This window comes from Miniopterus natalensis, chromosome 13 (genome assembly GCF_054644295.1).
Source record: "Miniopterus natalensis isolate mMinNat1 chromosome 13, mMinNat1.hap1, whole genome shotgun sequence".
NCBI lineage: Eukaryota > Metazoa > Chordata > Mammalia > Chiroptera > Miniopteridae > Miniopterus > Miniopterus natalensis.
In genome coordinates this window covers 55,818,755-55,956,555 of record NC_142093.1, presented here as the reverse complement: position 1 = coordinate 55,956,555, position 137,801 = coordinate 55,818,755, and the positions used below count along the sequence as shown (strand labels likewise).

General features: G+C 46.2%; 1 pseudogene; it reads left to right on the top strand.

Moving 5' to 3' along the window:
* The first annotated feature begins 67,055 nt into the window (after positions 1-67,055).
* On the top strand, positions 67,056-134,001 carry LOC107526888 (prohibitin 1 pseudogene; annotated as a pseudogene).
* The last annotated feature ends 3,800 nt before the right edge of the window (positions 134,002-137,801 follow it).

The window sequence follows — 137,801 nt, the reverse complement described above, 5'->3', positions numbered from 1 at the left end:
CTTGTCCACTTGTTTTGACCAAAAGGATTTCTTGAGAACCAGAGGAGGGTACCAGCGTGGCAGCCGGCCTCTGCCGGGCATGCTGGCCCAGGCCTTTCACTTTCAGGACCTTGCCCCATCCTTTCACACGGGAGACCTGCTGGGCCACCTTGACCTAACCCGGCCAGCTTTGCAAAAGTAGACTCTGTTAAGCCTCCCTTCCAATGATCTTTTTGTTCAACTACCTACTTTGGCATGACCCCAAAGATGCCATTTCCCTCCTCCCCCTCCAAACCCAAGTGTTTTTCTAGATCAACTGATTTGGGGCACTGCTCTAACACTCAATTCCTAAAGAGAAACCTGCGAATATCCCCAAACCCTTCCCCCAACTGGAGAAGCTGCAGGAAGTCAGTCTTGACCACGCCAGGGCCACCTTTAAAGGCCACCAGAGACCCAGCTAGGAAATTCCATCGCTTATCAACAATCAGCCAGAGCTTTTTAGAGAGAAGAAGGAAAAAAAGACTGAAAATATGAGCAATAAATACATATCTGTCAACAACTGAATCTAAAAATCAAAATACATGAACAAGCAGAACAGAAACAGACTCAGAGATACAAGGAATATTTTGACGGTTGCCAGATGGGGGGGGGGGTTGGGAGGATGGGTGAAAAGGTGAAGGGATTAAGATGTACAAACTGAGGAGTCACAGAATAGTCATGGGGCTGTAACGTACAGCACAGGGAATACAGTCAATAGTACTCTACTAACTACGTATGGTGTCAGATGGGTGTGAGATTTATTGGGGTGATCACTTAGCAAGTTATATGCTGTCTAATCACGGGGGTGTGCCCCTGAAACTAATATAATATTGCATGTCAACTGTAACTGTAAAATAAAAAATGATTAAAAAAAGAAAAGAAAATCAGTCTGTCTCACGTGAGCTCTTTCAGACGTTTTTAAAAATACGACGCTTTCATGACACCTCACGACACTGTGCCTGCCTGTGCCCAAACCATAAGCGCTGTGAAGGGGGCCACTGCGCATCGCTGTGGCCCCACCACCACGTGACAAACACAGGGTCAGATGCTTCATAAATACTCAGAGAATGAGTGAACAAATGGGTGGGCGAGTGAACGAGTACAAATATCCCAGAGGATAGACACGTGGGCAGAAATCAAGAATGACATCGAGGAGTCTCGCGAGCCGATCCACTGAGCACAGCAAACCAACGGGCTGTGCTTTGGAATCAGACGCCATCAAACTTTCCAATGTAGCAGATCCTGAGCTTCATTCTTTCTCTCTCTTCCATCACTGGCCTCTTCCCCGTTCCAGACGAATGCTGCTCCCGCAGCGGGGAGAACTGTCTTACTGTGTCTGGACTCTGAACCCCCGTGCGCGCACAGCTGCACAGTCCAGGATGAGGCCTGGTCGTGTCAAGAAGCAAAAGCCAGCGAGGAGACCCTGCCGAGCACGCCATCGAAGCACGTGCTAGATCAACGGACACAGGCTCCCGCGTCAGTGTGAGGCCCGGGGCCTCCGACCAGATTCAGTGTCCCTGTAAAGCAACACCCTCACCCCAACACTCTTCATTAGTCTGGCTGAAGTCTTTCTTTTAGATGAAAATTCTGGTGAAAGGGAGGGGGGCTGGAGTTCCAGAGATGTTGTCATTTTTAAAAATGTAATGATGTATCTAGAATTCTCCTGAAATCAGTTTCTGGGTTATTGGTAAACTGTAAGATTGACTATGCCTACAGCAATGTGATGTATTTATGGATCAGCTGAATGACCCTTTACTGAGTATGTCCATGAGCAGGGGTCAGGGATATACCATAATTTGATATATAAACTGGTAACTTTCAAAAACAAAACAAAAATCTCGATTCAGCTCTGATAAAGAAATGTTTTGAGAGATGCTTCAATAAGGTAAACTGCTATCTTGCAAATAAACTTGAATATGGAATAATGAAAAAAAATGGGGAAATAATAAATGTCAAATTTTTGACCTTAAGTCCATAAGTACAAGAATGGTGACACTTGTTTTGATGTCCTATGGACTTTGAAATTTAGTCAGCAGGAGTGTGTGAGGTAATCACTATTTTCCACATATTGTCTCAGGTACTGGGAAACTGAGATAAGAAGTACAATTTCTGAAAGAGTTCCAGTCCAGTTCTAGCCCCAAAGAATTTAAATCACCTTTAAGATACTATCTTGTAAATTAATCTCAAAACATGCCAGTTCAGCTGATGCTAGACAAGCATAATTACTTAGGCTGGAGCGGTGGGCTGCCTCAGGCTCACAGATCACCTCAGTGCTGGGGCTGGGGGGAACCCCCCCTATAGCCTCACCCTGCCGTCCCGCGGACCTGAGAGCAAGCCACTCACGCGTTCACTCTCTCACCGGTCTCCTTGCCTCCCAAAGGCAGCTTGTTGTTTAAGCTACGCTCTGTCGGCCTGGCCTTCCATCTGCTATGACCCCCCACTGGCCTTTTCCTTGGTGACCCCCAACCTTTAGGAAAGACTGGCCTCTTCTTTCTCCCAGCCCCACTTCCTGGCGCTTCTTTAGCACCCGCGTCAGGGTCCTGCCAGGACAGCTTGCACAGGTCCCTCTGCTCTGTGCATGGAGTGGTGCCTTCTTTGCTAAAAGTTATATCATCAAACATAGATCCATTTTCTTTTTGACTGAAAACCTAAATATTTACAGACTTCAAAGACGCCCTTTGACATGAATTTTACTTACCCATAGAAGCAGGGCAGCTGCTCCTTTTATTGGTACAGACATCGCTTGCCTCACTTTGTACCATCAGTCTGGAGGAGATAACTTTAAGTCACAGACCAAATCAGGACAGTAAAGTTACGGATCATGAAGGCTGAGGACGAGTGTGATGACATGTGATGTCCAAGTTCAGCCAGATGTGAGAATCACCCATGTGAACTAGACTAACGATGGAGAGACCAAATGCTGCTCCAAACCTCTCATTAGATCTCAGAGAGGACAACCATACTTTATAGAAAGGGGAAATCAAGACCACCAGTAGCAAAGGCATGGTGAAATCTTAAAACAGCAAGACTGAGAGTTGGTGGGGATAATTTTTAAGCAAAGTTACTGGGGAGCTGTAGTCAGGGTTCTCCAGAGAAACAGAACCAACGAGAGAATGAGTATACATGAGTCTGAAAGCCTGAGAATCAGGAACAGCGACGGTGTAAGTTCTAGTTCAAAAGCCAGCAGGCTCATGACCCGAGGAGAGCTGATGTTTCACTCCCAGCTAGGCAGTCAGGCGGGTGGAGTTCCTTCTTGCTGGGCCTTAATGTTATATTCAGGTCTTCAACTGATTGGATGAGGCCCACCCACAATGAGAAGGGCAATCTGCTTTACTCAGTCTACTGATTCAAATGCTAATCGAATCCAGAAACACCCTCAGAGACACCCATAAATAACATTTGTGTCTGGGCACCCTTGACCGAGTCAAGATGACATAAATTAACTACCACTGGGGCTAAAATCCATAATTTAGGACCACAGAGACAGTTCACTTGACCCACCCCAAAATCACACTGCCAGCTTGATCTCCTGGAAGAGCAGGCTCTGAGTCACTTGAGAAAAGCCCATGTATTTTGTTCAAGGTGGTCATCTTGAGGAAGTGGCCTCTCAGTATAATTCCACGTGATAAATGGGCTTTGTAAAATTCTCCTAATAAAACTACACAGGAAGTATCCAATATTTCTTTTTGTTCACCCAAGCGCAAGGAACTGTGTATCTCGGGGCATCTGAGTCAGAGAGAAACTTTCCTACTCCAGCCCCCTTGCTGACAAATGAGGCAGCCTGAGCTCGGAGGCTGGGGAAGCGATCCTCGGTGCCGGACAGAAACAGAACCCAGGCCTCCAGAGGCCCAACATAATTCTTTTCGATATCCTACTGAGCATTTTTGTCTGCGAGTCAGAGTTCTTTCAATACTGGAAGGGATTTAACAAGCAATCTTGGGTCAAAGTATGCAACCTCGATGAAATACTGAGGTGTCCCCAACAGTTTAGTGGTTAGAACTCAGGCTCTTGAGTTAAGCTGTCTGGGCCCAGATCTCGAGACCTCCATTTAAGGGCTGGGAAGCCTTAAGCAAAAGTTAATTTACTCTCTCTGTGCTTCGGTTTATCTGTAAAAACAAAGATTGTTGCAAATATGTATACACTGCTTAGGATGTGCAGGCTTGATAACAGCCCTGCAAACAAGACACTGCCATCTCTCTGTTTCCCAGTTGAGGGATTCGGTTGCATGCATGACAGAGGGACGGGGTCAGGAACTCAGGCAGCCTAGCTCCAGTGTAGGGCCGCCCACGAGCCCAGCACACCTACCTTCTGGCATGTGGTGGGGATGAAACGGGACTGTGTGCCTAGGACAGTGCCACAGTGAGCCAGTTTAACCATTAATATGCTGCTGAGTAAAAGCATTTTAAAGCATGACAGGAACAGGAAACACTGTGGAAACCCAATTCTATATCTTAATTGATAACCCTTAAAAATTCAGACTGAGCTAAATCTGAAAAACACGGCGAAAAACATTTTATATAAATACACAATGAAATGTTCTTCACTGAGATTGGTTTTACGGAAGTTTAATTGTTCAACCAGAGTCCCTGGACTTCTAAGACTTGCCTCAAATGTGTTTTGGTCTATAGCCCCTTCAGGAGAGCAAAGCCTACTCCTCCTGACACATTACTTCAAAACACTGGTAAACTGAGGCAGTGTCAAAGGTGCCAGGGGATTTGGCCTTGTGTTTTGAACACAGTTCCCTTGATTATAAGCCCAAACTGGTTTATCTTGCAGGATACATGCAAGGGAGTGCCTGCCATGGAAGGCAGCTGTGCATCCTTAACTCGACCTGGGCTCCACTCCTCAATGGGAACCCAAATTGGGATTTTAAAGTAAATAAGACTGCTCTTCATTTAAGATAGGAGACAGCACTCAACAATTTCAGTTACGCTGACATCACACAAGAGCAACTTAAGATGAGATCCTCCCCCCCCCCATTTAAAATAGCCCATTTTGTTAAACCTGGTGGTTTAGTTTTTTTAATTTCTGTGCAAGTTAGTGCGTGAGGCCACACCGCAAGCTCCATTTCTTTCTACTAAAGGGAAAGGCTCAGACACCCGGCACAGACAGATGGGGCCCAGGGTGGAGGCCTGGTGTGGAGGGGAGACCGGTGACCTCCCCACGCGGGGACCCGCGGCCAGCCTTTGCCCAGCGCTCGCCCGTGGGTGGCACAGCCCCCGCTTGCCGCCCAGCGGTGACGCATCTGACCTGGACTCGGGCTGCGGTCCTCCCCTCGAGGATGGGGCGCGGGGGGGTCCCTCCCGCCTACAGTACCCCCGAGGCCTCCCCACCAAGGTTCGGCTTCCTCTCCCCGAGTCTCCCCGTCCCAGAACCTTCCCCAACAGCTCGGCTCCCCTAGGCTGGGGTCTCCCCCGCGGCTCGGCTACCCTGTCCCCAGGCCCCGCGGGTGCAGCGCGCGCCCCTCCCGGGCGCGGGGACGGCGGACTCACCGCGGCGGGCAGGCGCTCCGGGACGCGGCGGGACGGCGGTCGGGCGGCGGCTGCACACGGAGGCTCGGCGGCCGGCCGACGGCAGCGCAGCGCCCGCCCCGGCGAACCCCGCGTGTCACTTGACCATATAAGGAGACAGGCGCGCGCCGCCCGGGCGCCCGGCGGGGGCGCGCGGCGGCGGCGGCGGGGGCGCGGGGCGAGCGCCCTGGCCCCGGGTCTCCGCGCCGAGCTCGCGACGGCGGCGCGCACGGGTCCCGGCGCTTTGTCAGCTTCGCGCTGTCCCCTCGTTCCGTCGGACGGGGCGACCGGGAGCCGCGCCCTTGGCTTTGGCTCGCGCGGCGACTTAGGGGCTGCAGCGACCAGGGACCCGCGGGGCGGGCGGAGTGGCAGGAATCGGCCTGTCCCGGACCTAGAGGCAGGCGGGAGCCTGGGCCCCTGCGGCGGGGGCAGGAGTGTCGGACCCGGGCCACCTATCAGGTCTCGGAGGGCAGCCCGCCTGCGCCTGAGATGCATCTGCACGGCGGGCTTTTTGGCCGCTGTCCCCAGCAGACGGGTCTCTGTCACGAAATGAACCTAGAAAATGGCCCCAAAAATGGATAATGCCATGTTCTTTGTCCCGCTCGGGAGGGCACAGGAGAGGGTCCAAGCCCCCAACATCCAGGGGCGAGGGGGCTGTTGAGAGGCAAACGCGCGCGGTGGAGAGCGTGCGCCCCCACGCAAAGCCCAGGCCCTCCGCACGGAGCACACAGTAGGGACAGACGGCGCCAGGGGGCCTTGCAGCTGAGCCCCGCGCCCGGGCCAGGGAGCGTGCGTGTGCAGGCGGGGGTGGAACACGGGCCGTGCGCGGTGCACGCAAAGCAGAAATACTGTGGGCAGAGGTGTGTGTGCTTAACGTCCAGTGGGCCTCAGAGAAGGAAGAGCTGTTGGGTTGTTTTCTCTTGGTGGAGGCTCAGTGTCTGGAGCTATTTCTGGGGCTCTCCCCCTACGTCCTGCAATCCCAGAACTCGAGTCTTATTGCTCCCACTTACTGGGCGCTGGCTCTAGGCGGTATCTTATGTGAGCCTCACCCCTTCGAGGCAAGGAAGTTTATGGTGAGGACCCCATCCGAGATTTGTTCGCTGCCCCCTGGGCAGGCATTAGGCCGGCTGGGATCTGAGCAGGAGTCTCGTCAGATGGCAAAGCCATGCAGGTACCCTACAGAATATGCAATGGCCCACCTCCCTGGGTCACTCCGTGGCCTTGCAGAGGGCCAGGACCTAAACCCAGACAGAATTGGCTGTGAGGAATCCAGCCGTCCCTCCCCCATTCCTCCCTGAACCCCTAACTTCTCACCAAGAACAGAAGTATGGTCTTCTAACCTGAATTCCCACTGCCAGCAAGGCAGGCCAGTATCTTGAAATTCAGAATAAAGTGTGTGTAGAGAGGCCTCTCGCTCTGATAATATCTAGATGTGTTGTTTTCTATATAGATGCAAAGTACAAAATGATCTCCTGATTCTCAAGTGATCAGACTTAAATAACAAGTTAAAAAATTATTGAAAGATTATTTTCTGCATTTATCTCCTTTCTTTTGGCTAACTTTATTTCATTTAGTTTTCTTGGTTGTGTTTTTTAATTCATTCGTTTTAATTTTCTTTGTTATTGATATAGTTATTTAGTTCTGTAAATCTAATAACTGCTTTAACTGTGCCATACAGATTCTGATATGTTGTATTTTCTTCATTATTGTTTTAATAAATTCTGCAATTTAATTTTGTATTTCACCTTTGAACTAAAAGTTAGAGGAACATATTAAATGACCCTATAAGGATGTGATTAACAAAATCCAGACTCTGGGAACAAATTTACCTAGTTTCTACAATAATGTCATAAAAGAAAGAAAGAAAAAAGGAGAGAGATGGAGGAGGAAACCAAAGATTAAGAAAAGACTTAACCAACTGCAGTGAATGGATGGACCTAAGTTAGGTTCTGCATCAAAGAACAGATGATTTAAAAAATAAATTTTCAGGAGACAATCTGGGTTTAATAAATAGATAAACTATTATTATTTTAGGTGTGATAATGAAGTTACACACACACAGTTTTAAAGCCCTTATTTTTCAGAAGTAGTGCCAAAATATTTACCAATGAAGTAACATTATGTCTGGGGGTTGTTTCAAAGTAATTTGAGTTGCAGAGGATGGATAGTATATATATATATATATATATATATACACACACACACACACACACACACATGTGTATATATACATATGTGTGTGTGTGTGTGTGTGTATATATATATAGTATCAGCCGTGGATAATGGTGACCATTGAAGCTGGGTGACAGGAATGTGGGATTCATTATACCAGTCTAGCTCCTTTTGTGAGGCTTAAAAAATTCCAGAACGAGCATTTTCAAAGTTATAAATACACATACCATTTGCCCTTAACCCAGCATTTACCCTTACAGGAAATTATCTTACAGATTGACTTGCTCACATGTAAATTGATATACATAGGAGAGGGGTCATTATAGATTTGTTTCTAATAGTAAAATATTAGACCATGCTATATGTTCATCAACAGAACCTAGTTAAATATCATATGGTACATTTTAAAATTATTTCTATGTGCACCTGTTAAAAAGAGAGAGGTAGCTACATTGATTGATTTGACATGATCTTCAAGATATATCAACGAAAGAAAAGTAGAGAACACTGCAGAAAGTAACAACTATTTGTGCTAATAAACAAAGAAAGGAAGGGAGGAAGACGGTATGTACATTTAATGTGGTTGTCTCTGGGGAGATCTGGGAGCTGGGAGTATTGAGTGAAAGCAACATTAATTTTTACTATATACCCATCGTTTCTTCTAAATTTTGAGCTATATAAATATATTATCCTTTCAAAAAATAAATACATTTTAAAAATTAACACAACATAGCCTCCTTCTTTAAGAAAAATATGAAACAAATTTGTTAAATTGAGTTTATAGAAATCAATAAGAGGTTTGCTAGAAGTAGAGGAAGAAGGAATGCAATTCTGGCTTAATGACATATGTAGTTTTCTGAACAATTTTAATCAAAGGACAAACTATTAAAAAATAAAATTTCACAAAACATTCTGGTAAAATGAATTCTGAAAATTTCTATCTTGTATACCATTGTATGCCCCAGACCTAACTACAGTGCATGGACATAGTATGTACTTAATAAATATAGATGATGGATTGCAGAAGAAATGTTTAAAATGTAACAAGTCATTCATTTTGTAATTGACTATAGTATAACAGAATATTATAGACACTATAACACAGTCTCAGGCAGTACATCTTGTTTTCTGGAATCAGGCCTGGATTTGAAACCCTGTACTACCTACGACTAGCTCTGTGTCCTGGGCCAACCACAAGACTCTCAGTTTGCCTGTATATGAAATGAGCTAATAACATATACATTGCAAAATTGTTGGGAAGATCCTTTCACATAATGCATATAAACCATTTAATCATTACTAGTACAATCCTTGACACACAGTAGGCCCTCAGTTATTCGACAGTAAAGGGCAGATGAATCCAGAATGAGAAGGAAACATGAAGGTGGTTAAAAGGTACTAACCTTGAGTTACGAGATAAATAAGCACTGGGGGTGTCGTGTACAGCATGGTGACTATAGGTTACAGTATATTTGAAAGTTGCCAAGAGAGTAAATCTTCAAAATTTTCATCATAAGAAAAAAACCCCTGTAACTAGGTATGGTGATGGATGTTGACTAGATTTACGGTGATGAGTACTTTATAATGTATACAAATACTGAATCATGATGTTGTACACTTGAAACTAATGTGTGCTTTTCCTTTTGATTGAATTGGGGTGACACTGGTTAGCAAAATTATACAGGTTTCAGGCGCATAATTCTACAACATATCATCTGTGCACTGCATTGTGTGTTCACCACCCAAGTCAAATCTCTTTCGATCACCATTTATTCCCCTCTACCCTCCTCCACCTCCCCTCCCCCTTCCTCCCCCCAGGTAATCACCGTAATATAATGTTATATGTCAACTACGTATATCTCAATTTTAAAAAAAGAAAACATATTTAATTCTCATCAGAAGGTAGCATTAAGTTTAGGTCCTGTTCTAAAGATAAAAGATTGCCTTTTTGAGAGAAGAATTCTCTGCTATAGATAATAGGCTAATTCACGGATGGAAAAATTAAGAAATTATATTTTCTGAGAAAGGCATCAAGTGGCAATTCTGACAGGTTATTCAAGTTCTTCTCTTCTTTATTTCAGTTCTCCTATACTTCTTTCACCAGCCAGGAAGGCCCTAACTTATTGCTCTCCTGCGGAGGTTTCAGGGAGAGGCATGGCTAGGAAGGGAGGAAAGGAAGGGAAGGATTTGTGGTGTAGGCCAGTGGTGCTCAGAGTGTGGTCTGGGACCAGCAGCAGGATCCCTGGGAAACTTGTTAGAAGGAAACATTCTTGGGCCCAACTCTGTGTTTCAACAAGTCCTCCAGGTAATTCTGATGACTGACAGTGCTTCTGGGTAAATACCCTCTAGGGATTCCGGCTCTGGACTCAGTAATTTACCTGAAACCTAGGAGCTGTCAGTTTCTATGGGAGAGGGAGCGGGAACAGAGACAGACTAAACATAGGCCAGACTCAGGATCTCTAAATCCAATTGCAGGTAGAAAATGTACAAGACAAAAAGTTCCAGCCTGTGTCTCAGCGGTGCAATAGCTGAAACTTAATTCTCTCCACTGAGGCCCCAGAGGAAGGCAGAGTTTCCCGAGTGGGCAAGGGTTGCAGACCAGGTGGTGGGTAGCTAGGTGGGCCAGGACCCACACCACTGGCACTAGGAGACCTCACCATCACCGGGAAGAAAGGGAAACCCATGAAAACATAGTGGGGGAGGTGTCAGACCTCCCTGCCTTAGTTACCCTAACTGACCACTTCAGTGAAGATTTTTAGAGCACTTTTATCCCATTTAGGAAAGGATTTCTCACAGGCAGTTCTACCCACTCCGACCCTGGGCAGGAAACTAGTGGATGATTTGTCCCTGATTCAGAGGTAATCCTTCTTAATTGCCTGAGATGGTTGGTGGGTGAGTAAGTGTCTCAGATCATAAAAGCCGATGGTCAAAGGGTGAATTCTCCCCACGCTCCCTGGAGTGGAGCGGGGTCAGGGAGCAGGCCTTTGGGAGCCTCCCCGCGACACAGCACCAGAATCCCAGTGCGGTGGCTCAGACACCTGGGCTCACTTTTCCAAAAAGCACTCCTTTTCGGAATGAAGCAGGAGAACCTCCACGGAAGATGACCCTGCAGGAGGATGGTCCCCCGCCTGTGCCGACCAGCTGGGTCTGGCTACACTACGTTCTAGCAGGTCCCAAACGTTGTTCTTGCCCGTTAGACTTTCAGGAGAAGCTCAGCCCTCTACAAAAGGCAAACTCTTTTCCTTCCCTCCCCCTTGGCCATGCTCTGGTTAGGAGGGAAAATGCTTGGCTTTTCCTTACGACGCAAAGTTTCCATATCTCATTTGCTCTCTCTCTTTTTCATGAACTGGGTTAATGGATGAAGGAGTCGGTATTTAAAGTCTGAAAATATGTTTGACTCTGAGCCAGGTCCACAAGCGACTCCGTGAGTCTGAGTTGCCATCGCTGGTTAATCTGATTTGGAGCATTTGATGTAATTTCCATGTGGCTTTGATAACTCATTAAGAGAGCTTCTCGTTGGCGACTTAATGACCAAAAGAATGAAACCATTCACACTGCAGTTGCGGTTGGTTGTGGGTTAGGAAATGATGCTGGGCTGTTTCAGATGAAAACTATTTATAATGTGGACACAGAAAACGTTTGCTTCTTATTTGCCGTCTTTTGTCTCTGATTTCAGCCCTTTTCTGTGGTAATCCGTTCACTTCTCCGCTGGCCAGCAGTTTTTCCCCCTTTATCAGTTATTCCAAAATCCATTTAAAAGAAGCATGACCAAGGTCTGTACAAACCTGGCAGAATCTTATTTTGAATGACCCACATTTGTTACCCTGAAATACCTGAAGCTCTTTCTTTTTCCCCCCACATTTTTTCCCACTTATAAGAGAGAGTTACCTGCAGCTCTTGGACACGGGGCCTCTGACAGTTCTTCCTGGCTTCTCGAAATGGGGCTTTTCATGCCTCACTTGTTTCTCAGAATGCTGATGCTAAACCACGCTGAAATCTAGGTATTCTCAGTGAAGTAACTTTATGAGTCAATACTGCGACTCTAAAATCGAAAGCTCTTTCTCCCCTGCCACCAAAGTCCTTTTGTACTATTTCTGCTTTGATCAGGGCCATTAACAGAAAACCAACTGGTCTAGCCAGGAAGAGCCTGGGGGCCAGTCCCTAGGAGTGAAGGGCGAGCTCAGGCCCAGGAGAGCCTATGGAGCAGGGAACAAACACCCTTAACCTTGTGTGTCCCCACTACCTCACCTTTGAAACAAAGGATGTCCCACCTCTCGTCTTACCTCAAAGGTTATTTCAAATTAATTTTTCTCAAGTCATTTGTATGGCTAATCAATAACTCAACATTTTCTAAAATTCACCTTGAGGGGACTGGTGTGGGATAAAAGCTGGATCAGATGTTGCTGTATTTTTTTATTTTTTTTAGTTTAAATGCATTTTATTTTTAGCCAAACTACATAACATGTTTTTTCTTGAAAATAATACCTCCACTCCAACTAAATCCAGGTTGGAATAAATGTGCTGAAGATGATATCCGTCCTGGTGTGTGGATGACCAGCAGCAGCCAGATATGATGACAGGCGATAGATCCCAATGGCCACATTTGCTACACTTTGCCATTTCTAACCATCCTTAAAGAAAATCAATGTGGGTCACAGCATCCTCACCGAGGTCCAGAGGAGCTGCTGTGCGTCTGGATGCATCTCTCACCAATAGAGAACCGGGGGTGTTTGAAGTTAGCAAGGACGGGCTTGATTTGTTCTGCAGCCCATTCAAGGCCTGAACTCTCCTGGTCTCTGCTCTTCAGGGCTTCTTTGATTGGTTTCATGTAGTCTTTGATGTACTTCCTGCAGCTTCTTTTGTGAAGCTGGTTTCCTGCATGTGACGGTTCATGACAATATCAGCACCGTGATGACTGTGCTTTCTGTGCCTTTGCCCCCGCCCCGGGGCTTCAGCAGAGGCATTTGCACCAGTAAGCAGCCACCAACGCTACCCTGTGTGGGTCCTGCCGACCATCTTCCCTGCACCCCCAGGCACAGCCTGTCTGCCATCTCTCTGATCTTGTAGACATCGGACATACAGCTTGTGGCTGGTGAGGTCCTGTTAGATGATCATGGTGGTGGGTGGAAGGAGATGACAGCGGAGCCCGGAGCCCAGCACGGTGCAGCCGAGCAGGCACTCAGGGGTGGGGGAGTGAGCGAAAAAGTTATATTCTTCTAAAAAACAAGCTAACGGTTATCTTTCACCTATTTAGAAAGTGCTTTGATATTGGACCTGAGAGCCATGGCAGAGCTTTCTGGACCAGCCTAGCTTCTTTCTACATCATTGCAATGGCAACTGACTGTTGAAATACCAGGAAAAGATTTTCTAAAATAGCTGACCTTCCGCTTACACTGACAGTACAATTTGCATCCCTCCCCGCACCCAATCTTTTAAAATTCTGGGCCATCCTAACTGCACAAATATTTGTGGGCACTTCTGCACAGAGATGGTGAGTAATTGCCCTGTAACAGCCCCAGGTTAGTCATGAGCCTCCCCCGCAGGGATGGAGGCGGCTCCAGTGGCAAATTACCTCAGTACCTAAACACGCTCAGCTAGCTGTTCTTCAATTTGAGACGTCTCCCCTTTTCTTTCTTTTTTCTTTTGCCTCATTTCAACAATTTGAAATTTTATTTTGGTCTTGCAGATGGCCTTCCCGTAACCTAGCTCCCTGGCCTTGTGAGCAGCCCGTGGACTCAGTTCTCTCTCCTTTCCAGTTGGTGTGAGGCGTCTGTTTTCCTGGGTCTCGGTTGAGTTTCCAGTTCATATTAGAAGATGAAGGACATGCTTGAGAGGTTTTCTTTTTTTAAGACTATGTTTGGAAAGTTATCAGGTCAGGAGAGCAGGAACTGTGATCCTAAGCTAGGAGGCCTTCAAGACCTTCCGGCTCATTCCCTTTGTTCCACCTGCATCGGGGGTGGGGGGGAGATGCCTTTCCTCACTCTGCTCTGCCTGGCAAACTCCTGTTTATTTTTAAAAAACAGATAAAGTGTGTCCCCAGGAAGGCTGTCTCATTGTTGCCTTGTCTACAGCACCAAAAGAAAGAGTGTGACCCCTAATGGGCAAGGACTGAGACCTTCATTTCTGTAGTCTCTGCAATTTGAAACTTGGTCAGTATTTACTGAATTTAATTCTGGTTTCCTAAAAATGCCTAAACCAGTATAGGGCAGCCAGACACGGGCTCATGTGGACCTACTTGAGCCAAACAAACCTAGCACACTGCCCGTTTGGGCAGGTCAGCCATCTGGGCTTTGCACCGAGGTCCAGCTTGCAAACAACTTGAATTCAAGACAAGTAGAAGGGCCTGTCTTTCCAGATGGCCTCAGAGGTAAGAAGCTGGGAATGGGGCTGCAGGGCCAGCGTGGGGAAGCTCTTGGGATAGTACTTCTATCTCCAAGAGTCTAGGTCTTCCTGAGGTGGGGGCTGCTTCTCCTGACCTGCCGCGGCTCCCCTGCCCACCTGGGCCTATTCAGCCACTAAGGGTGTTGCTCACCGAGAGCCTTCCCCCAAGCCCCCATCTTCCCGCAAGGGGAAGCCACAGCCTTCAGGTTTGGCAACTGAATGCAGATACAGTGTTCATGTATTTAAATAAGGCTTGGGGCATGTTTGATTTTCTACGAGATGCTTTAAAAAAGTCTGCCTGTGCCAATGGGGACATGCAAATAAAGACTCCTGTCTCCCACAGAAATCTGTAAAGTCTGTCCTCTGCCCCTGCCAGGGGCCCTAATGGGAGCAGGTCTAACTCTGCTGTGGCTTGGAAGAGGGTCCCCCACTCTTGAAGTTGCTTTTGATAAAAAGGCTGCAGAGATGGGCCCAGACCAAAGCACATAGCTTCTGTCCCTCAACCATCCCTGTTTTAAGGTGCAATGTATAACCACTGCCAAGGGCAGGCCAGTTAGTAAGCCTGTTCTTCCCTTGGCTGCTGGCACCCACGCTCACAGAGGTGACTGCGGGCTCCGGCCACGGAAGCCTAGTTTGGACTTAACCGGCAGCAGGCGATCTTCGGACATTGCCCAGCCAGGGGTAGGTCCAGCGCTTCGGATCCGAGGAGCAACTGCACATGTGAGTGGCTCGCAGTGCGAGCTCCGCTGGTCCGGACACGTGTCCTTGCTCACGCAGAGAGAGGACAGGGTCTCCTGTTTCGGTGGAACCAGTCGGGCTGATAGTCAGTGGGTAGGAACTTGACGTCCTGGTTGTGGATCGAGGAGCTCAGAGGGGCAATCGTTCATCCCCATGATGATGACACACTTTTTCTGTCTTTTTTTCCCCTTTGCCTGCTGACATGGTGGCAGTGTTTTGTATAGAAAGGTGAGCTGGCTGTGGGTTTAGACTTGGAGTTTTAGGAGGCTGATTTCTCCCCCTTCTGCTTGAGACTCCAGGGGGGAGAAGTGGTTTTAGAAGGGCTTCCTGTCCACCGTGGCATCAGGGGTGGCGGTGAGGGCGGAGGGGAGGGCCACCGTGGCTCTGTGGTGGCAGGAAAGGCTGAGGGGGCTATGGCCCGAGGTGGAGCATGTCTGTGTGCAACAAGGCTGTGGGACACAGAGAGGGAGCCGCAGAGGCCTGCTGGGGAGACCGTCCAGGAAAAACAAGAAGTGAGGGAGGGAGACATGGTGAGAGGAAGTAAAAGGAAGCTTCCGTTTGGGAAACGTGCGAGGAGCCAGAACTCGGCCAGTTAATTTATACAGCAAATGAGGCGCTGAATACTATTCACCTAGAAGTCAGAACCGGTTTTAGAGGAAACGGCTGAAGTTACCTTCAAACTCTCCCCACGACCTGGCTTCCCCCTCAGCTCCAGCCATTTCAAGAGAGGCCCTGATGTTATAAGCCCAGCAAGACTGCAAACCAGGGGAGGAGTAGGGGGATCTACCAGCGTAGTAGGTCAGCCCCAAGTTAATGGTAAATTTGACACTTTTGTTTAACAGAGTTGTTAATCATGTTGTAATTGTGCTTAAGACTAATAGAAGTTACCTGCTGGTCTGTTACAGAGAGTCCTGCGTATGGCTTGTAGCAAATGTGATGTTGTTTAAACATCTATCAAGGACTTGGTCCCAGAAAGAGGGGCAGAGGTGACGTAAAATCCATCCTGGAGCCACCTCGGTGAGTCCCTGACTGCCCTGGGGTCCCAGAGCTGCCTGCACGAGTCAACCCGGAAAAGCATGAGCTGCACTTGGTAACAAGCTCTGGCCTGGCCCAGCCTCCCCAGACCTGTGCCAGGAGGACAAGCCGAGTCCTGCCTGTTCCCCACCACCAGGGCCTGTGGCAGAGCCAACCGAAATGGAGGGGCACTCCAGGGGGCAAGGAGTACCAGGACCCCTGGCCGGCTGCTCGGCTGGGGTGAGGACCCCAAGCTTACATCTATGCCCTGGCAGAGCTGGGCTCAGAGGCTGTGTGACTTGGGAGGCGGGACTGGAGTCGAGTGCTCACACCTAGGGCGGAACGCAGGCGAGCAGGGAGGCAGCAGGGGCCTTAGAAGACCTGGGAAGTCTGAAACCCAGGCTACTTTTACTGGCAAACTCCTTCACCTTCTAGAACTGGCTTGTCTGCTTCTTCATGGTTCTGACAATAACCGAGCGTGTGCCCTGATGAGAAAAAGAACCCCAGATAGCTTGCAAAATGAATTATTTTCTCTTCTCTATGTCTGGAGGGTCCATGCTGGTGTCCTGGCAGATGGAGAGGAGAGGGTTAAGGTGAGGGTTAGTCTGCATGAGTCCAGGTCAGCGGTCACAGCCTACTTAACCTGAGCGTCTCTGAATGTAGTGAGCTACCTGCTGGCAGGTTTATTAGGGCAATACCTTTTGAAGTCTATTCTGACTGCTAATCTCGGGGAAATGTGTCATCTATTACGCTGCTAGTTGGTGGTGCCCAAACCAACATTTCGGATTGCTTTACTCAGCCCAGAAGGATTTCTTGGCACAGGCCACCAGAGGGAAGCATGTGGTATGCATCTCATGTATGAGCTTGTGTTTCTATTGTGTCAGCAAGCAGAGGGGTCCACATAGGTGGAAAGAAACACAGAAGGACCAAATGATGGGCAGTGATATGAGCATTCTATCAGAGAGAAGTTCACAGTGAGACAAGGCCCAATGAGGTGGCGGCAGGGATGGCTACAAGCATGTAGAAAAGTTATGTGATAAAATTATGCTGAGTTATTTTAGGAAGCGACACAGTGCCTATTAAACAAACCTCAGGTAAGATTTCAGGAGTCTAGTACATAAAAGGTTTCTATTCTAAGATATCAAGTTCCATTTCATCATTTACAAAATGTTCACCATTTTGGCCCTGAACAAAATCCTCTTAAAATTTAAGCGGGGGGGGGGGAGCAGTAATATGAACCAACATCAAAGAATTGCAAATGGGCCTCTGTGGGCACATGCTCTCGGTATCATCATCACTTTTGGTAATTAGACTCATTCATTCTCATCTCAGTTAATAAAACTGATCCAAAAATTAAGGCAGACTAACACCCATTATATTTTAAACTATAGGCAAAATTAAAGGACATAAAAATAATTTCCCAGCATTATCTTTGAGTTAAAGTTTTAAAATGTAACTTTTAAAAATAAAAAAATTATAGCCCAACCAGCATGGCTCAGTGATTGAGCATCGACCTAAGATCCCTGAGATTGCAGTTCGATTCTCGGTCAGGGCACATGCCTGGGTTGCGGGCTCGGTCCCCAGCAGGGGGCATGCAGGAGGCAGCCCATCAATGACGCTCTCTCATCTTTGATGTTTCTCTCTCCCTCCCCCTCTCCCTTCTTCTCTCTGAAGTCAATAAAGACATACTTAAAAATAAATAAATGAATAAATAATAAATTATAACTTTAGAAAGAGTAGTATCAAAGATAAATGCTGTCACATTTAGAGTAAACTTAAAAAAACACAGTGTAACGTACAACTCTTCTTTCTCATTAATTATTTTCCAGCTCAACTTAGTAGCCCTGTCTCTTATTCCTGGTTTTAGTTAGAATTCTTTTTCCCTGTTCACCCGAAATCCTAACCTTTAAAATAAAGAATTTGTAGATCCAAGGTGGCGCCTGACTGCGTGGAAGCTACACTGACACTCTCCTGGGACCAAACTGGAATTATAACTAAAATATAGAAAAACCATCTTGAATAACCAACTGAAGACGAGCTAGAGGGCACCCTTATCACCAAGAACCTAAAGTGGAGACCACATAGAGACTGGTAGGAAGTGCAGACGCGAGAGGGCTGGCCGGGCTCCCACAGGCAGCAGCTGAAGGGCCAGAAGGAGATCTCAGCTGTAGGGGGTTCCCACTGAGGACTCTGGGGCCTAAACCCCAGGCTGGGTTTACCAGCAAAGAACACCCGAACTGAGAAAGGTGCCCACATAACATCTGGCTGTGAAAAACAGCTAGTTTCTTTCTGCCAGGGATATGGATGGAAATGCAGGCCCCCTCTTAAAGAGCCAACACACAAAGTTTCATGTGCAGCCACTCATTTTGGGCTCCAGCGGAAGGGGAGTGGAATGGACTGGAGCTGTGTGGGGAGAGTCTGGGGTTGTGGGCTCTGGAGAGTGAGATCGAGGATGTCAGTCTGGATTCCTGTGCTAAGTCATTCCCCCAGACAGTGGAGGACATCTTTCTCAGGTGGCCAATTTTCGGCTTTTGTCGGGGGGGGGGGCGGGGGGGGGGGAAATTGCCCCAACCAGCTGGAAAACCTCTCACCCTGCCCAGAGGAGTTTCTATAACCAGAGGCTTAAAAGAATCAGATTAATCAGTCTGCAGGCAGAGGCAGACCTCAGGGTGCTTTGAGTCTTTGCCTTATCTATTTCGAACTTGAGACTTAGAAAAGCAGACTTTGGTGTGCATCTTGGTCCTGGCCAAATGCACCCACCCCGGCAGAGGAGACCTCAAGCCTAGGGTTGTTGATAGCTCCAAAAAGGGTACTCAGAGCGAGTCATGAATTGCATCTGACATTGTCCTGTACCAGAGACCCTCCAAAAAGACTGAGAGTTCTAGAAGATCTACCAAATACAAAAAGTAGCCAAAGTGAGGAAACCAAAAAACAAGTCCCAAATGAAAGAACAAGAGAAGTCTCTAGAAAAAGAGCTAAATGAAATGGAGATAAGCAATCTCTCAGATATGGAGTTCAGGATACTGATTGTAAGGATGCTCAACAGCATGAAAAAAGATATGAAAACTATGAAAAATGTCCAGTCAGAAATGAAGAATGACATAACAGGAATAAAGAATACATTGGGAGGAATAAACAGCAGATTAGAGGAAGCCGAGAATCGGATCAGTGAATTAGAAGACAGGGTAGAAAAAAATCACTCAATCAGAGACCCCAAAACAAAAAACAATTAAAAAACAAGAGGACAGTCTAAGGGAGCTGTTGGACAGCATGAAATGTAACAATATTCATATTATAGGAGTGCCAGAGGAGGTCAAAAGTAAGCAGGGTTTAGAGAGCCTGTTTGATGAAATAATGGCAGAAAACTTCCCTAACCTGGTCATGGAAAGAGCCACACAAGTTCAGGAGGCACAGAGAGTCCCAAGCAAGAAGACTCCAAAGAGGTCCAAGCCCAGACACATCATAATTAAAATGTCAAGAATTCAAGACAAAGAATCTTAAAGGCAGCAAGAGAAAAGCAATTTGTTACCTACAAAGGAGCTCCCATAAGACTGTCAGCTGACTTCTCATCAGGAACTCTATAGGCCAGAAGGGCATGAAGTATTCAAGGTAATGCAAAACAAGGATCTGAAACCAAGACTACTCTATCCAGGAAGATTATCAATCAAGATTGTTGGTGAAATAAAGAGCTTCCCAGACAAAAAAAGGATAAAGGAGTTTATCATGACAAAACCAGCATTACAGGAAATGTTAAAGGGACTGCTGTAATTAGAAGTAGAAATAAAGAGAATGAGAAACATAGGCATAGAGAAATAAAATGGAAATAGGCAAGTACCTATCAATAATAACCTTAAATGTAAGTGGATTAAATGCTCCAATAAAACGATATAGGGTGGCTGAATGGATAAGAAAAAATGACCCAAATATATGGTGTCTACAGGAGACCCACCTCAGAACAAAAGATGCACACAGGATGAAAGTGAAGGGATGGAAAAAAATTTTCCATGCAAATGGAAATGAAAAAAAAAAAGTTGGGATAGCAATACTCATATCTGACAAAATAGACTTCAAAATGAAGACTATAAGGAGAGACAATAAAGGTCATTACATAATTCTAAAGGGATTAATCCAACAAGAGGATATAACCCTGATAAACACATACGCATCCAATATGAGAGCACCTAAATTTATAAAAAACTTCTGGAGGACATTAAGGGAGAGATCAACAGCAATACAGTCATACTAGGGGACTTTAACACCCTACTGACTTCACTGGATAGGTCTTCCAGACAAAAAATCAACAAGGAAACAGTGACCCTAAATAACACAGCAGATCAGATGGATTTAATGGACATTTAAAGAATATTTAATCTCAAAGCTGCAAAATATACATTCTTCTCAAGTGCTCAGGGAACATTCTCAAAGACAGACCACATATTGGGACACAAAACAAGTCTCTATAAGTTCAAGAAGACTGAAATCATATCAAGCATCTTCTCGGACCACAGTGGCATGAAATTAGAAATCAACTACAATAAAAACACTAAAAACATTCAAACACATGGAGGCTAAAAAGCATGTTTTTAAACAATGAATGGGTGACCAAAGAGATCAAGGAAGAAATAAAAAACTTCCTGGAAACAAATGAAAATGAACATACAACAATCCCAAATCTATGAGACATGATGAAAGCAGTCCTGAGAGGGAAGTTCATAGCACTACAAGTTTACCTCAAAAAACAAGAAAAACTTCTAATAGACTCTTTAACCCTGCAACTTAAAGACTTAGAAAGAGAACAAGAAAAGCCCAGAGTAAGTAGAAGGAAAGAAATAATAAAAATCAGAGCAAAAATAAATGACATAGAGACTAAAAACACAATACAAAAGATCAATTAAACCAAGAGCTGGTTCTTTGAAAAGATAAACAAGATTGATGAACCTTTAGCCAGACTTATCAAGAAACAAAGAGAGAAGATCCAAATAAACAGAAATGAAAGAGGTGAAATAACAACTGACCCAACAGAAATACAAAGGATTATAAGAAAATACTATGAACAACTATATGCCACCAAGCTGGAAAACCAGGATGAAATGGATAAATTCTTAGAAAAATACAACCTTCCAAAACTCAATCAGGAAGAGTCAGAAAGCCTGAATAGGCCAATAACTGCTAATGAAGTTGAAGCAGTAATCAAAATGCTCCCAGCACACAAAATCCCTGGCCTGGACAACTTCACAGGGGAGTTTTACCAAACATTCAAAGAAGAATTAACACCTATCCTTCTCAAATTATTTCAAAAAATCCAAGAGGAAAGAACACTTCCAAGCTCTTTTTACAAAGCCAGCATTAGCCTAATTCAAAAACCAGATAAAGACACTACAAAGAAAGAGAATTACAGGCCAATATCCCTGATGAACATAGATGTTAAAATCCTCAACAAAATATTAGCAAATCAAATCCAGCAATATATTAAAAAGATCATACACCATGACTAAGTGGGATTTATTCCAGGGATGCAAGGCTAGTACAATATTCGCAAGTCATTAAACACAATACATCACATAAACAAATTGAAGGACAAAAATCACATGATATCAATAGATGCAGAAAAAGCATTTGATTAAATATCCAACACCCATTTTTGATAAAAACTCTCAGCAAAATAAGAATAGAGGGACCATACCTCAACATAATAAAGGTCATATATGACAAACCTACATCCAACATCATACTCAATGGGCAACAACTAAAACCATTTCCCCTAAGAACAGGAACAAGACAGGGGTGTCCACTTTTACTACTCTTATTCAACATAGTACTGGAAGTCCTAGCCACAGTGATCAGACAAGAAGAAAACATAAAAGGCATCCAAATTGGAAAGGAGGAAACAAAACTGTCATTATTTGCAGATGACATGATATTGTACATAGAATCCTAAAGACTCCACCAAAAAACTTCTAGATTTAAGAAATTAATTCAGCAAGGTAGTAGGATACAAAATTAACACTAAGAAGTCAATCGCATTTTTATACACCAATAATGAACTCTCAGAAAGAGAAACTAAAAAAAAATCCCATTTACCATTGCAACCAAAAAAATAAGATACTTAGGAATAAACTTAACCAAAAATGTAAAAGACCTTTACTTGGAAAACTACAGGACTCTGAAAAAAAGAAATAGAGGAAGATATAAACAAGTGGGAAAATATACCATGTTCATGGATTGGAAGAATTCACATCATTAAAATGTCCATACTACCCAAAGCAATCTATAAATTCAATGCAATCCCTATTAAAATACCAACAGCATATTTCACAGACCTAGAACAAGCACTTCAAAAATTTATATGAAACTAAAAAAGATCCTGAATAGCCATGGCAATCTTGAGAAAGAATAATAAAGTTGGAGGGATCACAATACCAGATATCAAGTTATACTACAAAACCACTGTAATCAAAACAGCCTGGTACTGGCACAAGAACAAACATATAGATCAGTGGAACAGAAGAGAGAACCCAGAAATCAACCCAAGCCATTACTCTCAAGTAATATTTGCCAAAGGAGGCAAGAACATGCAAGAGAGTAAAGACAGTCTCTTTAATAAATGGTCTGGGAAAATTGGACAGATACATACAAGAAAATGAAACTAGACCACCAACTTACACCGTACACAAAAATAAGTTCAAAATGGATAAAAGACTTAAATGTAAGCCATGAAACCATAAAAATCCTAGAGGAAAACATAAGCAGCAAAATCTCAGACATCTCTCATAGCTATATGTTTGCTGATACATCTCCTAGGACAAGAGAAACTAAGGAGAAAATAAACAGATGGGACTGCATCAAAATAAAAAGCTTCTGCACAGCAAAAGAAACCATCAACAAAATGAAATGGGAGCCCACTGTATGGGAGAACATATTTTCCAAAGGCACATCTGATAAAGGGTTAATATCCAAAATATATAAGGAACTCATACAACTTAACAAATGGAAGACAAACAATCCAATTAAAAAATGGGCAAAAGTCCTAAATAGACACTTCTCCAAAGAGGACATACAGATGGCCAAGAGACATAAAAAATGCTCAGTGTCACTAACCATCAGAGAGATGCAAATTAAAACCACAATGAGGTGTAACTTCACACCTGTCAGAATGGCTACCATCAGCAAATCAACAAACAAGTGCTGGTGAGGGTGTGGAGAAAAGGGAACCCTAGTATACTGCTGGTGGGAATCCAGACTGCTGCAGCCAGTATGGAAAACAATGTGGAGTTTCCTCAAAAGATTAAAAATTGACCTGCCATTTGACCCAGTGATCCCACTTCTAGGAATATATCCTAAGAATCCTGAAACACTAATCAGAAAGAATACATGCTCCCCTATGTTCATAGCAGCACAACTCACAATAGCTAAGATCTGGAAACAGCACAAGTGCCCATCAGTAGATGAGGGGATAAAAAAGCCTCGGCACATTTACACCATGGAATACTATGCAGCCATAAAAAAGAAGGATTTTTTATCCTTTGGCACAGCTTGGAGGGAACTAGAAAGTATTATGCTAAGTGAAATAAGCCCATCAGAGAAAAACAAGTATCACATGATCACACTTATATGTGGAATATAATAAACAAAATAAACTGATAAACAAAATGGATCCAGAGACATAGAAGCATGGAAGAAACTGAGGGATCTCAGAGGGAAGGCGGGGGTGGGGGAGTGGGTGGGGAGAGATTAAGCAAAGAACTTACATGTTTATAAGCATAACCCATGGACACAGACACTGGTCTGGGGAAGGCCTGGGGGTGGGATGGATGCAGGGTGGAGGAGATCAATGGGGGTAAAAAGGGGACATCTGTAGTATTTTCAACAATAAAGATAAAAAACTTTAAAAAAAAGAAAGTAGCTAAAATAAAAAAATTTCAAAATAAAATAAAGAATTTGTGGAAGCTCCTGGAAATTAGGGCTATTTTGATAATCAAATCTCCTCTGACGTCCTTCTCATAGTGACTGCATTGTGGAGGGTGGCAGGAAGGAATGACCCGACAGGAACTTGATATTTGCTAAGTGAGTCATCCTCACTATGCCACAGAGATGAAGGACACTCAGCCCATGCCTTCCAGAGTTTAAAGTCCAGTGTGGCCAGGAGGGAGGGAGCATGCTGGGTAAATGTGAGAGCCCGACAAAAATCTGGTCAGGGTTCAGCTATGGAAAGTATATCCCACTCTGGGTGTATTTATACCCAAGAGAATTGAAAGCAGAGTCTCAAGGAAATATTTGCACTTGCGCATTCCTAGCAGTGCTATTCACAATAGCCAGGACGGGAAAGCAGCCCCAGTGTCCATCGATGGATGAATGAACACGTGTGGTCTGTATGGCAATGGAATATTATTCAGCCTTCAAAAGGAAATCCTGGCACTTGCAACAACACAGATGGACCTTGAGGACATTATACTAAGTAAAAGAAGACAGTCGCAAAAAGGCAAGTACTATATGATTCCACTTACATGAGGTACCCAGAATAGTCAAATTCATGGAGACAGCCAGGCCAGTGTGACTCCGTGGCTGAGTGTCAACCCATGAACCAGGCTGTCATGGTTTAATGCCCAGTGGTGACATATGCCCTGATTTTGGGCTCGATTCCCAGTAGGGGGCTTGCAGGAGGCAGCTTACTGATGATTCTCTCATCATTGATGTTTCTCTCTCTCTCTCCCTCTCTCTGAAATCAATAAAAACTTATTTAAAAAAAAAAAATTTCATGGAGACAGGAAGCAGCATGGTGGTTGCCAGGGCCTGGGGAGCGGGGACTGGGGAGCTAGCGTTCATGGGTACTGGCGTTTGGATTTGCAAGATGAAAATGTTCAGATCTGCTCCCGAATCATGCTGGGCGTGGGGAAACAGGACAGGCAGGAGAGAAAGCTAAGCCAGGACATGGTTTCAGGTCAAGTCCCAGCCTCAGCCTGTGGACATATTTAACACGACCGGAATATACACTTTAAAACGGTTAAGATGGTAAAAAAAAAAAAAAAAAAAAAGACCTGGAAAGCGTATGTGCAGAAAGTGATGGCTGCACAGGAAAGTGCTCATCCAGCCAAGGGTCTGGAGGGTAAATTTATGTGCTCGGATGTTGGGTTAGACACGATTTGGGGTGTTTTTGCTAGGTTGTTCCTGGATGGGACTAGCGTGCTAATCAGACTGAGTAAAGCTGACTGCCCTCACAGAAGGGGGGTCCACCTGATGAACTGCAGGCCTGACCAGAACAGAAACACTGACCTCGCCAGAGTGAGGAAGAGTTCTTTCTGCCAAACTGGTTGTTGGGTTTTCCTGCCTTTGGACCCGAAATGAAACATTGATTCTCCTGGGTGTCCAGCTTGCAGCTCATCCTGCAGATCTTGGAACTTCTCAGTTTCCATAATCACGGCAGCCAGTTCCTTATAGTAAATCAATCTCCCTTACACACATACACACACACACACACACACACACACACACACACACACACACACACACACCCCGTTGGTTCTGTCTCTCTGGAGAATCCTGGCTAACACAGGGTCCGAAGAAGGCTTTTCCGGGAGGAGATACCATTGCCCTGAGCCTGGACAGGAACATTAAGAGGCGTCCAGCTGGACAGCGTGAGCAGGACACAGAGGCCCCTGTGGCATGTCAAGGCCTGTGTCAAGCCTTGCAAGCAGTTCAGCATTACCAGAGCCAGGCATGGGGTTTCGAGGAGGTGGGATCAGGTCATAGAGACCCTTACTGCCATGCTGAGGGGCCGTATTCTATAGAGCAGCACCCCCCACTCAGGTCTGCAGACAGCAGTGTGTAAGAGGTGCCCCACACATGGCACACACTAGCAAGCGCTCAAGGTTAAGGTCAGACAGGGCCAGTAACTCTCAAGTTCACCACGTTAACAGGTTCTTTACGACAGGAGTTTTAGGAGCCTTTGACGACCCAGCGTGCAGCATGAATCGCCAGGAGAGGCTGCTCTGTTTTAACACAGACTCCCCCTCCGGTCCAATCCTGATGCCTATTAAGATGGGGAGGGAGGCCACTTTGCACAGAGCTGCTAGGAGATTGGAAGTCACTGGAAGGGCATAAGTGGGAGACTGACAGGCCAGTTCTTTGATTTTGGTAGATGACTTTGACTCAAGTACAGAGATCTACCAGGGGCTCATTTAGGAGCATAGGGGACTCTCCTGCTTTTACTGCCTCTGTGTTGCCTGCCCCTGGCTTTTGGAGCTGTGTCACTCCTCCTGGGACGCTCTTAGCAGTGACTGACTGGTGTGGGAAGGTGGAAGTCCAGCTCCCCTCCTTAGTGGGGTCAAACCCGAGGTATCTGGCTGAGGCTGGGACTCGGCCTGAAACCATGTTCTTGCTGAGCTTCCTGCCGGTCCATCCTGTTTCCCCACTGCCTCCTGGGGCACTTCCTCTGTAAAACCCAGACTCCCTCCTGGGAAACCCAACCTACCACAGGAGGCTGCAGCCCTGGTCTTTTTTTTTTTTTTTTTAAAATATGTTTTTATTGATTTCAGAGAGAGGGGAAGGGAGAGGGAGAGAGAGGTGGAAGCATTAATGATGAGAGAGTCATTGATAAGCTGCCTCCTGCAAGCCCCCTGCTGGGGACCGACCCTGAAACCTGGGCATGTGCCCTGACGGGGAATCGAAGCAGGAATCGAAGCGTCACCTCCTGCTTAATAGGTCGACGCTCAACCACTGAGCAACACCAGCCGGTCAAGCCCTAGTCCTTTTAAAGGCAGCCAGGCTGTGACAGAGGGCAGTAGTAGCAGGAGGGGGGAGAGGGTGTCAGATTCAAGAACGTTAAAGATGTAAAGTTAGTAAAAATTATGATCCATGATTGGATCCTGAGGATGCATCCAAGATCATTTCTTCAACTTGGATAAAGGGCAGGTACCATCATCAGGAAAACAGAAAAAACAAGTTTGTGATGGTGATTTCCGTTTTGATCTACCGAAACCGAAATGTTTCTGGAGACAGCCATCCAAAAAGAAAAATTTCTCAAACTTGTATGAACACGCTGGTGGTGATGTGGCTCTGAGGGTTCCCAGCCAAATGGCAGTTTAACAACAACGACAGCCAATAGAGTAAGTCGCTCAAGAGGGGATGCGACTGGTGAAGGCTGGGTCAAAGGTTAAGTTCCGGAAGGCTTTAGAATTTAAGGGGCAGGCAGAGGAGGGGGCGTCTTCGTGGACCAGGGCTGGGGGAAGCGGGAGAGGGGGGAGACACAAACGACTAAAATATTTCAAGGCGTAGCGGTCAGTAGAGCTGAATGAGGCAGGGCCTGCGTAGGTGTAGCTTTTCCAATAGTGGCAAACTGTAGCTCAGCTTTCAATTATTTGGAAGCTGCTTGAAGAATTTGAAAGCATATTTCGTAAGCAATAACCCTTAACAAATGTAATTGTCTGCATGTTAGAGGAGAGGAGCTTGTGGTACAAAGAGAGGAAGCACTTGCTTGGACACTCAGACAAGGCCCCCCCCCCCGGTTGCTGGGGCAGGAAGACCGTTTATCTTTGCGTCTGGCCAGTGCGGTTCAAACGTGTCTGCTTCCTCTGGACAGTACACTGGGGGGTACTGTCATTTCATCCTCCGATGGGGTGTCTCTCCACACTGGGTGGACACTCCGATGGCTTTTGGTCTGCCATCTGCACTTGTCAAGGGGCTCTGGGCTCTTGGAAACATAGGTTCTGCACTCACGTGAGGAAGAGGGGACAGGAAAATACTCAGAGTCCTGAGCGGCAGTGTGCTGTGTCTCAGCCCCTCCCCAGCATCCCCAGCCACACCCAAAACATCCGTATGTCTTTTTGATGTAGAAAAGCAATGGTTTCTAAGTTACTTTAACCAAGAGGCAGAGCTCTATAATTCACCTCAAAAGTAGCCAAAACAGAATGAAGAACTCATGATAAAGAATGGAAATAAAGTGGCTATTGAAATAACCTATGCAGTTGGCTTTCTCTCTCTTTCCAGACATTCTGCCTAGGGTGGCTCCCTTCTCCTGGGCACCAGGGTCCCCTCTTGTCGCTTCCCCTAGCCAGTGAGTGGTCTTAAAAGGCAGCCTTTGGTGTGGGGGTAACCAGCTAACCACCCCCAGCCCTTCTGCAAATTACAGGAAGAGGCTTCTGCAGAGGCCCTGGGACAGTGAGGCCCTGGCCAGGCCCTGGCTGTGATGTGTTTCACCTACTCGGTGGCCCAGAGGGAGGTGACTTAGAGCGCTGCCCACAAACACCGCGTGCTCCACACCTAGGCCGGGACAGTGCCTGGGCTGATGTGCGGGGAGGGCTGGGCGGAGCCTGACAGCTCACCACCTGCTTTCAGGCTTCTTGGAGCTCTGCTCACAGGACCTTTCCCTCTCTGGTGAATGCACAGGTTTTTGTTGTTTTGTTTCTTTTACTTGTCCCCACGAAGGCTCATGTTTACAGAACTGATCAGACACGAAACATTACATTGGCTCCAGCCTAAGGGATCAAACTAGGTCATCTGAGGAGAGACCAGGGTGTCTGAGAGGTGCTGGGAGTGAGTGGCTGCCCTTGGCAGAAGGAAAAGGGAACCTGCAAATGCGGATCTCCAACTCTGAGGACAGATAGCCCACGCCAGGGAGGACAGCTTTTTTGTTAATCTTCACCTGAGGATATTTTTTCCATCGATTTTTAGAGAGAGTGGAAGGCAAAGGGAGAGAGAGAGAAAAAAAAAAAAACATGTACTGGCTGCCTTCCACATGTGGCCCCTCATGCTGGAGATCAAATGTGCAATCCAGGTAGGTGCCCTTGATCCAGAATTGAACCAGGAAACCTTCGGCCCATGGTCCACGGGTGACACTCTAACCACTGAGCTAAACCCGCCAGTGCAGGAGGGACATTTTTACACACAGTCCTACTCAGTGCTGGAGAAATATTGTCATGAAATAATTCTTATCCTGACTATGTGATGTGTATTCTGTTCTCTTTTATTGTATTTTTCTCTATTCTAGTTTATTTTATTTTATTGTTAAAAAATATGTGGGTGTCTCCCTGCTGGGTGTGGCTCCGTTGGTTGGAGTGTCCTCCCGTACACCAAAAGGTCACGAGTTCGGTTCCTGGTCAGGGCACACAGTCAGGTTTCAGGTTCAATCTCCATTTGGGGTGCATACGGGAGGCAACAGATGAATCTCACATTGGTGTTTTTCTCCCTCTCCCTTCCTCTCTCTCTAAAATCAATAGTAACATATCCTCAGAGCCACAAAACTGGCCCCTAGTTTGAAAAACTTGCATTTGAGGCAGACTCAGGCCAGAGGAAAGCTCCTTGTAAACTCTGGTGTCCCGTGAACTTGTGGAGTGACAGCAAAGAAGAAAGGCACCTCAATTTAGGAAGCTGTCATAAAAGAAAATCAAGCTGCACGGTGAGGCCTTGAAACTCTCAAATGTCAATAGCCTCTTGAGAAAGAAACACATTTGAATTGAGCACAGTGGCCAGGGGAAGGGGCTCTCATTCTAGATGTACCTTGTAAGAAACTGTACTTCAGGTCCTGCCCTGCCCTGTGAAAGGAGTAAAAGTGTCTGAGTCTGCAGCAAGGCTATGGGGGTTGATAGCCCTCTAAATGCTTATGCTTCCTGCCAACGCAGCTCCACGGGGGACCTGGGTGCTTGTGACAGAAGGAGGCGTGAGGCCCGGAGTCCAGACCCTACCCCAGCAGGTGCCCCCGGACCTGCCCATTGCCACCTGTTGACCCAGCATTCTGATTAAATGCATTCCCTTCCCCTCTCAAAGCGCCCCTAATTGGACCATAAATTCCACGGTCGCCCTAGGTATGGATCATGGAGGAATATATGTCTATGGCGCACAATCTGTACTATTATTATGATCATCACTGTTAGTTGTTATTGCTTTGCCACAGAAACACACAGCCCATCTGTTTATTCACCAATTTCTAACGCTGTGAAGTAGACTTGCAGGGAAGGGTTGGATTCCTGCCCCTGAAACTCACTGGCCGTGCCCCTTCCTGCCATCCAGGAGCCAGCTGAAGCCTTCCCCCAGCCCTGCCCACCTGCAGGGACCAGTCCTTTCACACGCTTTCCACCCTGGTGGCTCCTGAGCCATTCCTGAGTGGGGGGAGGGTACATGTGTCTATTTAGGTGTCACACACGATGAGCTCTGACAGGGGTCTTGCTGAGCTATGAACCCCGTATCTTCCCCAAACTGCAGTCCAGTCCCAGCTTCTAGTCTCCTCAATCCCACTGGCCCCAGAGCTGCCTCCAGGCTCTTTCCAGCCCCTGACTGGAGCATCCTAGACGGGGAGGGAGAAAGGGAGGAGATGAGATCAGATTCCCGGGGCCTGGGTCACGTCGAGCTCTGTTTGTTTTGTAGCATGAAGATTGTATTTTGGTTTGAGAAGCCACTGGAGCATTCTGGGCAGGTGAGAGGCATGATCTAATGTGTTACAAGTATGATAACAAATTTTAAAAAGAGACTCGTGGCTCGTGGAGCTCAGGTTGGGCCCCGGAGCTGCCCGGCTGCTCCTGCCCGAGGCTGGCAAAAGCTTGCTGCCGTTGCCCAGGAAAAAGTGAAGTGCTGTATACAAAAGTAGAAACAGCTCAGGCGGGCGCCAGGATCCTGCCTGAGCTAATCCCCAGCCGGGCGGGGGACTTGCTACTGCTGCTGCCTGATACGGTGCCTGACAGCTCTACCGGTTGTTCTACCCAGGTTTCATTACTTAAATGATGCTGAACTTGTCACTGTGAATTTCCAAGCCTCTGACTTGTTGAGAACTCTATTTGAATTAGAAGATCCTCCCTCTGCCCTCCTTGCTGCCCGCAGAGGTTTTCCATCTGAGAGCATTTTAGACATGGAACTGTGGTTGCGAATATTTCTTCCCTCACTTGGATGGTTGCCCAAGCTGGTTAATTTGGGTGCCAACAAATCTGCACCTCTTTATAGGATGTTGCATTTTAAATTCGCGGGAGTAGAGCGAGAGGTGCCAAGAGGAGTTTGCCTCATGCACTTTCAAAATCTCTTCACTTTCTTTATGTCGCATGTAGGTTACATGTTTCCACTGAACCTCACTGGTTTGAGAGTCTCGGTGACCTCTGTCTTTTGCTTTAGGGGTTGGAAGGGCTTAACATTTGGTCCCTAATTCAGCGTACTTAAAGTTGGGGTTTTGAAACGAGGCTATTCTCTCTCACCTGTATTTTTTGTTCTTTTACTAAATTAAATTTAAGCAAAGTAAAATGGTGTTTTTTCTTAATAATGAATTAAGAGATTCTGAACACAATTGGAGAGCTTTTGGAAAGGGAAGCTTACACCATTTAGAACTTACTCAGCATCTCCAACCTTTTTCCCGTCCCCCAACCAAACACACACATTTACACACATCACACACTCGCACACACTCATAGACACGTACCACACACTCTTGCTCTCCCCCAAACACAGACTTTGGTGAATGAAAACTCCTAAGTTATAGAATTTACTCCTTAGTGATACATTACCATCAAATATTAGTGTTTATTGCCCAATAAAAATTCCATTAAAAAAACATTATATGGCTCAGCGGTTGAGCGTCGACCTAGGATCCAGGAGATCAAGGTTCGGTTCCCGGTCAGGGCACAGGCCCGGGTTTCAGGCTCGGTCCCCAGCAGGGGCGTGCAGGAGGCAGCCGATCAATGCCTCCCATCATTGATGTCTCTCTCTCCCTCTCCCTTCCTCTCTCTGAAATCAGTAAAAATAGATTTTAAAACAAACAAACCAAAAACATTATTATGATCATTAGTTCTGTCCTGTGCTATGTATCAATGGGCAGGGAGTGGATTTCAAGCTGTTTGGAGCGAGCACTGCAGAGGGAACGGGCCCAGCAGCAGGGAAACACCGGCTGCTCCCTTCGGACCTTAATACCACTTCGTCTGAATTAAACACAACAGTTTAATTCAGCAGATATTTATAGGCAGCTGTGCCCAGCCCTGTGCTCCTGTCTGGGGTGTGACTGAGGAGATGAACACCCTTCCATGCTCTGGAGAAGGTGCTGGAAATAAAGGGAGAATCCAAAAAAGGGGAATAAAGGGTAAGTTCAAAGCCCTCGGCATTGGAAAGGCGAGAGGCCCTCTCCGTAGCGGAGGCTCTCCCACAGTCCCTATTGGATGCCAGGCACCGCTGGCACGGCCCTGCCCGGGCTCCCACCCCAGCTTCCCCACCTGCTGCCCCTTATCCCTTAGAAACAGTAATTTAATATCAATATATTACACCGTCGCGGTCACGCGTGAACAAGGAGACCCGAGCAGCCGCCCTGGAGCCACCGTGCGGGTCACACGAGCGTGTGCGCAGTGCACAGGGCACTCGCTCCCACGCCAGCTGTTACCTCCCAGGCTCAGGGCTTCATCTTATTTTAAATTTAAACCTCAGATGAGTACTAGTTCAGATTTTTTACAGAGAAGGGTGTGATTTTTCCAGTTTGGGGAGCCAGGAGACCTCTTCATTTCCTCTTACGAAATGTTGGCTTTTAGAAAAGTCTCAAAAAGAACAAACAAGAGTAAAGTGGCCATTGTCCCCAGGGGTTGTTACAGATACCCCTCCGCATCACGAGCATGCTTCACACACCTGCTGTCCCCGAGGGACACACCCGTCACCGGGCAGGACGGATCCCGGGCATCTCCAAGTCCATATTGTTCACCTTCTTTCCCACCTGCCTCGGCCTTTGGTAGTTTCTTACTTCCTTTAGGCTCCCTGGTTTTCTCTGTGTAAATTTTGCCCCACGTGTGTCCTTCCTCGTCCAAGTAATACCCCTGTAGGATTATTGCCACCGTTCCCCTAGATTTGTGTGTGTGCCATTCAGACCACACTGTCCCTGCGCGTGGCGTTTACACGGCCCTCCTGCTATTCTAATGCCAACTGCGTTATGAAGTCCTTGGTTGCAGCTTCTGCAGGGAATGGCACTGCTCAAACCCGTTTCCTTACCTGGAAGCAGGAATGATAATACTTATAGGGTGGTTGTGAGAATTAGATGAGCTGATGCATAATTCCTGGATAGAGGGATCATTCAATACATTTTAGCTTAGAGAAAATATAAACTTCCTACCACTCATCCCTTAGAAACCATACTTTTATATACATATATTACACAATTAAGATCATATACTATGAATATAGCTTTGTATTCTGATTTTTTAAAAATAAAAATTTTCTGCCAACTTTTTGGTGGTTGCATATTTTCCACACTATGGCTATATCCCAATTAACGTAACCATACTCAACTTTGGGCAGCTGCATTATTTATCATTTCATTGATACATATTTTTAAGTGTAAGCTTATAAAAATAAAATCAATTTGAACTCTGAGGACAGTCTTACATACAATGTGTTGTCATAGAACCCTTGGTGCCCCCATGCTATTTATTTTATCTCCCTACAGAGGATACGGATAAGAGAGAAGTGCCATAATCAATATCAAGCAGTTTTCAATTGTGTGTTCATGCCAAACCACGGACGTGCTCATTACTCAACATGGAAACAGTCAGTTCCGCTGTCCCTTCGGATACCCCTGTTCCCTTCACGCAGATCAGGCAAGTTCCGGGCAGCCCACGAAGGCCCACTTCTGAAAATCCAAAATGAAATTCTTGCACTTTCCCTTTAAAATCTAATTACACAGCTGTCTTAGTAAAAACACATGGAGCATTTGTATGTGTGTTGCCCTGATATGGTTTTATTTTGGTTTAACTTTTTGGTGTTATTTTTTTTTTAACTGTAATACGTCTTCTGTTAAAATGAATTTATATTCCTCTTCTCTCTGCTTAAACTTATCTTTTAAATTCAAACAAAGCTCCAAATTGTAAAACTGTCCTCAAAATTCAAATTGATTTTTATTTTTATAAGCTTCCACTTAAAAATTAACGGTATTTATGAAATGCAACTGTTAAGTACCAAATTGCTCAGAACTTATGTTAGTTTCTCTCTGTTTTTCATCCTGTTTTCAGTATATTGGAGACTAAGTGATGAAAGGCTGACAAATCAGTGATAATGAGGAAAATCTGTGGCGCACATTTTGGGGGAGCAGACAGATGATAAGATACAGGACGGCCGAGTTTTTCACTCTTCAGTGGGTACATTAATAGTGTAGAAATCAGCAGATCATTCTTCAAAACAAGTTATAGCCTGATAAAAATTACTTATCGAAATCTCAGTTGATGCTTTTTACTTCCAGTTTACCTGACTGTTATGACTATTTTAATATTCTGGTTAAATGAAAGAAGTCGTAATGTCATATAGAGATAACCAATGTTCAAGGAATTAAAATTTAAAGACAGAGTACATTGACTATAAATTGGAGAAAAAGTAGGTAACCTGATCATACCTGTGTATTGATATATATTTATTAATTATAGTCTATATTTCCCCCATAATTAATGATTTTAGGGTTCATCTTAATATACATCATAGTGGGAATTTCCCCTCTCTCTTTTAAAGCTAATATTAAATGAGTGGTTGGTCTTACAATCAAGGACCTCTTAAAATAGTTAAGATAAACAATAAAATGTCGAGTATTTCCTTATCTCTGTTGGCCTGTATTTTCTATGGTAAACATATGTTTATATAGTAAGAAAAAACCAAAAGAAAATATAAACACTATGAATATAATTTCACTTATTTTTTTTTGATGGTGTTGAAAACAAGACCACAGGCCCCAAATGGAATTGCTTATGCTAAGCCCCATGTCATCAAACTATAATTAACTTAATTCCAGTTTAGCTCAGTCCATCAGGAATCACCTGACCAGCGCTGTGAGGCCATCGGCCCGAGGGACCCCTGCCGTCCCCTAAAGGAAAGTGGCTTTGCAGGAATCAGCCCACTTTTATGCTAGTGTAGCTGCCCTGTTTTGCTCCTTCCGCCTCAGTCTTTCATTTTGCTCAGCTCCCTGAAGATCCTTTCTGTCCGCTAGATGGGATGCTCCCTTGTTCATGAGTCACTGAGTAAAGCCAAGATCTTTAAAATTTACTCTGTTGATTTTGTTTTCTAACATTGGAGAGAGGACAATTTAAACTTAGAGTTTCTTGGCTGTTTATTTGAAATATGAAATATTTTAGGGACCAGCAGAAAGTGCGTAGGTCCTTGTGTTAAGGGTTGTGGGATGGCCCTGGCTGGTTTGGCTCAGCAGTTAGCGCATCGGGCCTCAGACTGAGGCGTCCTGGGTTAGATTCTGGCCAAGGGCGCCTACCTCAGTTGCAGGCTCTCCCCCTGACCCTGGTCGGGGTGTGTGCAAGAGGCAACCAGTTGATGTATCTCTCTCACATTGATATTTCTCTCCCCCCACTCTCTGAAAAGCAATGGAAAAAATATCCTTCGTTGAGGATTTAAAAAGAGTTGTGGGACTGCAGAGAGAGGTATAGTATGGCTTGGGCCCCAAGGCCTGAACTCGACAGAGAACCCTGGGAGCACTAAACAGGGCGATGAAATCGAAGAGGGAAAATTGTGCTCAAAGACAGGGAGAGATGGTGGGCGAGCAGCCAGGGAATGCTTACGGCAAAGGATGCACTCTTCACCGAGGTCACGCACTAAAATATTTTCTGTACACTAACGCTAGAAAAAAGCCTCCAACATGTGAGCATTTGAATTGATTAGGTGGCTGGTCCGTTAGACGCTTTTGTAAGCTGGGGTGGATCTCAAAATGTAATAGACTTGATTACAGTACATCTTGTTATAAACCTAGCAGTGAGACAAAACTGGAACAACGTTCCTCAAGAGACAAAAGGAACGGCAAACCCAGCGACAGTAAATACGTGACAATTTTGTTTTTAGGCTGGACTTGGTAAAGTGCCTTGCCGGAGTCCGGCTAGCAGGTGTTTATAGGTGGATGGTGCCTGCTATCACATATGCTTCATTCTATCGGTGTTGATATCGTTTACGGCACCGGCCCAAGCCGAGTGCTGTGCAATTCATGTACATTCTGCTCTAGAAGTTACTCAGACATTAATCATTTCCTTCTGAAAGCACACAACGGTTACATATACTTTGGAGCCATCAGCCATAACAAGTCATCTTGTATAAACACACTTTCCCAGCACAATCACACTCATCAGTAATTTGCCTTTTCACCCCAGGTTCTCCGGAAATCCTGCCGGGGAGAAAAAGTTCAGGAGCGCTGTGGTTTTTCTTCCCACTCCATGCTTATTTTTAATTTTTTTTCTCTTTCTGTCCTCACCGAGGAAGAGCCTTGTGGTGTTCAGAATTCAGTGTCAGCTCTGATTCCCACTCAGAGAGGCTGAGCTGACCCGGGGGCTCTCCCGCGTTCTTTATATTCCCCCAGGCACTTGCAGCAGCAGGGGTGGGGGAGCGAGGGGCAGGTTCTGTTCTTTCCCAGCAGACCCGGGAGCAGGAGCTGTGCTGCTGGTGGCAGTAGCTACAGTGCCACCTGGGTCTCTGCTGGGGTCTGCAAGTGCACAGTACCAGAGAGGCCCCTCCCTCCCAGACGGTGTCCAGGGCCATGCAGACACAGGGGAGGAAGGATGGCAAGGGAGAGGCAAGGGGGAAGACGACACTGGGGCCCTTACCTGTCTGTATTCTGTCCCCCAGCCCAGCCAGAGGGGACCTCGGCAGCGCAGGGCCAGCCACTCTGCGGGATCACCCCAGCCACCCGGGTGTGTGCAGCTATCCGCCAGCCGGGCCGCTCGCTCTTGCCAACAGGGCTATAAATAAGGCACATCCAGAGCACAGGAGATAAGAACCGAGCCCCTCGCTCCGCCTGCCTTGTAAGGCATCCGGATGGGAAGGGGCGGCCAGCTCCGCACTTGGCCTGACTGCCTCAAGGACATCCCAGCCTCGCACATATTCCAGCCATCCGAAGAGCAGCAAAAAGGGGACAGTACAGCACCGGGAAGGGACCTCACATTGCCGGACAAGTGGCAGAGCCTGGGGCAGGCTACCTGCAGGGGGCTCCCCTCGGATTAGGTGGTTGGCATTGAAGCCCAGAAGCAGGAGGACACTAGCCCCAGGCCACACAGCACCTCTGGGGGGGGGGGGGTGAATTTTCAGTGCTGCCTCTAGGAAAGAGCTCACTGACTCCCCCTGCCCCCCACACTTCAGAGGCATTTGATTGGGTGAAAAATATTCCAGGGAAGACCACGGGATGAGAGGTAGGAGAGGAAAGCGTTCTCTGTCCAGGGTGTCCTGAGCCACATGCCATTTTCTCTATAGAATTAAAAGGGAGAAATCGTACTAGAGCCTTTTAAATCATATGTTGGAAGAGGAGAGAAAAGACTAATGTGGAAGAGCAACACTTCCTGACCACCCTTAAATTTCTGATCGTTTAAATTTCTTGTTTCTGAGAGGCATCTCATCTGCGCCCTGAGGTGGGGCGGGGAGGGTAACCGGGGCAGGCTCTCTAGGGGACCACTTGGCAGCAGGTGCTGCATTGACCGGCGGTGCCAGGAACTTATCCTAAGGAGAAACTGTGGATGCGGGCAGAGATACAGCTAAAGGGACCTTGCTTTCAGCTCTTTAATAGTTTGTGCAAAGTTGGAAACAATGTAGATGGCTGACAACAGGGACTGGTTACATGAGGACTGGTTTAGCCATCAGGAAACACTGCAACCTTTAGAAACATCCTGGAAGAATATTTAATAACATAGGGACAAGATTGTAATATATTGGTAATAAAAAGCAGGTCACTCTAGGGGAAAGTGGTGTATATATAATAAGATACTGCGCACAGTTACCCCATAATATACTTTGAAAGGATACGTGTGAATGTGCGAATGTGGTTATGGCTGCGTGAGAGAATTTTGGCTGGTTTTATTTTCTTCTTTGGCTATATGTAATCTCTAAATTATTTACGATGATCTTGTACTTCTTTTATAATAAGAACACTAACTTCATTTAAAACCAAACTTTCTGAGAATCAGGAGAGAGCTTTCTGTGTTTCTGTGTTAATGAACCCAAATTTATTTGAGCATTTCAGGATTTCTTGAGTCTCCCGTCTTTGGAAATACCTATATAGGGATCAGTAGCTTTTTAAAATACTGATTTATTGATTTCAGAGATGGGAAAGGAGAGGGAGAGAGAGGGAGAAACATCAGTGATGAGTCATTGATCGGCTGCCTCCCGCACGCCCCTTGCTGGGGACCGAGCCCGAAACCCGGGCATGTGCCCTGAGGGGGAATCGAACCCCCATCTCAGGGATCCTTGGTCGATGCTCAACCGCTGAGCCACGCCCGGCCGAGCAGCAGCTTTTTAAAACCCCAGTACCAGCCCTATGATGTAGCAATGTCAATAGAGTCCCCAAGTGCCCCTGTCAAGGCCAAGGCCAGCCAAGGTAGCAAGAGGGAAAAAAAAGGGGGGGGGGCCATGAGGAGAGAAAGGAGGAAGATAAGGTATGGAATGGGGGTGACAGAGCACAGCCATCGCCCCGTCACCCTCATCTGACCGAGCACATCCCCACTCGCGCTGTGACCGGGACACAGCAAAGGCGCCTCTTTAAAAGACTGTGTTCTGAAGGTGACTGACTTACACGGTGGCCTCCAAGCCTGGCTGTGGGCGGAGAGCGGGCTTCACAGGTTATGCCGCTGAGGGGACTCCCTCCCCCGGCCCCGGGCTGCTGGCCCCGAAGGCCTTCAACCGGTGACCTGCCTCCCTTCTGCTGGCAGAAACCCGAGTGGGCTGCCTCGCTCTGAAGGGGACCTGGTCCAGGGCCGGGGCGGTTTCAAGCCCTCGGGCTGAGCTGCTGCCACAGGAGGGGGTGTCTGGAACAGACTCGGGTGACTCGGGGGCAGAGCCTGCAGGCTGAGGCTGAGGCTGAGGCTGAGCAAGCTCCTGGCCTGTTGTTTGGAACTTTGGGAGCCAAAGCCCTTGGCTGGTCCCCCTCATGCCTACAGCGCCTGCCCACCTCCGATTTCAGCCCTCAGACTCCTGGGCACGTGCCCTGCAAGGACCCGATGGGAAGGCGGGACTCCGGCTTCGTGGGGTGGCTTCCCTGAACGAGGGCAGATTCATGCAGCGAAGGGCGAATGGGGACCCTGCTTGGAGGAAGCTGGGCCTGGGGGAGGAACTGGGGTGCCCACATCACAGTGACCTCTGGAAGAGCTGGAGCGAGGGCGCACTAGCCCGTGGGGCTCTTCCTCAAGCTCCAGGACAGCTCGCACACAGTGCGGGGGGTGGGTGCGTGATGGACTGGGCCTGCTGACCTCCACCCCGGGGCAGACACCTCAGGGGGGAGCGGCGTCTGCTTTCGGGGCTGTGGTTAGGACCAGGTGTGCCAGGGAGACTCGGTGTGAAGGTGGCACTGGCCTCTCTCCGGCACTATCACAGAGCAAAAGGCTGACCGGCATTTCCTAGTCCAGTTTTCAAAAACTCGGAGACCAAAACTGAAGGACATATCGGTCTGGAGCAAGCATCTCGATTCTATTCAACAAACATGTCTTGAGCCCGCACTCAGAAATAGGAGCTGGTGGGCACAGGATAGGGCGCTATGGAGACTCCCTGCTGGCCCCTGAGCTCCGGGAGCTGGTCCCCGGCCACCAGCCCGGGCCAGGATGCCCCACACCCCAGCACCGCAGCTCTCCAGGCCTGTGCTCACAGGCGTTGGTCCAGGGGGTCACGAAATCTCCTTGTTCATCAGTACTATTCATTCATTTATTTTCAATAACTATTCATTAAACTTCTTCCACGTGCCAAGCACTGTGGCTAGATGCTGGCTCCTGAGCCCCGAACAAACGGAAGAAACCTCACCTCCGGAGCTACGGTCTGTCACCGCGGTAGCCACATGTGGTATGTGCCTGAGCCTCTCACTGTGAACCTGGCACACCTTTTCTCCCGGGCACTATAGATGCCACTTACTTCTGGGCCACCACAGTCGTCTTTTTGTGTGACCACTGTCATCAGTGCTCCTTGCTCTGGGACGGACAGCCTTCATCTTCCCGTGGGCCTGGCTCTGCGACTGGAACCTGCTGGAGGTGAGCTTTGTAAGTGGGCAGGGTGGTGCCCCAACCGGCCTAGTGCAGCACTGGGCCCTGCTGCTGATCCTGGCTCGGGAGTGTGTGCTTCTCTAGTCACCAGGTCAGCGAGGCTCGGTGCCCCACGCTCCCCGGACGGCCCCCTCCTCGGGTGCGAAGTCACACGGGCTAGTGTTCCTGTGCCCACTGCAGGGAGCTTGTCTCTTCTACCCCGGGCACATCTCCCCGGTTGGATCTGTCGATTCCTTGGCAGAGGAAGGTGAGCTGGCGGGAGCTGGAGAAGAAAAAGCCGACGGCAGAAGTGCCGAGGCCAGAGCCCTGGGGACAGTTTCAGGGAGGAGAGGCGTGGCACTGCACCAACGCTTGTGGGCCGAGGACAGCCTGTGCTCTGCTGGGACGTCCCCAGTGAGTGGCGGTGTCAGGGGTGCCCAGGGACACTGGTTTATGAAGTGTGCCGCCCACCGAGTGTCTATCCACAGACGCCTGCGGGGCAAGTCGGGCACTTGCTGCCACGTCCTTGGTTTCACAGGACTGCCTCTCGTGGGCTAACTACTCCACGCACTGAAACCTCTGCGTAAACATTCCCTCTGCGCTTCCCAGGACGGTGAACAGGCAAGAACGTCGCACAGACGTCCAATGGGGTAAATACCTCTGCGAACGGCTCTGGGAAGTTTCAGCCTAAGGGACAGCATTGCCATTTGCTGGTGTGATAGAATCCAGGCTTCTCTGTTCTGAACTTGGCTCACGCGGAACTACTTTGGGTTGTCACCCCCGTGGAAGAAAGCGTGGGAGCGCCAAGGCCGGCCTGAGCTTTCCTGTCGAGATCCCAGCACATGGCTCTGCTGCAGGTCACAGGCCAAAAACGCACAACAAATGCAGCTGGCGCCACAGTGCACCAGGGGCCACGCTGGGCCCCTCGTGCTCCAGGCCCTGTGCCTTCCGATTCTCTCCCCCATGAAGTAAACCCCCCAGCAAACTGCTCTTACGATCTTCATCCTCACAGGCTCCATTATTAACAGCTGGGGGAATCTCCGCCTAAAGCTATTTGTACCCCAGGAAAGATAAAAATGTCCAATCACAGGGACAAAACTTTAACCAGTGACATGTCCAACCTCAATTAGAAGCTGGAGGAGAATTTGGAGGGACTGTGCCTTCCTAGTCCCCGAGTTTAGGCATGAAGCCACTCCCAGATGTGCCCCTTCTGTGCTGGAGTTAATGAATGGGCTGGACTCCAGTGGGCAAGACTAATCCTAGAACCATTTACAGTTAGGTCGTGGTGGGACCAGGGGAGAGGCCTGAGCCTCCTCAGGGAGGCGATGCTGGGACTCTTGGAGCGAAAGGGCCTGAGGGACCTTCTGTCGGCTCCTCCTCTTAACCCCTTGTTCCTGCCCCCCAGGTGGCTGATGTAAATGACCACCAAAGGGCTCCTTTGTTCTTTGGCTTTTTGGTGGTTTAGCCAGTAGAAGGAGCCAGCAGCAGATCAGTTGACTGGAGAGTGAGGTCAGGTCCTCAGGTTCCTGGATCCTGGGGCAGGGCTGCTGCAGGTTAGCAGGATCTCTCCAGGGAAGGCCACAGTGTTCAGGCCCTTCTCCTTGGCCCGAAGGGCTAGGGCATGGCACGACTTCCACAGCTGCACCTCCAAGGTCCTGCACTGTCCCTTATTACTTTTCCTAACTGTTGCTCACATCTTTGTAAATAGCTTCCTTGTCAAATTGGTCCTCCATTTACTTAGATTGGGTGTGGCATCTCTTTCTTGCCCGGACCCTGACTGACTCAGAGACGAAAGCCCAGTATCTTCCAAAGCAGTGCCCGACCCAGGTACTCACCCGAGGGGCTGTGAATGCAGGGGGGAGGGGCTTGTGGGCTCTATAATGTGTGCTGCCAGGAGTTAGTCTCAGATGATGGGATTGCCTGGCCCCCACTGCATGGGGCACATAAGCCTCCAGATTCTGGTACAGCGAAGATGGGGGAAGGGGTCCCAGTAACGCCGATTTGGAGGTACTCAGAGCCCCAACTGAGCTGTCTCAAGAGAAATAAAGCAGTATTTCCTGCATACCTGTGTTTGCAGGCTGAGGTACACACATGCCTTAATAACAACACCTGCATTTTTGAGCTCCTAGGGTGTGCAAGGACTGTGGGGGGCGGGGCAGCTCACACACAGTAAAGCATGGTTCTGCTAACTACAGAACCATGTTCTTAAATGCCATGTATCTGCCCTTTCTCTCAGTGGACGCGCAGAAAACGTAAAGACCATTATGGTAAAATAATCTCCGGGAAGCACAGGAGAAACGTTCATTCTCATCATGGCCCGGTTTCTCTCCTTCATCTGTTTATTATTCTTACGACAAAGGTGAAAGCGAGGAGGCCTCTAAGCTTGTCCCCAAAGAGAGAGAGTAGCTCCCAAGAGCAGGAGGCTGCTCCTGTTGCTGGAAACTTCCTGCTTTCTTGAGTGCCTGTCGCTACCCTCAGGGGCTAACGTCCTAAAGCCAGGCTGATAAGGAGGCAGAAAAGACAGCTGGGAGGGACAGCAGACCTTCCCCAGCCTGCTCCTCAGCACGTAGATACTCGGCTCCCCACTCAGCAGGCCTCCTGTCAATTCTGCTCACTCCCCCGTTCATAAAAATTGAAACTAAAGAGCACAAAGAGAGAGGAAGATCATCACTCATCTCCTGTTTCTTGCATTATCCGGTGAGATGCATTGCTCATCCCTCCCCAGATGACGAAAGTGTTTATTGATTCTGCTCCGATTGCCATGACAGTAAGGGACAGAGTTCCCCTCTCTCAGCTTAAGTTGCCCCCGTCTAGACTAACCGAAGCAGGCCTGCCTCCCTTAGAATCCGGTGTGGCGTCACCTATTGCAAAAGACCAACCTGCCTGACTGTAAGGCAAGACTGTTTTATGAGTCACTCAAAGCACAGTACTTATGACTCATGCGGTACTTGCAAAAGTGCAATAATTTAAAATGTCCTAAATGTCCAGACTTAATGGATACAAGTTCAGGAGGGAAATCACAAGGTAAATCGATATTTTTAAAATTTGTTATTGTGGTAAGATACATGTAACATAAACTTTACCATTTTAACCATTTTAAGTGGACAGTTCAGTGGCATTAAATACACTCACATTGTTGTACAACTGTCACCACCATCCATCTCCAGAACTTTCTTCTTCCAAACTGAAACTTTGTATCAAACGGTTGTGGGGGAGGAAGAAAATTTCCTCTACTCTTCTAGGTTCTCTCGGCTGGTCTAATCAAACAGTCATCAAAGTAACAAGAGAAAAATAGCCGAATTTAATTACACACATACATACAGACACCCCACATACACAAGAGAGTCGGAGACCTCACATACGTGAGAGGTTCAGAGACAGAAAGTTAAAATTAGGCGTATGTGGCATCCTGAGCGAAGGATGAGGTAAGATGCCTGGGGCTTCAGTGGGGAGAAAGGTCATTGCAGGGCCGTAAGGAGAGCAGATGTTCAGTAATCAGAAGTTTGTTCTGCTCGGTACACAGGTCAGAAAAGATATCTCATCTCTGGTAATAGCTCTTATCAAGGGCATGACCCTCATTTAAATTCTTCTAGGTAGTTAAGAGCCGAGCAGAAGTTTCTTCTGAGCACGCAGGGTCTCAATTGCCTTCAGCTCAAAATACTCCACATGCCGAGGTGGCCCATCCTGGGAGCCTGTTCTGAGCCACAGTAACTCCCAAATTCTCCCTCTCTTCAGCCTCTGGCAGCCGCCACTCTACTCTCTGTCTCTATGAAGTTGACTACTCTGGGGACCTCATATAAGTGGAATCATATAGTGTTTGTCCTTTTGTGACTGGCTAAAAGGAACAGAACCTTTTCCTTTACACCCTCACAACGTTTCACTTCTGACTCCGAGTGGATGTTTTCCTCCTCACGCCAACCGATTCTCCAGCTCTCTGTGGACACCAGCTGGGTGTCCTACAATTCAATTCAGCTCTGACACTGTTTCCCTCCCAAGTCAGCCTCCCAAGGCTGCCCCGACTTCAGGGCCCAATCACACGTCCTGGTCTCCTCTGACTTCTGCCTAACTGGCTATAATCAGAGGTTCCCATAACCGCCATCATGGGTTCTACAGTTTGCTTACATTTACCTGTTTATTTTAAAGAATACAACTCACGCCCGGCCGGGCGTGGCTCAGCGGTTGAGTGTCGACCTGGGATCCAGGCCATCAGGGTTCGATTCCCGGTCAGGGCACATGCCCGGTTGTGGACTTGATCAATGACTCTCTCATCATTGATGTTTCTGTCTCGCTCTCTCCCTCTCCTTTCCTCTCTCTGAAATCAATAAAGATATATTAAAAAAGAAAAAAAGAAAAAAAAAAGTACAACTCAGAAACAGCCAGGTGGAAGAGATGCACTGGGCAAGGTATGTGGGTGTCTCAGGCAGCAGGGGTGCTTCTTGCCATGGTTCCAACATCTGTTAGGTGGCCCCAGCCTTTGCGCCCCCTAACTCTGCCTCTCACTGAGGCCAACAGTGGCTTCCTCCATCACCTGTGTGGCCAGTTCTCGCATTAAGTTCCCTCTGTTAAAATTACTTCAAGTAGATTCCATTTTCATTTTTAGACCTTCTACGTGGTTTCTAGAGGCCCACAGATCTTATGTTCATTAAAGTCTCGCTATATACAAACGTCTGGACAAGTGAACTGAAAATGTAGCCCCCTCCTCTGAATCCAGCTGTTTCCCTTTTCCTGTCTAAGTGAACCGGTGCGCTCCAGGACCGGGAGAGAGGTGCTTTGAGGAGGCGAGTCCTACTCAGCCTTGATCAGGAAATAGGGCTTCGTGGAGGGAACTCGCCACGCGTGTCCCACTCAGACTGCTGGGGACAGCGGTGAGGAAGGCATGAGGATTGGAGTATAAATGCATTAGCCACCCACGTATTAATCAGTTTGATGGGTATGCTAATTAGGAAAAAATGTATTAAAGGAGAAAGTATTAAATTTAGTAGTGGTGATGAAATGTGTTAAAATGGTGAATGCGGGGGGAATGTCTATTAGGCAGAAGGCGGCCAAGAGTGTGGCTGGCAGCAGAGGGTGTGACTGAGCCCTGCACAGTATCTATTCCGGTAGGGCCTGCCGGGGGGCTGGGACTGTCCCAGCCAGGCCAGTTCCCAGGGCCACAGGCCCCGTGGGCTCTGAGCACTGAGTTTATTCACCTGAGCCTGGTACAGCCGGTGGTCAGCCTCCAGGACTCCCTGAACTCACGGGTTCGATGCCTGTTTTATTGCTTCTCCCTTTACTGGGTCAAGGCGAGGTGACCAGTAAGCAAATGAGGATGATTTGGAGCAATGGATGGAGTGGCTAGTGCTTGGTGGCAGGTCTGGGCGGAATTCTCGTCATAACAAAGCATGCGCTCTCCGGACCTTGTCCTGGGTTGTCATGTCATCAAAGGATTAAGTGCTACTTGAAGGAGAGAAACTCTAAGTGAAACTAAGCAGGGGGGGCGGGAGGGGGAGAGGGGGTGACCATCTCACCCTGGTACTGGAGGAGCCAAGCTCGTTCAGTTTTAACAAGCTGTTTAGATGAATCGCTGCCTCTGCTCCAAACTCAGCCTCAAAGGCACTTAAAACAATCCTTTCTCAAGAAGAAACTAGAGAACAGAATTCCTCGTATTTCTTTCTTTCTTTCTTTTTTTTTTTTTTTTAATCCTTACCTGAGGATATTTTTTCCATTGCTTTTCAGAGAGAGTGGAAGGGAGAGAGAGAGCGAGAGAGACATCATGATGTGAGAGAGACACATCCATTGGTTGCCTCCTGCACACGCCCCGAGTGGGGACAAGCCCGCAACCGAGGTACCTGCCCTTGGCAGGAATCAGACCCGGACCCTTTAGTCTGCAGGCCAACTCTCTAACCACTGCGCCAAACTGGCTAAGGGCTCGTATTTTTTTTTATCATGACCAGCCACAGGTATATAATTTAGCCTTATTTGTTCACCAATAATGCCTTGTTTTGCTCATTCGTTCATTCATTCATTCATTCAATAGACCCTTAAAGTTTGCCTTTTAAGTGAAAGGTCTGTGTTATTTATTATACATAACCCTAGGTATTCACTTCTCATAGTGGCTTCTCATTACTTTTGCCATATGAAGGAGAAATTTCCAGATGAAATTCATGTTTAATGATTCATTTCTGACCCCCTAATTGATTTTCAATCCCTTTGCCTTATCTTTAGCCACTCTTAGCTTTGTGGAGTAGAATTAAAAGTTTGGGCCTAAGACAGTTTGGAAACTCATCTCGTGTGTATGAAATTGTTAAGGAAGAGATAAACAAAAACCCTAGCAGCTTAAAGCTTGAAACTGCTAGTCCCGGGAGGGGCTCACTTTTCAGACTGCTGTTGTGACATTAGCTGTGTTCAGTGTATGTCCACAATTCAAGCCGTGGGGACCCAGGTGAGGAAGATGTCCCGGGAGCAAAGCCACAGCCGCTGTTGCTGGGGTAACGAATGTTTACTTTCTGTGATCATGTCAAAGTAACTCCTGGCAGCAGGTTGGTAACCAGAGCCCTGGCCCTGGCCTGGCCCAGCGCTGGTGGACAGCTTCTGTAACTATGGAGAGGACTGGCTGGTGTTGATGCCCTTAGCACTATGAAGAGAATTTAGGAATAGCAGTGGACGCTGGTTCAGGAGACCAAGAATAGGGTGGCGGTGAGTTACTAAGTCACTAAGAATTTCTGAGTTTGGAAGCTGGATGTCCAAAGAATTGTCAGATGCTAAAACTCATTCAATGCGTTTTCATAATTTTGAGGTAAGGGAAGACATGAAAAACCGAAACCATAAAAACTTGAACTGGACCACATTAAAGGGCAAAAAATTCCATGTACAGAGGTCTAAAGACAAACACAAACTGGAGGAGACTTTTATGACCTATATGTCAGAGTATTAATACCCCTAATATAGTTTGTATAAATTAGCTTGACAAGATAAACAATCCAATAGAAGAGCAAGTCATGTGTGTAAAGCTGGTAATTTATCTAGCATAATGATTTTTTAAAAAATACATCTTTATTGATTTCAGAGAAAGGAAGGGAGAGGGAGAGAGAGTTGAAACACCAATGATGAGAGAGAGTCATTGATGAGCCGCCTCCTGCACGCCCCCGACTGGGGATCGAGCCCGCAACCTTTGGCATGTGTCCTGACCGGGAATCGAATTGCGATCTCCTGGATCCTAGGTCTATGCTCAAACGCTGAGCCACGCCCGGCTGGGCAGCACAATCATTTTTTTTTTTAAATGTTTTTTAAATTAATTTTAGAGAGAGGGAGAGAGAGAGAGATACATATCCATGAGAGAGAAACTTCGGTTGGCTGCCTCCTGCACGCCCCCTACAGGAATCGAGCCTGCAACCCGGGCATGTGCCCTGACCAGGAATTGAACCTGCAACCTCCCCATAGCACAGCAAATTTCAACCCGTGTGCTGCAAGAGGCACATGGTGTGTCGCAGAAATTTTCTTAAACACGTCATATCTGACTATTTAGTCAGGGGACTGACCTCTTTTCCCGTAGATTGTCCAATAAAAAATGACAACGGTCAACACAACAATAACTGTCCCTTGTGAATGAATAAAAATTATACCGATTTTTTGTCAGATTGACAAAAGCTATATTTCTGGGTGTGCGCAGAACTTCAGTAACTGGTTTCTGTGCCATGAGAAACCACGAGATGGTAAAGGTTAAACACCGCTGCTCTAGCAGCATCACGAGAAGAGGCTGACAACTTCTTAAAATGTGCCAACTTCACAAGCAATAAAAGAAAGGCAAATCGAAACAAAACTGGGATGCCATTTTTTTCAATCAGATTGGTAAGGATTAAAAGTTGGCATGTTGATGGTGCCAGAATCAACTGGCAACTCCCAGGTACAGTTGGCGGGCCTACAGTAGAAGTTAGGTCTGGTCTCTGGAGGGCAGTTTAACGCGTGTGTGAACATTTAAAATGAGCTGCCATTTGACGTAGAAATTCCGTCTCTATAGCTCTCTTCTGAGATGTTTGATAACTGAAGAGATGCAGATGGAAGGTTTTCATCATAGACTGACAGCAGGAAAAATGGGACCCATCTAAATGCTCATCTACAGTTTTACTCAAATAAAATCACTGCACAGCCAAACTATGAAACACTTGGCTCACAATTCAGTCTCAGATGAAACAGAGCTATGGATGCTGACGCAGTGAAATGCCTGCGACGCATATTAAGTAAAAGAGCACGTGGGGAGGACTCCGTCCATGTGAAAGGGCACACTCCCTGCTTTGTGTTTACACGTGTGCTCTGAGAGAGCTGTTGAAAAGTATGTTAGGCAGGGTGTGAACACTAGAGCCAGCAAGCGTTCTGTGGGTGTGAACACTAGAGCCGGTGAGTGTTCTGTGGGCGTGAACACTAGAACCCGCAAGTTTTCGGTGGGTGTGAAGGTGAACACTAGAGCTGGGGAGTTTTGGGTGGGTATGAACACTATAGCTGGGGAGTTTTGGGTGGGTGTGAACACTATAGCTGGCGAGTGTTCTGTGGGCATGAATTTGCTGTGGGTGGATTTGCTGTGGGTGGTGGGAAATTAGGTAGGTATGATTTTATGCTTTAGGTTTTCCTGAATTATTGTTTTTGATAACGAACATGTATAGTGTTTAATGAGAATAAAAGGCAAGTTCTTTCCGCTGCAAGAACCCATTCTCGTAGAGTCCATGGCCGAGCCAGATCAAGCCCTGCTTCCTGCAGCCTCTGTCCAGGCTTTGCCCTCAAGGCTGCTTCACTTCCATCCTCAAGCCGCACCCTAGGTGCTCCTGTGGGTGGTTAGATGCTGGGAGGCAGGGGATGCCCCATTAGAAAGTTCTGGAACTTTCATTTGGGGGAAATAGGAATGTGTCCCGGTCCCTCCTTTATCAGCTTGTGGAGAATTTCTCCCTTCTCTCTGAACACCACCGTGTCGACGACGACAGAGGGACACGCTCCTGGCGCAGTGCTCGATTTCAGGGGAGGCGCCGAGATGAGCGGTGGGAGAGAACCGCCCTTCCTGACATCAGCCCTGAGCAGCGGCAGGCGTGTTGCGAAGCTCATGCATGTACGAAATGCTCACATTTTAAAACCCGAATAAGTGTTTTGAACCTGTTTACATCTTTAGCTTCCAGCACGCTTTCTTACTGTGCTTTTCCTTTTTTAATTGTCTTTTTCATTTACAGCTTACAGTCGGTATTACTTTGTATTCGTGGTTCGCATGGTGGTTAGACACATACTTTGCAGGGCTCCCCTCCCCGACGTTTCCAGCGCCCCCCACTGGAACCAACCGTGTGCAGCGCCCTTCGATACTGTTGCTTCCCTCAGCTTCTTGCGGGCTGCACGGAGCAGCATGTTCTTGAACTTGTCCCAACCTCACTTATTTCATACTTTAGGTAAGGAGCGCTCCTCAGGGTTTGGGTTTCAATCTTTGTTCACCTGCAGCGTACTGGTCATCAGCCATCGTCTTTTATCTCCCTCGACAGTTCTCGATTGTTGTGTTCTTTCTTTACATGGCAACCTCCCTGTTGCCTAATTCTAGTTCCACTGAGTCCTTTGGGAATTCTAGCCACTAGAATTCCTAAAGAAAAAAATTAATCATGAGTTGTGCAAGGGTGATGTCAGAAGATCTCACTGCGGGAATGGCTGGGCCTCCAGAGCGGAAGCAGGGCCAGGGGCCTCCTGTCGTGCCGGGTGCCATGTGGCTGTGCCATGTGGCTGTCCGGGAGGAGCCTGGGTGGGCCTCGGCATCTAGGCAACTGTGGGCGCCTTTGGGGAGCTGGGGAAGATGCCATCACCAGTGAATAGGAAGTATTTTTTTTTTTAATTTTTATTTATTGATTTGAGAGAGAGAGAGGAAAGGGGGGAGAGGCACATCGATTTGTTGTTTGACTTGCTTATGAATTCATTCGTTGATTCCTGACCGGGGGTGATGCTCTAACCGACTGAGCCACCTGGCCAGGGCCAGAGCATTTCAATACTTTAACCACCATAGAATAAGCCTTGGTTTTTTTGCCTGGATGGTTTTGTGTTTTCATCATTCCACTGTCATCTGGCTTGCATTTCAAAGGTGAAAACTGTTTTTCTAATTCAGACTTCTCACCGAGCACTCAGTGGAGAGTCCGGTCAGCGGACCTGGCGTGCGGGCTGTCTCATAGGTTATGGTGAGATGGGTCCTGGTAACTTGGATCATTAGTTTCAGACTTTGAACCACTTCCTCTAAATACAACCATTGACCTAAACACACAACTCAGATGTTGCCAGGGTCTGCAGGCTGAATGACATTGGGCTGGGACTGAAGGAGGTCGGGCAGAGGGCAGGCAGGCCCTAAACTGAACCCATGATCCATAAGCCTGGAACTATGTGTCACCGGATCTCCAACACACCACGGATCATGGGTTACCCAAAATACATGTCTATTAAAAAATGTCTTAATTTGCTGATCCTATGTTCCACGTCAGTTTCCTGTTTTGCTCAATTCCTTTTTAAATTCTGAACCTCCCTTGCATTCCATCCCAGCTTTATTGAGTCATAACTGACATATGACATTTTGTAGATTTAAGGTGTAGAGTGCGATGATTTGACACATGTACATGTTGTGAAGTGATGCCATGGGAAGGTTAGTTTTCCGTCCCTCACCTCACATAATTACCTTTCTTTCGTTTCTCCGGTTGCTTTTGGTTGGTAGCTTCTTTTGCAGCGCAGGAGCCTTTTTGGTGAGAACATTTAAGATTCACTCTCTTAGCAACTTTCATCTCTGCTGTATGCAGTATTGTTAACTATAGTCACCATGCTGAGCACCAGACCCCCAGGACTCATTTATCTTATTACTGGAAGCCTGTACCCTTTGAACATCTCTCCATTTTCCCCACCCCAGCCTCTGACAACCACCAATCTACTGTCTGTTTCTGAGTTTAGCTTTTTTAGATTCCACATATATGTGAGATTATACAATATTTATCTTTCTCTGCCTGACTTATTTCATTTACCATAATGTCTTCAAGCTTCATCCATGTTGTAAATCACAGGATTTTCTTCTTCTGTGTTTTTTTTTTTATGGCTGAATAATACCTTTTTGTACAAATCTAAACCATGCTTTCTTTAACCATTCATCCACCAGTGGATGCTCAGGTCATTTCCATGTCTTGGCTGCAATGAACATGGAGCGCAGATATCTTTTTGAGTTAGTGGTTTCATCTCCTTTGGACATATACCCCCATGTGGGATCGCTGGATCATGTGGTAGTTCTATTTTTAGTTTTTTTTGAGGAACCTCTATATTGTTTTCCATAGTGGCTGCACCAGTTTGCATTCCCACTAACAGTGTGCAAGTTTTCCCTTTTCTCTGCACCCCTGTCAGAAATGACCTCTTGTCTTTTTAATACCAGCCATTCTAACAGGTGTGAAGTGATATCTCACGGCGATTTTGATTTGCATTTCCCTGATGAATACTGATTTTGAGCATTTTTGCGTGTACCTGTTGGTTACTTGTATGTCTCCTTTGGAAAAAAGTTTATTCGGTTCCTTTGCACAATTTTTTTTTTGTTTTAAAATATATCTTTATTGATTCAGAGAGAGGAAAGGAGAGGGAGAGAGAGAGAGAAACATCAATGATGAGAGAGTCATTGATGGAGCCCACAACCCAGGCATGTGCCCTGACCGGGAATCGAACCCCAGTGGCCTGGATCCTAGGTCGACGCTCAACCGCTGAGCCACGCCCGGCCGGGCATGCACAATTTTAAAGTGGATTATTCGGTTGGTTTGATCTTTGCTATTGAGTTGTATGAGTTCCTTTTATATTTTGAATAGTAACCCCTTTTCAGATACATGATTTGCAAATACTTCTTCCATTCTGTAGGACGCCCTTTATTTTGTTGATTTTTTTCTTTTGCTCTACAGAAGCTTTTCAGTTTGATGCAGTCTCACTGGCTTAGTTTGCTTTAGTTGCTTGTGCTCTTGGTGTCATATCCAATAGTATGGGAAACATCATTGCCAAGACCAATGTCAAGGAGTTTCTTCCCTAAGTTTTCTTATAGGCGTGTGAGTTTCAGGTCTTACATTTAAGTTTTTAATACATTCCAAGCTAATTTTTGAGAGTGGTGTAAGCTAGGGTTCCAATTCCACTCTTCTGCATATTAATATTCAGTTTTCTCAACGCCATTTATTGAAGAGACAATCCTTTCCTCACTGAGTATTATTGGATCCCTTGTCAAACACGAGCTATTATTTGTGTGAGTTTATTTCTGTGTTCTCAGTTCTGTTCCATTGATCTTATGTGTCTGTATTTATGCCAGTACCATACTGTTTTGATCACGATAGCTTCATAATATAGTTAGAAATCAGAAAGTGTGATGCCTCTAGTTCTGTTCTTTTTTGGGGGATTGCTTTGGCTAAAGGGGTCTTTTGTATTTCCATATGAATTTTATAACTATCTTTTCTATTTCTGTGAAAAAAATTTTTGAAATTTTGATAGGGACTGCATTGAATCTATAGATTGGTTTAAGTATTAAGGACATTTTAACAACATTAATCCTTCCAATCCATAAGCAGGTATACCCTTCCATTTATTTGTGGCTCCTCTAATTTCTTTTATGAATGTCTTATAATTTTCAGTGTATAGGCCCTTCATCTCCTTGGTTAAATTTCTTCCTAAGTATTTTATTATTTTTGATGTTATTGTAGATGGGATTGTTTTCTTTGTTTCTTTTTCAGATAGTTTGCTGTTAGTGTATAGACATGCAGCACACATGGGAAGCACTAGCCAGAGCAATTAGCCAAGAAAAAGAAATAAAAGGCATCCAATTGGGAAGGAAGAAGTAAAATTGTCTCTGTTGACAGATGACATGATCTTATATATGGAAAATTCTAAAGACTACATCAAAAATGATTAGAATAAATGAATTTAGTAAAGTTACGGGATAAAAATCAATATGCAAAAAGGAGTTGTGTTTCTCGACTTCACCGTGACTCTTCTATTCTCATACAACTATCATGAGGGCCATGCATCCGCGTTCTGCGTTTTCATTTCTTTTTACAACTAGGTGTTAATATTTGGGGAATACCATTGAGCATGAGCCGCAGGAGGCAGGAAAGCCACAGAGCACCAGAAAAAGGCTCTCAGGACTTTCAGGAAACAAATGAAAATACTGAAGCGTTAATGAATAAATACCACCCCTCCAGCCTGTGCCTCTCCTGTCCTTTTGGTGATTGTCTCAGAAGACAGGGATTTGGCTGTTGGCCATCCCGTGACGGTGAGGCTAGAGGACTAGAATGCTCCCTGGGGTTGCTTAACCAAAACCACTGGGGGGTGCCCTGGGCCCCAGGTCTCACAATGAAATTCCTTTTTCTTAAATACATTTAAAGTCAGCTTTAGAGCCTTTTTTGGGATGGAGTGTGCCGTGCGCAGGTTTAAAATGATTTCAAATCCACTTGTTTCTGACTTACGTGAAGTTGTTTTAATACACTTATTGATGACAAAGACAAATGTTGCTTTAATGTAAGTATGAAGCAAGTTGCAAGAGGTTATCATACCCCATGGCTGTGATACAAGAATGAAGTAATTTGTGTGAGGATGCCATCATTCTACATCCATTGTCGCTGATAAGAGGCAGCAACCCAGCTGTTGAATCAATGGGAACATGTGGAGGAGTAACTATGGCAACGGGACATTTAGACATAAATAGTGAGAGCTTGTGAAGACTATCTGAAAGCTTCAGTTTGGGTCAGGTGAGTCTTCCTTGATCTAAAAACTCTCCAAAGATCTTTGGGGCATTTGCAAGGTACTCCTCTTGGACAGTGGTAATAAACCGCAGAGCAGCCGGGTGCAAGGGATCAGCCCGCCTACCAACACAGGCATCTTCACTCCCTGGCCATGTGTTCTAGCAACAGGGGACTTTTCCTTTGGGGCTGGCAGCTGGAAATCAGCTCTTTGGTTGGTAGCAGTCTCTCCCGAGAGCTTACTTATACAAAAAAAAGTACACTTCATATTAAACTTGGACTTTATTCCTTCACCTCCCTTTGCCTGGAACAATAGTGTGATTAATCTGTCATTTGTTTGGAGTATGTTATTTCTTTATTTGGCTTATTAAGAGATATTATCCTGTGTGCTATTGGCTTGTGAAATTATTATAATTTCCACAGCCAACCTGTGCTAAAAATTTCTGGCAAAGACAGAATTGGTTTCTGAATATAACCTTTGCTGTTTCCCAAAACAAAAATAAAATAGAGTGAAAAGCATGCTGGATTCGGGGATATGTGGGAATGAAGAAAAAAAAGTCTTATGCTGTATGTGTGAGCACGTTCCTTTGTGTGCATGTATGTGTTTGTGTTTGTAAGCATACATACTTGCAGAGTACCAAGGGATGCTCAGGAATTACAGGTGAACCCTCTCTTAAGTGTGTCGTCTGCGCACATAAAAAGGGAGCATTTGGACCAGAATCACTTTCCATACACCTGGCAACCAGGTGACCCTGGCAAGAAACTCCGTTGTTAGAGTGTCCCAAGTCGTCCAGCTGCACCAAACTGAGGACACTATTCTGTCCCATCTCAGAGACTAATCCAGTCAGCTGGATTATTAAAAAAGGGTAAAGATTGAGTTCAGGTGTTTGAGTACATTAAAAGCACAGAAAAGTTCCAATCAAATTACAGTAGCTATTTAAGAGAACAAAGGAGCATCAGGAGACAGCCTGGTGCAAATGTTTCAGGGGTTTTCTCCAGATGACTGCTATAGATACCGACTGATATACATAAACCCGTTAGTAATCATAAACCAAAAACCTACAAAAGGAATTCAAAGAATAAAGAGAAAGGAACCCAACCCTCGAGGAAAGAGATCAAGAGAAGAAAGGAGAACTGTAAAAACAACTAAAAAAACAGTTAACAAAGAGGCAGTAAGTACATTATCAATAATCAGTTAAAATGTAAATGGATTAAATTCTCCAGCAAAAAGACACTGAATGGATTAAAAAACATGACCCATCTATATGCTGCTTACAAGAGACACTTCAAATCAAAAGACACATACAGGCTGAAAGCGAAGGGATGGAAAAATATATTCCATGAAAATAGAAACAAAATGAAAGCTGGGGTAGAAATACTCATATCAGACAAAATAGACTTTAAAACAAAAAATGTACAAAAAGGCAAAGAAGGGCATTGCATAATTATAAAAGAGCCAATCCAAGAAGAGGCGATAACAAAAATATCTATGTGCTCTAGATAGGAGCACCTAAATATATAAAGCAATTATTAATGGAAATAAAGGGAGAAAGTCACAGTAATAAAATAATAGTAGCGAATTTTAATGCCCTACTCACATCAATGGATAGATTATCCAGACAGAAAATTAATAAGGAAACAATGGCCTCAAATGTCACATTAGGACCAGATTAACTTAATAGGCCTTTATAGAATATTTCATCCAAAAACTACAGAGTACACTTTTTTATAAAGTATACATGGAACATACTCCAAGATAGATCACATAGTAGGCCACAAAACAAGCCTTAATAAATTCAGTTTCAATCAAGAAGAGTGAAAACATAGTAAGCATCTTTTCTGACCACAATGGCATGAAACTAGAAATCAAACTACAGGAGGAAAACTGGAAAAACACACAAATACGTGGAAACTAAGCAACATGCTACCAAGGTATGTGCCATTGGCTGGACTCGAACCCAGGACCCTTCAGTCCTGGGGAGACGCTCTAACCACTGAGTCAAACTGGCTAGGGCAACATTTTTTTTTTTAAAGAATAGTTTATTGATTTTTAGAGAGAGAGGAAGGGAGAAGAGAGAAACATCGATGTGAGAGCGCAATAGCGATCAGCTGCCTCACCCACGCCCCTCACTGGGCATCGAGCCCACAGCCCAGCAAGTGCCCTGACTGGGAATCGAACCCGTAACCTCCTGGTGCACTTATATGCGGAATCTAAAAACAAAACAGGAAAGGACCCATAGATACAGAGAACAAGCTGATGGTTGCCAAAGAGGAAGTGGGTGGAGGAATGGTAATAAAAATAATAAAAAATAAAAACAAATAAAGGATAATCTTTGTCCTTCCCCCCAAAAGATCTTGAATGAAAACATGAAATTGGAGAGAGATACATAGATATGTGATGCATTTATAATATATTGATCATTTAATATGTTTACATATGTATCTATCTAGATTCTTATAAACTTGTTGGGGAATTTCACATATGCACACTTTTGAACCAGAGGAAATACAACATACATGTCAAATTCGGGAGCTTCTTTAAAGGTTGGGTGCTTGATGTGTCGCCTCGGGAAGCTGGGGATGGTCACACTTGTTTACCCTCAGTAAACATGATTTCCTCTGTGGGAGCCTGGGAGGAAGAAAGCCTTTTAAAAGAGGCCATCAACCTCTCTTCAAGTGTTCTTGGACTTTAGGAAAATAATAGTTGGCTGTACTAAGTGCAAATGTGGTAGAAACATAGGGATTACATTTCACCTAAAGTACACATGAATTTAAAAGCCAAGCAAGGAAGAGATTTGCTTTTACTGAACTAAAATAGTTGAAAAATAATTGGTGACATTTGACAAAATCAAGATGTTACCGGTATCTGTGAACCTCTCCCTGAGACAGACTCTTACGTGTATGAAACTAAAGGCCCTGTCCTCTAATTCCCTTCGTGGTACCGATTCATTGTCATTTATGAGCACTACCTGAAGGCTTTAAGGCAGGGGTGGGGAACATCTGGCCCTCGGGCCGTATAAGGCCCTTGAAATCATTTGGTCTGGCCCTGCCAAGGCCTCACCGAAGAGAAGCAGTTCCAGCCATCCCATTAGGGGTGAATTAATTAAACATTTGACCAAATACAGCAGGCTAATTTTTAAGTTGATAATTTTATTTGGCCCTCGAATGATGTTATAAATATCCAAATGGCCCTTGGCAGAAAAAAGATTCCCCACCCCTGCCAGGCCACACAAATTCACCAGTGAAACTCTCCAGGCACATAGGGGCTGACCTCCGCACAATCTGATTCTTTGATGGTTCGCTGGTACTATAGTGAGGAGATTTGAAAAGAGAAACCAATAATTAACACAACCCTCGGAGGTGAAAGGTGCTGAGAAGAGGTGAGCAGCCCTCTCAGGCTTCGGGTAGAACAGGGCGGTGGGAGGAAGGCAGTGGGGGTGCTGGAGGCGAGCGAGGGGAAGGAGAAAGGGAGGGAGTTAAACCAGGGGTAATCAAGATAAGTAACTTTTCCTGCTTTAATCTTTTGTTTTGACGCGTTTGGGCATAACCCCAAAGAGGAATTTTAATCCCGAGTGTCCTTAACTCCGAGATGGCTGCGTGGATGACAATTTTCCTTCCCGCTGTCGGGGGGGGGGGGGGGGGGGCCAGGCCTGGGAGGATCTTGGATTGCGATCTCTCTGGCTTCAGGCATTTTCATCCAGCCCCGAGACCCACGTGCAGATCTGAAAGGAATGTGCCTTGGCCCATCGTGTCCCCGAGAAAGTCAAACAAACACAAACAAATTAGAAATGTCTGCAGCTTCCCGGTTATCACCATCTTTCATTTATGAACGGGTGTATTTATGGAAAGTAAGCTTTTCTGAGTGAGCTGTTCTCAGTAACATTCCAGAAGCAAGAAACTCAAGGTCTGTTTTGCTTAAATTGAAAAGAAAAATGTAAGAGGGAGGGGAAAGGCCAGGGAAGGGCAAACAAAAAGGCTGATGGATGTAACCTCATTTTGTCTGGAAACCTTGACCAGCATGGCTGTGGCCAACGCCTCCAGTCCTCGCAGGGTTTCCCAGGGGCTTTAGGATCTGACTTGATAGACTGGCCTTGGGTTCCCCTCCAGGGCTGTCTGTCTGCAGCAGCTGGAGGGCCGAGTCCCACTGCTTGGGGTCTCTGTGGTTCTAGTCATCCACCTCAGGGTCTCCCTGTTGTCCCCTGTTGCCTCAGGCCATCTGCTCAGACATTCATGCTCCCGGCTGGCTGCCGTAGGCACACAGATGGCAACCCCTGGCCCCTCTCTTACAGGTTTCGGAGGCTGCAGCTCAGTAGTGAATTCATTCCGAGAAGCTGCCGAAGGGACACAAAAACAGGGACTGGAAGTCACTGACTCCAATATGTCTGTAGCCTTCTTGGCACCTGCAGCAGGCTTTCTTGTGTGCACAGTCTTCCTTTTATAACCCCCCGGTCTGCACTGATAAACCACGCAGGCCCACTGATGGTGACTCCCAGCCGACTTCAGCCTAGTAGCATGAGAGCTCCCTGGGCCTTCTGGAAGCTCCTTGGTCGAAAGGGGACAGTCCAGTCCTTGGCTAGAGTTTTCCTTGTGGCTCAGGTAGAACCAACAGCTCCTGCCCAGCCTGCCACAGCTGCACATACATCTGGACATCAGTCCTGACAGCACTCTGCTTTCTCTCCTCCAGCTCCTGGGGACCTCCCATGATACCCACCCTCCCACCTGGGCGCTGTTTCATGCTCTTACAGAGACCTGAAGACCAGGGCGGGGACAATATTGTTTCAAGAATTTCATAGAAAAGCAGTTAATGGAAAAGCAGTAATTCAGAGTTTGGGTCTCTCCTGTGACCAGGCTTGGCCTTCAAGCATGAGCTGGTTTGCAGCTTGGGAAGGGATGTGGAGCACTCACCCTTTGCTGCTTGGGTGTCTACAGATATCCATCCCTCAAGGACTAAGACAGTGTTTTCTAAAATATCATATACTGAAATTTCATTTTCTCCCTGAGAAAAATTATGGTACCAGCTCTTTTTTTTCTGATTATAGATATATGAAGTATACAGAAATGATATTGTAATAGGCAGTTAGATAGACTTGAGCAGAGCAAGGACCGTGGGCCAGGTACAGAAGGTCACCAGGGCAGAAAGCCCGGATGCCTAGCAACGGGCAAACAAGAAAACAAGGACCTCACCCCAGAGTAACCTTTCCACTCCTAGATATTGCTGGTCACAAGGTTTGGACCCCTGACCTCTCCTCTTTAATGATAACATCTAGGCCTCAGTTGTATTTCAGCTCCAGGCCCAAAAAAGCAGCAAAACCAGACAAGTGACACCGTGGCTGCCCCAGGACCAGCTGCATTGACTAACGACCCCCTGCCTTGGTGCCCACCAATCAGTGGAGACCACGACCCTGAAAGAGCACATCTGGAAAGCGGATGAGTACTCTACTGAGACCCACCCTGGAGACCTCCCCTAAGATTCTCTCCTGTAGGAGAGACATAAATACGCTCAGGACAAAGAAACCTGCAAGCCCTCCATCCAGGGAGCAAGCCCGTGCCAATCCCTTCCCCCTCTCCTTCCTCCACAGGCACGTATCTCCTAAACTCTAAGGGACCCCACAAGACTTGCAACCAAGGGAGCCATGGGTAGTGGCAACTTGTCCCGCTAACCCTAACACCCTGAACCTGTCTCCAAGGCTGCCTTTCCTCTGACTTCCTATGCTGAGCCCTTCCTTGTTTCATCGCCCTAAGAGTGTTTTTGCTGTGGCCAATAAATTCTCGCTTACTTTGCTGCACTTTGTCTCTCCATTGAAATATTTCCTTCAAGAAGACAAGAACCGGGGTCTCATTGTCTCTCCATCACAGTACTATTATTCTGTTTTGGATACTGTTTTTCCCATTTAACATTTGGCGAACATTTTCTTCATAGAAACCAAAACTTTTATTATGAAAACAATAAAGTCCAACAATTCAAAATAAAACAAAATGCTAACAAATGACAAAAGAATCTTGCTTTAACTTGAAACCCGCCCTTCACCACCACCTCCACTACCACACACACAGTGGTGCCCTTCGGGTGACACACCTTTAGCTGGTGGGCAGAACTGGCCAGTCTCCTATTGACACTCACAGTCCATCCCCCAAGCTTGGGTAAAGTGAAGTAGGAGCAGAGGGGAGCATAGTCAGGAAAGACACGAGGACATTAGATGCTGGTGTGGTGTCCTTGCCAAGTCTGTGGCAGGGGACAGACTGCCAGTAGGTCCGGGGCTTCTGTGCTCAGTCCTGAGGGGTATCCCAGGAGTGCAAACAAGATCCCAGAGCCCCGCTCGCAGAGCCATCCAGGGCTCTGAATGCAGACAGAAATGGGAGAGATGGTGGTGAGGGTCTGGTGGGGATTAGAACTCAATCTATTTCGATTTGAAATGACTGAGGAAAAGACGGAGAATGTCTGGCCTGAGCTTCTCCATTAGGTGGAGCGGGAGGTCAAGGTAAACATTGAAAATCACAGACAAGAAAACAAAAAAAAAGATCCATTTATACAGGTTTGAGTTTTTAGATTAAAAATGGCATACCACTATTGGCCCCATCGATTTAAGAACTTTTCCTTTGTAAGAAACATATTAGAAATTAAAATAATCTTTGCAACCCCACAGGCGATTCTCTAGTAGTTGGCCTAAACTTACCGAAGTGGGTTGAATAGTGCCCCCCTTTCCCCCAAAGACATTGATGTCTACTAGAAACCTCAGAATGTGGCCCTACTTGGAAACAGGGTCTTTGCACATGTACTGAGTGAAGGGTTTTGAGATCCTGGATTTAGGGTGGGCCCTAAATTCAATGACTTGTGTCTTTATAAAAAAAGGAGAGTATCACTTCTGTGCATTTGTCTAAGATTAAGTGAAGAGGAAAGAGAAAGATGTGGATACAGGGAGACACCAGGATCGGCGAGGGAGGCGAAGATTGGAGCTGTGCTCTCGAGGAGCTGAAGGGTGCCAGGAGCCCCCGGGCAGAGGAAGGGTCATGGAAGGATTCTCCTTATGGCCTGTGACCTGCTGGCAGCTTGATTCTGGACTTCTGATTTCTAAAAAACTGTGAGAGAATAGATTTTTGTTGCTTTAAGCGTATTTGTGGAAATTCGTTACCGCAGCGGTAGGAAACCGGTACACTCCATGCTCACTCACAGGCAACTCGGTGCTTTGCTGGGCATGGCACAGACGACGGCTGTTTACCCAGCCTGTTCCAGCAAACCCTTCTTGAGTGCCAGGCACTGGTCTGGATGCTCAGGATGGAGAAGACAGCCCAGATCAGCACCCCCATGGCGCTCAAAGCTTAATTAGAGAGACAGAAACCCCAAGTACAGTAGTCATTCTTCCCTGTGGCTTTGCTTTCTGCAGTCAACTGTGGGCCAAAAATAGTAAACGGGGAATTTCAGAAAGTTTTAAACTCCGAACCATTCTGAGTAGTGTGATGAAACCTTGCGCCATCCCCTCCATACTGCCTGGGCGTGGATCATCGCTCTGTCGTGCATCCGTGGCTCCCGGTATCCACGGCTCCCAGTATCCACGGCTCCCGGTATCCACGGCTCCCAAGTATCCACGGCTCCCGGTATCCACCGCTCCCGGTATCCACGGCTCCCGGTATCCACCGCTCCCGGTATCCACCGCTCCCGGTATCCACAGCTCCCAGTAGCCATGGCTCCCAGTATCCACGGCTTCCTGCCTGTCACTCACTTAAGCAGCTGTCTCGGTCATCAGATCGACCGTCTTGGTATCGCAGTGCTTGTGTTCAAGCCACCCTTCTTGTAGTTAAAAATGGCCAGAAAGAGCCAGAGTAGTGATGCTGGCGATTCGGATCTGCCAGAGAGAAGCTGTGAAGCGCCTCCTTGAAGTGAAAAGGTGAATATGTAAAGAAAACACAGCACACATAGGCTTCAGTACTACCTGGGGTTCCAGGCATCCTCTGGGGTTCTTGGAGCGTGTCTCCCTCAGATAAGAGGGGGCGACTGTAACCAAATCATATGGAAAGGGTGGCGTGCGCGTTGAGAGGCAGTGACAGGGTGGAGAAGAGGGACACTAGGGAAGCGTGGTCCCCAAAGGCCACGCAATGGAAGTGTCTCCAGTGGAGAGGTTGGTCAGGGGTACAGAGGAGTGACCTGCGAAAGTGGAGGGCATCGCGACCTCGAGGGGTCCCTGTGGGAAGCACTGATGAGAGTCTGACTGGACTTGCAGGAGAGGACGCGCCGACCACGGTAGACTCGGCCCTTGGAGGAGCTCTGCTGCCGAGGGAGCGGGAACAGAGGAGCAGCTGGAAGGTCTGTTTTTTTGTTAGTTTACTTGTTTTTGTGTTTCAGGCTGAAGATGTGATAGTATGTGTGCTGATGAGAAGGACCAGTGGGAGGAAAGCCAGACGGTACAAGAGGGGACAGGGAATGCAGGGGTGCAGCCCCGAAGCAGACTTGGTGGTGGGAGGTGAGGTGTTTCCCCTCCTGATGGCTTTTCTTTTCTCAGTGAAGTAAGAACCAGGGCTGTGAGCTGGGAATGAAGAGAAGAGGGTGCTGGGGGACCAGAGGACAGACGGCATCGCTGCCGTCCCTGTGCCGCCCGAGGTGCCACGTGGAACAACAGAGCAGGAGGAGTGGGTGCTGGGTGGTGGGAGGTGGGCCCAGCTGCCCTTCCGCTCCCAGGGAGCTGTCCTCGTGTGTCAGCCACTCTTCTGCTTAACCCCTCAGATAGCTCTCAGCTACCTTCAAAGCAGAGGCCTAAATCCCTTGACTTGGGCTAGGAGCCCTCTGTGATCGCCCCTGCCGATGTTCCCACCTCTTTCCTGCCAAGCAGGCAACTGCAGGGCACCTCCCTCCTTTGTCAGAGGTGTGCCCCACACTTGGGATGCAGGTGCAGTGAGGAGGGCGAGGCCTCAGCCTTGGCCAGGAGGGTGGAGGGTGGAGGTGGGGCCGGCAGAGCAGCCAGTCCCCCTGTACTCGGGTCCCTCCCTGCAGACCACAGGCCCAGTGCTGCCAGCTCCTCCTATTGGTGCAGAGAATCTGGAAACCCGGATGCTGCATGAAAACTCTTTTTCAATAGTGGCCCAACTTTTTCAAAAACTCTTCACTAGCTAAAGCCGGCAAACCCATCCGCAGGCATGTGAGCCTCAGGTTTGCTGCCCCTGGGTGGGAGCCAGCGGCCGTCCTCAGGGTGCGCTCTGCTGTTCCTCGTGTCACCTTGAAGACCTCCCAGGACTGGCTGGTGAAGGTTTTGCCAACAGCCCCGCTCTGCCTTTTATGAGCACGGATCCCTCGTGGAAATGTGTTACTCCGGTAGCTGCTTTGTAACCTGGCTGGGAGCCCAGGCGATGGTGAAGGAGGTGCCCACTCTTGTGTGCTCGCCTTGCCCTTGTGGGAGCCATGGGGGAGCCCCTCTCCCACTGGGCGCCTAGCTTGCCTCACTGGACACTGGCTGGGTGAGCAGAGTTTGCAAGTGCTCAGAAAACAGTCAGGGATCCTCATCACCACCGCTGTTATTATTCTTTCAAGGGTGAGATGGAGGATCATCTTCTGGGGGAGAGCCTGTCCCATCCCCTCTATGTGGACACGACCCCTCCCTCCCCCATTTGGGCCCCACTGAGCACTGGACACGTTGTAGAAGCATCTCTAACATTTCCTCACTTACGTAATGGCAGAGCCCCGAGGCTGCCTGCACCCGCAGCCAGGAAGCAGGCTCTGTGGCTTCTTCGTCTGGGCATCCCGGACACTCAGCATGCCCCTGGCACAAATCCGCACCCCGTCTTCCCAAAGGACTCAAAGGGAGGCCCGCAGCCGCCTGAGGGCAGGCCTGCTTTCTGTCCCCGCACCAGCTAGCGCCAGTGTCCTCAGTGCCATTCTCCTGCCTTCCCGCCCTGGAACTGTGGGCAGGTCCTCTTTCCTCAGACTGAACTTGCAAAACTGCCCCCCCCCACCCCAGCCCGATGATTTTTACAGTGCTTTTGGGAGCAGATGGATCCCAGATCATTTCGTGCCAGACAGCGTTCAGCAGGAAAAATGTTTGTGCTAACTGTTCTATTTTGGTTGGGAGCCCTCTTCCTCTCTCCCTCCAGCGAACGTAAATGACACCGAAATCTTGGCCAAGAGGACAACCTTCTTAAACAGAAGCCGAGAGGCCAGATCAGCGGCTGGAGCAGGGCGTCTGCGGGGCGGACGGAGGAGGAAGGTTCCAGCTGCTGCGGGGGCGCCCTGCACCCTGGGCTCGGGGGGTGCTCGGGGGCTTGCTTGCAGAGTCGGCCCTGTTCCAGCAGCCCTACTTTATTTTTTTATTATTATTTTTAAAAAATATATTTTTATTGACTTCAGGGAGAGGAAGGAGAGGGAGAGAGAGAGATAGAAACATCAATGATGAGAGAGTCATGGATCGGCTGCAGCCCACAACCTGGGCATGTGCCCTGACCGGGAATCAAACCCCGATCGCCTGGATCCTAGGTCGACGCTCAACCGCTGAGCCACGCCTGGCTGTTTTTTTTTAAGCCCTACTTTAAAAATTGATAGTGATGATTTCACACCAGCAGGAATGCAAACGTAGAACCTGATGTGTCCCCCGTCTTCCAGGCCAGTGACCCACTCTCCTGCTGCTCCGTCTTGGGCCCACATTTGTCGTCTCTTGCAGGGCAGCGGGGGGCCAATGACATACCCCACCACGGTCCCCCTAAGGCCCTCAAGCGGGTCAGGCCTCCATCGTCTCTCCTGCTAAATGCTGAAGGCCGCTGAGAACAAGGATTCTGGGAGATCTTGGGAGGATGCCCACTTAAATGTGTATGTGACGATCGTGTGGCCGCATCCATGAGTGGCGAAGGTTTGCTTACGGTGAAGGTGCACTAATCCCTGCCGCCTCTCTCTGTTCAGAGAACTGGGCGGCACGTGCAGGCGTCAGATACCTCCTTGCAAATCATAACTAAGAAATTGGAAACACCTTAAATACCTAGTAACAGGAGGTGTCTAAATAGATTACGATACACCCACGAGATAGGGAACAGAGAGTCAGTGACACAAGAATATGCTCTCAGTCATACTAAGTGAAAACACAGCTGGATGTAGAAATAAATAAAGAGCACAACTCCGCTGTTTTCATATAAAAACACCGAGACATGCGCAGAGAACAGAGGTTAGCAGGATGTTCATCAAAAGGTAAAAAATGTCATCTTTGGATAAGATTGCAAGTAATTTTTATTATTTTTAAAATAATTTTCTCTAGTTTCCTTTCTCTAACAATGAATATTTATTATTTTTATAATAAAAACCTATTTTAAAACGTGCACATGCCATGGGGGGAGAAAGGGGACATCTGTAATACTTCAACAATAAAGAAATTTTTTTTAAAAAAGGTAGAGAAGGACCAGCCGCCAGACTGCCTTCCTTCCTATGCAGAGCACGTAGTCCTCAGTGCCTCACGGTTCTCACCTCCTAGCCTGGGGTCTCCACCCTAACACCTGTCCTGATGTGAAGGCGGCTACGCCGTGTAGACCAGGGACATGAGCGGGCGGTTGGGGGACTGCCGGGGCTTACACGCTCCCTCAGAAGCGCTTCTCCAAGTCCTACCTGCTTGCCAAGGTGCAGCTCAAAGCCCAGCACTTCCTTAGGGACAGGCTGTCCTCTGAACTCTGATACAACTCATCAAAACACACTTTTAAAAAATGTACACCTTTTTCCGTAGTCTGTACAGCCTAGGATCACCTATCTTCCAGGGTGCTGGGTGCACAACAGAGCTCCGCGAACCCCAGCTGGTTCACAGACGGGTGGGCTGCCCTTGACCATTGCAGCAGAAATAGCACCAGGTGTACAAACGGGCGCACACTTTGTCACACGTCACCTTCTGTAAGGTGTCTCCCTGCATTCCCTCGTTCCACCAGAGAGTCTGTGAGCCAGGTAGCACCTCCAGACCCATTTCATAGACTGTAAAACTCAGGCTTAGAGACTGAAAGCCAGGTTCTTAACCTCTGGGCTATTCTGCCCCATCTTCTTGGTGACTCCTCATAGGACAATTTCAGTGACCGGTTCCACCACGCGGGCTGCTTTCACAGCCACCGTGATGAAATCAAGAGGATCTGAGTTCACAAATGACTACACCCTCGAGAGGTTGGGTCCCTCTGGGCTTCCTTCCACCACATCTCCTGCCTGCCCTGGGGCAGCGGCTAAAACCGGAGGGCCCACTGCCACTTTGCAGGGACCCTGCCGGATCTCTCCCAGCACTGGAGCCGGCCCTTTTCTTCAGACGTGGCCCTCTGCTTCAGCTCACACTACAAGCTCCTTTGAATTCCCAGTTTTAGAATCAAACAGGAAAGAGATGACTAAAATATTCTCTTAACTGTGCTCTTTGACCAAGCAGCCCGGGGGCGTTTCCATGGTTCTGAAGCCGCTCAGACTCGGGCCTGCTTAGGGCCTGCCTTCCAGCGTTCACACTTGGATCAACAAAGTGAGATGAAAATAGCTCTTATGGCGTGTGGCTGAGATTCGGACCACAGACCACATGAAATATTTGGACACCAGACCCTTTTTCCGAAGCCCTGGCATGGAAAGTCTGGGTCGGTGTTCACTGAAGTGGTCCTGAGATTTCCATTGTTAGGAAAACAACACGCGTAGGCCCACTCCCGCTGGACATTCTCTGTGTGAGCACCGAGTCGTGGCCTGGGGCGGAGCGTGACAGGAGGACCGCAAAGCCACACTCGTGGCCTTAATGGTCTCTGGACAGTTACATTTAGTTACATCTGAGTAACAGGAGAGGCTGAGGAAACGGACTTCGCTCGTGGGGTTTAGTTTAACAACATACCTTTTCTAAGAACTTGCTGGCAGTTTAAATTGTGGCCACCATCAATCACATTCTGCGGGCTCGGAAAACATGGAAACGCAGGCGAAATGTTCAGTGCCTCTTCCCAGAACAGGAAGGAATCATTGAGAGGGAAAATAAACAGCCAGCAAGAACACTGGTCTGCTTTACTTCTCTATTTTTAAGCAACTGAAAGAAAAAATATGTTGCTCCGTTTCCTTTACTAGGTTGGTGTAAAGACCGCTTTTAGAAGAATGCGTGCCCCCCACTAGGTACACTTGTGCTTCCCGCACCCCCCGTGTGAGCCACGCACGCACCTGGGCACCAACCCGACAGAGAAGGATCGATAAAAGAGGCCCAGTCCATTTCCCATAGTCCCCTTTTTGATTGTAGCAAAATACACAGAACCTGAAACTCGCCATCTGGATTCCCGAGCCTACGGGTCGGTGGCACTGAGCACATTCACGACGCTGTGTGGCCCCCCAACAGCACCCATCTCCAGGACCCGTTCATTTTCCACGCAGAACTTCTGTGCCTATTAAACACTAACTGCCACTCCCTCCTCCCCCAGTGCCTGGCAACCACCATCCCACGGCCCGACTCCATGAATCCGACTAATCCAGGAGCCTCCTGGAAGTGGAATCCTCCGGCGTCTGTCCTTTGTGGCTGGCCCGTTTCACTTAGCGTTGTCGTCAAGGTCATCCACGTTGCAGCCTGTGTCAGAACGGCCTTCCTTTTTAAGGATAAATAATATTCCATTGTGCGTACACCACACGTTGTTTCTATCTTCATCTGTCGATGGGCACTCGGGAACCCTTCCAGCTTCTGGGCATTGTGAACAACTCTGCAAAGAACACGGCTGTCCAGTATCTGTTTGAATTCCCACTTCTGATTCTTTCGGGTAGACACCCAAAGTGGAATTGCTGGGTCATGTGGTCATCCTATGTTTAATTTTTTGAGGAACTCCACCCATTTTCCACAGCAGCCGCACCATTTTACACTCACACCAGCAGTGCACAAGGGGTCCAGTTTCTCCACATCTTCAACAGCACTGTATTTTCTGCTTTTCTGGTAATAGTTGCTCTAATGGACGTGAAATGGGGTCTCCCTACTTGCGTCTTTTAAAAGAAGCACAACTCAGGTTGTGCTTCAAATGAGGTGGCAGTTTTGCCTAGATTTCGAAGGAATTTTCTAGTTCAAGTCACTGAACGTATGAAGGTATTTTATAAACTGCAAATTGCAAATGAAACTTAGATGGTAGATGAAAATAGAATAGAGAGATAAAAACAATTAGGCAGGGAAAAAATTTAAATATATAAATCTGTTGACCCAGCAGTGGCTTAGCTAGAACTGGCTTCTGAGAAACCTCACAGGTGACCTGAACACCAGGCACATTTGGATAGAGTTTGGTTTATTAGGTTACCAATTCCCAAGATTAAGGGGGTGCTCTCTCTCAGCCCAAGGACATTTTTCCATTGATTTTCAGAAAGAGTGGAAGGGAGGGAGAGAGAGAGAAACATGGACATGAGAGAGACACGTCGACTGGTTGCCTCATGCACACGCCCTGACCGGGGCGGGGATCGAACCTGCAACAGAGGAATGTGCCCTTGACCGGAAATTGAACCTGGAACTCTTTGGTCCACAGACCAACACTCTAACCACCGAGCCAAACTGGCCAGGGCTCAAGGATGTCTTTTTAATATCGTGATTGATCACTAAAATAAAAATTAAAAATGTATAAGTCATGGGCTGATAGATTAAAACAGAATGATAAAGATGCTTGATTAATAAGTAAATCTACAAAGGAGAAATCAGAAAACAAAGAGGGGACAAATGAAAAATAATTATCAAGGTGATGGATTTAAGCTGGGACACCTTGGGCAGGTCCGAGGAGCAGCAGGTGTGAGTGGGTCCAGCAGGAGGAAGCCTGGCCGCCCAAGTGTCTGAATCTTTGGCAAGGTCGCCCTGGCCTTAGCCCAGGCGGGAGGCGCGGGGAACTCCACCCTGTGTCACCTGGACGCCGGGCACAGAGCTGTCATCTTTGACGGTTCCGTGGAGCGCAGGGCATCGTGGCGGGGGAAGGGGCTCACTCTCTCATCCCTTGGGTACAGAAACCAGTTACCTTTGGCTGTGCGGATGATCACGGGTGGCAGAGGCTGGCAGAATGCCAGCATCGCCCTGCGCATCCTTCCCCGCCTGGTCACCAGCATCCCCGCCTGGTCACCAGCATCAGCGAGGAGGACTGTGAGGAGCGCGCGCTGCTGTCCATCGCCACAGAGGCCCTCAGTCGGGGCGCTCGCTTTGACGCTGGAGAATCATCACCCAGAGGGAGCTGGTCCCCAGACAGGTGAGCGACCGCCTTACAGAGCAGCTGCCACCCAGGGGCTCATTCAGGGTGACTGTCCTTGACGCACCTGACCTTCGGGAAGGAGTGCACAAAAGCGGTGGAAGCCAAACAGGTGGCCCAGCAGGAAGCGGAGAGGGCCAGGTTTCTGGTGGAAACGACCGAGCAGCAGAAGGTGGCTGTCATCTCTGCTGAGGGCGATTCCACCACTGCCAGGCTGATCGCGCGCGACTCGCTTGCTCCTGCGAGCGCGCACCCGCCCGACAGAGAGGCGCGGGGGACAGCGCGCACCCGCCCGACGGAGAGGCGCGGGGACAGCGCGCACCCTCCCGACGGAGAGGCGCGGGGGACAGCGCGCACCCGCCCGACGGAGAGGCGCGGGGACAGCGCGCACCCTCCCGACGGAGAGGCGCGGGGGACAGCGCGCACCCGCCCGACGGAGAGGCGCGGGGGACAGCGCGCACCCGCCCGACGGAGAGGCGCGGGGGACAGCGCGCACTGGCGCGCACGCTCTCGGAGCAGCACCTCCCCATGGGCCGGGCAGCCGGTGCTCCTCCAGCTATCCCGAGAGGCCTGCCCTGCCTGCACCGCCTCAGGCAGGCTGGCCACAGCCCCCCCCCCCCCCCCATTCTTAACCTCGCCTGTCTTCTGCCCCCACCCCAGAATCAGTGTGAAATTTCATGATTGGCTTAAAGCGAAGGAAATAAAAGTCAAGTCACTTCAGATCTCTAAAAAAAAAAAAAAAAAAAAAAATTTAAAACTATGTCAGTTCTTTCATTAAATGCCAATGGACCAATACTCACATTAAAAGACAAAAATATTAGATTAGATTAAAAACATAATTATATGCTGATTATAAAAGACATGTCGTACATACAAAGTTACAGATAAGATGAAAGTAAATGGATAGAACAGATACTGAGCAAGATCTAAACGATGTAAAGCTAGGGTGGATGTTACCAATAGATAAAGAAAACTTTAAGAAAAAGTAAATTATCACAGATAAAGATGAATATTTCTTAATGATAGAAACATTAATTCAATAGGAAAATATGACAATTGTAAATTTCTATGCACTGAATAACAGCTTAGAAATATGTAAAGAAAAGGTGACGGAACTAAGGGAGAAACAGACAAACACACAACCATAGTTGGAGGTTTTAACATACCTCTTTCAGGGACTATTACAGCAGAAACAAAATCAGTAAGGATGTAAAAGAGTCAACTTGACCTATTTGATATATATGACATATATATAACATATATTATATATAGACACATATATAAGATATATATAATGGCCCAGCCAGGGGTGGCTCAGTGGTTGAGCTTCGGCCTAGGATCCAGGCCATCAGGGTTCGATTCCCGGTCAGGGCACATGCCCAGGTTGCAGGCTCAATCAATGACTCTCTCATCATTGATGTTTCTCTCTCTCTCTCTCCCTCTCCTTTCCTCTCTCTGAAATCAATAAAGATATATATATTTTAAAAAAGATATATATAATGATGCAAACAATAATGGCAGAATATTTTTCTTGGCCTAAGGAACATGTACCAACATAGACCATTTTCTAAACTATACAAATTTCAAGCCTCAACAAATTTCAAAAGACTGAAATCAGATGCAGTATGTTCTCTGACCACAGTGAAATTAAACTAGAAATTAAGAAGAGAAACATAAATGGAAGATCTACACTTATTTAGAAGGTAAGAAACACATTTCTAAATAACATAGGTAAAATGAAAACTAGAAAGGAAATTAGAAATATTTTGAACTGGCTTATAATGAAAATCCAACATATTAAACCTATGGGTTTCAGCTAAAGCAATGTTCAGAGGAAAATATATAGCTTTAAATGCATATGTTAGAAGAGAAGAAAGACTGAAAATCAACAATTTAAGCCTCTATTTCAAGAAGCTACTAAATGAATATCAAACATAAACCAAACATGCCTGGGACTGAATGCATGTATTAAAAAGAGGTAGAAATGTTAAAAACTGAATGCTCTATTTTTTAAAAAAATTACTTATTGATTTTTAGAGAGAGAAGGAGGGAGGGAAAGAGGGGGAGAGAGAGGGAGGGATTTTTTGTTTCACTTATTTATGCATTCATTGGTTGATTCTTATATGTGTCCTGACCTGGGATCGAACGCACAACCTTGACATATCAGGACAATGCTCTAACAAACTTACCTACCCAGCCAGGGCAAAAAAGAAATGCTCTAAATAGAAGAATGGAAATTATACAGTAAAAACAAAAATCAATAAAAGGAAAAACAAGCACGTGATATAGGAAATCAAGACAAAAGTTGATAATTTGAAAAGTCTTATAAAATTAATAAATGCCTGCCAGACTGAAACTCTGAGAGGAAGAAACTCCTCTCCACTCATGTTCTCAGGCCAGCATGACCCTAATGCAAAACCTGACATGGACGTTGCATAAAGAAACATTACAGATCAACAGCTCTCATAACTGTAGACCCACAAATCCTCAATAAAATAGCATCAAATCGAAGACAGTGATATTTTAAAAAAATAATAGAACAAACCAACTAGGATTTATTCCAGGAATAAAAAAAATATGTATTGAAAATAAATCAATATAATTCACTATATTAATTGAGTAAAGGATAAGATCATATGATCATCTCAAATAATGCCTCAAAAATCTTTTATAAAATTCATTACCTAACCATGATTAAAAAAAAAAAAAAAAACAACTCTCGAAAAAGGGAATTTCCTTAACATTGATAAAGTACCTACAGTCAATATTATAAGTAATGGCGAAATATTGAATGCTTTCTTCCTCAATTTGGTAAAACAAAGATGCTCATTAACACGACTTCATTTGACATTGAACTACAAGACCTAGTGCGAGTGACATGCAAGACAGAGGGACAGGAGTTACAAACATTGGGAAGAATAAGCTGAACTGTGGTTCCTCTCAGGTGGTATGATATGTACACAAAGATCCAAAACTCAATAGATAGAATGTTAGAGTTTATATGTGTTTATCAGGTCACTAAATATAAATTCAACACACAAAATGTCTTGTATTTCTATACTAACAATAAACAATTAGAAAATGAAATTAAAGGGAACAATAACATTTAGAAACATCAAAACCATCCTTAGTTTGGCCCTCGCGGCTCAGTGGTTGAGCATCAAGCCATGAACCTGGAGGTCACTGTTCAATTCCCGGTCAGAGCACGTGCCCTTGTTGTGGGCTCGATCCCCCAGTAGGGGGCGTGCAGGAGGCAGCTTATTGATGATTCTCTCTCATTGCTGATGTTTCTTTCTCTCTCCCTCTCCCTTCCTCTCTCTGAAATCAGTAAAGACATAGTTAAAAAAAAATTATAAAAACCTATTAATAACTAATTTAAAATGTGCAATTCTTCTACACAGAATTTTACAAAACATTGCTAAGAAAGATTAAGACTTAAAGAAGTGTTCAGGTATTGGAAGGTGCATATTATTAAGATGACAACTCTCTAAATTCAACTCCCTATAAACAGACAAGTCTCCAAAAATTAAATGCAATGCTGTGTAAAATTCCAACAGATTCTCTGGAGAAACTGACAAGATAGATTTTAAATTTTATACAAAATGGCAAAGGGCCAAGAAGAGTCAAGACGATTTGGGGGGGGGACCCAAAAACAAAATAACAAATCGGAGATCTTACTCTTGTTGGTATCAAGATTTCTTTTTTTTTTTTATATCTTTATTGATTTCAGAGAGAGGAAAGGAGAGGGAGAGAGAGAGATAGAAACATCAATGATGAGAGAGTTATTGATCGAGCCCGCAACCCAGGCATGTGCCCTGACCAGGAATCGAACCCCTATCAGCCTGGATCCTAGGTTGATGCTCAACCGCTGAGCCACACCCAGCCGGATGGTATCAAGATTTCTTATAAAGCTAGAGTAGTTTTTAAATGTGGTATTTGTACAAGAATAGACAAAGTAACCAATGGGGTAAACCAAGCATATTCACACACAAAAACCACTGATTTACAATAAAGGTGCTATTTTAATGGAGAAGTACCCAAATAGCCATTTCGAACATGGTACTGGGTCAATTGGCTCTGCTAAGGAAAAATCTTGAGTCAGGGCCTCCAACACCACAGGCAAAAAAATCAATTCTGGATGGGATGTAAGCCTGAATGAAAAGGGAGAATCAATAAAGCTTTAAAAAAAAAAGAAAAAAAAGGTAGAATATCTTTCTGACTCTCGGGTTAGGCAAAACTTTCTTAAACAGGACATGCAAACCAATAAAGAAAAGATGGAAGAATTTGTCTTCCTTAAAGTTAACAATTAAGGACACTATGTAGAGACTGAAAAGATCAAGCCACAGACTAGGAGTAGATATTTGCAACCATATATTTGATAAAGATCAGTGTTAAAATATAGTTTAACTCCTACAAGTTAGTAAGGAAAAGACAGACAAGTCCTTTTTAAGTATGGAAAAGACTTGAACAGGTACTTCAATAAGGAGGCCCTCCTCCGAAAGGCAAGACTCACATTGAAAGAAAGCAAGCTCAACGTCATCAGTCAGCAGGGAGACACCGAAACCATTAGGAGAGGCCCACAGGCACCTAGAGGAAGAGCCGTGTCAGAAAGACGGCAGCACCCAGCACTGGGGAGAAAGTGGGACCAGGACTCTCCTGCAAGGCCCGGGGGTGTGTAAGCTGGCGCAGCCATTGATATTTTAAAACTAACCACATGACTACTCCATGGCCCAGAAATTTCCATCAGGGGTAACGCCCAGCAGAAATACCTGCACACGTTTCACTGAAAGGGGGGTGCGAAGTGCTCCCAGAGCTGTCCGTGGGATAGCCCCACAGCCAACGCCACAGGGCCCATCAGTAACAGAGAGGCTTTATGCCCTTTATAGGGAGCCCGAGGGCAGGCAGAATTACTACAGGCTGAGAGGAGGCAGCACTGTGGCCATTTTCAGGGGGAATTTGTTTTGTTTGGGGGCCGAAGATGCTCTGCATCTTGATTCGGGTAGCGGTTACTCTAGTGTACACATGAGTGGTTACACATGTAAAAGTTTATCACAGGCTTACTTAAGACTTGTGCCCTTTACTGCGTGTACGTTATATCTCAATTATTTAAAAACTGTTTAAAAAGAAGAATTCTTCCTTTTTGAAGTGCCCTCCTCCACACTTTTCCCAAACTTTCTTTTGAATCCACATTTTGAATCTCTTACCTGGGCCTTTTTGCTCAATTTCAGTCTCTTAAATGCTAGATGGACTCTGTCCCTTCTATCCCTAGCCAAGCCACATCTGTTTGTTGAAATCCTTCTATGTCCAAGGCCACCTCTAGGCGCAGGTGTGCAACTCGCGCAGTTGTAGACGATTCCGGATTTAGAAGGATTTATGCTCCGCTGTCACCATCCTGTAATCCTGAATTTTTGAACAGGAGCCTCCATTGTGATTTCACGCTGGGCCCTGCAAACTATGTAGCTGGTCCTGCGCTTAGGCCTTGTCATCTTGAAATGGCTTAGAGATTAGTTCAGAGCTGTCACCTTGGCTGCACATTGGAACAGCCTGGGGCCTGGAGATGGTGAGTTTCCTGGATGGGGGTGGAGCCTGAGCACTGGGAGCTTTTAAGCTCCTAGGTGATTTCAATGCTCAGCCAAAGCTGGGACTGGCTGATCTCATTGGAAAGATAGAGCCACATGAGTGTTTTGCAAAACATCTGGAGGCCCTAGAGGAAGGAGAGATCACGTTCCGATGGGTGGTCAGAGGCCCTTGCAGGGGACATGAAACCCTGACTTGAGTCTGTGGTGGGAATGAAATGTACAGTGTCACAGGAAAGGGCACCCAGCGGGCCTAGGAGCTGATTCCCTCTATGGGACGTGTTGCCTCAGCCCCTCCTTTCTCAGCTAACTTTCCTACGCTCTGATCAGTCCGTGAAATCCCATCAAGTCCTTCTTGTAATGAAGATATAAAGTGGATGAAGAATAAAGTGATGGATGTAGCCACCAACTAATTTTCAGGAGGGGAGGGCACAGTGCCTAAGTGTGAGGTGAGGATATCTGGCACCGTGGCTGCTGTCGAGGAAGGTGCTCTGTCTGGACTGGACGTCAGAAGACAGAGCTTCGAATTCTCATCTGGTACCTGCTTGTTCACAGGCGCTTGCTCAATTCTCTGGGATCAGTTTCTCATCCGAAAATTGGGTTGATTTGATGTCTAAGTAATCTTCCGTTGCCAAAAGGCTATAATTGTATTTTTTATGTCATTTCTAGGGTGTATATCTTGTCTTACAAAGTTATAGGTTGTAGATTATTTTTAAAATTTATTTTAATTTTTTAAATCCTTACCCAAGGATATGTTTTGATTGATTCTAGAGAGCAAGGGAGAGGGAGAGAGAAAAACACCGATGTGAGAGAGAAATGACGATTGGTTGCCTCCCATAGGTGCCCTGACCAGAGACAGAACCTACAACCTAGGTATGTGCCCTGATTGGGAATTGAACCCAGAACCTTTTGGTGTACAGACAATGCTCCAGCCAAATGAGCCACGCCGTCAGGGTGGTTGTAGATTATTTTTATAGATTAGAAATTGTAAAGCGGAGGTCCATGGACAGAATCCAGACAGTACACTTTTTTTTTAGCTTGAATAATAATATTTTTTAAAATGTCTTGTCAACCTTATGAGATTTTACATAACATTGGAGATTTAGTCCCTCTTGAAACAGCAGATCTATCCACAGTGGACCTTCTTTGAGCATTCCTGAAGACGCGCCAAGAAGGGCTGCTCTTTTATTATTTATGTGTTTACTTATTTATTTTTAAATATGTTTTTATTTATTTCAGAGAGAGGAATGGAGAGGGAGAGAGAGATAGAAACATCAATGATGAGAGTCATTGACTGCCTGCCTCCTGAACGCCCCCTACTGGGGATGGAGCAGCAACCCAGCATGTGCCCTGACCAGAATTGAACAGTGACCTCCTGGTTCATAGGTCAACACTGGATCACTGAGCCGCCAGCCGGGTGAAGGCTGCTCTTTTAGGGCACACACTTGCCAACGTCCCTCAGTGCCCACCCCTCCCTGTTGTGCTGATTGGCTTGATTTACAGGGCCATCCAGACCCCTTGTGGGGGCACCTATGTTCCATTTTGGAGCTGGTAGCTTGGAAGGCCCCTGGGAGGGCTTCTTCAGTAGAGCATTCATTCATAAGCCTGCCTCTTGCTGGCTTAGAATTAGAATGTGTTAGAAACAACAGCCTAATGAGTATTAGATGTTCTTCTATCCCTTATTTGTCTTTTCTTACTGTGACCTTAGAGCACTTCTCTGATCTCCAGCCTCAAAGAGGATGACCTCTCTTTAGATATTATTGGTTCCAAGAAAACAAATGAAACTTGGTAGTTGGGTGTTCTAAAGGAATGTGTATTTATATCCGTCTTCCTGGAATCGGCTGCATTCTTTAGGCCCTCGGAGTCTTCTAAACACATAGGCCAAATCATCCTGAAGTTATTTTTCTAACCACAATCATCCAAATCCTGTTTTGTTTTCCCTTTACTCTCCAAGTATTCAATTTGAGTCACTCAAATTTTGTGGGGGGCAGCAAAGCCTTCCCTGGTCAAGAGTGTTGTCCTAGATGGTGGTTGGAGGCCACCTGGCAGGTTGTGAGGCTGGTTCATGGCGTCAACGTTCAGCAGCTATGAGACCACCTGCCAGGACCACTTTCTCCCTCGCATTAGCCCAAACACCTTCTTGAAGTGGCATGTGGACTAGAGAGTGAAACCAGACTGACCAGGCTCCTGGTTTCAAGAAATTGGCCCAGTGGCTCTTCTCCAGTGTTGGACATGACTCACTCCTCAAGCCCTCAGCGCTTACCCGAGAGGCCTTGACCGTGCGGAGCACGTAAACGGCAGCATCTGCCATAAAGATAGGGAATTGGATCCTTGTGCTTCATTCGTGCCTTGATAAGACGTATATCCTGTTTCCAAGTCTAAAGTAAACCTGGCAAACTCAATTCTGTGATTAGAAGTTCAGGGGACGGGAGAAACTGTTTATGAATAGAGGAACCTTGTGGTGAGTGGCCTATTCCAGGAAGAGAGCCCAGTGTCCCCTAAGTCATGCTGATCTAATCACCACCAGCTGCCTGAGTTTCCAGAGCTGACCAGCCATTACCCCTCCTGTCACCTTCTGAGAGGGGGTTAGAGGGAGGGCAAGGCTCGCTCTTCCACCTTCATTTCTTCTTATGAATATAAATCCTTTGCCCCAAAAGTAGAGGCCTCTTTACAAAGAGAAGCTTAAAAGGTGACAGGAAAATGGAAACAAGGGATGCTTCACCCACGCCGGGGAAGGAGTGCGAGGTGGAAACCGTATTCCAGGGCACAGCGAGCCTGCTCCCGGGGTCTCTTCTCTCTGGTGATCTTCTCACTAGTTCCCCCTGAGGTCGACACTTACCGTGAGGCAACACTTCTGCTTTCCCATTTATGAAAGCTGTGGCAGACCCCCTTTCTGTGAAGCATTTGGCAAAACTTTTATGTTATACCTGGTATCAGTCACTGAAGCGAGTCTCTTAAAATAGACTTTTGGGATTCTGGGCACTGATGCTCTCAAAGCCCAGTGACACAACAGCTAAGTGCTCGTGTAAAAATAGACAGGTGTGAGCGGTCCGCGCTTGCCCCTGACGCATGCTCACCGCCTCCTCTCAGCTGTCAGCTCCTCTGTCCTCTGGCGTCCCACCTACTCCCGATTATCTATCTGCCTCTTAACTCCACTTGCTCTCCTCCGTATAGTGGCACCGCTGGGAAAGGGACAATTAAACACGGCCATCAACTTTCCCATTGTCTAGCATTTGGGAGACTAAAGCACAGCAAATTAGATATTTACTCATTAGAAAAAAGACATAGGTGTGTATTTACACTGGGTCTACTTGTACAGCCAACCCTAAGATAGGTACGGTAAAGCAGAACACTCTAGCAAGTAAGGGATCTTAAATTTGAGTATGTTTTAAGGCAGCTGCTGATTTTCTGGGACTCTGACACTGATCTCTCCCTCCTCGTTTCTGAGCAGGGGTTTAAAAGAAGCCTTCAGCCCGGCTGGGCGTGGCTCAGCGGTTAAACGTCGACCTAGGATCCAGGCGATCAGGGTTCGATTCCCGGTCAGGGCACATGCCCGGGTTGCAGGCTGCAGCCGATCAGTGACTCTCTCATCATTGACGTTTCTAGCGCTCTCTCTCCCTCTCCTTTCCTCTCTCTGAAATCAATAAAGATATATTTAAAAAAAAATAAAAAATAAAAGAAGCCCTCATCTGGCTAGCATTCTGGTCTCACCAGGATCACCAGAGCCTGCCGGGCAAGACCAGAGGGCATCATTCCCACGACTATGAGGTAAACGGTGTCCCCGGGAGTCATGCAGTGTGGCAACCCTCTCACCCGTAATTTCCTTGACCTGTTATGCCCAGTCCTTTCTCCTATAGATTCTGATACGGTGATAATGGTAGGTGGGAAAGGTGAGCACTTCGAGATAAGGGAAGTCTGAACGAGAAGAAGCTTTCTTGCCTCTTCCTTCTGCCTTAGTTCATGTTGCATTTGTTACTCAGGCCACCTTCCGGCTTTTGCTTTAATTGAGCTAAGAAGTAACTGGTCTTGTCCTAGGACCTTGGAGAACTCACTCAGGGCTATTGGCAAAGGTGAGTACTTCCTCGTAGCCACGCTTTCTTCCCCCGTCTGATCCCCTTCGATTCATCTACCTGAGCAAGATAAGGATGGGGAGGCCATTAGCTGCCAAGAAAGGCTCCTGAGATTCTGACATTGATGGAGCTGAAATCAACTTTATCTGAAGACTCCTTAAATTGGAAGGGATCTTAGAGGTCATCTACTCCAAGCCATCACCCAGTGAAGGAATCCAATTCCTCTTTATTACTCTAGCCATGACTCCCCGTCATCCTGCTCCACTCTACTGATTACATTCTGGTTGCAGAAGAATTTCCCTTCACTTTCATCTTGAGAATTCCTTTCCCTCTCTCCTGGTTGGATCTCCTTATCTGTAGAGCCCATGCCTTCCTCTTGCTTGGACTATTTACTCGTTTTGTGAAACACATTTCTCACATAGCTTCTTGAGAAAGAGGGCATAGGCAATAAAATCTTTGAGACATCAAATGCCTGCCATTTGGCTGGGTATGGGATTCTAAGATGGAAATAATTTTCCATCAAGATTTTGAAGATATTTCTCCATCGTCTTCAAAGTTCCAGTATTCTGTTAAGAAATGCAGTGTCATTCTCATTTGTGTCCATTGAATGTTGCCGGATTGATTTTTCTTTTTTCTTTTTGGAAATGTTTAGGACTTCTATGCCTCAGGTGCCTGAACGTTTATAAGAGAGAGTCTTGATTTAAACCATCTAGGGTTCTTTCAGTCTTAAAATGTGTCTCCTTCAGTTCTGGTAAATTTTCTTGTATTATCTCTCTGATTATTTTCTCTGTTTGCTCCAGGTACTCTGTGTGCCATTCCTGGGACAGCTATTCTCTTAAATGCATTCACTAATATTTTTACTTTTTATTTCTTATTTTTCCTCCTTTTGTCCTTTATTATTTTTTATGAGCTTTATTAAATTTTTAACTCACAACCCTTCTAACTCATTATTCATTTTTGCTATTTTAAGTTAATTTTTAGAACTCCGTTTTGTTCTTTGAGTGCTCCTTTTTACTCAGTCCTGTTCTCTTTACGCAAATATGATATCTTCCCTTATCTCTCAACATATTAATTTTAGTTGTTTTTTAAAATATCTTCCTAGTTCTCTATTTTCTCTATTTCTTATGAGCTTATTTTCCTGTTTGGTTTAGTTTCTGCCTTTCATGTTAGGGATTTTTCTTAAATCTTTGATCTTGGGCTGTGCATGTAAAAACTTTAAGATTTCAGAAGCTTTAGCAAATCCCCTTTATTCCTCAGCACAATCAGCTTTCATTCATTTTTATATGAGCCAACATCGCCTTTGAAAAAGAAAACAAAATTCCATTTTGGATCCATCTTAATTCAGTCTTAATTGAGTTTTAAATGTCTGGTACTACATTTAAAAGCATATTATGAATCATAACTTCCATTTCAAAAAGTCTGATACTAGACTTTAAAAATGTTCTTAAAAACAAGTAATCCTGGTTGAACTTTGCATAACATTTTAGTTTCTATTGCCAGAGATCATCTTGCAAGAAAGCATGATGTTTATCATTGTGGAAAAAAGTATAGAGGGGGAACTGGGAGAAGGCATGAAGCTGAGGGATAAGCTCCAGGAATGAGGAGAGGGGAACCGTCTGCCTGGATCGGAAGGTTTATCCCCATATCGCATGCAAGGCTGGGGCAACGGCTGGCATCATGAAACATACACGATGTACCCAGCACTGTGTGGTATAAACTCTTTACACAGATTATCTTGTTTAATCTTTACGATTTTAGTATTTTTTCAGATGAGAAAACAGGCTCGGGGAGGTAAAGTAAAATGCTTACTATAACAGAGGAAGTAGTAAGTAACAGAACTGGGCTTCAAGCTTGGTTTTGCCCAAGTCCAAACCCCATGTCTGGAACACTACCCAGCCTTCGGACTGGATCTGAAAGCCGGTTCGAGGATTCTGAAATGGACTTCCATTCGGTGACTTCAAAAGAAGAGCTAGAACTAGAGCCACGGCTGTAACTAGGATTCCTGACCCAGAAACGTGTTTTCACACCAGCTTTCCATAGTCTATTGATCCAACACACCCTTTCTATTTCACAAGCAGTTTTAATTGTAGTTGTGCTTGAACTTTCTCCTAAGACAGGTGGCAGCTTTTACTGCCTGGTATCAGGGTGTTGCTTTCACCAACTCCACACCTTAGGCCCTTTCTGAGCAGCAGGACTTTGAGTCTCACTCGGCTGCTTTGCTGACGACTCTTAGAGGTGACGAGCTGAGTGTGAGAGCCCCTTCAGACCACAGGGCGTGTGTGTGGAGATTAGAAACGTTTCAGGGATTTCCCTCTGTACTCAAAGAAGTGAAGTATGGAAATAAAAACCCATTTTAGGTAGAGTGCTGGCGCTTTGGGCAACACCAGAAGGAGAAGAGAAATGCATACAACTTCAAGCTGCTTTGTATTTTTTAATTACCAAGTGATAGTGTCTTCTCTTGTACCATTTCACAAACCCAGGTCTGACAGTCCATTGTGCAAGGAACTGAGGTCGGAATTTCTGAATCATAAATGGCAGATGATCTGCTGGCAAGGAGGCATAGCAGCCCCTCCCTCCTTCTGTTCTAGTGAAGGTAAGACCACTTTTCTTGCACTAAAAAATTAACCCATTGAGGCCTTATTGTGAAGTTATTAAACAATATAGAAGCACCTTGTATTGTCCTCTTGGGTTCTGCCAGCACCTGCAGTACTGCTGGCCCTGTCCCCTCCCTGCCTCCAGGAGTAGAGAGCTCTTGAAAGCCTGAGGGATTTGCACGGCTGGCTTCCCCTGGGGGGTAGAATTGCTGCCTCTCAGGGAAGGATCAGACTGTTTCCTCCTAGAAATTGTTTTTACTCAAGAGAACCTGAAGGCCCAGTTACAGCCTGTGGCCCCCTCATTCTGCAGCTCTTTCAACAACAACAAAGAAAGTTCCCACCCTACCTGGAGGGGCAAATGGATGCGGTGACCTTGCTGGCAGGGCAGGCCCTGAGGGAGGTGATGGCCTTAGCCTTTAACATTATAAATAGTCAGCCCCACTCTCCAAATAGAGGCATGCGTGGCTATCTCAAGTTGCATGTTAACAGAGTTCTGGAGAAAGCAAAGTTTCCAGTGACCCTTTTGATAAACACATTCTTGGAAAAGGCAGCCAGCTACCTAACGAGGGACCCTGGGGAAGATATTTTGAGCAAGTCTGAGGCCGTCCATCTGTACCCTTTGTGCCCAGTTTGAAGTACTCTCTAATTGTCAGGAGTGACGCGTTAGGCTCCAACTAGCAGTTTATATCGGTATCTGTATGACCATCTAATTTTGAGTCAGGTGGGGAGCTGGGGTCCAGGATGTGGAACTTTCCAAGGTCTTTTCTTAGGCAGGACATTCCTGGCCACCATAAAGCTTATGGCTGCAGGGATGGGAGGAGAGGGGCTAAGAAGATCTTTCCCAGCCCACAGCTCTGGTTTCTGCCGTGACCTTTCATTTGCCCTTTTGTCTGGACTATCCTGTCCACGGACACTCAGGACACAGAATCGGGCCTTTGCCTGGAGTGAGGGGATCTTGAGACATGGTTAACACAATGTGTAAACGATATGCCCCAGTTACATGTTATTCGGGACACGTGTGCGTGTGTGTGTGGTCTCAAAGGCACTGTATCTACATGACTCTCCTGGGCACGGTGCCCTCCCTGCATCATATTTCTACCCTTGAAGGTTAGATGCTTCTCTCAGCCCCCAAATCCCTGGATACCTAGGGACCACTCAACCTTAGATCCAGCCTTCATTTTCAGGAGTAAATGAATCTCCTAGAACTCTTTATATCTTCATTCTCCTGGCATTTCTTGAATAAGTCCCCAGAAAATTTCTGAACTGACGTTACCATTATTATGAGTACATAATCCCCCACTTGGCCCAAGACCTGTCTGAAGGGAGTACCATTAGTACTTACAACTTTGTAACACTGGTCTTCCCTTACTCCTCTGCCCTCTTTTCCCTCTACCCCCTTCCCACTTATTCTGCTTTTAATGCAATTATGTTGAATCATATAAAAACTGGGAATTTCATGCGGTTCTCCTAACATTTTTGTCATCAGGTTGCACTGGCTCTAGAATTCTAACTTCCATTTTAGATCTCTCTGTCTGTCTCTCTCTGTCTCTGTCTCTATCTCTGTCTCTCTATCTCCCCCCCTCCCCCCGCATACATCCCCCAAGCTCTCTTTTTGAGGAATAATATTTTTGAGAATTTATCTCAAATAAGCATCAGAAAAATTTCAACATCATGGTAACTTAATTATGTTTTACTTCTGTCTGCCTTCTCCCCCAGCCAAGTGATAAACACCTTCAAATCCAAATAAGGTAAATTAGTGTCCCATTGTGATCTCAGAGATCATAACGTGAATGACTTTGTTTCTTCTAGAGGTTCAGATACATAAGAAAGGAAAAAAAGCATGTTATTAGAACTTAAAGCAAAATCATCAATGAGATGGTCAAACTAAATAACATCATCTCATATTCTAAATATATTTTCAATATAAAATAGTTTTTGCATAGAATAAAGACTTATAAAAGTACCATATGAGAAACATATAGAAAATAACTGATTTAAGGGGATTCTCAAGGACCCAGAAGAGCATCTCAAGGCCTTGTGCTCCTTTATTGCTCCAACACTGAAAGGTAGGAGCGGATGAACACACTTGCCAATGTCAGCGCGGCCCACAGAGCAGTGCCCAGAATAGCTGCTGGCTCCCATCCTGGGAGGCACTTCTCTTGTCAACTCTGTACTCTTGAGGGTTCTGAAATGGAAACAGAGGGGAGGACATGGTATCAGGGAACACAATGAAAGCCTTTTCTGAATTGTTCAAAGAAGGTTGGAGAGTAGGAAGAGGCCTGGACTTGCGAGGTGTCCAGCTGTGCCACTAACTGGCTGGGTGACCTGGAGCCTGTCCACTCACCTCTCTGTTTCCTCCTTTGATATTTGGGTTAATAACACAGTTGCCACAGGGCTCTTATGACATTGAGATGGAATAACGTGGGAGCATTTGGTCTGCCACGTCGGTCCGTGTTGAATCAAAGCACAGTCACAGTAGCACCTGTCCTGCTCCTTGACACAGCTGGCGCACTGGAAATCCCTGGGTCACTTTTCTTTGAAATAAGAGACATCTTCATAGTAGAAGGGCGATAGAATATGTGAAACATTTTTATAAGCGGTCATCTCTATTCTCTTACAGTTAGGGGAATTAGGGAAGATTGTGAGGAATCTGAGGGCTCAGAATTTTTTTTTTTAAAAAGAAAAAGACAAGAATGGACACTACCCATGGAAAAAAAACCAAAGTAACCAAAAACCACAACACTACCACAGAAAATATATATGACAGAGTCACATCACCACCTAGGCTATCCAGGCTCACCAGATAATAAACACCTACAAGTATGATTCTGACTTGAGGTGTAGGAAGGAAGGAAGGGAGGAAGGGAGGGATGGAGGGAGGGAGGGAGGGAGGGAGGGAGGGAGGGAGGGAGGGAGAGAGGGAGAGAGAGGGAAAGAAAGAAAGAAAGAAAGAAAGAAAGAAAGAAAGAAAGAAAGAAAGAAAGAAAGAAGGAAGGAAGGAAGGAAGGAAGGAAGGAAGGAAGGAAGGAAGGAAGGAAGGAAGGAAGGAAGGAAGGAAGGAAGGAAGGAAGGAAGGAAGGAAGAAGGAAAGAAAGAAAGAAAGAAAGAAAGAAAGAAAGAAAGAAAGAAAGAAAGAAAGAAAGAAAGAAAGAAAGAAAGAAAGAAAAACTGTCTTTACTTTGCCTACTTTGAATTGGGCTTTCTTCTAGACTCCCACTCACAGTTAGTGAAACTTAGTTATTTCAACATCAAATTGGGTTAAAAGCTTAGTCTGATCCAGTATTTTAATCAGTCCATTTAGGAAGCATTCAGTGCTTCTTTGTAACACCCACACTCTCTGAGATAGCTCCCCCTTCCTATTCTGCTTCTCTATAAGGGGGAGGAGAGGTGGCTTATGCAGCAAATTCAGGGCCTTGGGGAAAGCCAGGGGGTTAGAACCCATAGGTGCTCTTGTCCTGTCCCCTGGTTGCTGGAGACCATCTGGCCCATCTGACTGCAGCATGCCCAGGGCCACTCATAGTTGCTTTGTCTGCAGGGTGTCACTTGTGATCTGTTCTCGGGTAGGGCCTGGTGATGTCTCTGGACTACACAATCTTACCTTGGCTCCTGCTGGAGACCTTGGGACCTGAGGGGCAACGCAGCACTGAGTTCCTAAGTTTCCCTTTGGCTTCATAGGCTCCTGAGTCACGCTGAAGCAGCTGCAATCTGGAAACACTGATGAGTGTTCCAAGCTAAGCCTGCTCCCTTTAGCCAAAGGACCAAGACAGGAGCCGCCTAGCGAATTAAAAGATGGAAAACATGCACAGTGCAAACATCAATTTTTAAAAAGCAAGATTAGTTATATTAGCATTAGATAATGTAGATTTCAAAGCAAATTACAAGGGCAGGGAGTTTTAAAGAAAATCATGATAAACAATAGTGATACACAATAATAGTAAGAATGCGTGCACCAAGCAATAGGGCTGCAAAGTACGTAATGCAAAAGTGGATAAAACTGGAAGGAGAAATAGACAAGCCCATAATTACAGCCAGAGATTCAGCATCCCTCTCTCAGCAGCTGAAAGAACAATTGGGCAGAAAAATGAGTCAGGAAACAGAAGAAGAATTAAACAGCACTGTCAACCAATAGGTTCTATTCCACCCAACAACAGCAGAAAACATTTTTAAAGCATCCACGGAAGTACTGCCAAGACAGGTCATATCCTGGGCTATAAAACAATCCTTAACACATTTAAAGTAACTGAAATCATATAGAGTGTGTTCTTTTATCATAATGGAATCAATCAAGAAACCAATTATAAAAATATAACAAGAAAATCTCCCAAAGCTTGGAAACTAAATATCACGCTTCTTAATAATCCACGGGTGAAAGACTAAGTCTTAGCGAAGATAAAAAATAAAATGAATCACAATGAAAATACAACATATTAAAATTTGTGGGACACTGCTAAAGCAGTGATGAGAGGGGAAATTTATAGCAGTAAATGTATACATTAGAAAAGAGGAAAGTCTCAAGTCAATAATCTAAGTTCTCACCTCAACAAACTAGAAAAGCAAGAGCCAAATTAACCCAAAGCGAGAAGGGAGGAAATAATAAAGGTAAGGGCAGAAAGCAATGAAATTGAAAAGAGAAACAATAGAGAAAATGGGTAAAATAGCCAGTTCTTTGAAAAGATCAATAAAATGAATAAACCTCTAGCGAGACTGACAAAGAGAGAGAAGACACAAGTGATCAATCTCAGGAATGAAACAGGGATATCACTACAGACCCCGCATGTATCAACAGGATGATAACTACCAACTCTACACACATAAATTTAACAACTTAGCAGGAATGGACAAATTCCTTAACACACACAAACCCCTCCAACTCTCCCAATATAAAATAGATAATTGTAATAGCCCTACAACTATTAAGGAAATCAAATTTTTAATTTACGCTCCTCCAAAATCTACAGACCCAGATGATTTCACTGGAGAATTCTACCAATTGTTTAAAAAAGAATTAACATAATTTATGCACAATCTCTTTCAGGAAATACAAGAGTTGGGAACACTTCCCAAGTTATTTTATGAAGCCAGTATTATTCTGATACCAAATCTGACCAAGATATTACTAAAAAAAAGAGAGAAAATTATAAACCAATATTTCTCATATAGACATAAAAACTTTAACAAAATATTAATAAATAGAATTCACAATATATAAGAAGAAATACATACCAAGTGGAATTTATTTCAAGGTTGGAAGACAGATTCAACATTGGAAAGTCAATCAGTGTAATCTAACATCTATTAACAATCTAAAGAGAAAAGTAATCTGGTCATATTAATTGATACAAAAAAAGAACTTGACAAAATCCAACACTTATTCAGGATAAAACTTTCAGAAAAGCAAGAGAGGGAAATTTCCTCAACTTGATAAAGATCATCTATAAAAAGTATACAGCTGGCCCTGGCTGGGTAGCTCAATTGGTTAGAGCATCGTCCCAATACACAAGGTTGTGGGTTCAATCCCCGATCAGGGCACATACAAGAATCAACCGATGAATGCATAAATAAGTGGAACAACAAATGGATCTCTCTCTCTTTCTCTTCCCCTTCTTCTCTCTCTCCAATCAATTTTTAAAAAGTATAGAGCTAATGTTTTTAATGCATAAAGACTGATTCTGTTCCCTTAAGATCAAGAGCAAAGCTATGTATTGATAATTGAATGCTTTTTGATATTTGACAAGTGTCAGCTCTCAAAGATTAACTACAATGTGTATGTGGAAACCATATTAGTAAACGTTTTATACTCTATTACATTAGATTCCATTGGTGTATCTTGCACTTTGAGTAGATCTTTTAACCATGCATGGTTTCTAACTTCATGTGTCGGTCACTTAGAAAAATATTGGTTCACTGAGTTATGAAGATATATACAATATTAAAAAATGATAATCATACCATATAAAAATCACATTAGCTAATAGCACCACTGACCTTATCAGAGAAGTCTTTATTTGGAAGCTGTCAAGCTCATGGTTATGAATAGAAGTTTTACAAAATTCTAATTTTTTCTTGAAATTTAAAATTTTATCATTGACAAATGCTGTCAATAGATTTCCTTGACTTGATAGGTTCAGTCTGTTCATTTTCAAGAAAATGTCTACCAAATGCCTAGTGTGAATAACCATCATTTGTCAGTTCTTTAAACTAAACATGCTGTTTCTGAAAAAAGTGGCTAGTTTAGCTTGTAACCCAAGTAATCTCACAAGTGCTTTCCCTGGAGACAACCATCTTTGGTAGGCAGTAGGGGTGATTTTTTGCACACTTCCCATCCCACCACACAGGGTATTAAAAAGGATTGCCAGACATATCTCAGACATACTGTGTGTTTGGTTCCAGACCACCACTATAAAGCAAACATCACAATAAAGTGAATCATATCTTTTTGCTGGTGAAGGGACTTGCCTTCAATTTATAAAAAGCACATCTGTGAAGCTTAATAAAGCAAAGTGTATTAAAATAAGGTATGCCTGTATACAAGGGTTTATATTTTATAAAATTAATAATTTTTACTGATTTAAGGAGGACATTTTAAAGTGAAACTGTTTTTCCTGTGAGTACAAACGGAATGTGTGAATAGAAATGCAGACTAGAATGACCTCTAGAGTAGTTGAATACCATCCCCTTGATCTGTGCTGGGGTACTAGCCATTTTAGCCTCTCTTGCTTTGGCAATAACATTTTAGTATTATTACAGAAATAGTTTTGATTTTGAGGATCCCTTGAAAGGGTCTTGGAGATCCTCAGGAACCTGAGAACCCTATGTGAGAACTGCTGTTCCAGAGCAAAAGAAGCCCAGAGGATTGGATAGGTATTAGAACACTTCCATCTTCACACCTGAATCAATTAATTGAAAAGTGTATAAGTATCAATAAGCTCAGCTGAGTGCCAGGAGGACAGTGAAGAATCAGTGCCTGCACCTGAACTTTCCCATCTAGTTGGAAAACCAAGGAAATATAAAGACTTAGCATATTGCGGTTAGACATTTATATAATTCATAAGGTGGTCCCCTGATAAGTCTAGTACCCGCCTGGTACCAACATAGTTATTATGATATTATTGACTATATTCCTTGTGCTGTGCTGTACTTTACATCCCCTTGATTAACCACTATAGTGTACACCTGAAACCAATATAAAATAATATTGAATGTCAACTGTAATTAAAAACTAAGAAAAATAAAAAAGGAATGAAAACAAAGAATTAGCACATTGTGAAGAGCCTAGAAGTTCCTGCCTTCTCCTTTGAAACCTTATATTTTGCTTATGGTCAGCATCACACAATGTACCGATTTATTACCTTATATTCTCTGCAGATGATACATGTGTTAACATTGTCCTGTTAATACATTTCTTTCTGAACTTGGTTCAGATTTCCAGCTGTTTGGAATCTCTGAAGTTTCAGGGCCACAGTTTGAATCTTAGTGCCTACTGACCTCAGTGACAGTCAACAAGCTCAAGGTCAGGCAGTTACAAGCTTTGTCCATGATCTGGAAGAAAATCTACCATGTTCCCATGAGCATTAGCAGCCTGAAATAAGACACCAGACCTCTCAGGCTTCAGTTTTATTTTTATTAATATAAAATAACAGCATAGTCTTCTTCCTATGACTCTGAGTTCTTTTTATTTGAGACCAGGGATTGTACCAATCTTCACATTTTACCACAGTTGATACAGTATAAGCTAGTGTATGAAAACACTGGCTTTCAGCAGATAGGCCTGAGTCCTGATTTCAGCTTCATTTCACACCAACTGTGAGCATTTGGACAAATTACCTAATCTTGGTGAACCTCAATTTTATTAATGGGTAAATGAGAATAGTGATAGTTAACCCCTAAATTTTTAGGTAATCCACACCATTCTCATGATAAAGATTTTTCTGGTCAGGTAGGAATTCTTTTTAATGAATTATTTTGACTCACATAGCCCTCTCCTCACCTTTTTCAGGTCTTAGTCTTACACATGGACTTCAGCAATTACAAATAGGTTCTCGAGTCATTATTTAATGAATATCTGCTGTGAGCCCAGCCCTGTGCCCAGAATTTTGAGCAATCAAACAAACTAAACACACATTGTGACCTTAAGAAACAAAGAATCTAGCGTGAGAGACAGAAGGTACAGATAGATACAATGAAACCATTTTTAGAACCTTGAAAATTGGAGAAGAACTTTAAAGGTCATCTACTACATCCTTCTGGCCAAAGAAGAAAGCAATGTATTATGAAAATGATGAATAAAGACCAACAGCAAGCTGAATGGGCATCACCAGCAGAGTGCCGATAATAGCTGATAAAACACTTACTGAATCCTTATTATATGTAGGACATCGTTCTTAGTGTTCTACATGTGCCATTTATTTAATCCTCTTGGAAACCTTATGAGATTATAACACCTATTATTATTATTATTATTATTACTGTCTTCAGAAGGAGAAACCGAGGCACTGAGAAGTTGATTAAGTAACGAGAGTAGAAACAGAAATCAAGCAGTATCTTCTGCTGCTCTCGACATTTTTCAAGATCACTTTATGCTGTACTTTAGCCTACCTATTCTTAAGGGTTCTCTATTAATTTTCTATTTGTCCTTACTTTCTTTACGAATCTTTCAAATATAACCTAATCAGAATTTCTTGTGCTGACACATTGATTTCTTTAAGTGTCTCCATTTTCTTCTTAATTGACCTTATTTATAATAAGTTGTTTTGTTTTTTTTTTTTAAATATATCTTTATTGATTTCAGAGAGAGGAAAGGAGGGGGAGAGAGAAAGATAGAAACATCAATGATGAGAGTCATTGATGGAGCCCGCAACCCAGGCATGTGCCCCGACCAGGAATCGAACCCCAATCGCCTGGATCCTAGGTCGACGCTCAACCGCTGAGCCATGCCCGGCCGGGCCATATAATGATAAGTTTTAATATTGGTTTTTTAAAGCATCTTTATTGTTGAGAGTATTACAGATTTCCCCCAACTTCTCCTTGGGGAACTTATTTTTAAAATTAAGTTATCTCTAGAGAGAGTTTCAAAATGGCAGTGGATTGAGTGGAAGCTACACTGACACTCTCCCAGGACCAAACTGGAATTATAACTAAAATATAGAAAAACCATCCTGAATAATCAACTGCAACTGAAGACAAGCTGGAGAGCACCCTCATTACCAAGTAGTAAAAGTGGAGACCACATAGAGACTGGTAGGAAGTGCGGAGGTGCGAGAGTGCTAGCTGGGCTCCCACAGGCAGCAGCTGAAGGTCAGGAGGGAGATCTCAGCTGTGGGGGGGGAGGTTCCCACTGAGGACTCTGGGGCCTAAACCCCAACCTGGGCCTCTCAGCCAAGAGCACCAGAACTGAGAAAGGTGCCCAAGTAACATCTGGCTGTGAAGAGCAGCTGGGATTCTGCCTGTCAGGGAGAGATTTTTGGAAGTACGAGCACTCTCTTAAAGGGCCAACACACAAAGTTTCATGTGCAGCCACTCACCTTGGGCTCTGGCAGAGGGAGGGCAGAGTAGACTGGAGCTGTGTGAGGAGAACCTAGGGCTGTGGGCTCTGGAGATGGACATCAGAAGGTACCTGTCTGGATTCCTGTGCCCAGTCATTCCCCCATACAGCAGAGGACATCTTTCTCAGGTAGACATTTATCTTCCAAGCAGCCTTTGCGTGGGGGGAAGCAATTGCCCCACCCTGCTGGAAAACCTCACTTCCTACTCTGTGGAGTTTCTACACCCTGGAGCTCCTTAAGAGACTGACAACAATCAGTCATCCCATCCTGTGAAGTTTCTATAGCCTGAGGCTCATTAAGAGAATCAGATTAATCAGCCTGCAGGTAGAGGCAGACTTCATAGTGCTTTGAGTCTTTACCTGATCTGCTTCTGGACCTGGGCCTTAGAAAAGCAGACTTTGGCACACATCTTGGTCCCGTCCAAATGTACCCAGCCCCAGCAGAGGGGACTTCAAGCCAAGGGTTGTTGATAGCTCCAAACAGGGTACTCAAGGCCAGTCACAAACAGAGTCTGACATTGGCCTGCATGCACAGATACCCTCCAAAACGACTGAGAGTTCTAGCAGGTCTACCTAATACATAGAAACAAACCCAAATAGGCAGCCAAAATGAAGAAACAAAAAAACAGGTCCCAGATGAAAGAACAAGAGAAGTCTCCAGAAAAAAAGTTAAATGAAACAGAGAAAAGTAATCTACCAGATATAGAGTTCAGGATATGGATTGTAAGGATGCTCAACAGCATGAAAAGATATGGAAACTATGAAGGAAATTAAGAATGAAATAGCAGAAATAAAGTATAGATTGGAAGGAATAAATAGCAGATTAGAGGAAGTTGAGGATCAAATCAGCAAATTAGAAGATGGGGTAGAAAAAAATCACTCTATCAGAGATCCAAAAGAAAAAAACAATTAAAAAACAGGAGGGCAGTTTAAGGGAGCTGTGGGACAGCCTGAAGTGTAACATATTCACATTATAGGAGTATGAGAAGGGGAAGAGAATAAGTAAGGGATAGAGAATTTGCTTGAAAAAATAATGTCAGAATACTTCCGTAACCTGGTCACGGAAAAAGCCACACAAGTTCAGGAGGCACAGACAGTCCCAAGCAAGAAGAATCCAAAGAGGCCCACACTCAAAAGCATCATAATTAAAATGCCAAAATTCAAGAAAAAGAGAGAACATTAAAGGCGGCAAGAGAAAAGCAACCTGTTACCTACAAAGGAGCTCCCATAAGGCTGTCAGCTGACTTCTCATCAGAAATTCTACAGGCCAGAAGGGTATGGCATGAGATATTCAAGGTAATGCAAAACAAGGATCTGAAACCAAGACTACTCTATAAAGCAAGCCTATCATTCAAGATAGATGGTGAAATAGAGAGCTTTCCAGACAAAAAAAGGCTAAAGGAGTTTATCACCACCAAACCAGCATTGCAGGAAATGTTAAAGGGACTGCTGTCATTAGAAGTAGAAATGTATCTATAGAGAAAAATAGGCATAAAGAATTAAAATGGCAATAGATAAGTATCTATCAATAATAACCTTAAATGTAAATGGATTAAATGCTCCAATAAAAAGATATTGGGTAGCTGAGTAGATAAGAAAAATGACCCAAATATATTCTGTGTACAAGAGACTCACATCAAAACAAGATTCAGAGAGGATGAGAGTGAAGGGATAGAAAGAATTTTTCCATGCAAATGGAAATGAAAAAAAAGCTGGGGTAACAATACTCATCTGACAAAATAGACTTCAAAATGAAGACCATAAGGAGAGACAAGAAAGGTCATTACATAATACTAAAGGGATCGATCCAGCAAGAGGATTCAACCCTGATAAACATATATGCATCCAACATAGGAGCACCTAAATTTATAAAAAAACTTCTGGAGGACTTCAAGGGAGAGATCGACAGTAATACAGTTATAGTAGAGGTCTTTAACACCCCACTGACTTCACTGGATAGGTCTTCCAGACAGAAAATCAACAAGGAAACAGTGACCCTAAATGACACACTAGGTCAGATGGATTTAATTGACATTTACCGAAAGTTCCATCCCAAAGCTGCAGAATATATATTCTTCTCAAGTGCACAAGGGATATTCTCAAAGATAGACCACATGATGGGACACAAAATAAGTCTATACAAGTTCAAGAAGATGGAAATCATATCAAGCATCTTCTTGGACCACAGTGGCATGAAATTAGAAATCAACTACAATAAAAACACTAAAAGACATTCAAACACACGAAGGCTAAATAGCATGTTATTAAACAATGAGTGGGTTACCCAAGAGATCAAGGAAGAAATAAAAAACTTCCTGGAAACAAATGAAAATGAACACACAACAATCCCAAATCTATGGGACACAATGAAAGCAGTCCTGAGAGAGAAGTTCATAGCACTACAGGCCTAACTCAAGAAATAAGAAAAACTTCTAGGAAACTCTTTAATTCCTGCAACTTAGAAAGAGAACAACAAGAAAAGCCCAGAGTAAGTAGAAGGAAGGAAATAATAAAGATAAGAGCAGAAATAAATGACATAGAGACTAAAAAAAAATACAAAAGATCAATGAAACCAAGAGCTGGTTCTTTGAAAAGATAAACAAGATTGATGAACCTTTAGCCAGACTCATCAAGAAACAAAGAGAGAGGACCAAAATAAACAAAATCAGAAACAAAAAGGTGAAATAACCACCGACCCAACAGAAATACAGGAGATTGTAAGAAAATACTACGAACAACTATACACCACCACGCTGGACAACCTGGATGAAATGCACAATTTCCTAGAAAAATACAACCTTCCAAAACTCAATCAGGAAGAGTCAGAAAACCTGAATAGGCTGATAACCACTAATGATGTTGAAGCAGCAATCAAAACACTCACAGCACACAAAATCCCTGGCCTGGATGACTTCACAGGGGAGTTTTACCAAACATTCAAAAAAGAATTAACACCTATCTTCCTCAAACTATTTCAAAAAATCCAAGAGGAAGGAACACTTCCAAGCTCTTTTTACAAGGCCAGCATTAGCCTAATTCAAAAACCAGATAAAGACACTACAAAGAGAGAGAATTACAGGCCAATATCCCTGATGAACATAGATGAAAAAATCCTCAAAAAATATTAGCAAATCAGAATCAGCAATATATTAAAAAGATCATACACCATGACCAAGTGGGTTTTATTCCAGAGATGCAAGGCTGGTATAATATTCACAGATCAATTTATGTGATACACCACACAAACAAATTGAAAGACAAAAATCACATGATCATATCAATAGATGCAGAAAAACCATTGGACAAAATCCAACACTCATTTTTGATAAAAACTCTAAGCAAAGATGGACTAGAGGGATCATACCTCAACATCATAAAGGCCATATATGACAAACCTACATCCAACATCATACTGAATGGGCAAAACTAAAACCATTTCCCCTAAGAACAGGAGCAAGATGGGTGTCCACTTTCACCACTCTTATTCAACATAGTACTGGAAGTCCTTGCCACAGCAATCAGACAGGAAGGAAATATAAAAAGCATCCAAATTGGAAAGGAGGAAGTAAAACTGTCATTTGCAGATGACATGATATTGTCATCTAAAGACTCCACCAAAAAACCACAAGATTTAATCAATGAATTCGGCAAGGTAGCAGGATACAAAATTAACACCCAGAAATCGATAGCATTTTTATACACTAATAATATACTCTCAGAAAGAGAAACTAAAAAACTAATCCCATTTACCGTTGCAACAAAAATTAAGGTACTTAGGAATAAACTTAACCAAGGAGGTAAAAGACCTGTACTCAGAAAACCACAGGATGTAGTTTTCTACAAGAGACAGAGGAAGATGTAAACAAGGGGAAGAATATACCATGTTCATGACTTGGGGGAATTAACATCATTAAAATGTCCCTACTACCCAAAGCAAGTTATAAATTCAATGCTATCCCTATTAAAACACCAACAGCATATTTCACAAATCTAGAACAAACACTTCAAAAATTTATATGAAACCAAAAAAGACCCAGAATAGCCACAGCCATCATGAGAAAGAACAAAGTTGGAGGGATCACAATACCAGATATCAAGTTATACTTCAAAGTCACTGTAATCAAAATAGCTTGGTATTGGCATAAGAACACACATAGATCAGTGGAACAGGACAGAGACCGGAGAAATTGACCCAAGCCATTATGGTCAATTAATACTTGACAAAGGAGGCAAGACCATACAATGAAGTAAAGACAGTCTCTTCAATAAATGGTGTTGGGAAAATTGGACAGGTACATGCAAAAAAATGAAACTAGACCACCAACTTACACCATACACAAAAATAAACTCAAAGTGGGTAAAAGACTTAGATGTAAGACATGAAACCATAAAAATCCTAAAAGAAAACGTAGGCAGCAAATCTCAGACATCTCTCATAGCAATATGTTTGCAGATACAGCTCCTAGGGCAAGAGAAACAAAGGAGAAAATAAATGGGACTGCATCAAAATAAAAAGCTTCTGCACAGCAAAAGAAACCATCAACAAAATGAAAAGGGAGCCCACTGTGTGGGCGAACACATTTGCCAAAGACATCTGATAAGGGGTTAACATCCAAAATACATAAGGTACTCAACACAACTTAACAAAAGGAAGACAAACAATCCAATTTAAAAAATGGGCAAAGGACCTAAGTAGACACTTCTCCAAAGAGGACATACAGATGGCCAAGAGACATATGAGAATGCTCAGTGTCACTAATCATCAGAGAGATGCAAATTAAAACCACAGTGAGGTATCACCTCACACCTGTCAGAATGGCTCCATCAACAAATCATCAAATGACAAGTGCTGGCGAGGGTGTGGAGAAAGGGGAACCCAGTACACTGCTGGGGGGAATGCAGACTGGGGCAGCCACTATGGAAAGCAGTATGGAGTTTCCTCAAAAAATTAAAAATTAAGCTGCCATTTGAAACACTGATCCCACTTCTAGGAATATATCCTAAGAAACTCAAAACACCAATCAGAAAGAACTTATGTCCCCCTAGGTTCATAGCTAAGGTCTGGAAATAGCCCAAGTGCCCATCAGCAGGTGAGTGGATAAAAAAGCTGTGGCACATTTACACAATGGAATACTACGCAGCTGTAAAAATGAACAATCTCTTACCCTTTGGGGCAGCATGGATGGAACTGGAGAGTGTTATGCTAAGTGAAATAAGCCAGTCAGAGAAAGACAAGTGTCACATGATCTCACTCATATGTGGAATCTAATGAACAAAATAAACTGATGAACAAAACAGATCCAGAGACATAAAAGCATGGAACAGACTGAGGGATCTCAGATGGAGGGCAGGGGTGGGGTGGGGTGAGGAGAGATTAATCAAAGAGCTTACATACTTATATGCATGACTTATGGACACAGACATTGGTATGGGGAAGGCTTGGGGGGGGGGTTGCAGGGTAGAGGGGATCAATGGTGGAAAAAGGGGGACATCTGTAATGCTTTTAACAATAAAGATAAATTGTTTAAAAAGTTACCTCTAAAGGTGAAATTCACAAGAAGCAGACTGGGATGCTCCAGGCCCCCATTCCTTCAGAGAAACATCAAGTAAACAACAGACTAAAATAGCTTTCTGGGGGCTGTTGAAACAGTCAAGGATCTGCAGCAAATGCTCACACGATTGAAGTTATACTCAGAATGGCAGCACATTCTGTGGTGTTTTCACTCACTTTTGCACCACCCCTTCTCTGATGTGGTGTTGCCCGGTTGAGAGGAAGTCACCCGATTCTGGGCCCCTCCCTGGGACAGAAGGAAAAAGGAAGTGTCAGTATTGTCACGGTGTCTTTGGTGTTGTATCTGTTTCAGATACAAATTTGGGTCCACATTTATTAATCTGCTCCTCTTGCCAACATTTGCTCTTGAGAATTATCTCATGTTTCCTCTACTACAGTATTTGTCACCTTCTCTATTCTCCATAGAATAACATTTTAGAATTACTTTCAGGAATTTTTTTCATCCTGTTCAAATTCCAATTGGAATTTTACATGAGCAGGTTGGGGGTCTCCGGTCAAAAACATTCCTGCCCTGAGGAGGGAAGGTCAGTAATGAGGGAAAAGCCCAACTACATAAATATTCTGTATGAAAAGGGCATCAAGAAAATTTTAAGGAATCTTCATTGTTTGGGTGTCAAATAAAACCACTCTGGAGCTTAGAAACTGAGCAAATTAAAAATTTTATGAAATGAGAACCTGTCACTTGTACTAATGAACCAAAAACAGTACCAACTAACCTCTTGCCAGTGCTCTGGAGTGAGTTTCTCTCCTTCTGCGAGATGCTGTTTTCCTGCCAAGTACATTTTGCCATTTAGTCTTTAATGGGTGTCTTTGAAATAATTCTTCTATTAAGAAAACAAAACACTTCATTCCTTATGGTCCAAAGGAAGTGGAACCTCTACAATGTTTTCACTTTCTCCTAAGATCAAGAACAGAGGGCCATAAAGAACCAGTCAAGAAAAGAGTGTTTTTTTATTTTTACAAGTTACATATGAACATTTCTAGAATAGGCTCAGTCTTGGTAGTGTCTAGGACCGCCAGGCCAGGACAGCAGTGACTCAATCTAGTGGGAGCGGTGTGGTGTGTGACACTGGAAAGGGAGAGACGGAGTGAGGAGTGGCTGAGGAAAAGTAAACCCACATCCTCGGTACTTTCCCTGTGGAAAGTGGCAATGGTGTGGCTTTGGAAATAGATATTAGAGAACAAAGAGAGAAAAACCCTAAACTTTTGATTTAGTTTTATAAAAGTAATATTGGTTTTATTTATACAAACTCTTTACTTCTTAGGTGCCTTTCATGTAGCAGAGTAACCACTCTGCAGCATTACACCCATGTTGGGCTAATGCTTTTGTAAGTTTTTTGATTATATTAGTAAACTCCATATAGGACGACTTACATGTTGTAGGTTTCCCAAGAATAATTCAGTTCCAAAAATTTAATCTATTTGTCAACAATTTATTAAAACTTCTCATTGGGGAAATTCTACAAGTGGAGAAGTTCTTGAAGTAGCCCACAGAATCCAACATTAACCTCTAATATGACTGAATTACAGGGCTAGCTGTGTACCAATCATGGCATCAGGAGGGTAGAGACGGGAGAGAAAGGAAGATAGTTTTTGTTTCTCTCTGTTTGTGCAAGATTGACCCTTAATGACACTGGAAACAAGGGCTGTTTGGGGTATGTTTTGGCATCTGAATAGATGATGTGAGTGCCCAGCCAGGTCCTCTCTATCTTTTTTTTTTTAAATATATCTTTATTGATTTTTTTAGATAGAGAAAGGAAAAGGGAGAGAGAGGCAGAGAAACATCAGTGATGAGAGAGGGTCATTGATCGGCTGCCTCCTGCACGCCCCCAAATGGGGATCGAGCCACAGCCGGGGCATGTGCCCTGACCGGGAATCGAACCGAGACCTCCTGGGTCCTAGGTCGATGCTCACCCTCTGAGCCACACCCAGCCGGGCCAGCCAGGTCCTCTTAACTGACCAGTGCAGTCACCCCAAGCTGCTAGGAGCACCTCTGCAAAAGGCTCTTACCTACCTGCTTCTCCTGGCAATTCCCCTGGCCCATGGGACCTGCCTGGCCCTTGAAACACCTGGGCCACTTTGCCCCCCACCACGGAAGGCTCTTAGCCAGGGACTGACGGATACTGGGTACAAAGTCTGGGCTCCTTGCCACAAGGGGCAAGAACTCCGCGATGCCATCTGTACCCCAGAGCTCCCCGTGGAACAGGCTGAGGGCGATGTCCGGAGGGCACCTCCCCAAGCCCTCTGCGATTCTCACATTTCTTACAGGTTTTCCTGAGAGCTCTAAAATCTCTCGCCCTAGAATCTCCATCTCAGGCACTGCTTCTAGGGACCTGACCCCGCGCAGCATCTTTCAGGCTACATCCTTTCTCGATCGACGGCTTCCCTCTGCCCCCCTGCACTAGCAGTCAGCTGGACAACAGGAGAGAAGCCAGCTGAGCCAGTCAATTCATTTTACCGTGAATGACGATTCCCTCCGCCTTCCCGAAAGCAGTTACATTTAAGGAAATTAGCTGAATTTGAATGTCATGCAGTGTTCGGGCAGATATGTATATGTGTATGTATACATATGTGTATATATATGCATATATATACATATTTGTACATATACATATATATATCTCCTGATTGAGACATGGTAGACCAATAATTGTTTCAAACCACTATTCTTTAAATATTAATGGAACATCTATTTAGCAGAGAGGGTGATTTTTGTTTGGGGTAGAGCAGAGAGTGAGGGCAGGGGATGCCTCTATGATGCTGCTCTGAAGAATTCAGCTCTGGCTTCAAAATAGCATCCTCCATTCAGCAAAATGAAATCCCTAAATTAACTGGCCCAACCCAGTTTAGCAAGTGCTAAAGATCATTTGCTGTTGCTTGAGCATGTCCTTTTAGGATGAGTTTTTTAGTCTTCTAGCTCCTGCCATCACCTCAAGTGGTTTATCGAAGATTGACAAGATTCCTTCCATCTCCCCAATGGAGAACTTAGAGCAATACCTCTGCAAGGGGCTAATTTTCTCCACTGTGATCTATTACCATTGACATATTATTGCTTCATTATATGTCATTGCCCCAGGGAAGCCCTTGGATTGATCTCTCCCTTAATCCAAATCTGTGCATGAAAGGAAGGGTTGAGGAACCAAGAGGAGGAGATGACAGTGCTTGTATCAGAGACTGAATTGCCTTTGAAAGCCTGACCCAAAGGTGAAATGAAGGCATCTCACACTACATTCCTGACTTTTACTTATGAGCCCACAGATACTGGAGTCCTAACATTTTATCCACTCTTCATCACACCAAGGTCCGTGGCGATGGGAGAGACAGGGCTCATGATGGGGCTGGGAGATGTGATGGACAGAGACAACAAGCTCGTTGAAAATGTGTTACTATAGTTCAGAGATGATCTATATACTTAATCTTTATAGATCAAAAATTAGAAAGCCTGCATATCTTCTTGCAAACTATTTTTTAAAATCATAGGGGACTTGGAAAAATCAGACAATCCCTGATCCAAGCATCCCTAGGAACTGTGCTGAGAAGGCCCATTTCAAATGAGGCCATTTGGTTGAAGTATGCCAAGGGTCAGTGCTGCTCTGTCTGGAGGTAAAAACACAGACAGAGCTTGTCTCAGGTGGGCAGTGGAATACACCTTGTTTAAATCTACATCTCCTTGGTCAAAGCAGCAACCATGGTCCACCCCAGCCAGCCTAGCCCTCCTGGAGTAGAGCCCACGAGCCCCCTCCCATCATTTACAGCCAAAGCCTTAGGATGAACCACAATGATGGGAGACACCATGGAGGTCATTGTGTGGGATCATCTTATTCAGTCATTAAGAAAAAAAGTCTGGAAAGGTTAAAAATAAGATGCTATTCCTCCCATATTTGCACTGGGGTGATGCTTCCAAATACAATAGGACTTTATAGACATTTTAGGCCTCCATGGAAGAGGAAAGTTTTTGAGGTTAGGAGGATATTTTCCTAGCTGTGCAGTGTAGGTATGAAAAGTAAAATACACCTGGTCAGGCATGGCTCAGCAGTTGAGCATCGACCTAGGGTCCAGGAATTGGGGTTCGATTCCCAGTCAGGGCACATGCCCGGGTTCCGGGCTCCATCCCCAGTCGGGGGCGTGCAGGAGGCAGCCGATCAATGACTCTCTCATCACTGATGTTTCTATCTCTCTCTCTCTCCCTCTCCCTTCCTCTCTCTGAAATCAATAAAGATATATTTTAAAATAAAAAAGAAGAAAAAGAAAAGTAAAATACTATTCCTTGGTCTACTTTAGTAGTTTTGCCATAAGCCATTTTATAGGAGGAGGGTGGTACTATAATCTCTTTGTAGACTTAGAATACATTTGGTCCAAGAGAAAACAAAATACCGAGAGGGAGAGAGACATAAGAAGAATGGAGAAGGAGGGAGAAGGGAACTGAAAGGAAAAAGCAATGGTCACTGAGACCTACCCTCTTCCAGGTTCCTTGCTGCTCAGGTCAAAGGACCCTCATCAACTCTCTCCTGGTCATACAAGCTTTTCAACATTAGCTGCTATTTTCTGATGTTTTTAAACTCTTGTTTCCTAGCACTGCACGCCCTTATCTTCATTCTGTGGCACACACTCAACTCCCTCCTTCCTCTTTCTGGGCCGCATGTACCCACTGGGAAAACAAGGCTGTGTTCCCGCTGATGTATTCCAGCCTCTCTCTACACAGCCATGGGCCATGGCGGGTCTGCCTCAGCCATCCTCCCGCCATCGCACTGCTGCGTCTTGTTGTTTGACCCACATGAGTGACATGCAGAATTTGATCTAAACACTAGAGGATGTGAATCTGCAGAGACTGTGTGGAAGCTAAATGAAAACCTTTGCCACTTCCCCCCATTTCATTACTTTCCACGCATCTCATTTTATCAAATGCGAATACGTAAATTAACTTTTTATGCCAAGCAGTCTTCATGGAAATCAGTCAAAGGTAAATATCTATTCCTTTGGGCCTTACAAAAAGCAAGCCCTTCTACTGTGGTAATTCTGCACAATCCAGACCCGCCTAAATATAAAGACCTTTAATGCTTCCTACTTCACTGATAATGTAAGGTAAATTTGGTCATTGGTTTCTTTTAGGGTGTATTTGTTCCTCTAATGAGTCCCATTAATACAAAGGCTGGAAATCCACTTTCTCACTTTTGTTCAGTAATCCCAGCATCCCGTACTTTACAGAGTAAACTGGCCAGGAGCTCATGAGAACTTCTTTGAGGCTGGAGATGATGGCCTGATCTTCCAAAGGTGGCTGTGTGAGTCTGCCCCGCTCCTGCCACCAGCAGGCCCCTGGACCTCGGGAGCAGGGCACAGGGCTTGGCCATAAAGTCTAGCTGACTTTCTAGTTTCCTTACAAAGCCGGCTTCGGGCCTTGTCTGGCCTCAGACTGAAGCTGTGCAGGGCTGCTCCTCGCTGTCAGATCCAGGGCCAGATCCTCTCCTGGCTGCGGCCACTGTGCCTGCTCCCGAAGCAGACACTCCGCCTCCCCGTCAGGGAGTCTTAGTTCCAGGGATTATTTTAGTTGAACGGAGCACCTCCCCCAATTTTTCCCATTTCTGAGGCACCAGGCCATCTCCTGCCACTCCTTTCCGCCCTCTTCACGTCCGCTCTTCTGGACTTGGGCCACAGTACTGGAGGGTCTCAGGCTCCCTCATTTCTCCAGGGCACGGAGGAGTGGTGTGAAGTTTCACCTGGTTCAATGAGGCCATCCCGTGAGTCAAGTTGGGGCAGCACTTCCCTCTGTGAAGTGACAAGTGGCCGAAGCTGTATCATCAATTTTATCGCCATGTCATTTGTTGGGCACCAGGTCAGTCTGCGGTGCCTCTCTCGTGCCATCTGCTCTATCTGCTCAAGAAGACTGGCACTGCCATGCCTCTCCTGACCGACAGTAGGCATCTAGGAGGGCCGTGTTTTCTGTCACCCCATCCCCATCCCTACCAGTACCGGGGTGTGCAGCCGTTCCCTGTGCTCCGGCCGCCGCAGGGCACAGTAGCTTCTGTTTGTATAATGACTTACAGGTTTTCATGTGTCACTTCATTCAACTCTTACAAATTCTGTGAAGTGTGGGAGGTAATAGGAGCATTTTACAGAAATGGGAACAGAGCCTCGAGTTTAACAATAAACTAGTACTTAGTGGCAGTATTTGAATGTAACTGTTTCAGGTTAGTTCCTTTCTAACTAATCACTTATTTTTATGCCATGAGTCTTGTGCTTTAGGCTCAAATGCTTCCAGAGGACTCAATTGTACTTGGCAAGACTGGTCCCTTGGAGCTGAATGTGTGTGTTGACACAAGCATGCCCAGGGTGACATTGGCAATCAGCCTGGGTCTGTCCCCAAGCTCTTTTGCACTGTCCCTGGCAGCAGTTGGCAGTTTCCATCCAGCCCCACATGCTCCTGCATGCTCCGGGCAGGAGCAGCTGCTGGCGCGGAGGGAGCGACAGGCGAGGCGAGTCCATAGTCCTGAACGTGCTCTGCTGCCCGCAGGATAAATGCCTTGCTTCTTAAAAAGGGCACCAAGCTCCCTGCTAACCATGCCAGCCTCTCTCTCCACACCTGCCCTGCCATCTCCTCTCCCCTTGCGCTGCTCCCAGACACACCGGGGAAGGCCTGCCATGCTCCTTTGAATCTCTGGCGTTACACGTGCTGCTCATGGCCCTTGTGGTGTTTGCTCACAGTCCTTCCCGTCCCTCTCTCACACGGTCACTGAGGGCGAAGCGGACACCCTGCCTGCTGATGATGGACCTGGACATATGACTTGCTCTGGCCGAAGGAATGGGGACAGAAGGACATATACTGGTTCTGGACTAAGGTCCTAAGAGGCACAGCGGGTTTCTGCTCACCCCTCTTCTTAAGAAAAATAAATAAATTTATTGATTTTAGAGAGAGAGGAAGGGAGAGATAGAAACACGATGAGAGAGATACGTTGACTGGCTGCCTCCTGCATGCCCCCCACTGGGAATCGAGCCTGCAACCTGGGTGTGTGCCCTGATGGGAATCGAACCAGCGACCTCTTGGTGCCTGGGTGGATGCTCAGCCACTGAAGCACACTGGCTGGGCTCTGCTCACCCCTCTTGTGCTCTCCCATCCTGAGGAAAACATGCTCCAAGTAACTGCTGGTCCCCAAATCCAGAGATGTGGGGAGTACAGCTGAATTTGGCCCCCAGCCTGGAGCCAGGCCCAGCTGACCCTTGGGCTGGAAGTGAGAAATAAATGCTTGCTGTCATAGCCACTGAGTTTTGGGGTCATTTATGACTAATCTTATTGCATACTAAATGTTAATTACTTATTAATTACGGCCCCCACCAGCACATGCACATGGGCACATGCACACATATACACACAAACTCACACACTTAGAAATCATTTTCCCACCTGGAAAAGCTCCTGCTCACTTTTTCAAGACTGATTCCAGGGAAGGCTGGCCTCAGGCGGAGCTGCATCTCCGGGTGTGGCACTCTGAGGGGGTGCCACGTGCGAGTCCAGCCAGGCCCCACGCAGCTCTCCCTGTTAGGACAGACCTGGGTTGGAAAGAGAATGTGAACCTGAATTTCCTGGGGGTGGGCGTGTTGGTGTGTGGCCGGTAGCCAGTCTTGTTGAAATGGAAGAGCAGGGCCAGGCTTGGGAAGGGCAGAGAGCAGCTCCCATGAGGGCGTGGGGTCAGTGGCCCTCTGCCCAGCACCCGGGGATGGGGGGTCAGCAGGCTTGGATCGATTGGTGTGTTTCTCACAACAGGACTGTAACCACCCGCTTGTTCTACATCAAGGTGCCCGCAGCGACACTCCCCAGCTGAGCCTTCTCGGCTGAAGGCATCCGGGCACCATCATTACAATTCGATCAGGGAAAGCAGGACGACTTGGAGTGTGGCGGAGAGATTTATTCAGCCACATTAGTGAGCTGAATTGATTTACCAAAGGAACTAGCAAAACATAGAGCCCTGGTGGGTGGGGACAGGGGACACATTCAAATGGGACGAGTGGGTGAAGTGGGACACGAACCTGCTCGCTTTCCTGCAAAGCACCCCTGCACCCCTGTTCTCTAGGGTCAGGCTGCAAGCATCCTGGGCTTGTTAACTTGATTTCTAGACAGTAATGTGAAAAGGATATTTCAATAGAGGATTCTTTTTGTTTCCAGGGCCTGTCTGAGATCTGACTTTCTCTCCTAGCACAGGCCTTCCTTCGGTGGCACAGGCCCTGGCTCCCTGTTCTCTTTGCGACAGGCTCTGGCAGGTGCTCCCACACTTGGCTGGCAGAAGACTGGAGCGTGTGGGACGTGTGCCTGGGGCCTGCAGCCAGGATTTGGGGCTTTTGGCATGCTGCCCTCTCTAACTGACCCCTGCTTTCTGCAGAATGCCAGGCAAGCTTGAGATGGTCCCCGGGGACTTGCTGCTGGCTGCCACCTCAGCCAGCTGGGCAGGCCCCGCAGAGCGGCCCTGCAGGCCAGTGTGCCCAGCAAGAGAACAGCAGTGACTGGCCTCTCACCCTTCCCTTCAGCGCTCGTCTGCCCCCAGCAGGCAGGTGGGAGAAGGAATTCGGGACCTTTTGTCAGGCAGGGCTGTCAGGAAGCCTGCTGTGTGCTTGGGTAGAGTGGGAGTGGGACTGTGACGCTAGAGTTAGCCAAGCAGACTTAGGTGAGTCCTGGCGCGCTGCGTGACACCTGTGTGAGCCGGTGCGGTGGCTCCATGGAGACACCTGTGTGAGCCGGTGCGGTGGCTCCATGGAGACACCTGTGTGAGCCGGTGCGGTGGCTCCATGGAGACACCTGTGTGAGCCGGTGCGGTGGCTCCATGGAGACACCTGTGTGAGCCGGTGCGGTGGCTCCATGGAGACACCTGTGTGAGCCGGTGCGGTGGCTCCATGGAGACACCTGTGTGAGCCGGTGCGGTGGCTCCATGGAGATACCTCTGTGAGCTAGTGTGGTGGCTCCATGAGCTGGTGCAGTGGCGGACTCCCCAGCTGGAGTCCTCCTGGGTGAAGGGTGACAGCCATTGTCACAAGGTGTCGAGGGGCTGACCAGGAGGCCAGTGCAGAGCCCCGGATGTCTGTATCTTCAGGAGAGCTTTCTCTTTCAGTTATTACTACCCTGGGTTGGGGGGAGGAGGCTGGGGAGCGGGTGTGTGGGGGGGACTGGTTCTAACACTGATGAGCGTCTCTACCTGCAGCCCTGCACAGGGACTCTACTCACTCATCCCTCCCACAAACAGAGGGGTCGGTGTGGTCATCCTCAGGTCACACTTGAGGGAGTGAAAGCTCACAGAGGTCACCCAGCCAGTGAACAGACTCACACCCACGGTGTCGCCTCATCTGCTTCCCCGGGAGGTCCCAAAGGGCCCCTTTCCCTCCATGGCAGCTCCTCTCCTCACTGCTGAGCTTCGTCATCTACCTGAGTTATTTCCCTGCTAAAGAAACAAAACAATACAAAACAAAAGCCATTTGCTCTTAGAGGAAAAATAATTTTTCTTTCTACCTTTGAAAATTCTTCTAGCTGGTCCAATAATCAAATCAACGTGAGACAGATTCACGGGAAGATGATGAAATTTTATCACATGTGCACGTCTGGGGGCTCCATGAGAGTATGGGCCCAAGGACAGACTCGCAGGCCAGGCTCACCCGCCTTCTTGAGCTAAAGAGAAAGTGGTGGTTGGTTTGGGCTTCGGGGGGGGGGGGGGGGGGGGGGCAATTCACGTGGAGATGGAGAAACAAATGTTTGGTAAACAAGTTTGCTGGGCCCTCCTTACAATGGGACACAGAGAGGACTTTGAACAAATGGCCTTGCTAGGTTCCTCCTGTCACGCTTAGCTCCTATTAAACTGTTGATAGCTCCCTTCCCGGAGCAGATCTTCTAGCTCCATTCTCTTAGGCAGTTAAGGGGAGAGTCAAAGGTTTTTTCTTAGTCTTTCATTTCATAAAAATAACTGGCTTGCCCTGGCCGGTGTGGCTCAGTGGTTAGAGAGTCAGCCCTCGGACTGAAGGGTTCTGAATTTGATTCTGGCCAAGGGCACGTACCTTGGTTGCAGGCTCAATCCCTGGCCCAGTAGGGCCATGTGCCGGAGGCAACCAATTGTGTCTCTCTCACGTCGATGTTTTTCTCTCCGCACCTTCCCCTGCCCCCGCCCTCTCCCTTCCACTCTTTCTGAAACTTTCTGAAAAGCAATGGAAAAAATATCCTCGGGAGATGATTAAAAATAAATAAATAACCAGCTTAAAATAATTAGTATCTCCAAAAGGCATATTTTGGGGTGGCAAACTCTGCCCTCCCTCCCTCTACAAGATTAATACCAAGCCCTGAGCTCAGCCCAGGAGAGAGACCCTTTACTCCCCTGTTACCTGACCCACTGGCGAGCTCCATGGGCAGACAGCTCTTGTGGCTGCCCCTTCTTTGCTGCTGTGCCTCCCCCCGACCCTCCTCCTCCCGAGGTGCCCCCTTAAGTGTAATCTCTCTGGGGACCCCATGCCTCACCCCCACAGAGCAGTCCTTCATCTTCTGCTAGAGAAGGTGTTGCAGCTTCATGGTGTTAACACCGACCAGTTTGCGTGTGTATGTGATGAAGAGTGAAAGGAAATTCAGCTCGACCCACAACTGTTGGCCTGCCTTTGCGCAATGGGCCTAAAACTAGTAGTTCATTCATAAGGTTTTTCAAAAGATTAAGTGAGTTAATATAGGCAAAGTGGTTAAAATAATGCTCGGCCCATAGTAAGAGCTAATAAAGGCTGGTTGTTATTAGCACTAAACTCTCAGCAGATGTTACATTAATACGTAAACAGAATGAAAGGGAGCCCAGTGTAGCCTTTTGCATCTCAGACTTTTGGTTTCCTTTCTTCAATATCTATAAACTATTGTTTTGCCCAAAGTGGCTGTTCAAAATTAATCAAATGCAAAGAATGAATTAGTTTGAATATCACAGAAAAAATTAACGTCTACGCCACACAGCGTTACTTATTGGAAGATGTCAAGCACTCAGCCATATGGCACCGCTAAACTTTAGTTTGTCTTGAAATAAAAAACCACTTCTTCACTGACAGTAAAGAACGTGCATTGGAAAAATTAGCAAGGGCTCGTTTCAACCAAAGTAATTTCAGTTTTGGTGAAATCAGATTTTCAATTGTTTCTCAGTGATGTAGAGATGTTGCTATTTCATTTATTTTATATCCTCTGGGTTTCCGTGCTCTCAAGGGCTCCAGTCACAGACGGAGGAGAAGAAACGAAAGGCCATTAGCATTTAGTGAGTTCTGCATGTACCAGGCAGTGCTCAGGGTGTAAATAGTCCATCTAGGATGTGAGATAAATAAGAACGAAACTGTTAAATATGTGGCATGAAAGGTAAGCATCTGGGGAACCTACAGTGCACCAAGCTGTGGCCCCTCTTCTCTCACCCGCCCACCCATGAACTCATTCAGTCCCGTCCCAGCCCCGCTGGGTATTTTGCTGAGACATTTCAGTCCCAAAGCTTGGTTGTAATTACACTTTTGGGATCTAGAGCTACATTTTGAAAACTATATGGCAGGACGATAACCTCCGTGGATATCTGTGTCTGCCGAACATCACTTATTGGTAGAACTGGAGAGAAGGTCTCCTTTATTATAGCAGGCACATTGGAGATTTATTACACTGGTTGTTAAAAAGGAGTCTCTCTCTTAGGAGTTTAGTCTTTGCTCTCAAGTTTAATTGGCAAAAATCAAATGAACATAAGATAAATAACACACACAAGAAGGCACGAGTGGCAGTTAGTTCCTTGTAACTGGTAGGAGCAGTAGACATATATGTATCCGGGGAACTGTCTAGTTGAGGTTCTATAAACTAGAAATGCTAGGCCCATACACTGTCTAACGCATATAAAAATTTTAAACCACATCCGAAATTGTGTCAATTTGAAAGTAACTACAAGTGTCATTTAAACACACTTATTCCTTTGACAAAACAGGTGTGAACCAGCCCAATCGCAGCCGTTAGAGCTGGGTCTCTGATTCTGAAGAAATGGGTTAGGGCCAAGTGACTTCAGTGTGTCCGTCCTACCGTGAAAGCTGTTACCCAAATTGCATCTGCCTGACACGGTCCAGCTCCGCATACCCTGCGCTCATAAGGAAGGCAGGCTGTCATTTCAGAAAAGTCTGGTTTAAGAAAGCCAAAGGAAACCCACGTCCGCCCTCTGGTGTAATGAAAACCAGTCATTGCAACTCTCCTTTGCTTCCAACTGGAGATAATCCCTAATCCCACTGCTCCTCACCGATGACGGGTTGCCGCGACGTGGTGGCACTCCAGCTACTTGGGCTTCCCAGGTGACTGAAGCTGTTACAGATTTTTAAAAACTCTTGATGGGAATGCTACTAAAAGAATCCCTCATTTATGCCTGCAGTGAACCCCACGGCGCCACTCTTTGGGGACTCAGCATGCTGATCGTGAGCATGCCTTAGCTCACGTCTCTATTCAGAGATGACCCCAAGGGTGTGTGGGACTCGGCCCCACCCTGAGTGGCTCGGGGACTGCAGTCTCTAGTCTGTAGCACGTGGCCGAGTCTGCTCCATGCGACATCCCTGCCCGCTCTGGGAGCTGGCCACGCTCCTGGGGCTGGGAACTGGAAACCTGTTTGCAGAAACCTGAAGCCCCGGGGCAGAGATGGGTTTGATGGAAACTGGTGGCCTCCAGATGCAGAAGCAAACCTGGAAAGTAGAGCAGAAGCCAACAGGTCAAATAAGCAGGGAACTCTCAAGGCAGAGGAAAATCAGACACCTAAAGAATAAAAATGAAGGGAAGGGTTGAGGTGGGGCCAAAGAACTGTCTCATAGCTGTAAGCACTGCAACCCAGAAGGAAATCTGTCACCTCTTGAGCAGGGCTCTAGGTCCTGTTCATGGAGCTCCCCTAAGTCCGGGCCTTCCCTTGCTGCCGTCGAGGGTCTCAAACTTCCATGGGAGACAATCAGTGCGAGCGGTTTACAAACAGCCTCCGGGCCAGACCTCCTGAGATGGTGAAGCAGTGGGTCGGAGATGGGGCCTCCGAGGCTCCGTTTTTAAATAAAACCCATAGATCACCTGGGTCCAGACAGTACCAAGCCCAGTTTGAGAAACAGAAGCAGTTTCTGAAATCCTCTAATTTGAGGTTGTTTACCACATGGCTGAACTGAACAGATACCAGGTTTGCAACAAGTAAGTTACGTGCGGCCTCTCACGCTCCTCATGAACCTGCTGTGATCACACAGAGTATCAGCAATGCCCGTTAGGAAGTATTAATTGGAAATATTTCTTTAAAAACAAACTAAGTAAAGCTGAATATTTCCATTCCCCCCCAGCAAAGCAACAAAATGGTGAAATTATTCCTAAGAGCTCTGACACTGGGGCACATCTGCAAAACGAGAGGATTGGAACCAAGGAAAGAAATTCAAGCAGAGGATTTACTCTCTGATAAACATTCCGCTTAGGGGCTCTGAAGAGCCTACTTGTGAGTTCACCTAATTCTGTGAGACAAACATTTTTGGGCTCATCCTTCATCTAACCTCTAAATTCAATTCCATTTTAAAAACTTCCTTTAAAATCTGTCTATTTTATCAATGTATAAGAACTTCAAAGGGCAATGCAGGATTTTTCCAAACAAGTGCATATTTCATACGGAGAGGAGAAATCCACAGTCCTTTTCTCCGTGATAATTGCCTGTGAATGGTGACTAGGACAGATGTCCAGGCGGAGTCCAGATGTCGTCTCTTCAAGCGACGTGTTGCTATCATTCCTAAACCTGGTGGCTACAGGTGGGTGACCGTGCGGCCCATGTCCCCAGGGAAAGCCCAGTCCATGCCTGTTGCTCTGTTCACCTCGTGCCCCTTTCCCTCTCAAAGATCTGTTTGATGATCAATAACGTTTACCTTAGAACGAGGTAAATAGCACCAACTCACAAGTAAATACAATTCTTTAGATCCAATGAAACCTTCGCTTTTCTTGTCAAAACAATAAATGCTACCTAATTTAAATAAAACCTCTTAAGTATGTTGTTGTTTTTGTTAATACCTTTCCCACTGATTTTTTTTAGAGACGCAGAGAGAGAGGAACATTGAAGTGAGAGAGACACAGCGATCGGTTGCCTCCCGCACACGGGCGGGGGATCCAGCCCGCAACCGAGGTACGTGTCCTTGGCCGGGATCAAACCCGCGAAAGGATCCATGGCCGACGCGCTAACCACTGAGAAAAACTGGCTAGGGCTTAAGGGCATTTTTAAAAAAAAGAACTAGATGTTTCTATATTACTTTAGAAATTATCATCTAAAAGGCAAATTTTTGAAAAATTCCACCTCTGGCAGTTTTTACAGATAAACTCACCTACTAGAACCCTCTAGTTCTAGGAAACTAGAAAAGCTCAATTTAACAAAAATTGTGTATATCTCATAAGAATGTTTTTTACATTTTTAAAGAGTTGGGGGAAATCAAAGCAACACCTGGGCACTCTCTGAAGTTCAAATGTGAATGTTCTGAATAAAGTTTTATTGGGACATGGCCACGCCCCCCCTTTGCATAGTGTCTCTGGCGGCTTTTGTGCTACGCGGAAAGGTGGGTAGTTAAGACAGAAACCACAAAGCACATGGAGTGTACCGATGGAGTGTCTGGCCCTGTTTGCTAGAAGTTTGCTGACTCCTGCTTTAAAACATCGTGACACACTTGGTCTTTCTGGTAGGATTATAATCAGCGGCATGTTGTAGACCTGTAGTGTGATGAACTAACTATCTAAACTAACTAATTAAAAAGGGTGAAGAGGCACATGCACACACATCTGCATACATGTATGGAAAGTCTTTCATTTCAACACATGACAATTCCAAGACAAAACTTATTAAAAAATATTTTAATTTAAAAAATGATGTATAAAAGTAAAAAAATAAGTTATACCCCCCCTCCCCTAACAACCCTTTAAAATGTCTCTGAATCGAAGGGGAACATGCAACGATTGGTGAAAGTCCTAACCTTGAGACTGAAATGTCGCTGGGTGCTTTGAGCTCATTGGCACAGGTGACTGAATGTTGTTGCGGAAGGGGCAGGTGACTATCGAGGACCCATTTTACAGGGAGCAAAACCAAGGCCAAAGCCAAGGCACACCCCCACCTATCAGGGCAGGAACCTGGATGACACCCCCACCTGTCAGGGCAGGAACCTGGATGACACCCCCACCTGTCAGGGCAAGAACCTGGATGACACCCCCACCCGTCAGGGCAGGAACCTGGATGACAGCGCCCCCTTTGCTCTGAGATGCCACCTTGTGCTCTCCGGTGAGACTGGCAGGTGGGAAGGGTGGGCAGTCTAAAATCATCTCAGGGTGGAGAGGGGATGCCCAAGGCCGCCATGCTCTTGGCCGTTTCACATAACAACTCTCCCCTGAGGAGTCCCAAAGTGCAGGGCTGTAGCTGACGTACAGGGAGTGATCAGAAACCTAGCTGGAGGGAGCAAGACCGCGGTGTCCGTAATGAGGCCAGCTGAGCCGGGCACTTCAGCTCTTGGTGGCTCAGTATCTCTCTGTGTCTTAATCTCTGAGACCTGAGGGCACTTCTATCCTTCTGCCAGGGACAGAGTCTCTGCACGGAATCTAAGCACAGTGCACAACAGAAGGAAAGGATTCAATTAATTTTCTAATGATGTTTCTGTTTAAACAATGCCTCTATTTCATAAAACATCTAGAGAATTAAGGGGAAAACAGCATCTTAGGTTATTTTATTTATTTCTTTGGGTTATATATTTCATACCTTCTGGCCATAGATATTCTGACTTAAACCAAGGACAGTAACAATAGTGTCCTCATAGGAAATGAGCTTAATAGAGAAGCAGCCAATGTGGAGCTTGGTTTAGTGATCTGAGGACCAGGGGATGGCCCTCAACACATCGCAGCCTCCCCACTGATTAGTCACATTGAGATTCTGTGCCTTCGGGTACAATGATGCTAATTATGTAGACGGATTGAACAAAATAAATCTCACACTTCTGTTTCCACATTAGGTGTTAACCATCTAAGGTCATTTTCATGCAATGATTAAGTCTAGTTTCGATAACATCTTCTCCTTGCCTTTGACTAGCAAGTTAATGCAGGTGACTGCCCCTTGCCCCGAGTGGCCTCAGTTAGTATTTGATCAGTGAATGAACCAGGGAGGAAATGGGTCATTAGACCAACACAGATGTCAGGGCGCTGACCTCAGCTGGCTACCAGTGGAAGGAGCAACCTTTGAAGCTGGCTGCTTGTCAGCAGGCTGGCGAGGGTCCAGGCTCACAAGGAGTGTTCCGATGACACATCTCATCGTGTGGTGGGGAAGTACTGAGCCGGGGAGAGGTCACGTCTTAATTCCCACCTGGGAAGCCCAGGTTGCGAGTAGGAAGAGCCAGCAGAGCAGGTGGCCCAGACAGGGGTCCAGACAGGAGACTGCACAGCCCATGTTGGAGAAAACAGGCAAAAAGGATCCTTTGGAAATAAAAATCACTGATAGCAAGTTTTACAAGAACTGGAGGATGTTTGTAAGACTGTGGTCTGTGGGTGGCTGAACTATTCAGGAAGAAAAGCTGCACATGACACTGTTCTTGACCTTGGGGCTCCCCTCAGGTGTGTCTGCTGATTTAGCACCTCAGCATCCACGCCGTGTGTGGGCTGGATACCCCGCTTTCTTCCCTTCACCCGCACGTGCCATCCAACACCAGTCCCTGTCCTCCCAGCACCAGCGTCCGCACCCATGCTCTCACTGTCCCCCGGCCCCTGCCTCCTGGTCTCCCACTGAAATGACGCTGCTCCTCCCCCTGGCCCCCTGCACATGGCAACCCAGGCTGTTCGTGAAAACTCCATCCTGGTCATTTCACTGCCCTGCTCAAAAGCTGCGGTGCCCTCTGCATCGAGCTTGCAGCTGCCCAGAGGCCCTGCCAGCCTGACAACTCAGCCCACCTTCCAGCACCCCCGACTGCCCTCCCAGTATCAATCCTACTCTTCTACTAATGTCCCCAGGCTCGTCTAGCTCTTATCTACACCTCCTTCCCAATCCTTTCAGTTGTTTCTCTGACGCTTAGCTCGTGTATTACCTTCTTTCTGAAGCATCCCTCTCTTCCATGGTGCCCGCTTTAAGCCCTTCCTACCAGCCTCTGTCCCAGTGCCATCTGATAACTTATTTATATGCCTTCTGGGGGGAGAAAGAAACTTTCCTCTTCTAGATTCTTTCAGCTGGTCTAATAATCAAATAGTCATGAGGCAGAAAATTACCAAATTTAATTAATATGTCTTTATGGGGACCCCGCAAACAGGACAGTGTCAGAGACCCACCTGCCTCAGAGGCAGGCGGGGAAATGAGGCCCTTGTGGCATCTGAGCTGAGGATGAGGCACCTGCGGCTTCAGAGGGAAGAAAGTCACTCACAAGATGGTAAGAGCAGGTGCTCAGTCACTAGATGTTTGCTCTGCCCTGTAAACAGGTCAGAAACAGTTATTTCTAGTGATAACACTTATTATGGGCAAGGCCCTTATTTAAATTCTTTAAGGGACAGGGAAAAGTTTCTCATGAGCCCACAGGGTCTTGATTGCCCTCAGCTCAAAATCACATGCCGAAGTGGCCCATCCTGGGGAGGCCTGTTCTGAACCCCTTTACCTCTCTCCCTCTCCCACCCCATCCTGAACAGAGGCAATGCCTGACACAGTGCCTGACACACATGCTCAGTAGGTGAACACTGACCGGACATAGGGCCAAAAGGTGTTGGGAAAAGATGGTAGCCACCAGGTTTTCTCGACCTGGTTGAACATTAGAAAACTAGGAAATTTTCACATATGCCCAAGTCCCATTTTGACTGATCCTGGTTAATTTAATTGTTAAAAAGCTTGCCAGTCCTGGCTGGTGTGGCTCAGTTGAGTGTTGTCCCATGCACTGAGAGGTCGCCAGTTTAATTCCCAGTCAGAGCACATGCTAGGGTTTCAGGTTCAATCGCCAGTAGGGGGTATGTGGGAGGCAGCCGCCGGTTGATGTTTTTCTCTCTCCCTCTCCTTTCCTCTCTCTAAAAAATCAATAAAACATACATATATCTTACCAGCTGATTATGCAGTACAGGAGTGATTAAGAGTAGGGACAATCAGTCCTGGCTGGTGTGGTTCAGTTGGTTGGGCGATGTTCTATGCACCAAAAGGTTGCTAAGGATCCTGAAACACCAATTGGAAAGAATCTGTGCCCCCCTATGTTCATAGCAGCATTACTTACAATAGCTAAAATCTGGAAACAGCTCAAGTGCCCATCAGCAGATGAGTGGATAAAAAAAGCTGTGGGACGTTTACACCATGGAATACTATGCAGCTGTAAAAAAGAAGGATCTCTTACCCTATGAGACAGCACAGAGGGACCTGGAGAAAACTGATGAGAAAACATTTAGGAGAACCTAAATGACAGCCAAACACATGGTTGAGTAGTGGCAGAACCCAGGCTGGAATCTAGACAACTCGACTCCTTGTTAGGAACGAAGTAGCTGAAGATCCAAGTGTATGGGACATGGGCTCCAAAACAGGACCCTGGTGTCCTCGCAGAAGGAGGAATTGCTTACAATGACCTGTGTGCAGGCAAAACACACAGGACACAGCCACGGTGACCACCTGCCTTAGCCTCTTTGAGCTGCTGTAACAGAACATCATAGACTGGGTGGCTTATAAGCAACATAATTTATTTTTCACAGTTATGGAGGCTGAAAAATTCAGGGTCAAGGTGTGAACAGAACTGGTGTCTGGGGAAAGCCCACTTCCTCGCCCAGAGACAGCTATCTTTTTGCTGGGTCCTCTCATGGCAGAGGGGAACAAGCTCTCTGGGGTCTTTTTTATATAAAAGCACTAATCCCATTCTTGAGGGCTCCACCTTCATGACCTAATTACCTCCCAAATGCCCCACCTCTAAGCATATCACATGGATATGATATTTCAACATGAATTTTAGGGGGGGACATAAACATTCAGTTTATACTACAACCCCAGGCCTAATGAAAGGAGGGACTGGCTGCCTGATTCTGGAAGAGAGAGAGTGGAGTGTTGGCCTGAGGGGAGCGGTGACCTTGTCCCCAGGAGCCTGGGCAGCCTGAGATGACTTTGTAGGGGAGCCAAGGAAAACAATACCTCGGCTTCACTCTCTGCTCCCCACCCCCAGTTTCTGCCTAACTAATGATGACTGTACCTTCAATTCCACTTGGAAGCCATGAGCCAAACCTCTCGGCCAGTGCTCCAGGCCAGGGCAGATTCTCCCACTCAAGATGTTCGTGGAGCATCTAATGTACTCAAGAACCATTCTGTCCCTCCTCCCTCTGTGGCGTCACCTTTCACCTCTGACCCACGGCCTTATTATATACGCATCTGCCCAAAGGGGCCCTTCATCATGGTACTGGGTTAAAGGAAAGAGCCCAGGGCACCGGACTGGGAGATGTCCAGGGGCGGAGCACTAGCCCTGTGACTGTTTCCGTGACTTTGAAACAAGGGTGCTGACAGGCCCTGCTTCGCTGGTACGCTGTGGGCCCAACCAGGACACTTTGAAAAGGTGATGGAAACAAGGGCGATGTTACCTACATGCCAGAAATGCACCACTGAGGAAGGATTATTTTTATAATTAAAGGACTTGCTTCTAGGTTATTCTACGTAACTAACAGTTGTTGGAAGTACAGACCTATAAATTCTGCCCTTGAAAAGAAATCTTAGCTCATTCGGTCATCACCACCCGCAGTGAGACCGATATTAATACCAGCTGACAGACAGAAGGCGGGTCCTAGATTTGAGAAACTCGTGCACGGCTGGGAAGCCTGGCAGCTGGGGTCCAGCCGGGCCCGACCCAGGCCTCCGCTCCCTGGTCTGTCCCTGTGCGGCGGGGCAGCTGGAAACGAGGTGACACGTGGGAGTGCCTAGAGCAGGGCCTGCGCGAGTGGACTCTCCGTAGCTGGCCTATCCTTCCCATTCGTTAGAACTTCTAACCACACTGATAGATGTGGGTGCAACTGACTAGCAGCAAAATATAGCTCCCCCCGATTCCTTCGCAAACCCCTGGTGACTCAAGACGCACGAACTAAATGGAGGCTGGAGGGGGCCACGGGGCTCCTTGCATTTGAAAAGGGGGTGGGTGGCTGAAGCTCGTGCTTCATCGGAGCACGCCTGTCGGGGACACGGAAACCACACACCTGTGAGCGACAGGGAGCACTTCCACTTCGCCTACCACCCGAACTGAGCTTGTCTGGGCCACACGCATCGCCCCTCCTCTATTCCGTGTCTGTCTTCAGGCCCCGTGAGCAGTAACCCCTCATCAGCTGGGACATTTTATTCCTAATGTATCTGGTGTGAAACACCACTGAAAACCTCAGACTGATATTCATTTCCTGTCACCTCTTTTGAAGTTTCCATCACTGAGTCCCCGAGTGCACTCTGGACGGGCCCTTGACTCCTCCTGTCCCTCTGCGAATGGGCACTGGCCCCAGGCGGAGCTCAGCTCCCCTCTGGCTCCCTGATGCCCCTCAGCCCCGGGCAGCCCTGCACCCCCACTGGACTCAGGACCCTCACTGTCCGCCTCGCAGCCCCGTGGAGCCCCCACACAGCCCCTGCACTGAGGTAATGACACCATTTCCCTTCGTGGCCTCGCTGCAGCTTCCTGTGGTTATTCTCGCAGTCTCCCAAAATAAAAAAGTTAATTAATGTTGAGGGGACCCTGAGACTGCTGTCTAAAACCCTCCCGTCCCATGCACCCCCCCCCCCCGATTACTTTTCTCCCCCCTTTGTGAACAATGCAGTTCCCTTTCTGCCCCCCACTTAGAGCAGCCTTGTCGGGGAGGCAGGTGTCCGGCCAGGACGTGGGCGCCACCTCCTGGTGATCTTGGGAAGACGCGCTTACCTCTGCGTTGTCGAACCACCACCAGCGGTCAGGAATTGTTAACACAAACATTTTAGAGGAACAGGCAAAGTAGCAACTCAAATAGGATCTCAGCTTCGTTGTATCTCGACATCTTTGTTTGGGCTTCCTGCAATCCCATGGCTGCAAGACGGAATAATTATTTGTCTATTTATTTATTTTACAGGGTGATTTTTATGGGAAGGGTTGAGCTTCTAAAAAGTGGTTAGAACATTGTAGGAGACGGCAAACGATGATTAGATTTGGAGTCTGTAATTAATATTAATGTTTTGGATTGGATGCGCACATTGGTGATTTTGAATACGGTTTAATTGTCCCGCTCCCTGCCCTCCCCTGTCCCCAACCAAAGCAGCACCCTTCATACTCACTGGAGGGCTTTCTTGGGGTGGGGCTGTTGTCTCCTCATGAAGCAGGTGGTGTGGGGGGGGGGAACCATGCACTGGCACCCCCTTTAGAGGTCACTGCTCTCTCTCCTCAAGAAAAACTGGGTCCAGCCTTTGAAACAGAGCAGCTTCGGCTGCTGGGGGGCCTCGAGGTGAGCACTGGGCAGGCCTTTCCGCCTGCAGAGCAGCCTTCCCAAGGGGAGGAGACTCCTCCTGCAGGGCGAGCGGACAAACAGGCGTGGATGGGGGAGAAAGAGCCTCCAGAAATGCTGAGTGGGGCTGGGGGAGCTGGTTATCAGACTGGGAGGTCAAGGCCTGCTTGTGCTGCTGGGGCGGAGCAGGGTTTCCAGTGACAGCCGGGAAACTGCACCAGCCAGGGAGACACAGCAGAGGATGAGAACCGTCCTAATTTCTAGAACACGAGGTACAGGACGTGTGACTGTCCCTTTACTCCACACACCCTGCTCTGCCTTCCCACATCTTCCTGTAGCTAAAAAGTAGGCACTATGTTCGTCTCTTAAAATACAGATGAGATGAGGTTTGGGCGCCCGAGCCCCCCGTTTTTAAGATGTTTTTAAGGTTCAGCTCGCCACGTTCCTGCCGTGCGCGTCCGGCTGCGGGCAGGAGGACTCAATGCCTGCTCTGCAGACAGTGAGAAGAGCCTGGGCCCAGGAAAGTCACGAACAGGCGGGTGTTAATCCATAATTCTCCCATCTAAGCCTCAGCATTTTGAGAGGGTTCCCCACCTCTAGCTGTTTCATTTTCACCATCCCTAAAGCCAGCTACTACATTCAATATTATGCAGTCACACGTTTCAACAATAAATGACCTATTGTGCCAAGAAGTAGCACTGACAAAGAAAGGCTTTCTAGGGCCATTTCCAACTGGATCTGTGTCTATGTGTTTATTCGTTTAATGCCTGAGGCTAGTTTTTGTTATGCTTAATTTAAATTAAAAATTTAAATTTAAATTTCTCCCCTCCACCTTGCTCCTATAACCCCCCCCATTGTTTCCCCTCCCCCCATCGCTCCTTATCACTGAACTTGTATTCCGATCTCGCCACGTGGTCGCACAGCCGGAGAACCTAGCAGCCTCTCCTACAGCGAGTGACACGTGCCTTTCCTTCCAATACCTGCGCTTTTCCATCTGCAGCTGATTCATTCCTCTGTCTTCATGAGCACCATCCTAGCCCGATCTACTATCACTTCTTTGTTTTTAAATATAATTTTCGTTTTTAGCATATATTTTAATTGGTAATCCAAAGGTACAAACCCCCAGATTCAGAAGGTATAGAACAGTCCGCCCTGAAGTCCCCTGGCCAGCCCGCTGCTGTCCCCCAGGCATTTCAGGCTCCCGGGCCCTCACTGTCCTCGCAGCCAGAGCCTAAATATCCAATTACTCTATCGGGCACCTTGGTGTCGGTTTGTTTTTAGCATAAGCACATTTCTTTACGAAGGGACGGTCCTGATTAAACCAACACTTTGAAATAGTTGTATGTCAAATGTCCGCGATAAGATAACTGGACACAGAAAAAAACAAACCAGCCTTGGAGAGATTTGCTCCTTGAGCCGAGCTTGTTTATCTTCGCAGCTAATCCCCCTCCAGGAGGATGGCAGGACCAAGGCATCTTTGCTGCACGTCCTCGCAGAGCCTAGCAGGAGTGACGCTGTTGCGAACGCGACACATTCCGCCCCTGACTTCCCGTCTCCCAGTCCCCTTGTCGCTGTGCTTTCCTTCCCATCGGCTTCCAGATGCTGAGCCGCTAGGTCTCCTATGAAGCTGCAGGTGGTCTGCGTTTTTCTGCGTCTGCGGTGGTTTCTTCTAAGGCCTCTCTCAGGTCGCGTGAAAACTGCCTTGCTTTCGACGTGCTCTCAGCTTTTCTGGTGAGGTTCTGGCGGCAGAAGTGGTGACGCAGCCTGGCCGGGAGTGTGCCCGGTGTCCTCAGAGCCATTCCTCCCCTTCCCTCCTGCGCCCCTCCAAGTCTTGTTCGAGGCCGTCTTCCTGCCACCTGCTGTCGGGGCGCCGTGGGCACGGCAGGGGCGGGGCCGCCAGAGGCAGCCGCAGGGAGCTGGCCTCTTGGTTGTTTGTGAGGTTTTTAAAAAATGTATCTTGGTACTTATTCCATAAAGAGCTTCTTTATTCCTTAAACAGCTGCATATTACCCCGTTACAGAAATAAACTATAATTTCACTAGTCTTTTATTGACAGACCGTTATTGTTAGTCTTTTTGTGTCTGTAAAATAAATTCCTAAAAGTAAAGTTGCTGAGGTAAAGGCAAAGCTGCCATCATTTCTCCTGGAAGCTAGAGCATGCCAACCGGTGCTCCTTCAGCTCCTCTTGACCCCTGTGTTCCTCTCTCTACGCTACAGCCAGAGTGTTCATTTTCCCCTGCAGTGTCCCCGTTCTACCGGCACCATTTGTTGAAAAGGCTCTTTTCCCTTCCTTATGCCTCTGTCAAAAAAATCTATTGACTATACACCCCCCTCCCCCCAAGAACTCTGTTTTGGTGCATTGACCTATATGTCTATCCACACATAAATTTCAAACAGGCTTGATTACTATAACATTTGCTATCCTGGGTCTTTTGCATTTCATTGTAATTTTAGAATTAGCGTCTTAATTTCTATTAAAAAAAAAAGAAAAAGAAAACCCCAAACACCACCCACAACAATCTACTGTTGGCGTGTTGACTGGGATTGTGTTGCGTCTGTATAGATCAATTTGACAAGTTGGAGAAAATCAACTTAGGTAGAGTTAGATCTTAATAATATTTATCTTCCGATAAATGACATAATATAGCTCTCATTTTATGTAGGTCTCCTTTAGTTTCTCATATTATTATTTTATAGTTTTTAGTGTATAGGTTTTGCATACTTTTGTTAAATTTATCTCTAAGTACTTAAGGTTTCCTTGTGCAATACTTTCAAAAAATTTTATTTTCCGATTGTAGTTAGTATATAGATATAAAATTGATTTCATGCATTTGTGATACAAATTTTCAGCAAACTAGGAATATGAGGAAACTTTCTCAATTTAATAAAGGCCATCAATGAAATTCTACAGCTGCCATCATACTTAATGGTGAAAGACTCAATGCTGTCCCCATAAGATTAATAACAAGGCAAGGCTGTCTTCTCTCAACACTCCTATTAATATTGTACTGGAAGTGCTAGCTACTGTAATAAGGCAAGAAAAACAAGATACCCAGATTAGAAAGGTAGAAATTTTAAGTCTTTATTTGGGTGAGATATGATTATCTATGTAAAAATAATCTCAAAGAATCTACAAAATGTTCCTATAACTGGGAAGTTAATGATCAGGGTTGCAGGATACAATGTTAACATATAAAGACAATTGTATTCTATATACCAATAATGAACAATTGAAACTTGAAATGTTAAAAATATTTGTAATAAAACCAAAAGCAATAAAATACTTAGGTATATATCTAACAGGTTATGTGTAGGATCACTACTATGAAAACTATAAAACAGTGATGAAATAAATTAAAGAAGACACGTAAATGGGGAGATACACCATTTTCATGGGCTGGAAGACTCAATATTGTTAAAATGTTTATTTGACCCAATTTGATCTGGAGATTCAAGAAAACTCCAATTGAAATGCCAGCAAGCTGTTTTGTACAGATCAGTAAACGCACTCAAGCAAGGAAAGGCGAAGACAGACAAACACTGTCAACTGGTTTTTGACAAAGGGGCAAAGGCAATTCAATGGAGAAAGAATAGTGTTTTCAACAAATGGTAGAACAATTGGATGTCCATAGACAAAAAACAAACAGAACCTCAATATATGCTTCAGAACTTATTAAATATTAACTCAAAATGGATTAGACTTAAAGGTAAAACATAAAACTATAAAACTTCTAAAAGAAAACATAGGAGAAATATGTGATGACCTGGGTGGGGTCTCACACACAGTTTTTAGATGTGTGTGATCCCAAAAGTAAAGTCTGATTCTATCAAAATTAAAAGCTTTCACTGAGTGAAGGATACTGCAGACAATGAAAAGAAAGCCACAAACTATAGAAATGTGTTTGTAAGTCACATACCCAATGGAGGGCTTGTATCTATAACATATAAAGAATTCTTAAAACTCAATAATAAGAAAATAAATAACCTAATTTAAAAAATAGACATAGGGCCCGGCTGGGCGTGGCTCAGCAGTTGAGCGTCAACCTGGGATCCAGGCGATTGGGGTTCGATTCCGGGTCAGAGCACATGCCCGGGTTGCGGGCTTGATCAATGACTCTCTCATCATTGATGTTTCTATCTCTCTCTTTCCCTCTCCTTTCCTCTCTCTGAAATCAATAAAGATATATTTTAAAAAAAATAGGCATAGGATTTAAACAACCACTTGACCATACACAGATGGTAAATAAACCTATGCAAAGATACTCACTATTATGAGTCATTAGGGAAATGCAAATTAAATCGACAATAAGACACCACTACACCCATCTTAGAACGACTTAAAAAAAGAAAAGAAAACCCTGCCAGGGCTGTGTTGACGGGGGTGCAAAGCAACTGGAATTTTCATCCATGCTGATGGGGATGTGCAGTGGTACAGCCACTCTGGCAAACAGTTCAGCCATTTTTATAACGTTAAACACTCATTTATCATGACTCAAAAATTCCACTGCTAGGTATTTATCCAAGTTGACTGAAATCTATGCTCACGTGAAAACGTGTGAGAATATTTATATAATCCTTGTTTCAGTCGTAACATTGGAAACGAGCCAGGCACCCTTAACAAGCTGTGGTATATCTGCACCGTGGAATACCATTCAGCATTAAAGAAAGGACGTGCTATTTATTCATGAGATAGCATGGAGCAATTTTAAATGTATTTTGCTAAAGCCAAAGAAGCCAACACTAAGGTGCACGCATTGTATGACTCCTTTGCTATGACAATCTGGAAAGAGCAAAACTATGGGGAGACAATCAATGGTGGCTAATGGTAGAGACTAAAGGGACCATAGGAGGAAAATTTTGGGGTGATGAAACCTGTTTTTATCCTGACTGTGAGGTGAATTCCTGACAATGCAATTGCAACCTCCATGGACGTCTTCGCCACAAAGAGTGAATTTTACTGTTTGTATATTTTTTTAAAAGAATCAACCTGGCTCTCAGGGGACCCAAGAAGGAAGGCAGGCTGGACAAATGAATCTAATTGCATTTCTAGTGAATGGCAACACCGCCCTGAGGGGAAGGTAAGAAAGGAACTGACCTAAGTAAACTTGGAAAACAGGTTTGTTTGGTTTTTCCTGCATACTGTCAAGATAAAAGACCAAAAAAAAAAAAATCAAAAAAAAAATCACTGGACACAAACATTGTTCTCCAGCTGGCAAATTTGGTTTCATAGGGGTGCAGGTTAGTTAACTCTGTAACTACTTTCCATGTAGTCCCCCTTTATCCACGGTTTTGCTTTCTGAGGTTTCAGTTACCCTTAGTCAACTGTGGTCTGAAATACTAAATGGAAAATTCCCGAAATAAACAGTTCAAGCCCAGGGAGTGGGTCATCGCTTTCTCCGGCAAATCCACGCTGTGTTCCCTCCCGGCCCGTTAGTCGCCTAGCAGCCGTCTCAGTTATCAGACCGACTATCGCAGTGTCCCAGTGTTTGTGTCCAACCTTTCTCTTACTTAGTAACGCCCCCAAAGCCGTTTGCAGTACTTTTATTAACAGCATGTTGTTATAATTGTTCTATTTTATTATTAGTTATTATTAATCTCATACTATGCCTAATTTATAAATTAAACGTTACCATAGGTACGTAGGGGTAGGAAAAACCAGTCTATGTAGGGCTTGGTAATATCCAAAGTGTCCGGCACCCACCGGGGGGGCTCCTGAGGATAAGGGGTGACTGCTGCGTTCCAGGTGCTTAGGGTCAGGCTTCTCACGTCGGGAAACAGTCGCAAATAAGAAAGCGGGAAAGCTAGACTGAACCCTGCGGTCCCGGCCTGGAGGGGGAGATGCCAGTGTGAACCGTCTGCTTTACACTGCTGTGGAAGAAAGTGCAGGTGCGTATTTGCCCCTGGGCAGGCCCCTCTTTCCTGGGGCTGCCTGCTACCTGGGCACAGGCCCAGTGAGGGCCTAGGACGAACAAGCACCTCCAGGGCTTGATGAGGGGAGCAGGGCTCTTGAGAGTACTGGCTGATTTCAGGGCAGGGGGACAGAAAGCACAGAATTGGCCTGGAGCCCCTGGAAGTGCCAAAAATTAAGGAAGAGAAAGGAGAAAGAAATAGGAGAGCAGAGCAGGGGGAACAAACTGGGACAACTTGAGGAACAAAATGAAGCTTTAAAGTATCGGCTTACATGCCAAGGATGAAATAAATATCTAGGGTCCACATTGCTATAAAGGATTAACTAAATGGGCATAAGGGACAACTCTTCCTTACAGGAAAAATTCCAATTAATAGGTGTAGAAGGAATGGGGAAAAATAGAGAATCGCGCCCAGAATATCACAGGAATAACTGTTGCAGGGGAGACCCCCAGGGGGAGCTAAAATTAGTGGAACAAATTCTAAGAAACGGGATTTTGCGAAGCTGCAAAGTATCACTCCCCAAATGCTGATTAATCACTCTGGTTAACCGCAAGTAATGACTCTACTTCACAAACTCTCCTCCTTGATCAGGGGGAGAGATGAATTTAAATACGTAAGTGATACATACACGTGCACAGGTATGTGTTGAAATGCGGGGTGCTTCACCTACGGAAAGAACAGCCAGCACCTGCTGGGCACGTCCTGTCCTGTGTGCCAGGCACAGGCGGGAAAGCCCTTCGATCCCCAGCGCAGCCCGGGAGCCTCAGGACTGGCCCTACCCGCCAAGGCCACGCTGAGCCACCTGGGCAAAGAGACCTGTGCCAACAGGGAATGGAGGGAACGCAAGGTATCTCCATGATGCCCCTTTTTCAGTAGGAAAACTGTAAGGCCCCAAACAGCCCAGTCATTTGCCCAGGCGCGTACTAGGAATTGATGGAGCTGGGACTCCAGCCCGACGGGGCGGCCCCGAGCCCGTGCTCTCAGTCCCTGCCCTGCTGCACGCACCGTCTGGGCGGAAGCTGGTTTACAGTCCTGCTGACCTCAGCGGAGAGGACAGCACAGTCTCCAGGCCCCTCCGTGGAACAGCCAGGACCAGGGCGGGAACCAGAGTCCAGGCAAGAGCTCACACTATGGGAGGAAAGGAAAATCTGGGACCAGCAGCAGCGAAGTGACGGGGAAAGGGCCCCGGGCCCGCCCTCCGGGCCCGCCCTCCCCAGGAGGCAAGGGAAAGGAGGGAGGCAGTGTTCGTGGACAGGCTGATGGCTTCACAAGATCAGAGCTTGGACAGTAAGTGCTGACGCAGACATGGCTCAGGGCGCTCTCCGTGGCTGGGCTCCAGCAGTGCTTCTCCTGCTCCCACGCTGAAGGGAGTTCGCTGCCCTTTCCCCAGGCCACTCCTGACAAGTCTCATCTCCGGCCCCTCTGGCTTCAGCCTGTTTATTTCATTTTTTTCTAACAACAACGAAAGCCATACCTCCACACTGCACGACCCCTGTGCTCAATTTCTCCCATCTCTCGGAAGCCCTGGGTGTTAGGGTGCCATGCTGGGTGTAGATTTCTATTACTGTGTTGAAGTGATGTCATCCCTAAAGAGAAACATGAACACCCTTGATCAATACAATACAAACGACCAAAAGGTAAGGTGCAGATTTTAGGAGAGTCATCTTGGTTCTAGGAAAAATAAGCCTTTTTCTAAGGCAACATCATTTCTTTTAACAAAGAAAAAACCCTTATCCTATGACAGTTAGTAGGAAAGGAGAAAATTCTTATTTTCTTCTGTCAAATGCTATTGACAGAACAGGAGAAAAGCATGGCTGTGAAGGTTATATGAGGATTTTTACCAGCCAGTATCTGAAAATCGCTCTGGTCAACCACAGTCTGCTTGCAAAAGAGAGAAGCACTCCTTTCGGAGTTGAAGCCACCCCCCATTTGGAAGGCCCCGTGGCTTCGGCAGGTGCACTGACGGCCTTTCTTCTGAACCAGAACAAGCAACGTACTTCAGGGACCACTCAGAAAAACGCAGTGAGTTGAGTTTTCCAGGTGTCTAAGGGCAATGGTGTTTTAATTTCTAGCCAATGGTTGTTCTTTTGTAAAACGCAGCTAATCGAGGGTGCCCACCGCTCTGTGCCTGCCGTTTCCCCTCCTTGCACTGTGTCTCTTCGGGGCACCTTTGTATCCAGGAGTCACAGCGCACTATGCCAGGGAGGTGGTTTTAATTGCTTAGACCCTAGGAGATCTTGCTAAAGTCCCAGATAAAATTAGAGGGTGGGAAGTGCTGCCCTCACCATAGGTAGGGCTCTGCATGGTCATCCAATAACTGCTCAGGTGACAGGCCATTGTCTACCTGAAGTCTACCTGACTTCCAGGCTCAACTGCTGCTGCTGCTAAGTCCCTGTCCCAGCACTGATTACAGTCAGGCAGAAGGGGCTGTTCTTGTCCTGGGCTGGAGCCTAGAGGGGTGGGACCCATCTGTGCTTGTCTCAGGTGAGTATCTTCAGTCAAAATGAATATAATTTTGTCCTGTAATATTAGATTTTATTTTGCAAGGTAGTAAGATTTCAAAAGAGATAGCTGGTATACATTTTTTAACATGAATCACATCTATATTTTAGAAGGATATTGACAGAAACATAATATCTTTATGTCTTAATTTCTCTAACAATGATTGGTGTGTTGTGTTTTTTTTAATGTATAAGGCACTGTGGAGAATAGAAAATGAAATCATGCAAGGATCCCCCTATTCTAGGATATCATGTGACAATGCAGAGGATAACATATGTAGCTAAACAAAAATGATAGAAGAAAGTGGTAAGAGTTGTCAAGCAGGTGGTGCAGAACATTGCTGGTGTTCAGGGAAGGGAGATAGTGTTTCTGGCTGGGGCAATACGGAAGGGCTTGGTAGGGGAAGCAGCATTTTAGCTGGGTCTAAAAGACTGGAGTGTCTGTTAGGTGTTTTTCTGACACCAAACACAGTGTCTTTCTGCACACCACTCAATTCTCCACTTCTCTGACACCAACTGATGTCTTACAATTCAATTCAATTCTGACTCTACCCAGAGTTATCACACCCCCCACAGGTGCAGGGCTCATCCCACAAGACTGCTGCTACTTCAGGGATCAGTTGCAAGTCCTAGTGCTATCGTCATAACTAGCTAGTTAATATTAATAATAGGAAGAGAGCTAAGGGAAGGTCAGACATTATAATTACGGTCATTTAGGCAGCTTCACCAGGATTCTACAGCTTCACACTCCCCAGGGAACCACAGGCCCATTCCCTGCAGATCACTGGGGGAAGGGATGGAACAAAGGGGGAGATGGGCCCATGCACAGTGAAGTCTGAGTGATGTAGGGAAGGTGCTTGCCTATCAGTCTAGCCTGGGAAAAAGACGATTGGCTAGAAGGGTGGACCCCAGTGTGAGCCCACAAAATCTTGGAAGGGTAAATTCCACAGACAAAGAGTTCCCTCTCTCTTATGCTCCATGTTCCCTCTCCCTCTCTTGCTCTGTGACCTGCACTTGCCCCATGCATTTGCTTATTCCCTCTCCAAAGCCATGTGGCCTTAAGCAGCTGCATGGCCCATGGCCGTGTGGATGCCACACACAGTGGACTGCAACTGGGAGCACAAGCTAAGCTAGCCAGATGCTGGACTGGACTTTAATACGGAGCAGAAACTCTGGGCAGTGGCCTTACCCCTGACCCTGCTGAAGACAAGATTGGACTTCTTCCTTGGTGAGACTGGCAGAGATGGAACCTTGGAGGGGTACCTCCTTAATTTTACGTTTTCAGTGAAGCTTTCCACAAACCCCACCCTCCTGTGGGGGCCTCAGGAAATTCTTTTCCTTGCATCACCCCAAGAACTCCCCTTTCACTTCTGACCAACTGACTGTAAGTTCTGGAGTTTCTACAATCCCCTCCTCAGGCTCAACAATTTGCTAGATTGGCACAAAGAACTCAAGAAAGCACTTTACTCACTATTAGTGATTTATTATGAAGGGTACAACACAAGAGTAGCCAAGTGGAAGAGATACATAGGGCAACATAGCGGGGAGGAGGGTGTGGGCTTCCACTCCATTTTGGGAGTGCCACCCCTCCCTAGGACGTCCACGTGGTCACCAACCCAGAAGATCTGCCAACCCCTGTTGTTTAGGAGTTTTTATGGAGGTTTCATAAGGTAGGCATGATTAATTAAATTACCGGCCATTGTGATTGAAAATCTTCAGCTCCTTCCCTAACCCCAAGGTCAGGGAGTGGAGTTGAGGATTTCAACTCTCTCATCAGGTGGTTGATTTTCCTGGTGAACTTCTTTCATCCGCCAAGGGTCTCCTCATGAACAAAAACTCAAGTGTGGCTGAAAGCAGTTTGCTACAAATAACAAAAGACTCTCCTCTCAGCCCTAATCAGTCAAAAATTCCCAGGGTATAATTTATTATACCACAGAGTGATTTAGACACATTAACGTGGAAATTGAGCAAGGCAGAGCTACCAACATTTCACAACCCACATTGGAAAAGGCAAGCCAGCTTGTGAAGATGTATAGTCAGGGAAGGGGTTTTAGCAAAAGAAGTTGAAAAGGTTTAATTTAAATTGTAGAGAATTTAGATACCTGGCTAGGGGTGAGCCACTGGAGCTTTTAAGCCAAGAAGGGACTTGATCTTCCAATGGTCAGGAAATTTATTCCACAAGAGGATGCAAGGTGGATGAACCTGAGGAGAGACTGGAAGAGGGAGACCAGTGGGGTTATGAGAAGTGTCTAGGTAAGAAACATCGAAGCCCAGATCTACAATAGAGGTGATGAACTTGGAGAGGGCTGGGAAGTTGTTTGGTTTGGGGGACAAGAGAGGCAACACTTCAGAATCGAATTTGTTTTTGCCAGAGCAGATCACAGCAGAGTCCAGCCCATGCAGGGCCGTGGTACACATCAATGTATGTGGTACAAGAAGCTTGCTGATAAGATTTCCTACCATGTGCATTTCCTTATCTACCCTCTGCTACTCTGTCTTTTCTATCTAGGTGGCATCTTTGGGAATTATTAGCAACTGCTTTATTTTTGCATTTTCATATATTTGTGGACAAGGCAGTTGACATGATCTGCTAATATGAAGACAGATGAAATGTGAGTTGCTAGAGCGCCTCATCTGGGAACATGTTTGGTTTATATGACTTTATGTTTTGAAATAATAGAAGAGAGAAACTTTTCAAATGAAAACCAAAACTTTCTCGAAGCCTATAGTTTGCCACTTAAGAAGACTCTATATGTAAGCTTTCTGTGTTCAGTTGTTTGTGATTGTGCCAACTTTTGGAGGGGGGAAAAGATGACTCTGCGTTAGGCTCTTAATTAGATCTGAGCTCCTGAGATTGACCTAATATTAGTTCTTGCCAACATGTGCTATAAAGATGGGAAAATAGTTTTCAGAGTTGAATAAGTGTGAGAAATGCTAGGACGAACAATGTAAAGGTTATTTTGCTGCAGGACTTCTCAGAGCTTTCAGCACAACAAGGTGCATTATAAATCTCTAAGAGCAGCATAGTATGTTGTCCTTACCAAATTCAGTTGATCAAAATTCATTTTTCATGTATTATCTCTTAGTCCAGTATCCTTAGGAAGCACCTACCCACAATTCAAAGTGACCTAAGAGCCCCTGTCTAAATGAGCAAAGAGAAGTACTTGAATCTTATCTAAATACCCAGAGCCTATAAAACAAGCCCTCCCTGAATTCGGGGCTGGGGACTGCGATGGAGGCCGTCCTTTGCAGCAATGTTGTGCCTGTGCCTCTGTACCCATGGCAGCCTGTTCACATGGCTCTGTGTGTGGTGTCGTCCCCAGGCCTTGGCTGAGCATGCTCATTGCATAAGGCACAGCAGAAGGGGAGGATTCAGAGGGACACAGGTTAGGGTCCAGAGCTCCAAATGTTCAGCCTTTGGTGCCTTTTCCAGCTCTCTGATCTTGGGCAAGTCGCCCAGTCTGTTTGAGAATCCTCTGAAAAATGCAAGTAACAATCTATTTTACCATCTAATAATGATTGACGGCTTTCTGTAGGCCAGGTGCTGTTCTAGATACTGCGATATGGTGGCTGCTCAGTCCAGGGATTTTAAGCCCACTGTGGCTAACAGTGAAGCTGCCATTTGGGACTCCACGTTCCTAGTTATTTTTATAAGAATAGCCAATGGGTCCTTCACAGTTTGCTTGAAAGATGACAGTAACTGCCGAGGGCTGAAACCCAACAGTATGGGCCTGAACTAAGCCTGTGATGAGCACACAGCCGGTTGCTGCACCCCGGGAATTTCCAAAGGCAGAACTTGGCCACTGTGTCCTGTTCCATCTCTTCAGAGAATTGAAAACTGACACGTCAAGGCTCTTTCCCAGAAATGTGCTGCAGGAATGACAGCTCATTTCCCCAGAGGAGTCCTTTACATCAAAGTGGCTCCACATGAATGAAGGCTGAAGCTCGGTGGGAAGACTCAAGTGCTGAGTAGAAATGTCTTTTTCAAGTGCAAGGACGGGAGGCGGGGCTCTGGGAAGACCACACCTGCACAGGGTGGAGGGAGAGCACTGTGGAGGGAGAGGAGCACTGTGGAGGGGGGGGCCATGTCCCAAGCCCTGTGCACTGCTTGACTCGACGGTTTCTTCTCTAGGAAGCTATGCTCTAGGTTGCGGATGAAAAGGGGCTCTAATAAATCTAATAAATCTAACCAAAGGTAGCCTCGCAGGGTGATCTGATCACAGATTCCTAGCTGGGCGGGTCGTGGTGGGTAGTCATGCCAGGCTTGCAACTTCTTCAGTAACAGGCTATCTTTGCCTTGGCAGGCCCTGGCTGCTGTTGCTGTGCATCTAATGGCAGTAGATGGAAGCCCAACAGTTCTGGCTGAATTGAGGCCCTTGATGAGCACACCGCCCGGCTGCTGCTCCTGGTGAGCTTTTGAAATGCCTTTTCCAGGCCCTTGGAAGCCTGCCCACCCTCAAGAGAGCACAGACTCTTGTTGACTCCCCGCAACCCACCCTGCCTAGCTTCTCCCACCTTCCTGTCAGCGCCTCTCCGCAATTCCAAACGCGCGAGAGAAACTGCGCGCTCTCCAGGAGGCACTGCTCGTGGTCCGTTGAGATCTTTACCCTCTGTTTGGCTCAAATACACTCTAATAAAGTCATAAACATTTTCTACAGGTTTGGAAGTTCCTATGTCAACAGGATTTACAAAACTAACACACTGTCAGTTGGCGTATTTTATCTCATTTAATCCTCACAGCGGCACTCCAGCTTCTCTCTGTGTTCCTTGATGGGGAAGCTAAGACTCAGAGAGGCCATGTGACTTGCCCAAGGGCGTATGAAGTTTGAATGACATATTAATAAACTTGATCTGTTAAATAACGTTTATTTTTTTCTGACTATACCACCCATATCAAGAAACAGGAAAGAGATGGCATACTCAAAACAGGGTAACTCAAGGAGATGTCCGTACACAGAGACTGCTGACAGAGGGGTGGGTGAGAACGGTACCTCTGGGTCGCAGCCCAGACGTTAGCCCCTGGGAGAGGAGGTGCGAGTGGCTGCTTGAGCCCAGAAGGAGGAAGCTGCGGAGAGCAGCTGCCTGCAGAGGAAGGACACAGCCCTGTCCAGGCTGCCCTCAGGGGAGGGAGCCTCTGGGACAACTTCCTGCCCCTGCCCTTCTGGCTCCCACTCTTGCTCCTTCCCAGTCCTGCCAGATCTTCCCAAACAGAAGCCAGGGTCCTGGGAACCCTTGATGTGGTTAGTGTAGGTCAGCCCTGGGGCAGAGAGCAGGGTGGAGAGGAGATCTGAAGGGCGAGGAGAAGAAATGAGCTCTGACCCAGGATGTAAATGTCTGCCTGGCCTTTCATTAGCCTGGGGTAACAGAAGCAGAGGCCACCAGCTGGGAGGTGAGCAGCGTTCCTCCCAAGGACAGGCTGAAGCTGTGTGGTCAGAGCAACCAGGGCACAGAAAACCTGGTTCTCAATCACAGAGCCTCTGGATCTAAGTCCCTGCCACGGAGAGGCTGCCTTGCTTTGCACCCCAGGAGCAGCATTTCAGACGAGGCAATTCTAGTTGCGAATTCCACGTTCATCCTTCCTCTGTCATTTACAGGGAAACAGGGCCTGGACTCTGTAGTCCCGACGCAGACGGACCGTGGACATCCCGCCCTACTTTGCTTGGAGTTTATGAAAACTACTGCTGGGTGTAAATTTCACCGCAACTCCACCTTCCCCGCAAATCCCGCGCCACCTCCCCGGGTTCCCTTCTTGGCGAACCCCTGCTGTGCTGTGAGCACTCTCCCTGACTTGATCAGAGCCCACACTTGCCCTGGGCCTGGGCTCGGGCAAAGGTCAAGGAGAAATTTGGTTCACGCTGCAGACTTCTCCTGCCTCTCCATCCCCTGGTGGAAGACTTTTAGCCCTTACAAAGCAGGTGCTGGACATGCAGAGATGGGGATAGAGCTGCACCAGCCACACCTGGGGCAGTGGAGGGCCTGATCACCCACCCTTGCGGTCCAGTTTGGGGTCAGCTGAGAGATTGCTTGGGTGTTCTGGGTCACTCCGAGGGAGTTGTCTGCTGCTTTTCTGATTTAGAAATTGAGCAGCAGCCCCTCAACGCACACCTTCCTGAGCAGAAACTATGATGGGAGGCTGGGTGGCCCCTCAGGTGCATGTGCAGCCACTCTAGACTGAGATTAATCTGCACAACACGTCTTTGTCTCACAACTGAGTTGGCAGGGGCCTTTCTGCTCCTGAGGCCCCGGGGTGGGGAGGTCACTTGACCCCACCCCAGGAGACTAGGAGAGATGAAATAACTTGCCCACAGTCATTCAGCCAGTGATTCGCAAAACTGGGGTGAAAATCAACAAGCCAAGCTCTAGAACCACAGCCCCAATAGCTATGTGATGTTGCTCCCTTTATTCTAATGATCTCATCTAATTTCCCCCATCACCCATTTTACAGATGTGGAAACATAGGTTAATAAACTCTCCCAAGGTCACACAGCTAGTGAGAAGCAGAGCCCGAGATGAAACCCTGGCCTGTTGGCTACTGAGGTTCACACTCTAAAAAATATAGTCCAAGCCCAGCTGGCATGGCTCAGTGGTTGAGCGTCGACCCAAGCACCAGGAGGGTGCTGGTTCAAATCCAGTCATGGCTCATGCCCAGGGTTGCAGGCTAGATCCCAGCAGGAGGAGTGCAGGAGGCAGCCGATCCATGTTGATGTTTCTCTCTCATCAATGTTTCTATCTCTCTCTCCCTCTCCCTTCCTCTCTCTCTCAAATTGATAAAAACATATTTTTTTTAAACAAACAGAGTCAAAGAAAGGGAGGTGTAGTGAAGGCAATGGACGAAGGAACAGAATCTTCTCTCTCGCCAATTAGTTTGTGGGCTTAAGTTGACTGAAAGTGGATTCTACAGAGAGCTGTAGGTTTTACCCTGGCTCAGTGTCAAGGCAGCTGCTGTGGGTTCTGGTTCCCCCTGCAGGCCCGAGACAGCACCTGGTGACCCTCGGAGTTTGCTCCCTGCTGTGGAAGTGGACCTTGGAGCCACATTGTCCCTTCCATTCCAGAAACACCCAGCATTGTTCCTGAGAAGTCTCAGCTCATCCCTGCCGGGCCCTTCCTCCTGGTGAAGATGGTGACAAAGGCACAGGGAGGCCTGACTTGGATTCTTGTTGTGCATGACCAGCTCTGTGACCTTTGGCAAATGACCTGGCCTGTGTATGCCTCAACATGTGTTCCATGGACCCCAGCGCCACACCCGCCTTTCTGGGAAGGTGTCTCCTCTGTGCGGAAGACGCAACCCCGCCCGTCAGTCTCACTGCTCACGCACTCGGAGCGGGCAGTGATGTGTAGCCAGGGCAGGCCAAGACTGACCGAGGCGCAGCAGCGCAGACTGTTTTTCAAGAACGTGGCACTGAGCTCCAAGTCATTCTACCTACTGTGATGAACCATCGCCGCACCCCAGAGGGCCTTCCTAGCCCCGCATAGCAGCCCTTCATAACCTTGGGATGGAAATCTGCAATGCAGGACTCATCTTCCCCATCAGAGAGCTCTGCCCCTCTTTCTAGCAATTTGAGATGAAATGAAGCCAATTGTGAGACAAAGATGCAGCCAGAAAGACAGGGGTAAGGCAATGGCACAGCTGCCCTGGCTCCCAGGCAGGCCCAGGGGTGCGGGGCCATTACATCAGCAGCCCGCAGCGCGTCCCGGTTGAGCGGGACTGGGAGGTTTCCCAGGGCCCTTGTCTCAGCTGCTTGTAGTGTCACAGGAAGCGCAGAGATGGGGGAACCTGGCTGCACTGCTCCCCAGCTCCCTGACTTGAGGCCTGGCACTGGCTTCTGCAGGTTGGCTTGCACCCCTGCCGGGTGAGAAGAGGTCCTGCCTCGTGGAGCTGTGTGGGTAGCCAGTGGGATGACCCTGAGGTCCCCAGGACAGCAGGGGGCAGACTGCACTGCTCAGTGCCTCTACCTGCCAGCTTTGTTTATCCTGGCCGTGTGACCATTAACACTCCCTTTGGTGACAGACGCAGCATTTGAGAGGGTTCTGGCATGATATAAATGGACCTGGAATTCATTCCAGCAATTTCTAGAGCATTTGAGCTGGGAATTGACTAAGTGGTCTTTTTGATTAAACCCCTGCTCCCATTCCCGGCCAGCGGCGGTTGGCCCACACTGACACCAAGCTGTACATGGGAGGCTCCTACCCCCTCCCAACCCTCAAGAGGGCACCTGATCTTCGTCGGTAACTAGTGGACTTCAGGGAAGCCAGCTCTGTCAGTGACGAGCCAACGCTCCCCTCACGCGGCACCTGCTGAGTGTCCCTCTTGACTGAGAGGGTTTGCACTCACTAGGTGCTCAGGCATGAGGTCAAGACACTAGGGTTGATGCTGATCAATGCAGCAACTCCTTGCAGGAACGTCCTGACTGCCCTTGACCTCAGGAAAGGGCGTCCGTGAGGTTAGCTGTATGCATCAGGGTGCTGCAGTTTCGAAGGACTGACGGCCTGTATTTGAATCTCTGTCTGGAAAACCGATTTGTTGAAGGCTTCCCATTGTCTTTAGTGGCTCTTAAGAAGAGTGGTTGAGTTTAGTTAAACATAGGACTCGGTGTATGCACACTGCCGTCACCCGGTGCCTGGGTATCGCCCACACCCGTTCTGATTTTTGGTCTGGGGTTGGCTTCAGCACTGGGAGTTTCACATGCTCCCCAGGGTTCCATGTGAATACCAAGTTGAGAGGCAATGCATTAGATGGACCTGGTTTGAAATCCCCGGTCACTGAGGAACTATGGAGTTTTAGTGAAGTTGTTAAACTTCTCTGAACCTCAGTTTCCTTATCAGTAAAAGGATGGTTATAATATTGACCCTGGAGCCTTGTCTTGAGGATTAAATAAGACAATGTGTGAAATGACTTCATGCCTTCAGAGCAGGTCTATGCCTGAGAGGGTAGGGCCTTCCCCACGGACACCTACCTGGAAGGGTGGATAACAGGTCCTCAGGGAGCTGTGTCCTCAGGAGAGTCCCCAGCATGTTTGGATTGGAGCCCATAGGTGGCCCATGTCCTGTGGCTTCCCCTCCCCTCCTACCCACAGCTCATGGCTCTCCCCCCACCTCCAGGCTGGGCCGTGCATTGTGCACCGCCCACTACCCCACCACCCCACCACAGGCTGGAAAAAGATGGAATATTTTGAAGAATTGAGTTCGTTGTTTAAAAACACCTCAGGTGCCTAGATCTCTGGTTCTTCATCTCTTCAAGGTCATGGACTGTCAATAATCTGACGACCTACCCAAGAAAATGCACTTAGGCACATGCAAAGCAGTTCCAACACAGATCAAAGGTGAGTACTGACCCTCTACGCCAATCACTAACCCCAGGTTGAAAGCACCCAACCCGAATGGACCCAACACAAGTCTCAGGTGAGAAAAAGGAGTCACAGAAGTGCCTTGTTCCTGGTCAGACGCCAGGCAGTGGTGGAGTCAGGAAGGAAATTCAGGTTGCTTGTCTTGCTTCACTGGTGATCAGGACTCAGTTTACCCTGCCCTTCAAAAAAGATGGAGAAGGAAAGGAGAGCGTAGAGCCCCTGTGCTTAATGGTGTTAATCATGAAGTAGAGGTACAAAAAATGTTTATCAGAGCCCCCCAACTTCAGTTAGTCTCCCTCTCCAATGTCCAGAGGGTGTTGGGCTTCCCTCACTGTAACTGCTACCCCCCCATGCAGCACGTGCCTGGTTGCTGGTTGTCTCCAACACTAGGGAGCCCCGTAAGGGCCGGGGACACACTTGTCCTGTTCACCAGGGCGCCTGAGCCAGGCTGGGCAATCAATACATATTTATGGAATGAATGAATGAATGAATGAATGAATGAATGAATGAATGAATGAAAGAAAGAAATAAACAAGGGCAGTTAAAATAACAAGTATGATTAACTTAACTAAAAAATTCAACACAGTATCCATACAGAACTCTGCACTTTTATTGGCAGGATTTCGGTATTGAGTTAGAAGCAGATCTTCTTTGTGTTTTCTCTCTTTCCCGTTGCCCCTCGTGTCTTTGTTTCTCGGTTTAGGTGGAAGCCAGAGAGTTCAATGTAGAAAAATACCTGCAGATTCTGACTCCAGGGATTCAAGCAGCAATATCAGCAGGTGTCTGGAATATTTTAAAAATGCCGTATCCCCCCCCCCCCCCCCGGGGGAGCGTTAGATGCCAGCACTGGTGCTGTCTTGCTGAGGAGCTCTCATGAATATTAATTCTCTGACCTTAGAATAGGTGACACCCCTGTGGAGTATGTCCCCAAAGCACAGAGAGCTGGCAGCACAAGCCCCGTGACCATGGGCGGAGGCTGCTGGGGAAGGCAGGGGTGCGCAGCAGGCAGGGGCGTCTTCCAGGCCGAGTCGGGAGAACACCTGGATTTGAGAGGTGTTTTCACAGTTTGGAGATGAGACAGATGGCAATGGAATCTTGAAAAAGGAAAGTAAAAGCAAAATAACCACTTGCAGGGAAGCGTTTGAGCCCTAAATGCCCCACTGCCCCCTCCGACTTGCGGAGCTGATTTCAGGCCCTGGGAAGAACTGTTCGCTGTGACTGACCTACTTTTCCACATGAAAGATGGGCTCACTGCAGTATTTTCTCTGTTGGCTGAGTGGTGTTTTAAATCCTTCTTTCTCTAACTCTGACATATCCATCCTGTGGAACAGGACATGTTATCTAAGAAGAATCATCTGCACCCGGGGCTGTTCTATAGAACTTTCTGGATGATGGAATGTTCTAACCTGTGTTCTCCAATGTGATAACCACCAGCCACATGGTCCGTTCAATGCCTGAAATATGGCTGCCAGCATGACTGAGAAACTGAATTTTGAATTTTATTTAATTTTAAATTAATTTAAGCTTAGCCACTGCATCAAAAGATTTCCTAGTTATATTGTCAGAGTGAAAAAAAAAAGCAAATTGTAGTGTTATATATTTAGTATAACCTCTTTTTTGAAAGTATACTCACTCCCTCCCCTCCCCAGCAAAAAAACCCAAATCATTTACGTTTGTATATTTAAATGTTTTCAAATGCATAGAAAAATATTTGAAATTATGGCCTCAGACCAATAGAGCAATTACCTCTGGAGAGGAAAACTTTGTTTGAATGTTATTGTTTTCTTAATTTATCTTTATTGTTGAAAGTATTACAAATGTTCCCTTTTTTCCTCCATTGAGCCCCTCCATCCTGTACCCCTCCCCGAAGGCCTTCACCCTACTATTGAATGAGTCCATGGGTTATGCATATGTGCATATAAGTTCTTAGGTTAATCTCTCCACACCCACCTACCCTCCCATCCCTGCCTTCGCTCTGAGATCCCTCAGTCTCTTCCATGCTTCTATGTCTCTGGATCTATTTTGTTCATTAGTTTATTTTGTTCATTAGATTCCACATATGAGTAAGATCATGTGACACTTGTCTTTCTCTGACTGGCTTATTTCACTTAGCATAACACTCTCCAGGTCCCACCATGCTGTCTCATAGGGTAAGGGATCCTTCGTTTTGACAGCTGCATAGTATTCCATGGCGTAAATGTCCGAGAAGATGCTTGATATGATTTCAGTCTTCTTGAACTTGTAGAGACTTGTTTTGTGTCCTCACATGTGGTCTGTCTTTGAGAATGTCCCATGTGCACCTGAGAAGAATGTATATTCTGCAGCTTTGGGGTGAAATGTTCTGTAAATGTCAATTAAATCCATCTGATCTAGTGTGTTATTTAGAGTCAGTGTTTCCTTGTTGATTTTTGTCTGGAAGATCTATCCAGTAAAGTCAGTGGGGTGTTAAAGTCCCCTACTATGACTGTATTGCTGTTTGAATGTTTGTAAATAAAAAATTTTTCAAGTATTATTTGTATAATGCAGTATAAAAAGGGGAAAAATTTTAAAGACATTTGAATGCCTGTTATATCTGGAGTTCTTTTCTCTTTCAGTCTAGCTATCATGGTAAACCCATGAGTCTGTATCTAAGACCAAAGAAGCCTGAGAATGGGTGGACAGGCTGTGAGAATCTTTTTCCAAAAAG